Source organism: Thunnus maccoyii, chromosome 23 (assembly GCF_910596095.1).
Source record: "Thunnus maccoyii chromosome 23, fThuMac1.1, whole genome shotgun sequence".
Lineage (NCBI taxonomy): Eukaryota > Metazoa > Chordata > Actinopteri > Scombriformes > Scombridae > Thunnus > Thunnus maccoyii.
In genome coordinates this window covers 6,369,508-6,486,167 of record NC_056555.1, presented here as the reverse complement: position 1 = coordinate 6,486,167, position 116,660 = coordinate 6,369,508, and the positions used below count along the sequence as shown (strand labels likewise).

Sequence of the window (116,660 nt, the reverse complement as noted above, 5' to 3'; positions counted from 1 at the left end):
ACATCACACAAGGCATCCTATAGGTTAATTACATCATTCAGTAATCAAGCCATCATCTGTGTCACCTGTATTGTGGCCAATGGCACCACCTTGTGGTTAAATCAAAACAAATTAATCTAGCCAAAAGAACAAACAAAAAATCAAATTCCAGTATCATTTCCAACAACTTTTATCAGAGCTAAATAATAACAGTTAAACCTAGCTTGTAAAGAAACACCTCAGATTTAGCTCTTCCTTCAGTCCATGTGGCGATAGTGTGTTTTAATTTATGTATCCACAATGCTTCACATTTCAAATGCAATAGATCCAGGTTGCCACCTCGCTTATTGCAATTCACTTTCTCACTGCCTTGAAAGCGTAGACTAGTAATTGTGTGGCTGTGTTCTAAAAAAAATATTTTGCTGCAGGCGAAGTTGGATCCTGTCTCCTAATAGTGCTTTTGTGTTCTGAAATCCAAATTTTCAATTGTTGTTTTTACTTCCCCACATGCATCAAGCCACATGGCCATTTCAGCATGTAAACAACCCCACAAGTAATGCGTCCGTTTATGTTTATGGTCTGTCTGTCCTTAGTGCAGGTTGCGTTATTGCAATGAGCACATGAGTAACAAAGAGAATTCAGGTTATCATGGACTTTAGGGCGACTTCTCAAATCTAAAGAGACAAATGATTAGATAAAAGGTTTTATAAAAAACAGGGCTGGAGGAATTCATCTGAAAAAATATCAATTGTAACTAGTAGTGTCAGAAAAAATTAATTTACTTTGTTTAAAAAAAAAAAAGTATTTTGTACTTTTTGTACTTTTTGTACAACTGACCGTCAGGAATGATCAAACTATTGATTTTCTTTTTTTTAACCGTTGTCCCTAGAAAGAAAGAAAGAAAGAAAGAAAGAAAGAAAGAAAGAAAGAGTGGGTTGTATATGATTATTTCTGATACCATGTTGGTTTTGGGTTCTGTGACCACAAGCACGCTCTGCCATGCAAAGGAAAAATAGTAAAATCAGGCATTTGGAAGACTGAATGCAATGGAAATCACCTGTGCCATAAAGATATATAAACAACATACATACCTCTTTGCATATAAGGGTGGAAAATCAACACTAAACACCTGCTCATTAGTTTTAGTATCTGCCCTTTATATAGTTGCATGTTGGGGGCTGAAGGGACTCTCAGTTGAAAGTAAGCACCAAAGACTACAAGAGAGATTGGAGGAGACAGAAGACATTCAAAGAGGTATGGGGGACTTTTACATTTATCTTTCCACACATTATCACTACAAATACCTTGAATAAAGGATCATTAAAGTGAGTGTATGACAGATTGTGCACATGAAGTAAATAATTTTAAAAATCATAAAGAATAAGAGGGGGAAAAAAATCCTTGACGAGAAAACAAACACAAAAGACATAAGAACACATTTGAGAAAAGATGAACAGCTGCATTTAAAGAGAGGGCTGCTACATACTTAATAGTTTATAGACTTTTATAGTGTTAAAATGTCTTGAATTGTGACTTAAATTGGAATTTGAGTTTCAAAATATCTTTATGTCAAATAAAAACTTTACAGTCAATTCAGAACGTGAAGATGTTTGTGAACCAGCTGTTTCAGCATAAATCATAACTGAAATTATTCTTATCTTGCAATGAGTTCAGCTGCTGTAGAATTTTAAAGGCCAATACATTTTTTTTATGTACATAAATACTAGAATAATCTTTTCTCAATTTGCACAAAGCCACTACCAAAAATATATATATATCAAAGAGCCCAATTCAAAACAGAGAGAAACAGAAACAATCATTTAAAAGGATGTACTCTTTTCAATATTCATTTTCAACTGTAACTATTGTTCATTTGTAACAATAGTTACAGTTACAGGGGTCACAACTCACAAGTAATGTATATGTATATGACACAGAACTTTCACGTGTCTGACACATGAAGTCAAATGCTGATGATCACTCTTGACTTGGCAGGATTCGTTCAGGAGTGACACGGGATCAGAGATTACCAGCATGCCTCGTTATGACATTTACAACCATGTGATCCAGTTTAAACCCAATTTAACGAACTGTCCTGAACAGGGGTGGGGTGACATCTGGCGATCCACTGATTTTTTCATCTTGATCACAGGATTGGTGGCTAACACTGCCCTGCTTTGGCTATTTCTGAAGGAAAGGAAATCACTGTCAGCCTCAAAGGTAGGTTTAGTGCTCCCAACCCACCTTAAGGTATTATTAGGTAATTAAGGTAGTATTTTGCAGGTTTGTTTCAGCTGGGCTATCTGACCATGAGATAGGGATAGATGCATATTAATAGTTTGAAGAAACATTTGATCTTGTCAGGTTCTCATCATAAATTAAGAAATTATAAGAGTGACTGACTCAAACTTCAAATTTCAAATATAGAATGTTTCTACAACAAATCCATAAAATCATTGAAGTTCAAATGTAATATTTACTGATGATTTCAGGGTATTTATTAAACTCTGTGGTGCATACTTTTGGATGTGTAATGTACATAGTCAATCCTAAAGGACACTCAGAGCATTTTGTGGGGCCTGAGTGTCCAAACTTGAAATGAACACTTCAGCACCTCCTTGGCCTAGTTTCCATCACAACTCTTGAAACTCTTGAAAGACTAAATTTTCTTCTTAAACCTTATCTTACTTAACTTAAAATTATGTCTAAATCTTTGTCTTCCAGGTCCTAGGTGTGAATCTTGCTGTGATGGATCTAATCTACCTATCTATAATGCCTGTCAGCATAATTTATGATGTGACTAAACAGGTCAACAAAAATAATTCAGGTGAGCACGAATGGAGATTGGTCACAAAGCTAATCATTCCAATGGCAGAATAGACACTTGTTAGGGTATGCTTGAAAAAAATTAGTTTGTACGACATGTTGTCCAACCATGTCTTTTTTGTGGACCTGACAGGGACGGACCAAGTGTTTATAGCCCAGTGTTGCCAGATGTACGATAATTATCGTATTTGTACGATAATTTTGCCTTCTGTACGATGTACAATCAAGAATGCCAAAAGTCCTATAATTTGCAATAATTTGATCATTTTGTGACACTTAGTATTAGTAGTTGTGATCAGTCTAGACTATCTCATTTTAATTAATTTCCTGACACAATCAGGATAGTAAAATATGGATCACTACATCTGTGTTGACACATCTCTTCTCAGGTGACGTCTTTCCAGCCAATCAGACTACCCCCTGCCACGCATCATATAACTATGTCAGCATGGGTTTTTTTTTAAACAATGTGGTTAGATTTTAGGTGGTGTCAAAAAGTCGTTCATCTCAATAAATACATGTTTTCTTTTTCTCTTGGTTATGACTCATGTACAATAATTTTCCTCAAAATACGATAATTTTAAGCCTCTGGTATGATACTTTAACATTTCCCATCTGGCAACGCTGTTACAGCCATTTTTTCCAGTTTTCATGTGAATAACCAAGTGCAACACAATAAATGCCTTCTAGGACAGACAGTCTGAGAATGTGAGCTGTTATCCCAGTTTTTAAATGATACCATGTCTTTGCTTTATGACACTTTGACGCTCTATGAGGCTTTTCACTCCACCTTTGAGTGTGGCTGTTTGGAGCAACCATAAACATATTTGATTTCCAATGATTTTGCTACATCATGCAAACTATTCCATTTTTTAAATTTTTTTTAGCAAAATCTGATCTTTAAAGGACTTGGTCAGACCAACCAATCACAGTGAAATTTTGGAGCGTAATTATTTCAGTGTTGCCACAATTTTGGATCTGTGCAGAGTTTTCACATAAAGTTTAACTATAGTTAACTCTGTCTTGAGAAGATGTTCCTTTGACTTACTGCAAAACATCATGTCAATACAGCCTTTGACTAAATGGAGAGCCAGAAAGTCCAAAAGTGAAGAAGATATCATATTAGCTGTGTTTCACCATCCATTTTAATTGCCCTGCACCACAAAAGAGGCATGGCTTGGAGTCAGTTGGGAGACAGGAGAGTGTGGTAAAATCTGTCTCTTGAATAAACTTTTGTTGGGTTAGCTGCCAGTTAGCAAGCCAGCTGGCTTATTAGAAAGCCTTCAAATTCCATTGCAAAAGCCAAGTGCTAACCTTGTAACCAACCATTCACCAGATCGCTCAGCCACTGACTTGCAAAGTCCCAACACTGCACATTCAGTGCAGCAAGCAAGAGAAATCTTCAGTATATTCAACCTGATCGGGTGTCCCCTTCTGCTGACCTGTATGTGTATTGAGTGCTACATGGCAGTGATTAGACCCGTGCTGTACAGGAGAATGGGGAAGTGGGAGTACAGAATGGCTGTTTCTGCTGTGGTGTGGGTGGTCACCTTATTCTTCTGTTTGGCTACAGGTAAGTGTTGGCTGAAAGTTCAATATGGAAACTTGGTAGAAATCTTCCAGCAACAGCAGATGGTCCAATCACAAGGCCTATTGCTGAATTTGCTGGGCACATATGATGAATTTGAATTTACTGGCCAGGCAACAAAAATACTCATAAGAAAGTTAAGTCTAGAATATGAGTCATGGCACAGCTACACCACAAAATGGCCCACTCTTTTTGAGGACAAAAAGGATGCTTTAATTCTTAAAGGATTTGGCTGGCAGTATTTTTCTTACTGTCAACAAATCACAGTAACAGCCTTATCCTTTAAACCCCAAATTTCAAAGAAAAACCAATCAACAGAATGCCACACGATCAATAAATACAAGCAAACAGTGACAAAATATGAGGAAAGTATTAAAACATTTTAAACAACATTTTAAACAACCTCAACAAAAACTTTATTTCATTAAATTACTATAAAAACTTACCATGTTCCTCCTTCTGGGAAATAAGTCTCTACCAATAAAAGAGACGTTTACAGTATCATTGAATATTTGGCCTTTAGAAATGTCTGGCCACCAGCTGTTTAATGTTTCCTTAACAGTAGTTTTCATTTTGAGAATATAATCAGTTCATAAAACCGACTTCAGAAAGCAACTTCGTTCCCAAAAAGTGGAAAGTGATGTTTTGAAATTACCATTTCTATTTTCTTGTTTTTACAGGTTTAGTGGGCAGCTCAATTCACATGGTGTTACCTGTTTCCATCATCATCTCCTGCCTCTTCCTCCTAATGCTCACTTGCCTTGGGGGTGTGCTCTGGTCACTGCTGCAGCAAAGCCCTGCCCACACCACATTTGGTAACCAAGCCCGCTCTGAGTCACCCCTAAAGAGAAGGGCAGTGAAAAATGTCTTGTTTGTTGTGGTGCCTGCTGTGATGTCCTACCTCCCAGTCCTGATGATGGTTCCCCTGGTCTTCTATATAAAGTATTGTAATGTCATGATTGATCGGGTCCTGTGTGAAATTTTTGAATTATCTCTGTTATTCCCCAACTTAGGTGTGTTCATAGGTCCTCTATTCTACCTGTCTAAGGCAAGACAAATGTGCTGCCTTAGAGGGACAGGAAAGACAAGTAATGCATAGACACATAGTCATAGTCATTAGAATTATGATATTAGCACCAATATCAGTCAATGTGTGACATAATGTTTTCTCATTTTGTAAGCTATAATATTGTAACCAATCATCTTTTCATTTTCACTGTGTAGAAACTCAGTCTATCTGCCTTCCAAGTGAAAAATGGGTAAGAAGTTAGCCTTATTTGGAAGATACTAAAGGATTAATGTTAATAAAATGATGTTAAGATATGAAAGGTAAATCGATTGTTGAAGGCTATCTTATCTTCAGATACATGTGTAGCTGGAAAGCAAGCGTTGTGTCTTGTGCTGTAAACTTACATCTAGGACTACATATGTAAAGCTTTGTAAAACATTTTCATGTGCTTTTATAATAACTAATATATTAGGTATGGAGCATTCTAAATCTGATAAAAGTAGTACAGTGTCATCAGCATAAAGTCAAATTGTACTCTCAAAATCACATATCTTGATACCTACTACATTTTGATTGTTCCTTTTGACTGTTCCTTCCTTAACAGTCCAAATATTAGATAGATTTAAATACTATATTTGCCATAATGAATCCACCACTTATGATGTCAGAGGCAACAGCATGGAGAACAGCCTGCAACATGATGTTATGGTTGCAAAATCTGTCTTTTTTTACATAAATGTTATGATCTGGGTTTTTTTGCTTTTTATTTTATGGAATTGCGTACTTGTTTTTTGTTGGGTTTTTTTTGTTCTTTTGTTGTGTACATGTTGTTAACAGTTTTTACAGAAAAGATATATAAATAAGATATGTATTTATTCCAGGATGTAACCCACATATGGACAGACAGCCATGTGCCTTAAAAATAATTACACTAACTAACTGCTTACTTTGAACCTTTCATATATTACACTAAGACTAAATTGAATTTATCTTCAAAATCTCCATTAAACAGAGAAGTAATGACTGTGCAAAACTTCATGGTATTGAGCCTCTTTTTAACAATCCTCATCCCCTCTGCCTTTCTTTATATCCATTAGCATTGATTTAATGAGGAAAGACTTCATGAAAAGGTGACTGTACAGCTTCTCACAAATCCATCCATTTTGAAAATATGAGATTTAGGTAAATAGTTGACATTACTTTAATAAGCAGGTATGATAATATGCATTATGGTAATTGCTCTAACATCTCACTAACATCTACTTTGACCAATAACATGACAAAATTGAAATAAATGACAGTCCTTTACAGAGGATATTCGGGTCAAGTGATGTTCAAATGCTCTGCATCAAACCTATAAACTGAATGACAAATTCAGATGCCAAAGACGAAAGGGAATTCAGACAATTACTGAAAAAACTGTTTTACTTTAAAAGACTTCAACTTCCATTCCTCATTACAGCAGATACATCAACAACAATTTGCACATACAAATATCAGATACTTTTGATAGCAGGGCATGTTCAATATTCTTTAGTGTCCATTTCAAATGGCACTGATCGCAACAGCAAATATTGTCCAGTACCAACTGTTTTTGCTTTTAAAGCCACAAAGAGCGCATAATGGTTGATTTACAATTGAACAATGTTAGAAACAACATGTGTTCAAGGCTACACAATCACATTATGCTTTCAAGATTAGAGGAACCAGTGATATAACCAGAGTTTACATGTGCTGTATGAAGGCCAGTCACTGATTTTAAAAGTAAAATCCACCCACACATACTCATACACTGTTAATATCAATCCACAGTACATTCCAAGGGACATTTTGTAATAAAATGTAATTTACTTTTTTGGTGAACTTTCTTTCCATCTGCCTACCAATGCCAGATAACTGTCATTATCCTGCTGATCTTGAAGTAGGATCTACGTGAAAATAAATAGCTTGAAAGTGTGATTATTCCACTGTGGGTATGATTGTGCTACATTCTTTGCTCAAACTTCAACCTGTCTTGTGGCTGCATTGCATTCTGGTCTTTTTCCAGCTACTGTTTATATGGAAGTTGGTCTGCCCCACCTCTTTTAATTTTGCTCTTTTTTTGCAATTTGGGAATGACGCCAAAACCTGATGATAGCTTAAGATGTTTTAAATCGTCTAATCATTTGTTGAATACTGTTGAATATGTATTGGAGTTGCTGGGATTACCTCACTTTGGCCAGTTTGGCCTGTTCCCTATATAAATGCATTGTTTATTCCCAATAGCTGTTTTTTAAACAATGATGAGATGCTTCAGGGTGGAGTTTTCTTTTACAAGAGGCTGTTGTGGTAATGGAACATTCAGAAACACAACCTGCAACATTATTGTCTCCCTAGCAACACACATACAATGGCTAATTTCTGTGCAGTGGTAGGCTGTTCAAATACTGTTATGTGACAACAGGAGGGGTAAGGGGAGGGAGATATAAGACATGACGCAACAGTAATAAAATCTTTCCTCCTAAAAACATGTTGGCTTGTCCCTTGTTTACATTGGAAAACATTCACCATAACATCTATGGTAGACCTTCCATATTTTCCCAGGAGCTCAGTGTGGATTACCTTCACAGAACTGTCTGGAGTACAATAAGTATGTGATATATGAACACAGTATAGGCATACTAGGGCTCAGTCCTTTAGTGCACATTCAATATGAAAGCAGACACTTTACAAGCTTGTGGAGAAATGGTCACTTCCCGTGTATTTTGGACTTTCATTTAACAGATGTGGTTTGGCTGTTATCCGATTTCTCTGTTGAAGGGGAAGATTTCAAATTTAAGATGTCTGCATATGGCCATCACAACTATTGTAGAAGGCATAGTCAAATATGCAAATGACACAAGTACATAACGAAAACTTTGAATCTTAAGTAAAAAGTTACTTTTCAACTTGGGGATAACCTGTGTCGAAGGATTTAAGTTTTGAAATTGAATGGGTTGTGCAGTTTTATAACCAGAAACCAGAGACACCAATGAGATCAGAAGGGTTGGGTTGATTGTAAAGCCAGATGTCATTTCAACTATCTGTCCTGGGACCAAAACTGTAAATGAGAGTCAATATTCAAGCATTTATTTTATTGAAAATAGTCCCAAGGTAAAGCTTTCTCCATGACACATGTCTCATTGCTGATAGCTGTTGTTAGTTAGTCAGGCATCTGGTGGTGATAAATGTTGCATTCCAATTTAGATGTAAAAACTTGGTTACACTAATTCTCTGATGGCTGCTGACTCCTTTGAAATGTGTAGTGGATAAAGGGCTGTATTAATCCTTTGAACTTCAGACACAACTTGTGTTCAAACTATAATAATTCTTAAATAATCTGTTCTGACTATGCATACACCCAGCACCTATTGATAGACTTAGCGGAGCGTATGTGTTCTGATCATATGATGATTCTGTGCCAGTTAAAGTGTATGAAAGTTGCTTGGCCAGCTCAGTAAAAGTCAATTAAACTTCTACATGATGGCTGCAGTGTGCTGACATTCTTTCTGACGTTTCTGAACATAAAGGCATGATTAGAATAAGCTATAATATTCAAAATTGGAGTGCACCTGGACTGGACCTAATGTGAAGCCTAAGGCATCTCCATATTTGCACATCCATAGAGTCTCGAATTCTCAATGAAGGAGAAAGAACAGACGCTCTTTATAGCCTTGTCAGTAATTACTGGACACAATATCAGACAGAACATTACTCAGCAGAGTATTCTTTTAACATGACTCAAATGTGTGTGGAGGGGACCTTTTAAAAACAGAATTTAAAAAATGGAACAATCAGATACATAAGTTATCACTGGGTACCACAGCTTTTGTAAATGTCAAAGGTTTGAGGAGTTTCTCTAGCAGCACTGCACATGGCAGGAGTCTGACTCACCTCCAGACCTTGGTCACTCATAGACGGCAACAGGGTGGCACAGAGTGAACAGAGAGCTCTTCTGCTGTGGAAAGTCTTGGTTTAAGCCCCTTAAGGATGTGTCACTGAGGAAGACACTGAGCCATTACAGGCTCTAGGGACACTTTAACCTCACTTTCCTTTAGGCGTGGGCCCAGGGGTAATCACAGTCATAACATTTCCTATTAACTTGAACTTCTGTCCTTTAGGCTTCCTCAAGTACAATTTGTTGCAGCCTTTGGTACAAGTCCAGTGGGTTCAATCGTGCGAGGCTGGATCAGTCAGTCAGGGAAACATCGACTGAACGCCCAAGTTCTTGGCAAACAGCAAGAAAACGGCACAAGAACATTTGAGAGGGACTGACGGTCTGTGTGCCCCCTAGAAAGGCCAGTGTAAGTCCTCAAAGTCTCCCGTTTGACCCATGTTCACATCTGTCTCCAGCAAGCTCATGATGACCGCCATGGCTGCCTCATCACTACTGAAGCTGCTCAGGCCTGGCACCACCATGCTGTCCAAGTCCAGCTGGGACGGCTCGCCTGGGTGAGACAGAGCGACACAAAACAAAACTTCAGGACCCCCTTTGGAAACTCTTACAGACCACGAAGTGAATTTATGCCTTGTGTAATTCGCACAGATTTGACCACAAAACAGCTTTTATTTGCCCCAAACAGCCAATGTATTAACTGTACAGATGTTAACTGAAAGCTAGCTAACAATGGACCATGTTTGTGTTCAGTTCAGCTTCTGACTGAACTCCAAACTCATCAGGAACTCAAATTCTTTCTGGTATTTCCCTCCAATCTTGTTCCTTTTTCTTCTCGTCTCTGTATGTTTATGAACAAGATTCATTAAGTCCTCAGATAAGTGAGAATTTTTCACTTAAGTTGAATGATTTTCAACTTGCAAGGATGCGTCTTAGCTAATTTAGGTGAATATTTCTTCACACCTGACACTACAAGAAAGAAAATAACATTAACACTAAGTTCTTTGGTAAAATAGAAAAGACGGCTAACAGAAGTGAAGTTCCCTACTTCTAGATACCCTTAAGGTAGTGGCATGTCTCATGCATGGGGACCCTTGTCCCTTCCCATTGACTTGTAGGCCTGAGGTACCCCAGACATAAGGTCTGCAGTTGGATCCTCTTGGATTTTCGCACTGTTTCCCAGAGTGCCTTTTGCCAAGCCACATGCTTTCAGTTGCTAGTGACATAGTACATTTGTCCCACTTCTCTTAATCTTAACAAATTCTTGTTTCGGAAAACTATAAAACTAAAATGACATCCCGTAACTACATAGATTATCCATTGACAGGATGCAATGCATTATTTTACTGTTTTGCATGCAATTTTGTGAGTTTTTTAATATCATGTTCAGTGATGTACACGTTTGACCGTATGCAATGCAGTAAGAGGGCAAAAGTTTTAAAGAACATTATACAGTAGATCACTGTTCACTTCAGAAACCAAAAACAGGTTTTCTGTTGTACTCAAGGCCTGATACCCCATCAGTTAACTCTTTTCCTTGTACAAGAGCAGATGATTTATAGATAGAAGTGCTTTCAGAACATCTGTGGATATTGGAGAGTTTTGTCTGTGGTGTTTGTAGAACAGTACATCTACTTTTATATTCTGCCCCACAGAAATAAAGGTTTTGGTAGTATTGTGTACATTTTTAGAACATGGACCTGCATTTGTAGAAATGTTGGATTTTACTTCTGTCATCTCTTATATCACCTAATTGGACCACCTAATGATTGAGGCAGCTGTGGGATAGTGGAGTTAACCGTATAGATCTAGACTGCTGAGCTCAGATTTGATAGCATACTGAGGAAGGTTTGAGGCTAAAGGTTTGGGTTGCTTTTATTCCTCTTTGCTAGTATAAAATGTCAAAAGAAATGCTGAAGACCTTGGTTTGGATTTCTTCCTCTTCTTTGAAGAGATTTAGAGAAAAACTGTGATACCATGGATTTATGATCCTACTCACAGTACCTGTACTTTCAGAAGTTGAACTGCTAGCACCCGCTGCTGTCCTTGAGTCAGACTGGGACTGTGATGAGCTGCCTGCTGCCTCCTCTCTGCTGGACGGCTGGAACAAGTCATGTAATGTTAAAACACTGCACAGGGCCCCATGTCAAAAGACTCAGGAGAAAAATGTTGAAATAGCCAAAGACAAAATTTTCTATTTTGTTTTCTCTTAGAAGTGTGATACCTCTTACATTTGACTTTCAGGCTTACAGAGACACTGTAACATGTGACATGTGAGCATGCAGTGGTGGAAACAAAGCTCCAATGTTTTATGTGCTGTAAGTAAAAGTATTAGTAACATGATGGAATAATTCCATCATGTGACAACACATATTATTGTTGCCTCCTAATTATGTGCCTACATTATCAGAACTCTTCATGTCTCCAATAATTTGTTTGAATATATATTTGATAATAGGTATGAGAGAGCTGTAATTTGCATAAAAAATACCACACATCGCCACAATTAGCATAAAAGCTAAAATACATTAAAATTAGCATAAAATTATATATGTCATTATGCCACAATAGTATAAATTTTCAGTTGCCATGCATTTGCATTAAACCTGCCTTTGTCGCAACGTTTACTAAGCCAAATTATGACTGAAGCTTTATAGTAATTGCTAACAAAATGAGTGTTGTGTGCCTCCATGTGAATGAGCTGTAAACATAAAGAGGTCACTCACACTCCTGCTGGTTTGTGGAGAAACCAGTGGACACTTCTCCTGAGCCGGCCCAAACGGACTGGAAGCACCGCTTGATGGAGAAGAATTCATCCTACAGGTAGGAACACATAATAATATATAATATATGTAATTATAATTAAATAACTATAAATCCAGATTTTATGTTTATTTTATCTATTATTAAAGGCTGGATATACCTTATTTATATCCTGTGCTTATATTTGATATACCCTAACACTTTAGCAAAAACTCATCCCATCCAATCTTATACAAATACAGAGGGAAAATAAACATTTCTATTTAGTTTTATCATTTTATACATATATACACATTATGCACCTGTAGGAGTCGATGAGCTCGTTTGCGATTTGGGTCCCTATGCTGCCTGCATAGATCATTGTGCCCACACCACTTGAGAGACCGGGAATTATGGGTATTTGCTTTGTGTCCTCTGTGGAAAAAGAAAGGAAGTAGTTAAATCAGCCTTTGTAAAAATAAAAAATAAAAATAAAAAAATCAAACAACAGACAAATGTCTTTATAAATACACAGTATGTATTTCTTACCCTGAAGTGCCTTTGAGCTGCCTGCCTCCTCATCATCCTTTGTGTGACCAGGCCCCCTGTTGGTAAAAAGGAGTATTTCAGCAGCTATATTCATACTATATATAAACTGTATTTTAAAGACGTGTTAAGATGGCATCATGAAGCACAACATGGGGATGTTACATGAGAACGTTTTGTCAAATCAGTGTAAAGTAGATTGTGTCAGGATTTGTTGTAAGGAACTCACACTCACACCTCTGATAATGACACTGTATCTGATGTGCTGTTTAACCACTTCTTTATAAATTAATCAATACTTACGAGATAACCCTGTTTAAGGACACGATAAACTCAACTTCTTTGGTCCATGGATTTGTGAAACTAAACCACTGACTTTGGAGTAAAACATAGGAGCCATATTTTGCTTTGAACTTGTAGCACTGTGTCTCGATCTTCTCCTTGCTTCGAAGAACTGCCAAGACATTGGACACAAGTGTCATGACAAAGCACAATGAAACATTTAAACCCCCCCCAAAAAAATCCTACAGTTGGTAGCCAGTTGGTTAGTACTAGGGGTTGCCATTTATTAGAAAAGGTCAATTTCTTGAACTTCACAAAAAACACAAGTAGGATTGCTACATTTTTCTAAACGTGGATATTTTGTTTTGGGCTACAATTATAAATAGATATTGTATTAAATCTGCCAGCTGTGGTGGCTTTGCTCCATCACCTTGCCTGTGTTTCTCTGCGAGGTGCTGCAGGTCATCCTGGTGGAAGTACTCATAACACGACGTGCCGATAACTTCTTGAGGCAAATAACCGATGATTGTCGTGGCTCTGGGAGAGAGAGGTTAATAAGGGGGTTTGGTTATTCTGGCATTCTCCCTCTGTCTCTCTCTCACTGTCTCTCAGGATTGTGCCCATCAAAAACAGTGACCGATGAAAATAGGATGAAAGTCAGCCTTGAACATCTGCATCATCATCACACACATGGGAAATGCGATAAAATGATTCACTATACTTGAGGTGTGAAATTACTCCCCAACAAATGAGAAGATATTTTCATGTGATGCCATCAAGATGCACAGCTCCTTCTGAGAAACAACGGCAAAGACAGAAAGGATTATCTCCACTGACAGTGAACGGACAAAACGTGCTGTATGCCTCCTCACCACAACACCTTCTTTGCTCTGACCTTCTTTGCTCAGTGGAACCCTGTGTTCATAACAAATCCACGATTCACGACGGGAAAGGTAAATGGTGCGGCTGGAGGAAGATAAAATCAGGGAAACTCACTGTTGGTCTACAAAAGTGAACTTGCCGTCGATCGCACAGCGGGTGACGAACTCGGTGGGCTTTACGTTGATGTCTTTGGAAGGCGGGTGGGACACGTGGGGTTGGAAGCGGCATACGGTCACCAGGCAGGTCAGGTTAGAGGTTTCCTTATCCACGTCACCCTCTGACTCCAGCTGACTGCTCAGCCAACTCCGCATGTATCCAGTGCAGTGGAGGGTGCAGTATCTGTAAGTGTCTGTGGGCAGAAAAGCAAGCAATAGATGATGCAAAATCAAGTTAAACACAGTTCAAATCTGACCTCTTCAAGTAAATATATCCGGACCACCATGGAATTAAGTTATGTTGACTTGTGTCATGCTTCAATTTTATTCATAACATCTTGTTTGTATTAGTATCCAGCTAAACAGGAACTAGGAAGCCACCATTTATTTAAATTAGATGGTTTCCTGTAGACATTTAGGGTCCAGTATAGTGTCTATTTGATCCAAAGGATAAGACTGGCATTATACATACAGTATATCATATATTTTTGTTACTGTCATGAAATCCTGTCATGTCTAGTCTAGTCTCTAAATACTTTGTCTTCCCTGCGCTGCCTGTGGCAATCAGCCCTGGCGCCCACTTGTCCCTACTGACGACATAAATCTTTAAAAACAGCTCACAGGTATATAGTATATTTTCATTTTTTTAAAAGGCTCAGTAATTTCCTATAACAGGTGGGCACTGCAGTGTTTAGCAAATATTACTCAAACAGGAGGAAATACTGCATTTGTTGGGGACTATTTTCAGCTGTGGAGGATAATACATGTCTGGTGCTCTAGTGAGTTTGTAAAGCTCATATAATCAATATTTTAATAGTAATAATGTATCAAATGACTCAACTGGCATCTGTTTTCAGCTCTGATAAACCCACTGTACACTACTTGTCCAACATCAAACAGCAGACACACAAAGTTTGCAACTAGTTGGTGAACAGGGAGCATTTAACAGATTAACAGACAGATGTTTCCCTCAGAGCTAAAAAATGGAGTGAATATTAGACTTACATTCACCAGCTAATCAGAAACACAAACCCGTATCTGCTGGATGTGTAAATACAGTGTTCATACATTGATAATGTATGTAATGTTAGTGTTGTATTTACAGCTTGTGGCGCTGAATCAATGAATGCAGCTTTAAGCCACCAGAACAATGTATGTGGTCAATAAAGGCTACACTGCCCATGATCATCATAATGAAGGAACATGTCACCCAGTTATCAGGTTTAGCATACACAAAGAATACAGTACTTGTTAGTAGGATCGATTTATGCTTGGTTCTGTTTTTTCATAGGATCACATTTTCCTTTAACCTATTAAATGAAGGGTCATTTAACCAGATTTAACTAGACTGCTATAATGGTACCTGAAAAGTAATAAATCGATGACTTCATGTATTTTGATTTCCTTAGTCATTAAAATTATATTATTCTTATATAACAGATGAGAGAAAATGTAATGACAGCTAAACACAATATGATCTATGATTTTCACTACTTCCCTTGCTTATATTCCACAGTGCAGTTGCTGAGCTTTGCCACTGAGTGGCACCACATCTCCTGGTTCTGTCACCGCAATCAGCTTTACAGTAAGTGGGGTTTTGACCACCTTCTTACTTTGTGGTTATACAATGCGTAACGCTGACCTACTTCCTGTGCAGGACCACTTGTTTTAAATTGCTGCATCTGTTTGAATTCCTTCCACCAATAAATCAAACAGGAAAACTGACCCACATTGTGCAAAGTTAGGAAATGTGTATTTTGACAATGGACAATACTGATGTATATATGTCATCACATTTTGGTCATTACTAAAAACATTGTTTTGTTTCCTCTCAACATTTAAGTAACTATCAATGTGTAAATTCATTCAATTGGTTTATAGGTGCTCAAAATAAAACAGATGTCTTTCTTGATCTTTACCATGGACATTAGGTCATGCCTTGGCTTAGGAATGAAAGATAAGGCTCAACTACTTACACTCAACACCAGCAAACCTTTGCGAACAGGTGGAGAAAGGATCCAGATCAGATAATTTCTTTATTTCCTCCTTGGCAGCCTGAGCAGACCATAAATGTTCCATTTTATTTTTTCTTTATTTTTTTAGTTTGTTTTCCACTGACTGCCTGAACACTGACCTCATTGCCTAGAAACACATTTAAATATCTTATTAATGTTTTGGTACACACACAACCCCCCCCCTTCTCATCTGTTTGAGCCCTGCAGGTCCGGGACCGAACATGACTGTACACACAACACTAAATAGTTCCACCTTTTCAAGAAAAAATCAATCAGGCAGTTCCTCTAAACTGAATAACCTCAGTGCTCTCAAGAACGAGGTATACAGATGATCCAAAAGAGCTTTTATCTAGGGGAGCTGGGGAGCAGAGAGGTTCAGTGTGTTTCTGTGTTTATTTCTACTCTGTCTATAAACATGCTGTAGATTCTGACAATGAATCTGAATTTCTGTTGAACTGTTGTCTTTCAATAATAAAGAAGAATCTGACAACTGCAATAGAGTCTATTTCAAAAACCAACAGAATTTAGTCTAAACTTTCTGCCACTTGCTGCGTTGCCCTCAGCAGCACATCCCATTCATCTGGTGTTCCAAGTGGAGCAAATCTGAGAATCATTTGGACATACTTACTTGATCCAGAGCTGGAAAATAGGACACAGCATGGAGCAATAGACCCAGATTGGAGAACTAGTGGTCATGGAAGGGGATTCACAGTCTCTGTCTTTACATATTTATCTGAAATAGAGCTTTCCTCTATAATTGAATGGATATACAAGAATATTGAAGCATAAAGAGCACTGAAGTCAGATTGGATTAGCTGAATAACACTAGCTGTTTCATTCATGCTTTACAATCACTGGCTCAATCACCAGCTGTGCGGCTATCAACTAACTTGTCACGTCCAATCATATTCATGCAGGTCATAGAGTTTCAAAGTGGGAGGAGTGTAAGTGTTTAATTAAGTTCTGTAAGTGTTTTTCCCCATTCTGTACTCACACTGAATTTTTTTCTTTATAAGATATCCTAACACAGATATTACTCCGCTGATACTGCCGCAGCTGCCTATAAATGCTCAAGTCCTTGACAAAAATATCTCTAACTGAGCTGAGTTGGATGTTGACTAAAACCAAAATTTCTCAAATGATGCTATAGTCATGACATCAATACATGGGTAGGTAAAGCTGGCCAGAGAGGGTGCTCTGTAAACCTCGTAGCCTGGATTACAATCTGATCCACCTTTCTTTTTGGAAGTACTGGGCAGCGAGCGTTTGTCCTCGTGCTTCCCCGCCACCCGACTGTGCTTCATGCGGCAGAAGAAGGATCGTCGGGCTCCAGTAGACAAGTGGGATGCCCTGACAGGGGTATCTGCCTGGACCTGAACCCCAGCTGCACACAGACAGACAACATTCATGGGAATTACATACTGTATAGCACTTGTTGTCAGTTTGCTAGAATTTTATTTCAGCTGGCTCCCATGTTGATCAGTTGCCTTTAACTCTTCCACATATGGTTACAGTGTCAACTTCAGTTAAATGTCAACGCTGACATGGCAACGGACTTACTTGCAGCATCGATGAGGCGTTGGCGGGGGTATAACTCAGAAGACGACAGCTGTTCCTTCAACTTGTTGATGTCTTTGGGATGAATGAAATCGAATAAGCTTTGCCCTGTCAGGTCCACCTGTGAACACAAATGACACACATCCATTTAGACACACTTTTCCTATCTCTGTTTTACTTTTCTGTCCTTGTCAACGTTGCACTATTACATCTGCACTGCAAAACTGCTTAATTTAAAAATATTTATCAGCTCTGCATAATGGAAAAGTATCTGGACTGTAAATGAGGGCTTTGAATAGAACCAATAAGAGAATTGTTACAGCATGAATCCAGTCATGGTTTAGCGGTAAGCCCCTAAATAACACATGCTGCCCTGCAGATGTAGAGTCAAATTTCTCTGGAAGCTTTTCACTTGTGTGTCTTCTAATCTCCATCCCTCTCCACTGTACTTGCCTAAAGTCCGTCTCAAAGCTGGAAAATGTGGTTAAGAATGTAGAGCAGGTGTGGTTGTCATTCTAGCTGCCAAGCACTACAAACAGACTTGAAAATGTATAAAACCTAAGGGATCGCAAGCCCTGCAGATTTTGAAAGAATTTGACCTGGATTTTTAAGTTTTATGTACAGTATTATCAGACCTTCATCAGAGTTAAAGTAAAATGTTTTATGTGTTTCTGTTTCTCACAAAATCTGCAGACTGACGCAAATTTGTGTTGTAAAGATTTGGTTCCTCAACCACAAAAGGATCATGTGGCCACAGCACAAAGATGTAGTGGAGGTTTACATATGGCACCCTGACACTGACAAAACGAAGTAAAAGTTTATCAGATGAGTCAAAAATATGACTAAATACATCAATAAATAATATTGTTAGATAAATAATTAAAATTGAGTGTAAAAAGAAATGTAGTTTTATACTTTTCCTTTAATCTCCAATCAGCTTGTAAAACAAGCAAAAAGCTTTACTTTTTTTGTTTACCATTAATCATAAAAAAATATAAAATAAATAAAACTTACACCTGCAATTATCTGATTTTCATGATTGATCATGATTTTTTGGCAAAGTGAGGACATCAGTTGATATGGCAAACTTGTTAGCAAACAGTTGCTTATCTTCACATCTAGCAGATATGGAACAAGGTTAGTATTCATTTGGAGTCCGTTTTATATCCACCTAATGTATGGAAATTATATATATATATATATATATATATATATATATATATATATCGATATTATATCGATATGAGACTAGATATCGTCTTAGATTTTAGATATAATAATATCCTGATATGGCATAAGTGTTGTCTTTTCCTGGTTTTAAAGGCTGCATTACAGTAAAGTGATGTCATTTTCTCAACTTACCAGACTGTTGCAGCTGTTCTATTATTTGTCTTTACCCACTTAGTCATTATATCTACATAACTGATTATTATTTATCAAAAATCTTGTTGTGTAAATATTTTTTGGAAGCAGTAGTCATCCCTACAACATTGTCCCAATATCGATATCAAGGTATTTGGTTAAAAATATTATGATTTTTGATTTTGTCCATACCGTCCAGCCCTAACAGGAATGTAATATTCACTCTCTTTTTAACTCTCTTTTGAGTTATACTTTTCAGTACATTTTGTCAGTTTCGGGGCTTCATACTTCATAGATTCAATACCATTAATATTACTAACATTACTTGATTTTGATAACTTAATGTTCAAAAGAGAGAAATAAATGCTCAGCCAGCTAAACCAACAGGATGCACTGCAACTCTGCTTTTTCACATTCATTATTGATGATGACAGCAAAATGAGTGTGTGTTGTAGGACTTTAACACACCCGGCTAAAGTTGAGGATCTTGGAGACGGACTCGGAGATGAACAGGATTTTGGCCCGGTCACAAGTCACAACTAACAGGAAACCGTCCGCAGCCTGGTAGGTAGATAAATAAATACATAAATAGACAGATATATAGATGGATAAATAGATGTATCATCAAATGGGACCAGTTGTGGTCATACATACCCTGAGCAGAAGGTGCCTGAGGTCATCATGAGGCAGGATGGAAGGCTTGTGGGTGGCATCAGTGAAGGCGCTGCTCGTCCCAGCTGAAAAGACAGGAGACACAAACTTAGATGGAGCAGAATAGACACTCCCTGACATTTTTAAATACCAGATGGGTTAATGGTTACCTTTGAGGGCTTTCAGATGTTGCACGGCCTTCCGCAGCACAGTGAGTTTGTCAAGTTTACGAGCCATGGGCTGACAGGCGGGGATCATGGCAGACAGCTCATCAATAAGGTTGTTCATTTTATCCCTCCTCCGCTTCTCAATCTGGCGGTGAGGTTCCCTGTAGGCGCATTTAGCTATCAGACAGTCTGTTCTACTCAACTTGAGAGGAAGAGTTCTTGAACAATATTCTACCCCCTGCATCTATTTTGGGGAGAAAATATTAACCTGAAATTCATAATGCAGTTATTCTAAAACTGTTGATGTCATTATTGTTTGAACTAGCTGGTCACATCAGACACTAGCTTTTTAAGAGATAGATGGCACGGTAATTTGATGTAAAAATAGAATCACCTGAAGCATTTCATTTTGACTTGCTGATCTTCTCCTTCAGATCTGCAAATAAAAAGGAATCAAAATCAAATTTGTCTTTGCTTTTATTTACATGGCATTTTAAAAATAGCCAAGAACTCAGCGTACCTGCTGAGGTCTTCATCCATTTGGAAGTCGAGGCTTTGCCTGCAAAATCAAATGGACATATTTGGAAAATATTGTATGCGATGTAATATAAAATAAGAATAGTGCAGTAAACATATTTTACTCCAGAGAACAAAAAGTAAAAAGAGCTCCTCTTACTGTACATGGGTGTCTGACCGCTCCTCCACATCTCCCTTTCGTTTCCTTGGCAGCTCGACAGCTGGCAGCGAGGAGCCTGCTTGGCTTGGGCCTTCTTGCTCTGCAGCAGGATCTGATACAGGAAAACATCCACAGTCCACCATCCAGTGATGTGAGATTGCAAATAAACACTTCAACCTTGAGATCTCTGTAGCACTAGTTGGTCAGATGCTCTATTAATAATTTACCATGAATGAATGAATGAATAAGACTTGCTCTGCCACTAGGCTTTTTTGTTCATTCAGAGCACTGAATACAAAGAAATGATCCAGAAGAATCAAGCTGATTGGACCTTGAAACAAATGTAGAAAAACAAAGCTTTAGAAAGCTTTATTTTAATTTCAATTGATTGACCTTAAAATTTAAGTGGATGAAGAAACAGAAAAATAACATGCACACAAATAAGCAAGGTCTCACTTGGATTGGATAACAGAAAGCAAACAAGAACAAAGGTGCACCTTCAGGCTATATAAGATATCTTGGGTTAATTACTGGCAACGCCCCACAGCCTCTCCCAAAAAACTGACAAAAATTATATTATCATAATTGAAGCCCTGTAAATGAATCACAGTGGTGGTCATTTAAAAATGATTGAATTATGCATTACTGTGGCATCTGGTAAAAATGGCTGTCTGTTCCTATCTGTTATTACAGTTCAGTAAATGGTTGCATCCTGTTTGTTTTACATATCCATTGATTACATTTCATTCATTCATTCACATTACATTTCTTTTATGAGGGGTGATATTCAGTTTGTTGCAATCTGCAACCTTGGATGAATAAATTGCAACCTCAGTGTTAGGTGCCACTAAATCCTTAACACTGTATCTTTAATGTTGAAATCTAAATACCACTGAATTGATAGCAATAAAAATATATTACTTTGTAAACCATTTATCTGAATGTATGTGGTTTAAATTTCCCTCTTCCAAATTTCCAGAAGGTCATTTTAAGTTCGGGGGGGGGGGGGGGGTTCACAAATTTCCAGTTGCTTATCTGAAACTGTTTTTTTCGATTGATTTGATTGACATAAATAGTAGTTACATGGATGTGACTCCAGTTCCATGTGTACGTGCATAGCCCTCTAGGAAGGCTTCGCTATTGGTTTATCTGTACAAGGCTCTGCCTTGGCACCCTGAGAAAAAATTGCTGATGCTGATTGGCCAATAGTTAGCCATGTCTGTTTTTTCCCAAGATTTAAAGATCGGGGTAACCGTGGCCACCTTCCAAACTGATGGAACAACTGTTTGCCTGAATGACAGATTAATCAAATGTGTAATCGGACGTATCAGAGAGTCTTTGCGTAATTTCAGAAAGTTGGTGTCAAGCCTGTGAGCATTCTTTCAGCTTTTCAGTGCATCGATAATATTGGCCACTTCTGGTTCTGTTATTTCCTGTATTTTAAAAATAGGCTGTGCATGATTAATAGACGTCCGGGGAGAGGCTCCACTCCTCCACTATTGGACCCCCTCTGGACATCCGGTGGCAATCCACATCCTGTGGATGAGGCAATGTTCCTCACCCACGCTGAATGACTGTCCGTAAGCAGCAGGGCAATGAGATCAATGGGGAGAGCTGGAACGGACCCACGCCGCCTGCCCCTCCCGTCACGGACTTTCAGGTGTTGCTTGGGCATCTTGCCATCTCTGATCAATCAAGGTCAGAATAGACACCGCTATCTTGTGCAGAGCTGATCATCTGAGCCCCCCTGTCTGTTGAAGTAGGCCACCACAGCAGTGTTGTCTGACCTCACCATGACATGCTTCCTGCTCAGCTGTGGGGCAAAGTGGGGCAGCACCTTCTGTACCGCTGTGAGCTCCAGCAGGTTGATGTGGCGGGGGGAGCTCGACCACATGCCCCCTATGCTTGCCTGGTCAAGGGTCCTGCCCCAACCAGCCAGGGCGGCGTCCATGAAGACCTGGACGTAATGAGAGATGCACCCCAGTTGCACCTGCTTGCGGAGGTGTCCAGGTGAGTCCAAGAATGCCACATCCCTCTGTGCCAGTGCGGGGACGTAGAGCATGTACTGTTTGTCTTTGATTGGGTGCAGCCAGAGTTGTGCGAACCAACACTGGAGATTTCTCTTGTGCAGTAGCCCCAGGCGCACCACCGGGTGGGCCGCTGACATCATTCCTAGAAGCAATATAACACTTCTCACTGGCACTAAGGCTGTGGGTCTTATGCGTTGGGTCAGTTGCAATATCGCCTCCACACGCTCCTCCAACAGTTGTGCAGTCATGGTGTCCAAAAGTCCAAAAGCAGCCCAAGGCGAAGTCCAGCTGTGTGATGTGATGAATGACCAGCACTGTGTGGGTTTCCACTTCCTGCCTGGATGTGGCAAGAATCAGCCAGTCATCTATGCAGGTCAAGATTCTCACACCCCTCTCTTTGAGTGGCGCCAGCGCCGTCTCCACACACTTGGAGAACATGCACAGGGCCAGAGAGTATCCAAACGGGAGGCAGAAGTACTGATGATACTGAACTCTGACCCCCCACTGCAAATCGCAGGCACTTCCTTAGGTGAGGTAAGATGCAGACATTGAAGTACGCATCGTTGAGGTCTATGGATGTCATCCAGTCACCTGGCTGGATACATACGTTACGAATTGCAGTGAGTAACCCCTCCACAGAGTCCTGTACAGCCGGGCTGAGAGAGGGCTGAAAATCCTCACCCATTCCAAATGACTGTCTGTAAGCAGCAGGGCAATGAGATCAACGGGGGGAGCTGGAATGGACCCACCCGTACTGCCCCTCCTGTCACGAGAGGAAGCACACAGGGGGCCCCAGTAAAAAGGGCCATGAAGTGGCTAAGGCTAACAGTGACATCGCTGTGTCCCTCACTCCGTCCCCCAATGAGCCAGTCATGGAGGGCGGCGGAGAGTCACACCTCCCGAGGCTAAGTGAGGCTCCCAGCTCTTGCTTAGGCTCACTGTGCACACTTAGTGAAGAAAAACCACTCACCTGTGGCCTGTTTTATCTGGTAAAATCGGTCCACTGAGGTGTCCTGGTCACTATCTTTCTTTGGGGCTGCAGCACCTGGCCCTCACCTGGACATCAGAAGCAGACACGGAAGTGCCTCTCAGGGCTAACAGCACTAATACTCTAATCAACCTGTGTGTCAGAGTGTGTGCTGGAAAAAACACTTATGGAGATCATGTAATATTTACACCCTCTATTGGATAAGGCTGCTGGCAGTAGTATAGTCTCCAGCCTTGTTCACAGTGAGGAGATAGGAATGGCCGGGTAAGACCGGGGTTGCTGGTGCTGGCAGGAGCTTGGTCACCTGCCCTCCCCGTGAGATGGCTAAACTGATGGCACTGCTGCGGTGGTGCTCCCCCTCCCAGTCCCTGCGGGCAAGGGGGAGGCTGCTAGGGGCAGAGGTGAGATCCCAGCTGCTCTGATGCCTTACGGGTGATACAGCTGGTCAAGGCCGGGGGCCTCGAGTTCAGTAGAGCAGTTCACTCATGCTGCGCATAAGCAAAGATGGGCGCCATCTTGGGGACCAAGGCACAAGGTCAGGGCAGCTGAAGAGGTAGAGGGGTCTCCATCCTCTGAGCAGCCAACTCAAACAGGCCTACTTGTCAAGCAGCAATGGGTCACTGGCAGGACCAGTCCATCACCGTTGTGCCCAAAGAGGGAAGAGGGGTTGTCATCCTGGTCGCTCTACGACAAGAATCCTCCTCAGTGTCGTCCTTGAACATTCAAACAATTGATTTTTCTAAATTTGTGAACCCCTAAATGATACTTAAAAAAGTTTGTGACATTGCCCAACTTGAAATGACCTGAGAATTTCAAAGAGGGGAATTCAAACTACACAAATTAAAAACAGATGGTTATCAAAGTAAAGTATGATTAAATGCTATGAATTCGGTGGTATTTAAATTTCAAAATTAAGTATTCAGTCATGGTTAAATTTTACAATTAGCTCTTCACTTGCCCATAAGATTCAAATTATTATGGCCTTTCTTTGTTTCCATAAATAAATAATTAAGCTCTACAAAGCAGCAAAGAGAAATATTTGCCAACCATAAAGTAGCCCATACAGTGTGTTTGTGTATCATTGAGGTCACTGTTAGTTTTTTAGGTCATGCCTATAAAATTTTGTTTATTTAGGTTTTTTGTTAATTTTGAAAGATATTTAAGAACAGCTTTCTAACTACGTGAATATCAATTAATATTTGAAATCTTTTGGTTCCTCAAAAGCTCAACTTTTTTTGAGAACACTCAAGATGACTCATAAATGTGTCTGCAGTAGTGGGCGGCAGATATTGTCTTTAAAAGGCTATTTCACTCAGGAATGTTCATCCAACTGCAGAAAAAGGCATTTACTACTTTTAAAGCCGACTCTGACCCATGTACGCCAAAAACATTTCGGGGGATAGGGCTGCCAGAATTCTTCTCTTTTGTCTTCTCGTTTCTCTTTAGTCTCCCGCCAATGCAACACCCCCTCCTTCCTCTCTCTCTCTCTCTCTCTCTCACACACACACACACACACACACACACAAACACACAAACACACACACGCTAGCAGAAAGCATTTGCTCAGCCCTGCTCCGTAGTCATCTGTTTCTAGGCGAACTCTCGGTGCACTGGCTGAAGGTTGCCATCGAACGGCGCCAAACCTCCAGCTATGCTGTGAGTTTGTCGGTTTAGAAGGCACGTGAGAGTAAATGGGTTTGGGCTATCGTGTTACCTAACATTTATATAATGCTGTAACACTGACCTACTTCTCACTCAGGACTCCCATACATCAAATTGTGACATCCATTTGGGGAAAAAAGTGCTGATAAAAGTGAAGAAAGCTTTTCAACGTGACTGTTGACCATGACTGACCCATATTATCCTGCTGTTCAACTGTACTCTTACTTGAGAAGGAAAAGTAATTTATATTAATGGTAATCATTTAATAGTTAACCCATACTTCCTGCTACTTTCACAATACTGGCAGGGACACTTATTTTTCAAGCTTTAAAGTTCATTTTAATGTCGTCCTCAACTTTTGCAGTGATGTATGAACAACACTTTGTTTAGAGGTTCCTGAAAGAAGAACTAGAAGTAAGGGGAGTGTGGCTGAGAGGTCATACTGCCTCTTTCCACCTCACCTCATAAACAAACACAGGAAGCTTTTCAAACCTGCATATCTTAAACAGTTCGATCAGAACTGGAGTGGACTTTAATTATACTGACATCATTTCTTTAATCCCTTCAGAGGAGTTTAGTGGGTCATCTCTGACGCAAAAGTGGAATGTGGGAGCGAACGCTTGCCGGCTCTCCCTTCCACCCACCACATCTCTCCACCGCTGATGCTGCACAACATGCCGCCTCGATCGTCACACTGTTTTTCCTGTTTCCTCATATGTTGGGAAATATTCCCTGCAGGCACTAGTGTGAGCACTGCCAGCTGACTGGATAAAACGTGCCATGTAGAAAGTGACAGTGCCTGCTTTGTGCGGTTTTGAGAACACGTATAGACGGTCACATTCTGAGTCACGCCCGAGCCAAAAGCTCCGGTCGTGACAAGACTGCTGACAAGATGCCAAGCCTGCAGGGCAGCAGATGACATACCTTAGTATTAAAATCCAGAAATGCAATGGTGGAGATGTACAGAAGTGTAACTAACTCAGTATAAGCAAGAGAGAGCATGATATGACCTACATGCACTTCTTTAATGCAGCACTTTTTCTAACAAGCGTTTTAGTCCCACTTGAATAACTTCAAGGTATTTGGTGGTGGAAAATGGAGTATAGATGACCTGTTTCAATTACACACATGATATCACAATGCCACATCCTTAATACAATACAAACCACTACGAAGCCAATACAATAAAAAAGCCCAAAATTGGTCCTGCAATACAATACTGGTCCTACAATTAGTGTATGTGCTAGTCCAAAAATGAATGAATGACTTCAATCGTGAGGTTATTCACACTGTATTATTGCAAACTACCCTGTAGCATTTTGGTAGGTGCTTCATTTATTTTAACTTATGTATCATATTTCATTACATTGTAAATTCCCATAGCATGGAAATTTAGCAGCTTATATTTAGCAGCTTATATTCCAAAGCTGTTAGTCATAAATTTACACAACTGTCTGAATGAACTGTATATGAAATTTATTTATGGCAGTTATAGTTTTTAACCTGCCAGTTTGCTAGCGTGGCTAACTACTGACTATAGCTTCTACATACAAATACATATTGTAATAATATTATTGTAATATAATTATTATCATTTATGCTCAACACTCCATAAAGTATATGGAATTTCACATCATATTAACACTTTTTGCATTACTTAGGAAATAATTATCAAAATTAATCATACTAATGTCGATAAGTCAGTAATATTCACCAGAGCACATTTAAAATTAGCTACTTTCTCAAATTGAATTGACCAAATTGTTAACAGTTCACTTTAAACACTAGATGCAGAACGAGAGACTATCTGTGTAGGATGCGACTCATTCGATCAATACTTTGGCTAAGAGAGACAGCATATGCATTTCCAGACAAAGGAATCACGACAATCATATACAGTCTTGGTTACAAGTGTAAAAACATCCTCATCCCCAAGGCAACAATTTTTTATCATTTTTCACCACTCTCCCAAACAGCCAGCCTGAATACTATGTGTGTAAATGGTTGTACAGTATTCACATTCTAGCATACAAGAGCACTTCCTTTTGATGATATGAAACACGGATGGCTGTTTCAAGGACACAATTTCGAGATCCATCAACAGAGCCGGGACCACTTCCCTTTGAAGTGATATTAATCCATTAGTGGCCCCGGTTCAGACCTCTAATGTGTGCCTAAACAGTGACTTACCTGCTGTGCACCTCCATTTCTTACTCATTCAAAATGCAATATCACAGAACCTCTCTCTGAACTTTTTCCCTACATTATCGACTTGGCTCAGCACTTACTCTGTTAGCTGAAAATGAAACAGTTCTTGTATCCTTTCCCTTTTCCTTCATTGTAGTTTTCAGTTCATTTGTAATATTGGTAGTGATAGCAGACATATTACAGCAATTTAGCAGACATACTTGTAGCAGTGTAAGCACTAGCAGCATCTACTGACAGTAGTATCATGATTTTTTTCTTGTGATAAAATATAGATTTTGTGTTCTTAAGATAACTGTCGGTTTTTAATTGTTGGTTGGTTGTTTTTATTTTATGATCCTTAAATAATTATGATAATGTCAAAAATGTTGGGATAACTATTTATCACACATGCTCCTAATCCTTATCCCCTAACCCTAATCTTAACCCTAACCCTAACCCTAATCCATTGTGAGTAAGGTACTATAGTAGTGGTAATCGTACTACTGCAAATGGTAGCAGTTGTAGTAGTAATAGTTTTACAATAGTAGTAGTAGTAATATCAGTAGTAATAATAACAACAGTAATAGTAAGTTTAGTAAATCAGCAGTAGTAGCAATAATGGTAATAATAGAAATACTGTAGTGGAAGTATAGCTGTGTATTCATTGTATAGAATGTGTACTTTTTGTGTTTGCAAGTTATGAAAAAACATTAACACTCAATGATATTGTACAATTTTATGACATGATATTTGTGCATACAGGAACAAAGAAAATACTTCACAGAGGCAAAGTTGTTTGGCATCACAGACTGTCTTTGTGTAAGTGGGCGACATGCAGAACACAATTGAGTTAAGTATTTCTAATGTCTTTTCACCTCAGTTCAAGGTCAGTATGCTTTGATCCACCTTAAACATTTATACAGTCGCGTTATGCCAGAGCTCACTGCCTTGACTTGCCCCTAGGAATATAACCACTGTGTTGTGGTTTTGGATGGATACAGAGAAGGCGAGCCTTAAATCCTAAAGTTAGAGTACAGTATGTTCTAGGTTATTTCTGGTTTACTGACCTACAATTCCTGCAATTGCTCAAACTAGTACATGCATGTATTCAGGATGTTTTGCAATTAGAGACTTTTTTAGAGACTTTGTTACAAAGCACATACAGTACAATTATTTTTTATGCAGGGAGCTGCATATACATTACACCGGAGAATACAGGAATACGACTATGGAACATGAAAGTTATAGCAGAGGCTTTACCTCTTTTACCCAGACACATGCAGTTAGCCAGGTGTTTCTGGAACAAGATTACACAGGAATAAAGTCCTTTTGTAAGTATATATTTCTTTTAAAAACTGTATTTATTGTGTGCTATTCAAATATAAATAAATAAAAATGTAGAATTTGTCAAACTGTCAACACCCTTAAAAGTGTGTTTTAGTTGAAATGTTATATTTAAAAGCCAGTTATCCAGTCTAATGGAGGTGATCGTATAAGTGCTAGGTCCCTACTTAAGAAAAAAAAAATTAAATAGGCTAATGGCACTTAAATATTTCCATTCAGTGAGACATTTTTTCAGTGTCAGTGGAAATATTTCATTCTTTTCCATTATCTGGTCACTAAGGTTACAAGAGGTGTAGACTCCACCGGAAAATCTGACTGGGAAAAAACCTTGACTTAAACTTGACTTTAATTTTAACACCAATAATTAGTAACTCCACTGACTAAAAATGCTTCTTTTCATCACATGCATGTGTTAGCTGATTATCAGGCGACCAGTAGAAGTTGTGCATTTACCTACATTACATTTTGGCTCAACTATTGACTGTTTAGAGCATTTTAAACATACAGATGGACAGTGGAAATAAGAGTTATGCTGCAGGAGCAGTTTGAGGAACATTTATTGACATTTTGATTATTTTTTCCACTGTGAAATTATGTTACCTATTTGTAGTAATATAAGACACCGCTAATATAAGACCAATGGCCCTTGACACAGTCAGAGTAGTGAGGTTATATTTATGTCCAACATTAGGAAGCCTAAATATTGTCTACCATAATAGAAAGGCAATCAGCCAGATGCATAATCGAATGCATAATTGTGTTTTTGTGTATTAGAGAGAGAGAGAAAGACAGAAAAGGGAAATCAACTGAATAAACACAAATTTTGTGCTATGCTTTGAAATAAATAAACTGTGGATGCTGTGTGTTAATAGTTAATTAGCATAATTTTTCACACAGACATACTTTCACAAAATATGATGCAATTAAGTTTAAACAACCAATGGCACATGAATTAGTTAGACCACCTATACAATAGGTTACACATTATCACAGCAAACATTTAACTCTCTGAAATGTGGATTATTGCTTTACCTTTGATAGTTATGGACATTTTTCTGATAAGGCTTTGATACCTTTATGGTACTTAAATTTATACTTGTACTTATATGTAGCATTTGTCCGTTACAGTTTCTCCTTTTACTTAATTACTATATAAAAGTATTAATTTTAAAAAATCAAGATTTTTTGTAGCATGTCTCTGTAACTGAATAATTATTTAAATTAGCTACATTATCACATTGGGTGACGTTTTTAAGCTCCTTTGTGTATGATTAAACACTAATGGCACTGTGGCACTAAATAAGTGACTTTCTGGTATTTGTTAGGTTCATTTGTTAGAGTTTTTGTTTCTTTTTTGTCAGATCTAGTGGTAGCTGGCTTCAGAAGTTTTTGCTGGTTGACATTACTGTACTGTTGTTGGGAGCGACTACCTCCCTCTGCTGTACGGCGCAGGCAGCGCTGCTCTACTGATCTACTGACCCAGTTGGGAGGCAGCTGAACGGGAGAGAATACACGGCCAAACCCGTGACAAACTAAGCTCCTGGCCAGTTTGGTGAAGGTCAGACAAATACAAACACTCCGGCAGGTTAGGGAAAACATGTAGTTTAGGGTTAGAGATTTTTCAAAAATTTTAACAAGGTTAGGAAGAAACCGTCGTCATGGTTACGGTCATGTGGTCCCATGAGGTTTATGCCCCCCTCCCTGCGTGACGAGCACGTAGTACGGAAAAAAAATGAATGGACAGCAGAGCCGTTTACCGGTTGTGCCACCCGGCATCAGGTGCAGTAATTAAGAGTGCAGCTGCTACAGCTCAGTAACGCGTTACTTTACACAGTAGTCTGTTACTTTTCCCGCTCGGCTTGTTGTCACAAGTGGTCGCTTGTGTTGTCACCTCCTCTGAACACAATGAAGTTGAATTAACCAAAAAGTTAACAGTGAACGTACCATCTCCCTCTGGGCTCACTGTCTGCTGCAATAAGGAACTGAAGAAGTTCAGAACTACTTTCTGGAAGTGTCACCTCTGCTTTGATTTTATCCGGCCAAAGAAAAGGAAAGAAAATGTTTGGTCTCGCTGGTAATAACAGTATCAAACTGAATTACACACAGTCATATTGTAGGCTACTGTTATCCCCAAGTGACCCGTCCCGGAGCACTTACCTGCTGGCCGGTCCGCCGTCCCGTCTGAGCCCCCGGCCGACATGCCTACAGACTGGAGCCGGTATGCCCGCTGGAGGCTACGGAGCGCCGCGGCGCATGTGGAGCCACCAGCTGTAGTAGTAATGCAGAGGAGAGGAGGAGATGAGGAGAGGAGGGACCTGCGGAGAGCCAGGGTGTTGTATAATTGACTTCATTTTTTTTTTTTTTTTTTTTTTTTTTTACAAAGAAGGCGGGGTGGTGGTGGTGGTGGTGGTGGTGGTGTGTGTGGGGGCGGTGGGGATGGGGGAACGTGAGGGCTGGCTGAGAACGGGAACACCCATGTCCTTTAGGAAACAAGGAAGCGAGGAAAGAGTTCACACTTACTCCTCCTTCATCGCCTTTCTGGTTCATTCATGCCCGAGTTTACTCGACAGAGCAAACGCTGATTTACTAGTCCAGTTGCGGTCCATTCATTTCAGTTCTTCTCGGTCATGAATCGACGTCCTTTAAAATATGAAAACAAATCAAATAAACATATATTACACATTTCTCTGGATTTAACTGGATGATATTTCCAGAATGGTAGACTCTGCTTTAAATGTATTCGGTGCCATTAACGCAGCATTGAAAATAGGCTAGTGTTTCAAAATTAACATCTATTAAAATGTATTTATTCTCTGTATATGTTTATGCGTGTTCTTTTGATGCCATTAAACATGAGCGCATTTTGGCTGCAGTGGAATCTTCTATTTCAAGCACACAGTTTGTTGATCATGGCCTGTGATGTTTTGTCTAAAAGCGTATTGTCTGATGGGAAATTAAATTTTAAACCGTTAAATACATTATATTTTTGATCCATATCAAACAGAGGCGGAAGAGCCTTGACAGCACCAGTGAAATATGGATTCTTCCGGTAATACCCGCATTTTTATGACCTGAAAAAAGTGCCGTGCGCGTCACCGTCCGATCTGACTGTGCTACTCTGCTTTCCTCCGGATAGCGCTGTGAGAGGAAAGACGTCTTACTCTGCCTTTATTTACATGATCAGCACAATCACGCTGAGTGAACCATATTTTAAAACATTTATACGATTAAAATGGGATTTTGTTTGACTAGCTACATTTTATGTTTCCTACTTCACTGTAAGTAAATTCTCTATGTGTATGTGCATGGTTTCAAGTTTCCACATTCGGACCACGATTGGCTTCCAAATTAGTTGTGATGTCACAAAATCATAGCTACTGGTGATCTTCAACTCAGATTAGGTGAGCAAAGAGAAACTTTCCCTCTTCAGCAGATTCATGTGGAAACAGCTTTTCAGGTGTCAAACTCTGCACATACATTATTTTACACAGTGAAGGTCAAGCATCCAAGTGAAGTAACAATAAAAAAACATTTTTTTGAGGGTAGGAGACTGTATTCAGAGTCAGTCCGTCATGATCAGAGTCAGTCCTTTTTACACACAGTTTGTTGTTATAGGAGATCCAATATTGTTTCAACTTCATTTGAGTTTTTTTCCTCTATAGCCTACTTGGTTTTTCTTCAGAGATAATGAAAAGGTGTCTACCGTACCAGATCCAGCTCTAGCAGGGGTGGCCAGTAAGTAGGGAAATATGACAGTGTTTTGTATAAATATATATGAATTTTTTTGACATTGTACAACACTGATATACAACACTGTTAGAAACTAAATGATCAAAAATGTAGCCGAGATCCAAACTGTTCTAGACGTGCCCCTGTTTTGTTAGACTATATATACATTTCTAGGCAGTTCAGTTGAAATCCTCATGAATTTCATCGAAACAACAAATTATGTGAAAAGCAACAAAACAAAACTCTGCTCAATGTAGCTGTTCGTCATTTTAATGATGTCCTCATTTCCCCCGGCGACACAAAAAACTCAAAGTGGTACATCACCTCACGTCGACGATCTTTGGCCCTCACCTACATAGTGTAATTTGAGACCTTTGCACGAGACTTTACGTAAGAGAAAAGGCTGCACGTGCCTGAGAGAAACGTGTTGACCTATATATTATATAACTCGACGGTCACGTGGCGACGGTTGGCTCGTTAACCCATTTAAAGGCTGTCTGCGGAGAAAGTACCGTGTCCCCGTGCACTTTAGCAAGCCGGAAGCGTTGTAAGTGAACAGGAAACACGAAAAATGTCGATAATGTAGTATGTATAACTGTACAGTAATACATTTTTAGGGGGATATTATGGGAATTTCAAATCATTGTAATAGTGATAGACTAATAAAACCACAAGGAATCTACGCCCAGGCAGATGAGTTCATATCAGGAATTTCTACCAACGACCTCACTATAAGAGTATTCGTTATTTTTAAGAGCATATTTTGGCTTTTAACTTTACAGTCATTGTGCTAACTTGTGTGGAGAACATTTTAGTTTAGTTTAGTTCATAAAATTTATTTGTGTCAGGGACCATGTACAAAATACATCAGTCTCAAACAAAGAGAAAAGATGATTTGTACCAGATTTAGAGCAGCTAATTTCCATCTGTGGTCCCTGGCAGATGAACAGAAACAATAAAACACAAATCAAAACCTATCATCTCCACTACAAATGGACCTATTGATATCCACACACACACACACACTCACACATACACACACACAAACACACACGCACGTTGTCCTAGGTCACTTTTGGGGAATTTACATAGACTTACATTCATTTCCTGGAGACTTACCCTAACCCTAACCATAACCACTGACCCAGAAATCAGTTTTTGGACAAGCTGTCCCCAGTTAAGTGGTCTTTAGCCTCCCCCATGGTTTTCAGATTGATTTCATGCAAATAGGCTAGCTTCTGTACTTTACCTTCACAGCCTTTTCACATTTAAAGCAGTATGAGGTAGATTCTCACCAGGCTTGTTTCTGCCTGTTGGTCTGTTCAGAGTTTAGGGTTTGATGAGTTTAAAACATTTATGATATTAAAAAGACAACTAAATCTCACTGACAAAAGTTGACACAGTTTACACCAAAGTTTTTAAACATTTCAAGTGAATTTGAAGTTGTAAATGTGATGCTGTGCTACAGATTTTTATTTGAGGCTTTGGATCTCGCCTGGTCGTCCTGTTTGACCTTTCTGCGTCAGTGAGCTCCACCCCTTGTTGTCCTGTGACGGACACTCTGTGTTTTTCTTACTCACGACAGAAGAATGTCACTATCTCAGCGAGGCTGAGCCTGCAGTTATATAGCCAGCAAATAGTTCAGATGTTCTGATTTAAAACTCAGGACATCTAATTAAAAGTCTTAAAACACTAGTCAGGTGGTCCTGTGAACAATGAAATGGGTTTTCCTGCTGTTCATACCAGTTTTAACGAGCTCCTGTCCTAATTCCTTTGTTACCGTCCCACCACTGCAGCCCAGAAAGGAAACACTGTCTGGAAAAACACCAAGAGGGAATATCATATTAAAAACACTTTAAGTTTGGAAGATACCCGCTTGATTTGTCTGATTCAGACTGCTGAAGCTTCATGTTAGCTTCAGATAAACTCTGGAATATATTTTTCAGAACGCAAACTATGGATTTTGTCTCCCATCACTTCCACTGATAGCTCGTTAGGAAGAATTTCCTAATGACCAGTATGAAGCGGAGGTATGATTACAGCAAGCAGAACCTGTTTCACTGTTCATATGAAAACCTGACTATAAATATTACATAGAGACAGACTTGAAATATAGTAGATCTGATGTAGCAGATGTAGTAGTAACTTTTAATCTGAGTCAGGCAACTTTTTTGTAGAAAGAACTGATATATTTTCCTTATACACCCATGGTCTTTTAATTTAGGTCATTTTGACACCACCTCTTAACTATAGCGATAACTATAGCGATACCAAAGGTTAGCCTATATAACAATTGTACATTAGGTAACTATTATTAAAAGTAAAGTAAATAAAAACTTCAAGTGAATGATACTGTGTTTATTCTACATTAAATTGATTCTGGGTGTCAATAGAAAAATCTATAGGAAGTAAACCTCTGTCTGTGCCATCTTTATCCTCTGTGTAAACTGTCAAATAACACATAAAGATAATTGTATTATTCATTAACCAGTGGATTAAATGTAATCTCTTTGTCAATCCACTATACAAAATGACAAACATAACCCCAGAGGTACTGTATACTTTTCATCATATCTCATAGGTGTTTTATTCTATCATTCCAGTTTTTCATGACTTTGTCAGTCAGTTTGTTCCTAATGACTTCATATCATTGTTTTCTGTTTCTGTTTTTAATTAGTGCTTTTTAAAAATACCAACGTATTAGTGTCCTGGAGGACCCCAGTCAAAAGCACCCAATTCCACCAATAGATGGAACTATTTATTGAGTTCATGTTTGCCAGGGGTCCTAATTTAAAGTATAACACACTATCAGGGAGTCTGGGGACACTATGTCAGTCATTTTGAAGGCTTTGTGTAAAGATTGTACTTGGGATAAAAGTATGTGTTCTTGTTTTACACGATATGCAAATAAACTGTAACTTTCTTAAAATAATAATGATCAGTTTTTTCAGATGACATTAATGTTTTGAGATGAGATAAGTTAACATTTTGCTATGATTGTTGTTTTTTTACAGTAGTTTCCTCTTGAGGCCTCAGTCAGTAGTCCTTGTCTGTTAAATGTGTAGGTAGATGAGGGTTAAATCATTCTGCAGGTTTGGGTAATATCGGGGTCATGACAGTGGAGCGCGTGCACCGTCACCTCTGCACCAGGTGCGTTTAAAGCACGTGAGTAACCTGCAAAGCCTTGTTGTCTGCACTCTGTGGTAACCTCGTTTCTTAACGTAAACCACAAACCCGCTTCCCTTAATTGGGAAAATGGATTAAGAAAAACCCGGTTAACACAACTAGACTTTTGCTGAATGGAAAAAAAAACTTGATTTGTTGTGCTTTTATAACCGTGTATGTAACGGAGATTTTGCACGTGAAAGCGTGACATCGGATGACAGCTTTGCACCTGGATGAGAGAAAATGTTCTTACTCGTAGTTTATCTGCAATGATTATAATCTATAATCTGAATAAAATTGAAATGAACTCTTATGTTGCTATTCACATATGTGTCATTGTGTCCTGCCTTCATATGCTCCTTCCTGAAATAAAAAAACATTCATAGGCAATTGAAATATGATATGGTCCAAAATATGGTTTAGGGGGAAATATAATTAATGACCGACTGTGTGCGTGTTTACAATAACATCTCAACTTGTTCTCTCCCGGCACTGCCTCTAAAAGCATTTTAACAACTAATTAGATCAACCAGCATCTTCAGAAACACGAGTTTGTTTGTTTTATAATTAGATGCTAAATTTGCAATTTAATGTAAAACAGTGAGCCTTGCAGTCTGCACACTTTATCTCTGCAGTTTTTGCACCCGCACCGTTTACTGTATGCTTATGCTGCGGGTCACGACATGTATATAACAGATAACAGAGATTTTTTTTTTTTTTATGCTTTAGGCTACAGACATAATTTTCCACTAAGCAGCACAGGTTTGACCTCGTCACCCTCTCCTGTTGCCTCCAAAGGTGAGTCTGTCCTCACTGTGTGCATGTTGCTGTTGTTTTTCTATATAGAGCTGCCAGTGAGGTGAAAATGTGTTTCTTTCTTTACAACCATGACAGACATAAAAACGTGTCCTGCAGATTAAGAGTGAAGAATGTGTTTGCAGATAACAAGCATGATACATCTCAAGCATTTAAACAGCATATACATTAACACCTGTTGAATCTTGTTTCTCCTGCATCATGACGACAAATCTCTCTCTGTATGTGTACATCAGTATCATGTTTGACACAAACCATCTAGAAACAGAACATTTTTGCACTTCATACATTTTCCTGCGCTACATTTTAGGGAATAAGAAAAACAACATTTGGCCATCATGCTTTTTAAAGTTCATTATAAATATGTTTGTTAACCAGCCAGAAGCATTTAATCCTTTGATAGAAATGATCAACCAAACGGGGAGATAGAAGGTTTTCACATGACAACAGCTGTATAGTTATTGGTGCCCATTCATAATAAACACACTGAGCAGCTGAAAATGCACTGATGTATCAAGAGCTCCCTCTACTGGCCTCAGTGAACCACAACAGCAAACTAGGCTGCTGTGAAAATGAAAAACAGACTTCCTAATGAGTCTGAGAAATATGTGGAATCATTTTATAACTTTTGCAAAATATTTAACACCTGTTTGTTTGTTTTGTTTTGTTTTGTTTTTACATGTAGATTGTATTAACAAAAAGTATTATTATCAATGTGGTCTGTTTCACTTTACTGCCACATACTCCTTAGCTTAACTCTCTACTGTATATCATTGCCCTGAGACCTTCACACCAATTTATTTGTACATTTTATAATTTTCACACATTCTCATTTCTGATGACATATTTCAGATTTATCAAAGGAGGAGCTGAAGTGGACACATTGTTGCATTTTGGGATGGAAAACAGCCACATGGTCAGAAAAAGAAAAGGTAGGATAAATCTGACTATTTAACAACTTAATGGTTTAAAGGCATATTTTATTCCTAAACTGGTGTGTTTCCATTTGTTGCCTCAAGGAAGCACTGCAGTTAGGTTACTTGTTAGGACAATACCAAGTTCAGCCATGCAGATGTAAAATATTGACTGGTCAGTTTGTTTGTTTCGATGCTCACCGGCAATAATGGACACAGGCGCATTTGATGGTCTTAAGGGACAGTATGGCACCAATATGGCATATTGCTGGCCTAAGGCAAAAAGAAAGAATCAATTTTTTACTGACATATAATCAAAAGTTCCCATTCTTCCAGAAATAATAGCACAATTCATGCAGTAGAAATAAATAAATGCCACAGTCACAACATGTGTTTGATCCAATAAAGAAACCATGGGACTTTAAGTGTTTAATTTTATTATTTTAAGCATTTTACCAACATAAAAACTCATCAATGTGAATGAATATATTAATGAGCATTTCCTTCAGACAGGTTCCTTCAGTTGTCTACAACAATATGTACACATCATCACACTTAATACCTCACAACATAGTCCTGGCCTGTGGAGGGTGGTTTAAAACATTTTACAAGGTTGTGTTGAGACTGAATTCTTGCTTTAATGAGAGGAGGGAGGAGGGGGGGAACGACATTATTATCCAAGTCAGAGGTTTCTGAGGCAGAGAAGCAAATTGTTTGTTTATAAGGATTCATATATTTTGCTCTAAGTTAGGGAGTTATCTTTTCATGACATTATATGACATCGATCCAACTGACACCACACAAGGCGAGTCAGTAAGCTGGTTTGGTCCTTCGGAGATGAATTGTCTTGCGTAGCGCATGATGGAGGTGGCATGTTTTATTAATATTCTCTTCTAGATCCTGAACTCTTTCTTCTCAACCTCATGGAGAAATGAAGTCACAATAATTTAGCTCCCTTTAGATAAAGTGACATAGTAATGGATTTCAAGTCATCTGGTGTACATGTAGAATTGTATAGATCCAAAATATAGTATTTATCCTTCGTTTACTTTTTTAAAAACATTTACTTTCATCTCCTCAGTGTCTACTTTTGAAGAAATAAAAATAATAGTCAGAACTTTTCTATTACAACACACAACATGAGTTTGACATTGAACAAAGGTGGCACGTCACATCACAACAAAAAGCACTGAGTGTCTACTTCATCAAAATGTAGATATTTTTGTCACTTGCACTTACATTCACCCTCTCTCTCTCTCCCTCTCTCTCTCTCTCTCTCTCTCTCTCTCCCTCTCTCTCTCTGTCACACACACACACACACACACACACATGCACTCGTGCACACACACAGCTTTTCCCATCTGGGTTGCATGAATAACTGTTTGGCTGTGATATAAGAAGCAGTTTGGCTTTCCAGGTTGTGTCAGTGTGTTCCAGTGATTAGACACAACAAGGATCTGCAGCGGTAGCCATCAACAAAATCCCCCATCATGCATCTGTCTTGCCGCTGTCGACCAGCGGCTTCCAACAGCCCAGTCTTAGCTTTTATGTTATTTGTATTTGGGTTACAACATACAATATATACGTATTTTACTATGAGGAAAAATACTAGCCAATCAGGGCTGCCCATCTGATGTGATGCAGATTGATTGACTGTATGTTTCCAGACATTTTGTTTTTAGTAATTAAAAGGGGCACTCCACCTCTGAAAACAGTTGTATCATGTTTTCTGTGGTCTGAAAAAATGACCCTGATGATGTCATCTAAGACTAAACTGATGATGTCATCAGGGTTATCTCAGCTTCATCATATAAAGCACAGAGACTTCAGATTCCTAACAGAAAGCCTGAATAACAGACTGGGTTCATGGACTTTTAAAGACATGGATATTTACTAGACAGAAGGCTGTTATCACATTGCATTATGGGAAGTGTAGGATTCACTATTTGGAGACTTTAATCATACTAGGGACTGAAAGTTAAGATATCTGGGCCTCTGTTGCATTATTTAATCATTTTAGTCTCCCAGCTTTACAGAGATGCAATCACTGGAGTACCCCTTTGAATTCTGGGAAACCAAAAGACATGAAAATCTTCCAATTTAAATACACAGAAGATTAGCACAAATTCTCATTTATGAATTCCTTCAAGAAAAACATGAAAAATAATAAATAATGCAGAAATATACACATCAGTCAACCCTAATTTGTACATTGCTCGTGTTGCTTGCAAACAACTTTTCTTGTCTGTCTTGATGGGGTGTTCACGGCCAACAGATTTTCAGCAGGACTGCCTGGATCAATTAAGGTTAAACAGATAAAAGACTGGTATAGGTGTATTACAACTAATCTATCAACCTGCTAGACCACCTAATTCCTTTCAATTCCTCAAAAATAGCACCAGAACAGTTAAATATTAGAGTCCTGCAATGGCCACAGCTGAACTTAGTCATCCTCAGTCTGTTTCCTTTTCCCATATGTACATTTATAGCATTTCTTGCATTTTGATACTTAACAGACGCGCTAACTGAAAAACATTTGTCTCTGCACACTCATTTTCTGACAAGTGTAGAAACAGAAATAGTAAACTATTCCATACCCACGTTTAGCTCTCTCTGAAAGGTGTTTGTAAAATATTATATGACAGGTAGTTTCAGGTTAAGTGCAGTGAGCAACAGCTACATCTGAATGTGTGTTCAGATCACGACGTGTGATGATCAGAGTTCTTTGGTAACTATTTTCAGCGCTGTGTCTAGTCACAACTCTGAGCAGACAGGATGGTTAAATGGTTTGTTTTGTTGAGAAAGACAAGCCTTGAGTTTGATTTTTAAGGTTTTTAGAACATGAAGAACTTTCGATGAAAACTTGATTCAAAATAAACAGAAATTTACAAACCTCAAAGACAAAAAACATACATGTGTCTAAGATATCCACCATGTTGATCTATTCTTACTTCATTTCTCATATTATTGAATCTTTACTTGACAAAGTTACTTTGCTCATTGCGTTTGCTTTGATGCAATATGTTTTTATGAGTCCCTTCCTTATTACCCAACCTGTAATAAACCTGTCTTTTGTCTTTGATCACTGTTTCCTCATCAGGGTTTTGTATTTGCTGTACTGTTGATTGCTCACAAATTGACCTGTAAAGCTTAACTAGTGAGGTCAGAATAACTTTATATCCTTTTTTCTCTCAGCTTTTTCCTGCTGCTGCTTTTCTCCCTCAAACAGCTCTATTGTGTCCACCTTAATGGTAATTAATAGCCTTCTGATTAATTACTAATAACATTGATAAAATATCAGGTTAAATATTTATCAGCTATTTAAAAAGGCACTTTGCATGTTTTGTCCATCTAAGAAGGAAGTGATTGGCCCTTGGACTGATTAGACTTAAAATCAGGGGAAATATCAATTACTGGGGCATTGATCTGAACAAAACAACAGGGCTGTAAAGGGAAGTGACACACTCGGGCAGTTTGTTTGGCAATGTGAATGGGCGGCACTCCAAGGTACCGGATGTCAAGCACAGGGTAGACTTGCATTCACATGTTTCCTGGCAACACGTTGTTCCTCTGTAAACAGCGCTGAGGCAACTATTCAGGAAGTGTTGCCCCACAGAGCCGCCACAGAGTCGCACTGTGTATTACCACCATGAGGGTTAAAGGAAGATTCCAGCATGATTTGAATTTTTGCTCATTTGCTTATTTTTGATCACTTCAATGCTAATTCTTACTGTTTTTCACATTTTCTAATTATTTTTTTAGTTGAGTCGGTTCAAAACAGCACAGAAAACAACTAGACACTTTGAATTCAATGAAGAGGCAAAAATTATACTATTATCATGAGAAATCCTTACACTTAAAACATCCTCTAACTTTTTATATAAACACACTTCTTACAGAACCTAACAAGACTAAGAGTGTATAGCCTTGCTAGCAGGTCTATGAGGTGGTATTTGAGCTAAATGTTAGCATCAGCATGCTAACATGCTCACAATGACAATGCTAATATGATGATGTGTGGCAGGTATAATGTTTACCATCTTAGTTCAGAGAGTTAGCATGCTGACATTGGCTAATCAATACATTAGCCAAGTACAGCAGAGGCTGAAGGGAATGTCATTAATTTGGTCAAATTGGAATTTTGATGTAAGGATGAGGCTAGATGAAGTTAGGATACTTTGTCTGGGCACCATGGATATCTGTACCACATTTCATAGCAAGGTATTTCAGTCTGGAACCAAAGTGATAGACCGACTAACTGTTACTGCCATCCCTAGAGCCCTGCAGCTAGCATTCATCTACTCTATAACCCTACAACATTTACACACAATGCTGTCACCCTGCACATTACAAACATTTCTAACATTGTCTCAGACAATCTTTAGGCTTATTAAACTTCCATTGGATCCACTGGCACTTTGCTAACAACAACTTGCACCAGCAGCATCTCCAGAAGCTGTCTCTTCTCACATAAATAGCTGAAGGCTCCGTCTACTGTTGAACACAACCCAGTCAAACCAACAGATAAACCCAAACAAAATGCTTCTGCCAGCTGTAGACTAAAAATAAATTGAAACTAAAGATACATTTTTCACGCAAAGCTTTAAATTACTGAGTAATGCTTAAGCATAAAGTGAGCAAAACTGGAAATCGTGCTGGAACTTTCCTTTAAATCCATGAACAGAGTGCGGCAACAAGAACGAGAACAAGTGAGAGGTTCCTGTTCATACTTACTAATAATCCAGAGTTTGACTACAGTGTATAGAGCGTGTCTTCAGTATCAGAGCTAATTTAGCCACCAGTGTTGAAACTATCGATGTGAATATGTCAAAGCAGTGATTTGTATTCAAGCCTCATTCCCACTGTAAATCCTCTCCAGAAGCAATATGCCGCTGTACATGCAGATATGCTGATTTAGTGTCCTAGTTTGTGAGCTGGCCTGAGAGCTATGGCTAAAGACGGCACATGTACAGTATACGATATAAACAACCGAGGTAATGCGGTAACGCTCCTTAATATCCGAGCTCTTGGCGTTCTTGCGGCGGCTGAGCAGACCTAAATAACTTGTGATGAGGGTTAAATTTAGACTGAGAGGCTGATGGCGCAGCCTTCAGCACCAGCAGGGCTCCATGGCCCGACCCTGTGTCCGTAAACGTCTATTTTTCTCTCCACAACACCGTCTCCCAGTTTGAACGTGTCAGGCCTTCCCTGCCTTCATGTATGTGGGGATGGTGCCTCGCTGAGTCAGGCCCTCGAAGCGTTTGTACGTGTAGTTGAGGAACACCCAGTCCTTTGATTTAAAGTCTGGCTCCGTCGCATTGGCTGTTCACAAACACAAAAACAAACAAAAAGGGGTATTATTACTCTAATTGCCACTTGAGGGCGTCCATGCAGTGTAAATTAGAGGAGAGTTATAAGCACGGAATACAACAGCAGAGTTGTTGTTGTTGCTCAGAAGTTACATAAATGACCTTTTTCTTGAGAATCTATTTTGAATCAGTAAATATATTTAATGATCTAACATGACCCAAGGCTAGTGTTCCTAATAAGAATTTCCTGCAGTGCTGCTGGCAGAGTACTTCATAAGACGAACCTGGCTGAAGGATGTCTGATTCAGGGAAGTCGTCAAAGTTTGAGGTGTCGTCGATACTCTTGATTTCAATGGAGATGGCTGCTGGCCGCTCCCTGTGGAAGCAAAACAGAAGGAATCATGGACGAGTGCAGAAATAATAAGCTGAAGAGTGGTATTTTCCTGAAATTGCATTATGCATAAGCTGTGTCATATACCCTAAACTTCATGTACCTGATGTGTTCCCAGTCCACCGACTCAAAGAACTGATGACTTTTGATCTCCTCCACACTTACTGCTCCAATCCTGTTTTCAGCATCAGTGCAATACCTGAAATACACACATACACACACATAGCAGACTGGTATTATGATTATTATCCAATAAAACTTTATATACACATTATTCTAACAGAGGAAAATATTCAAATATTCATTGGAAACACAAACATGTTGGGCATGTCCTATTCATGTGAGTGAGAGTTCATCTGAACTCATCTTTACATACCGTAATATCAAGTCTTTGGCCCTCTCTGAGATGGGGACTTCAGGTGGAAAGACGAGGGTTTCCTTCCAATTCATCACTTTCCTGTACGTCTCCTGCGGCGTCTCCGAGCAAAAGGGTGGATAACCTGAACAGAGCCAAAAGACGTTTTTTAAAACCCCACATATTCTACAATATTACCTGCAGAAGTAACATTGTAAAAAAACAACATTGATAATTATCTTCAGTAATTTGATGATCTTGTGCAATATGTCATTTTTAAATATTTGTCAATGTATTACTGTGTATTACTCTTATTTTTAGTCTCCACATTAATTTCATTAATTCATCGTGTACATCCTCACCTAACTCTATGTTTGTCTCACAAACAAATGCATGCTTACCGATGAGCATTTCATACATGATGACACCCAGAGACCACCAGTCACACAGCTTGTTGTATCCCGTCTGCATGAAGACTTCAGGGGCGATGTAGTCTGGCGTTCCCACAGTGGAATAAGCCTGAAAGTCATACAGAAAGTTTAGGAAGGAATTCAATTTAATCTGAGTACACAGATTAATACACTGTGAGGGAAAATATATTTTGGGGAATGATGAGACTAATGATATGGCCCCATGACTAATGTAATTTAGTGTAATTTGTTATTTATACCCATTAAATCAAACATTAATATATGTAAGAAAAATGAAATATTATAACATATGTCCTCTCCTGTATACTGCACATAATACTGACCATCAGCCACTTACAGCTGTGTATAAATTAAACACTGTGCAAGTCCTACTTGATTGTAAATGCACAATTTATATGTGAAGACAAAGCAGTATAAGAGGTTAACATGTGTGTTTTCAGTCCATAAATCTATGCTTTCAATAAATGCTGCATTACATTACTCAGACATTGATGGGTTTTTTTAAATAATTAGAGTTCCCCGCTTTTATTCTGAATGTCTGATGCATGTTCCCAAAACTTTACTTTGAATTTCCATGCCATTTCTCTACCATATAAATGACCACCAGGGGGCTTTGCAGCATCCAACATTGTGCACTTCTCTTCCCTTCTTACTCTTGTTTCACCGATTCCAAAAAAATCAGACAATGTAACAATTTAAGATACATTTTTAATGTGGTTAATTAAGTTGCTGAAAATTTGGATTTTTGTAGAATGAGAAGTGCGTAGTACATTTGGAGACTTGGGGTCGGGTTATGCTAGAACAGTACTGGTTTAGACATCAGACAAGCAGTTCTGATGAAGTATACTGACGCCTTTAACATCGGCCAATTTCACTGATGTTGGACTAATTTTCATTTCATCCAGCACCTGCTATTAATGTATATGAATCTGTTAATTCTTAGGCTCACAGCTCACAACAGACACAATGGCTGTCCTTGAGCAAGACACTAAAGTTTCCTCCACCTGCTCAGTCACAATAAGCTGCTCTGGAACAGAGTCTCAGTAAAATGCCAAACTCGTACCAGCTGCCTCCGGTTCTTCTTCCAGGTTTCTGCTTTCCTCTTGGAGTTCATGTTTTGAAAAGCTGCAAAATGCAGAGAAGAAAAGGAGAGGAAAAACAAGTCATTACTTGAATATTTACAGCAAAAATGCATCTGGATCTGGCTACAATAATGCTGAACTTTTCTTATGATTATTAGTTTTTAACTAACAGAAGTCGCTGGGTGGGTTGTGTGTCAGGTTTCTGTAAAATTCTGTGCGATGAGCCTTCTTCAGTCCTGTACACAAGCCAAAATCTGACAGCTTCACGTGTCCCTGTGAGCAAAGAAACATTTGATAAGTCATCTGTCACACATTACTTTTGTGTTTATGAGAAAAATCTTATACATGAATAACATCAGATTTCAGTTTAACAGCACAAACGTGTGTGTGTGTGTGTGTGGGGGGGGGGGGGGGATCTCACCCTGGAGTCCAGCAGCAGGTTATCTGGTTTGATGTCTCTGTGGATGAAGCCCAGCTGGTGGATGGAGTCGATGGCCAGCACGGTCTCTGCGATGTAGAACTGAGTGGCCTCCTCAGACAGAGTGTCCTTCTTCATCAGCAGGGTCATCATGTCACCTGACAACGAGATCAGACACCAGAACTTTTAAAAATGGCCATCCACAACATTTTTGCACCAATACATGTTTCTTACACTGATTTATAACACAGAATAGTAAATTCATCCTGTCAACATTTTGATAAATCGTTTTTTTTTCTAATCATTCAATATCTGCTAGCTCTTTCCTGTTGCTCTTGTTTCTGTAAACTGATTGATTTCACTAAGATAGAGACAGAATCTCAAACTTCAGGAAGTGAAAATCCACAGCTCACATGTTCACAAGACATGATGTCTTTGGGAACACCCTTAAAATAATGATTAAGATTTGTTAAGATCAGGACTTTTCCTCATTTCTGTGATTGTTCTGCTCTTCAACAGCGACCCCATACAATCATTTTTGTGTGACTTGCAAGTCAGACAACTGAATTTAACTGCGGTCTCTAATGAGAGACCTTTTATCAACCTTTAATTATCATTTCGCACCTCCGGGCAGGAACTCCATGATGAGGTAGAGGTTCCTCTTGTCCTGGAAGCTGTAGAACATCTTCACCACCCAGGCACCGTCTGCCTCCACTAAAATATCCCTCTCTGCTCGGATATGAGCAACCTGCAAAGAGAAGGTGGACACTTACAGCATACAACACAACTAATTATTGTATTATTATTGTATTTATTTATCGGGACAGTGTACAGTTTTTAACATGAATGATGCACTGCACCGGAGTTAGCTCAAAGCTAATTTACATCTGCAGTCACCCACAATCAAAACATACAACAGCACAACAACAAACAGTACAAAGCAAAAAACACACAGAATACATTATACAATATACAAAATACAAAGCTACACACAATAGCACATCACATACACCAACAAAGTCAACTAGAAATTAATGATGTAAACTTGTCAAATTAAAAGCAAGACTACCTGCACTAATGAGAAGACCATAGATGGAGTTTAGACTCAGTGGTCACACAGCTGATTGGTCTTTAGTAGATAATCTAAAATTCTCAAAGTTCAGTAAATTGTATTTCTCCAGTACCCTACAGTGATGGAAATGCACTGTCAAGAGTTTTCAGAGTTTGTTTGTATAAGGAGGTTTTATGGCTGTTTCTCCAGCCTGCTCCCAACATGTGATGCAATAAGACATATGGGAAAGAATTACAGCAGTGTAATCATAATGCTGTAGCAGCTTTAACAACCCTGTAGTGCTGACACTACATACTTTACCTGTTCCTTCTCCAGCATATCTGCTTTTCTCAAAATCTTCATGGCGTAAATGTGCCCTGTGTCTTTTTTCTGCACCAAACGAACCTGAAGGAGACGACCTCACAGTTAAAAATCACAGGAAATATTTGTTCACCTGAATTTGCTTGAAGACAGGAAATGAAACTAACACTGTGGTAACACTGTGATAAACGCACACGAGCACTGCGGAAACCACATACACTCCTGAAAAGAGTTTTCCCGCTCTTTTCTTTTCATGTACCTCTCCAAAAGCACCTCGTCCAATGACTTTAAGGGACTCAAAGTCATCCAAGCCCAGCCGCGTCCTCTTCAGTCGCAAAAACTCGGTCTCCTTACGAGCGTGCTGCGAGCGACGCATTACTTTCTGCAAAACACAGAGAGAGACACTGATTCAGCTGAAGAAGAGGAAGAAAAAGTTGAAAGCAAAAAGTTTCTCTTGAACAATGAGAGCTTCCTTTACCTCCTCGTCTGGTAAACCCTCATCTTCCATGGCCTTCTCCAGCTTCTTCTGCCTAGAAATTTTAAAAAAAGCACAAACTGCTTTTAAAAATATAAAAATCACATTAAAGGCTGCAAAAATATGGCAAAAAACCCTCCTTGTACTCCTAGTTACTTTACAATATGAGAGATTTGTGAGTGGAAAGATACAAGGAGGGATTAGACGACCTATAACCTTTCAGATTGTGAAAAGTAACCCCCTCACAGTGGACTAGAGATCAGCTCTCAGGTAATATGAGAACATGAGAGGTAGATTATGAGATGGCCTTTGTTGTGCTCACACCTGTGATGAAACACTGCAGCATTGTTAACTTTTCCAGTGGCGGATGGAGTGACACCTGATGCTTTAAACAACAGCTACATTTGCATGCAGGATAACCACAGTGGTCTTGTATTAAAAGGAAGGATCCCATTACCTCATCTCCCGCTCCTCGTGCTGGGTGAGCAGAGTGCTGTAAAAGTTTTCCAGTGTCAGCTTGGCCACGGTCACCCTCTCTCGGGTGTGGTTGCTCATGGGAAGGGCAGCTGCAGTCCCTCCCGTCATGGCCATACTATCCTGGTAGACAGCACACAGAAAAGAAAAAAAAAAAACATCAGGTTGTGTTCATCGGTACAGTTACTGCTTCCACTTGAGTGGCAAAGTTTGGACAGATACTGTCCTTACACCAACTGTGTCTATGTCAAAGGACAGTTTAGAGCCAAGTATTAGTGTAGTTCAGAAAGGTCTGCCAAGTTTCCTCCAATTTTCCAGGGAGCCACAAACCTGAGCTTCTCTTAGTTTGAAAGGTGCACCGTCACTTCCCTCAACGGCTGAGTGACTAGAGGAGCTTAAGTTTAACTTTAGAGAAATGTAATTGATAAAGCACCTTGAACTGCATCAGGATGTGACTAGTGTAAATTAAAGCTGTATACTCCCTCTATTGTCTCTTCCAATTGCTCTTCTGTTACAACCAAAAACTACTATCTAATGAGGCACTGTGGTGCAGCGGTTAGAAGGTTCTGGATCTCAACCTGCCGGCCAGCCAGCTGGTGCCTTCTGTGTGGAGTTTGCTGGTAAAGACAAATTGCCAAAGGTCTACTAGTTGGAAGATTAGGGAAGAAGGATCATTTAGATTTACCAAAACCTCAAACCTGAAGAAACCTAAAGCAGTGAGGAGGACATAAATGTGTGGGAGGGTTCCCCTCTGTGCAGGCACCCCAACACACCAGTAGGAGTCATTGGTGAAGCAACAATGACCCCTCACTGCCTCCCCCTACATACACACTGTCAATATTTAAAACATCTACAGTGTTTATTGACACAGACATCAACAATTTAGCAGTGCAACTCATTAACAAATTAAATGCCACAATCAAATATAACAAACTGCTCTTATTAAAGGAGTACAGCTTTTTAAAAAAAATGTCAAAACTATTAATCATGGCATGTTTTCTTTTTAGAGAAACACTCAGGGAGATTTTAATGTACGAACGGTAGCGGTTCTCAAGATACTGTAGATTTACGAATTCCAAAGAAAGCAGGAGCCACCGACACTGGTTGAACTCCCTGAACCTCTTGCATAAACACTGAGATGAAGGCATGCCAGGCTGAGATGTTTGCAGCTTATTGATGACATGTTGCAGCACGTTTTCCGTGTAATGAAGCAGTCATTTTGTGCAAAATTACCAAGTGGAATTCAATGATATGAAACATTGCCTTTTAATTTAAAAGGAGGATAGAGGTCAATGATCTGGAGCTATTTAATCTCTTCTCACTAAATGCAGCATCACTGAAACTGACATCAAATCTTTGACCACAGACTCACAGGAGGTGCCCAAGTCGTACCCATGGTACAAAAACATTCTAGTAAGTCTTTTCCAGGGTCACATGGATGGCTCATGGTCTGCAGGGTTTCATTCCAGGAACTTATCGGTGACATCTCCACAGATCTTAATCAGTGTACATTCCTGTGCATTTTCACACAGTCTCTGATAATATCGAATCGCCAAAGAATTTAGGACAGAAATGTACTGGTCAGCTGAGGAGAGATCGGATGTTGATTTTACTGGTGATAGTAAAACAAAGGCAAGAACAATGCATCGGATCGGAGCAGCACACAAGTCCGGCTATACGTCTGTGCTCACTTCTACGAAACAAACAAATTGGGAAGGAGTTTCTCCACAAGGCAACATATTGACATCTTGGATTTGATGTGAGTGGAAAGAAAACCACAGAAAGCAGAGAGAACACACACACACACACACACACACACACACACACACACACACACACACACACACACACACACACACACACACACACACACACACACACACACACACACACACATACTGAGGTGCAGCCTACAAGTTGTATTGTGTTGTTGGAATTAAAAACCAAAACTGAATGATGCTGTGAAAAAGTTCAAGGAGGAAGACGGAGGATGTGTACATCATCAAATCACGTCAGCAGTACGCCATTAGAAAACCATGAATGGGCTTGATTAGCTCACACGGAGATAAAACAGCCCTGCAGCCCAGAGATAGGACCCATGTTTCGTCTGGTTACCGGTCCTTTTCCCGTCTCAGCCCCAACAATCCCAGAACAACACAACACTTCCTGACTTCTGAGAAAAAAATCACTGACTCACTTCTGCAAACTGCGTGGTTTTTGTTAGATTTCTGACGGCTAGAGACTTTCACAAACAAAGGTGTAGAGTTACTGAGTTCTGTACACTTTTACCTGAACACATGAAGGTCAACTTGAAGGGGAAACAGCACTGATGATCACCAGTAAAATGATGAATCTTAATCACCATGCATCCGTGGCCATCACATACAGCAAACACATATCACTTATCCGATGTAGGCCCTATGTGACGTTACATTTTTGAGGTGTTCTTCAGCTACGGTGCCGAGTCACATGCTGTATGTACAACAACACCATAACAGAGAAGCATCATTCATCATTGGACCAGAGTTCTTTTGGTCAGAAAACAGCTAATTTAGGTTGCTCAGTCAGAGACTCTTGGTGTGAGAATGCTGTGAAGTGCAGCGCTGTGCTGGAGTAGCTGTAGGAGGACAGGAGAGTTTTTTCTGCCACTGAAACGTCTTTGTCTGTTGCCACTGACTAAGATCGTCTACATTCCTTTTATTTTGATTGACTACATAATATAAACACAGACTCTCAAGCAGGGTTTCAAATATCAAGACATTCTTTTTGACATTATTTTGTCATGCTCAACATTTTCTGTATTGAGCTGATAGAAATTTTGCACAGCAGACATGCTGTGCCATAGTAGGGAAACCACAGGTCCTACTAACGACATTAACGACGGCTCTGCTTTATTCAAGTGTGACAGTGAGACATGACAGTGCAACAGTGAGCCAGCACGCACGACACCAGGACCCTGAAACTGAAGCAGCTAAACAGATGTCATTCATTTTATTATTTACACCTGTGAAATGTCAAAACACCCACTAGTGTACACTCTGTGGGCCTGAATGGGTTTTGCACTTGTTTTCCCACCAAGGTGGAAAATGAAGCATCATTCGAACTGTTAAAAAGTGTTGCATCACAGCGCAGCCAGCCAGGCCTTTAGCTCAGACTGAAGGGATCCAGTCTGGTTTGAAGTTAAGCAGATCCACCCCATAGCTGAACAAACAACCTACACCACTCAAGCTCTTATAAGGAAGACATTATTAAAGCAGGCTAAATATTTACAGACTAAAGCATACAGCCGAAAATAGGGACCAGCAGCTTAATCTGGCAATCAACTACAATCTACAAATTGCACCAATAAATAATAGGGTTACAATTAACTATGTTTTATTTCAATTTAAAATTATCTTAGTGGTTATATGTCTGTATACTTCTTGTGAACTTTGTACCCTCATCTGGTCTTTGTCCACCCCGATATGAACGAAGTGAAAGGAATTTTGTTACTGGTGCTCAGAGTGTTAAAAAATGATATTTCAACAAGTCAACATCATTATGTACCTCAACAAAACAAGGTCCCAGTTATTCAGCATAATCATCAGTCCTCATAGATTATTTCTTTTTAACCATAGATCTTAAGTATTTCCAACAACAACTGCTGACAGCGAGGTCTGTAGATAATCCATGGGCGGACACTACACAGCCAAAGACCAACAACAAAATAACAACAAAGCAATAATCCTCCATTATCTGACAGGGAAAGATAATAAATATCAGAGTAAAGCACTATGTGTGTGTGTGTGTGTTTGTGTGTGTGTGTGTGTGTGTGTGTGTGTGTGTAGGGAAATATGTTATCTGTTATGTTCATTTAAAATAAAATAAAATCCCAACAGAAGATTTAGAGTATAATGTTTTCCCCTGATGGTGGGTTTCTCAGTTTTGGTGTAAAATTCTTCAGTTAATACGTGTATATGGAAATATATACACACACACAGACAGACACACAAACACACACACACACACTCCACCCTTAAGGACTGTAAGTGACTGGACAGGAAACCCTTTCCGTCCTGAGTGAAAGGGCTCAGTCATGACGCCAAAGAGAGGAATGGGGCACACATGCTCGCTCACTCCCTCGCGCACACACACACACACACACATACACGATCATAGGCTTATAAGAAAAACAACATATATCAGCTAGGGCTGCAACTATTCATTCAGCTAATTTCTTTATTAATGAATCTGTTGATTATTTTCTCTCTTAATCGATTAGTTGTTTGGTCTATAAAATGTCAGAAAATGGTGAAAAATGTCAATAAATGGAAAAAAAAGACAAACTCCAAGTCTCACATGAAATTTTAAGAGATTGTTTAAAGCTCTGTTAAGACAGCTAAGGCACCATATGATGCTGAACTAATTAATAAAAATGCCCACAGATCTAAAATTCTGTTCAACACAATTAACTCCATCTGAAATCCTGCTGCTGCTGTCGCTACCCCTGCTTCCACTACTGAAACCTGAGAAGTTTCTGAATTTCTTCACCGACAAAATTGACAACACAAGATCTCACATCTCACCAACAGTGATCCCTCAGAGCCACATTATCCAGTTAGTCGCCTCCAGCAGTTTCAACCGGTGTCGTCCTGCCAGCAGTCTGAGGTGGTCTTACAAATGAATCCCACCTATTGTCCTTTAGACATTGTACTGCCACGCCTTTTCAAGGAAGTTTTTGTCACAAACTGCCCTATTATTTTGGCAATAATTAATAGCTGTTTAACAAATGGACTACTCCCTTCAAGTTTTAAACATGCAATTGTGCAACCCCTACTAAAGAAACCTAGCCTAGACCACAATGACCATAACAACTACAGGCCCATCTCCAAGCTACCATTTATTTCTAAGATTCTGGAAAAAGTTGTCTTCTCCCATGTCTCCTACTTGAACACATTCAACAACTTTGACAAATTCCAGTATATTTTTAAAGCTCTGCATAGTACAGAATCCACTCTGCTGAAGGTACATAACGGTATCCTTCTCTCTGTCGATTCCTGGTTCTTGTGTCATTTTAGTCCTGCTCGATCTCAGCACAGCATTTGATACAATCGACCATGACTTTCTTTTAAAATGCCTGGAGGGCGAGGTCGGTCTTCAGGGCCCAGTGTTACAAAGGTTCACCTCCTGCCCGAATGAAAAAAACCTTTTCAGTCAGAATAGGAAACTGTTCTTCATCCCCTGCTCCCATTAAATGTAGCATCCCCCAAGGTTCAATTTTAGGGCCTCTTTGATTCTCATTATACACGCTTCCCCTGGGCTTTAAGTTATACAATATTCTTTATCACTGTTATGCAGATGACACACAGTTTTACCTACCAGTTACACCTGACAGCACCTGGTCACTGAAGAATCTCCTTAACTCTCTAAACAACATCAAAATGCTGGATGGAGAAGAACTTCCTTCAACTAAATGAAAACAAAACTGGAGTAGTTATATTTGGCCCTCTTAGCTCTGTCACTTGCCACAATGCATTTGGTCCCCTGTCTGCCAATTTGCACAATGTAGTTAAAAATCTTGGTGTCTTCTTGGCCATTTCATTGCATTTTAACAAACAAGTCAGTTGTGTTGTGAAGAGCAACTTTTATCAGCTTAGAACCATAGCCAAATTAAAGCTGTTTTTATCTCATGAAGACCTGGAAACAGTTATCCATGCTTTTATCACCTCTCAGCTTGACTTCTGTAATTCCATGTATATATGTATATGGGATTGACCCATTTCACCCTTTCTCAACTCCAAATGGTTAAAAATGCAGCTGCTAGACTTTTAACTGGAACAAAGAAAAGACAACACATCACTCCTGTTCTGGCTCACCTGCATTGGTTACCAATGAAATGCAGAATTGTCTTTAAAGCCCTAAGTTGATTAGCTTGACAATATATTACTGATCTGCTAATTCCATATTCTGCCCCCAGGTCACTTAAGTCATCCTCACAACAACTCCTCTTAGTCACCACTCACACCTCAAACCACAGGTGACCGGGCTTTTACTCCCAGGCTCTGGAATAGTCTCCCATCCCACATTAAGTCCTGTTGCAACACCGACAATTTCAAATCAAATTTAGACCCACCTCTTTTCTCTTGCTTTTAGTTCAGTCTGAGGTTGCCCCATTGGTTTAACATACTCTTACTGCATTTTAATCTGTTGTTGGATTTATCCAGTTTCTCTTAACTTTGTATTTTGTTACTTTGATTTTATCATTTTAGTTGTTTTAAGTGTTTTTCATTTTAGTCTTGCCTTCTATGTATTACATTGTGTATTATTGCCTTAATCATGTATACCTGTATTGAGGCAGGTGTTAATCCATCTGCCTCGACTAGAGAGCACTTTGGGTTGACTCCTGTTTTTAAATGTGCTATATAAATAAAAGTGACTTGACTTGACTGCCACAACCCAAGGTGATGTCCTCAAATGTCTTGTTTTGTCCAACCAACAACCCAAAGATTGGTTAATCATCATAGAAAACTAAAGAAACTTCTTTAAAAATAACGTAAATGATTAATCAAATATCTTAATGGTTGGCAATTAATCCAGTAATCATTGCAGCTGTAATATAGGCTATAACCTCTTTGTGTATTCCAAACTAAACAATCACTTTCATTTTGAAAAAGCCCCATAACATTCCAGTAACAGGAACTTAATAATAATACTGGGTATTTTCTATTCAGTAATAATCCAAACATACACTATGCAGTATTATTTCCTGTATTTGTTACATATTGTTACTCATAGCTGTACAGTGTTTTTCTTACTGGAACCTAAGGATATTCTTCAAAATGGAAAAAAAAAACTACAAAAAAGAAACATTCATTTAAAATCTATTTTAAATATATTTGCCACAGCAAGTAATTGCAATTCAAAATGTAAGAGGACAAAATTAAAGTAAAATATGTAACTCTTTAACTCTTAATGTATTTTTATATTTAATGTGTAACTTCTGTCAGGCTGTGAATCCAGTGTGCTGTATTTCACTTTCACCTTCACCTGAGAGGTAAACGTGGAGCCGCATTAAGCGTGTCATTTACACACGTTTATGTTTATGGTGTTTTACAGGAAACTAGCACTTTTCGTGCCACTCTGTCAAAACCTGTAACTACTCTCTGTCACAGCAGACATGACAGCCGTTACCAGCTACATTTCACTGTTGAGATACTTACAGATTTTAAATAATATGAGGTCATTTTAAACAAATACTGGGTTTGCAGCTGTGTGTTGGCTAATGCTAGCGCTCTGTCTGGCAGGTTTCGTGACAGCAATATATACAAATACGACAGTATGAACAGCATTTTGTACGGAATATTTTCCACCTACCTCCGTGTCCTGCTCCAGAGTCACTTATTGGCTTGCCGCCAGCCCACGACCCAGGTGAAACAAATATACGGTGTTTTTACGTGTCTTTCTGCCTGATATTCAGGCAGTGGAGGCTAGAAGCTCCAGTTATTAGCTACCCTTTAGAGGAACCTCTGAAGTAAACATCACCAATATCAACGCCAAATCATAACAAAAGTCCTCTGACGCTGGCAACAAGCTAACCTGAAATTATTTAAACATATTTAACTGTTTACATTGGTACCTCTTGACCTCGAAATGTAGTGTTTCGCCCGTTTTTATCGCTATAAAGTATCAAATAAGCAGCGCTGCTTCCTGGGAACCGTCGGGCTCATCAGACCGCCCCAGCCACGAAACGACGTAGCGTTTGAATGGCGTTAGCACGAACCAATCACCGATGAAAAAACTGACCTGGTGGTTTCTACCGACCAATAATATGCGCAATATACGGTTGAATGACAAACGTATCAGCCAATAAGAAGATCTTAAACGCCCCTAAAGGGTTTTGTTCCAGGACAAGCGTTTGCAGCAATGAAAGAATAAACTGTAGCTACTGTAGTTGTGAGCTTTGTTACATAATTTTATAAATTATGCTTAAAGCACACCCTTGCTAATTATTCATATATTCTTATGATACTCCTTAGAATTATATTACACAAACATTACCATGAAAATAGTTTCATCCTACAAAAATAGCAAATGCCATATGAACTACAAGAAAGGTCAATAAAAGGTCACTTTGAGATCAAAATACAGATTGCAGGTTTTTAATTGACAGAAAGGACTAAGAGACATTTCCAGGGGCGGGGAGTATATGAAGAATTCATATTAAAATATACAAACGTGAAAGCAAAACTGCAACCTCAAATTGTATACTTCCTTGACATTTTATAGGGCTTTCACCTAGTGACAATATAGCTGATAAAAGCAGTATAAAATTTGATAAGATAACAATGAAATTACAGTTGAAGCAGACCGCAAGCATCTTCAAGCAATATTCAAGGAGATGTTTCTGCTAAAGCAAGATCTGAGATTTTTGGTGTAAACGTTCAAGATGACTGCAGCTTGTTTGGCTAGAACTAGATCAAATGTGTTCATTCTTTAAACTAGGCATCACAGACCATTTTCACACTTTCACACCATTAAAATCTAGAAATTCCACAGGAAATTGACTTATTTCCTCCTATCATCCCAGCAAGGGTGCTTAGGAATGTCTTTGCCCTTTCTGAATCCTTCATTTCCTTGTAGACTTGTGTTAATATGATAAAGGTGTTCCTCTACAAACACCAAACAGGTGTATGTGGCAAGAGATGACTCCTGAAAAGTAAAAATAAGAAAAACTCTAACAGCAGCAACAAGGTTTTGCATGCCAAAAACACAGCAAAAAGCAGCTCAGGCTGGTAGGTGAAGTTTCTCTTTCATAAATCTCCTTATTTGGAGACTTTACTGTTAGAGCCATGATGTCAACGTGCACAGAGGTGGGTGTACCCTGCTAACACCTCTGGGTGTGGTGTCCAGCAGACAAGGCTGTTTTTATATTTCTCACATCAATGGGGCCCACTGAGCTGTGACACAGCACCTATATTTAGATTTGGGCTATAAACTCTCTGGCCTGCAGCCTACGCTTTGCAAAGTTCAGTCTGAAACGGGCTCAGACCGCTGCACAAAATCACTGAGACTCACTGTCACTGAAATCAAGGCTGTACACAACATGACTGCTGTGTGGAGATTTTCAATTCTTAACTAGAGGCTATTACCAGATTTTTTATATAATCACAGGTCTATAAATCATCTTGTGATTGCCTGGGTCCTCTCAGGCTGCTCGAGCTTTACAAAACATATACACACAAAAAGGTCTTTCTCATGTTTAGAGAAAAAAGTTTATGAGCTTTTGATGTCATTAAAATACATCAATCTGGGTAGTTTATGTAATTTAAGTGTCTGTTTTTTGTTATTTTAAAGAAGCACAAAAATGTGTCTTAAATGTGTTGGTCATTCTTGCGACTTTTCTGATTTTTCACACTCAAGCTTAAATTGTTCATGGTTCCTGAAATATGTATATGGTGAAGTCATCAGTGGTTCTCTTTCCTGTTACACAGCTTGAAATTTTTTCCCCGTGCTATTCTTGTCTTGCTTATGAAATCCTCTGAAACATAATGAAATATGCTAAAACCAGCGCTTAGTTCCTAAAAATGGCAGCACTACCATTACAGACCACCACACATCTGCTCTACATACATTATATTTAAGGTGTTTTATTGATGCTCCTGTGTTGAATGATAGACGACAGCAGAATAAACTTGATTTGCTTGAACAAATGAAACCCCTTCAGTGTTTATTCAAACTTTATTTAAAAAAAAAAAAAACAGAAAAAGAATCATCAGACATGGAGTTACACTGAGCCCAGCGATTGAACTTTTTAAAGCAGTCTCCAGAGTGTTGTGAGGTTTGGGAGTGAAGATTCACCAAAACGAGTATTTGAATCATTTCAGTCATAAATATTTACAAAAGCAGACCGAGTTACAATGACTTAATATACAACATATACATAAAACATACAAAACCTGACAAGGGTGACTGTTCACACATTCAGACCAGTCCTTATGCCAGTTAAGACATATTTTTCTTAACTCTTTGTATTGAGAGAAATGTCCATAAACAAAACAGGGTGTATGTTAAGACATCTTCTTCTACTCTTCTCCAACAATCTTTTTAGGCTAAGACGTCTGTGTCTCTGTAACTGAGTACAAAGAGCACAACAACATATCACCTTCATTGTTTTTCTGTACATATCCATACCTGTGAGGGAATCCTGCTAGTCTCATCCACATGAATCTGATCAACATCTAGTCTTTTCCACTTGGACATTTTTTCTGAGTGTAGATGTGTGTGTTTTGCCTTGAGACCACTGGCTGGTGTGTGAAGATAAAACAGTAAATAAGCAACCAAATGATGTCTTACAGCTTGTTTGACACAGACACATTCAGCATGTGTTGTGAGGCTCGCAGCTGGTGTCTGAGAGTAGAAATCAAGGGTCAAAAAAAAAAAAATGAAATTAATGAAAAATTGTCCAAAAATTGCATTATGTACTGTGTTGTTGCAGGTCAGGATTCGGCTGGTGAAGGCTGGCTTGGTGCTCCGTTGCGGGTGCGGAGCTGAGACTGGGCTATGTCAGCCAGGGCGCTCTGGATCTTCTCCAGCAGCATATCCCCGCGGTAAACCACCTCCTCCAGGCGCCCTGCAGCGTCATGGTTCTCCTCTTCCAGCTGCCGTAGACTGGCCGCCTGGTGAGAGGTCACAGAGGGTCATTTAGAAGACAAGGGGTTTTTTTTAGTGCATCAAACAACTGATTTAAGAGGGTTTTTTTCTCTTTATTCCCATAGAATTATATGCAAATAAAGTTGTGGCGCAAACAAGCCTTTCAAACAAGCAATTCACAAGCAAACAATACAAACTGATTCACCAAGGCTGCACACTTCATCCTAAAGCCTCGTTATTACAGACAGGAGATTCTGTGACTGACACTCTCCCTAAAATACCTGATGCACTCTTTATTATAACTGCATCCCTCAGCGCTGACGCCAAACATTATGAATAGCAAAACTCTAGGTAAATATTTTAAGCCACAAAAATGGAGAAACTAGAGAGGAAAAAAAAATACCTGGTTTAAAGGATGGTTCACCTAAACGACAAAAACAACAAGAAAAAATCATTTTCTCACTCACCCCAAGTGAGAAAATGTTTCACAAGTTTCAGAAGTAATATCTCACAAACCTCAGCACATGAAACCAGAGCTGCATGACCAAATACCACAAGAAGTAAAAGAGGAAATGTCTGCTGCTGTATGTTCACGGCTGCAGATTGTCGTGCTCTGTTTTACTGATCAATAGTTGTTATATATCAGGCTGTCAACAGATCTAGTGTGCCACTTGGTGAAAGCTGCCGACTAGCTGTAATTCAGGACGGGTGGAAATGACTCTTTTTGTTTATGATTTTTTTTTCAGAGAGAACAAGAAAGGGAAATGATTCACAGGTGTCCTCATAGTCACAGCTGTCTGTCATAAGAGTGTCTTCTAAAATTGTACCCATGTTCTTCCCTGTCTGCACACATATGCAGCTTCTTTTTTTGTTGACAGGAAGTTTGTCTGTAGTGTCTATGAGCCAGAGCAATGTGGAGATTTGGCTCTGCAATCGGGGTAGTCGGGTAAATTTTTTAATCACCTCACCTATAAATACTTATGTTGCAAAAAAACAAGATCTACATGGGGTTTAAATACACACAACTCTTTATTAGTGTGGACATAAATAGTGAATTTACAGCACCTCTGTTAGTAAGGGTGAGAAGCTCTTCTTTGCTAAAGACATCCTTCAAGTTTCAAGGTGGTTGAACAATATATAGAATTTGTGACTTGCACTAACCATGTACATGCTGTAATATTACCAGGCACTAGAACTGTTTATGCAGGTTGTAATATGGTCCTTGTTTTTTGTTTTCGTTCAGTTTCTAGATAAGATTTTAGCCTTTTGTGGTTTTATTATTTTATTTCCTTCCTCTTTGAGTTTATTTTGTGATTCATGTCGTGACTTGGCTGCTGTAGCGCTGCAAATTCCCACTGGGATGAATAAAATACTCTTGTGTGTTGGACAGAACTTCAGACATCTTGTGATTCTTTAGTACAATAGTTATTTGAGGATATTTGAGGGCTGTTTCCTCACATGCACTTCCAAAGAAAGCTGAAATAGTGTTGATCTGTACTCCTTCTCTGGTTCAAGTTAACCAAATAGTGGAATGAACCTCTGAGAAGTTGTTTTTGTCTCCACTGACAGAGGCAGAGCCGGTGAAAGGAAAACATTTTTAAAAATTAAGGAAAGTTTTTGAGTTCAGTCATAAGAGTGCGATGTGGAAAACTATGGTCATTCACAGGACTGTATGTCGCACGCAGCTCTCTAGGGAGACTTCCCATTCTTAACTTCTGCATGACGTAAGCTAGAACTTTCTTAACTTGAGAGGAAACATGATCATCAGTGACATCCTTATTATTGTTATGTTCACATGTTTTGGAATTTTACAGATTTAGTGACAACAAACAGAGCTAAAGAAAGAAGTCGTCCTATTAGCTGATATCCTGACAGTCATCTCAAATATACATCGGCCACTCACTCGCTCATATCACAGTCTATTTACAGCCTTTAGGTGTCCAACATCTAGCCAGGAGAGCGGTCTGAAAACAGATTAGAATCATTCGTTCTATACTCATGAGACAGCACAGGGGCTGGCAGTGTAGAAAGCAGGTCACCTGGCTCCCTCTGCTGACTGAAAGCTAGTAATACAATCAAAGCTTCCGTGTGTCTGTGTTGAGCATTTTTCAGACAAGGAATCATTGCGTGCTTCATCTATCTGATCAAAATAATGGCTTTGACAATGACATGACACACTTTGAGTTGTGTAGGAAATGCTGATACACCCTATCTGGTCAGATTGCCGTCATGACTTTGGCAGACAATGGATTGAAATGCATGTCTCAAATGTGTGTGTGTGTGTGTGTGTGTGTGTGTGTGTGTGTGTGTGTGTGTGTGTGTGTGTGTGCGTGCGTGCTGACCTGCAGAGCTGCTGTAGACTCCTCACTCGGCAAAGAATCGATTAGTACGTCCACATCTTTGGCTGTTCTGGCAATGAGGGCTGCAAATAGCTGAGCATATTCTAGATAGAGATAAAAAAAAAGTAAGAGTTAAACTTGAGGAAAGAATATTTTCTTGAAAAATTAGATTTTTATAGATACTTCCAGATACGTAATCATTTTGAACATAACATTAAAGATTTAAGAGACTTTAATGATCCCATACTGAGGACATTTATTGGTGCCTAACAAAAAGATTCAAATAAGGGTGATATCTCTAGATTTTATGAAGGCCTGATGACAAAAAATCCCACTCTAAAGAAAAATGGGGAAGTTGAATCAATTTTTTTCAATTATTAATTTCTGGGGCATTTTTCTGCCTTCATTAGATAGCTGATAATAGACAGAAGACAGGAAATGAGAAAGAGAGAGATGGGGAATAAAATGCTACAAAATGCTCCACCAGACACAAAGCAGGGATGTTGCAGTTTGTGTTTAGCACCTTAAACCTGAGGTCACCCCAGAATTGAATCCCAATAATAAACTAATCATGTTTTTCTATCCTGTAACTCATTAGCAAACAGATAAGATTGACAATATTAAGGGAAAAGTAGGGTAATAATAACAGTGAGGGTAGGTGGGGAAATGTTATATAAGAAAAGGTACATATCTGTATAGATTCACATTATTTTCATGTGTGAGCTGTAACTTCATCAGTGGTAAACAAACATTCTTTTTAGACTGGCACACATTTTAAGTGAATTGTTACAAAAAAGTTTATTAAACTGTGTTGTGACAACAACAATGGTGTTTTGACATAAAACTCACTGTTATTGGTCACATCTTGAGATACAGTACCCTGTAGATAAGCTCAGTACACTGGTACATTACTAATGTTGACTATTAATTAGAGAAAATATACAGTATATTGCATAAAAACAGATAATAGGGCATATTAGAGTAGAAGAGACAAATAAAATAGACTTGACTACATGACACAGTAAACTGCTATTAATAAAACTGAACAAACTACTGTGGTGGGTGTGAATAAACCAAACATGTTCATGTACTTTAATGACTCTGACAGAATGACTTGACAAGAGTAAATAGAAGATAGTGAATGAAGGAGTGGCTTTTGAATAAGAACAAATAAACTACCTTCGGTTGGGTTTGCGGGCTGATCTTTGTTGATAGCCGTCTGGATGTTACTGAAGGAGGCAGGAGGAGCACACTGCTGCAGGACCCCGATGGCGTTACAAAACTGATCTGCAAGCTGGATACAACAAAACAATATATAGTTAATTTACACTTTCATATGAGCAGGGAGGTAGTTAGGAGGACGCGCCAGTCAGTCACCGCTTGCTATATTGTCACAGTCAACTCTGAAACTGTGATGTTTCCGACGTTTTAACACTGAAACACCGCAGAAAATGTTTCATTAATTAACCTGAAACTGAACGTGTTTCACGATACAGGCCGTTAACGCGATAGTGAAGCAGCAGTTACTGTAATAATAGGGCGACTACCTCGCCATAGAAACCACCTTAAAACAATACAAGAGGTAAAATTCAAACTTTTTACACTCTTAGCTATCAAATTTTCGTCTACAAACTCCAAATGTTACCGAATTGACAGCGTCTTGAAGCTGTGTTAGCCTGTCCGCCATGTCTTCTGTAATTTGACAAAATCCCACTCATTCTCGCGTGAATGTTCTAGACAGCCTAAAATATCGCGGTATTTGAGAAGCTTTGGCTGTCATATTAGCGTTTAGGTTAGCTGTAGCTTGTTAATGAACTTTAGACTGACTTTACATCAAAGGGGAAAGTCTTCACATCTACGCCTCCATGTCTACAGGCATCTCCTTGTGTTTTTAAAAAGGAATAGAGCTACATCAGAGCCGCTGCTTGTTGCTCATTGATGGGGACTTAGCCTGTAGCTAATGTTAGCTACTAAACATCAACAGGAAGTAACGGACTAGATATTTTTCATTTTTCTAATGTCTTGCACTTTGAGCTCTCCAGGTACAGTCTTTTTTCTTTATTTCACTTTATAACGGTAACTTGAGCCGTTAAATAAACACATGAGGCTTAAATGGATTTGCATGACAGCTTTAGTGTAATTAGTTAATCAGCTAACCGGTTAGCATACACTCCTATGTTAATCATTGTTACTCCTAGTTAATTAACTGAATCAGATACAGTGAAGGTGTTGTTGGCTATAACTTTACTACAACTACACACACATGTGGTGTGCCGGTAACTAAATATATCTATCATACAACAAGGTAATGTTGAATTAGCTGACACAGCAGCTGTCATCCAAGGAGTGACGAGGAGGAGGATGAGGGGAGGGTTAGTCAGTTTCTGGTTGCTTTATTTTTGTCCTGAGTATTTTATTTACTTTAGTGACTCTAAGTGGACACCATCTAGAGATGAACATGTAAGGAGCTTCAGTTGAGTCCAAACTTTTGACTGGTACTGTGTGTCAGTAGATAGATTTTTTTTTATTGCCTTGTATGACAAACACACAAGGCAATAAAAACTCCTCAGAGTAAATAAAGAGTAAAGACCTAATAGCCAGCAGTAATAAATAATCATGAAGGCCACAGGCAGGCACAAAGGACCTTCTCAGTAGTCTGTTGAGCATCGAGGCATGAGCAGCCATGCAGTGGAAGAACTGTTCAATTCACTAAAAAGATTATTGAAGGGGCATTCTTCATAGTAACACTCTTTACCTGTCAGAAAGTGGTGAAACTTCTTGCTTGATGAGGCATAATGTGTGTTATTTAGCCCAATTTATTGCCTATAGATAAAAGCTTGATTAAAAGGCAAAGTACAGATGGCAATATGCATCTGAGTAACACAGTGTTTGACCATATCACGCATATTGTTTCATTAACAAGATATTTTACATTTACACAACAGATAAAGTGCATTTGTTTACAAACTGGAGATGTGAGCTTGAAAGATTACCAGACATTGGTAACCAAAGGCGCTATTTAGTAAAATCTAACATTTAATTGATCACTCATAAGGCATCAGATAAACTGATTTATTGCCAACCTATAATATATAACCATCTGTAAATGGAAACATCATTGTGTTATAAAAAGGGTTGGGTGATATGGACAAAATCAAATATCATGATGTTTTTGACCAAATACCTCGATGTCGTGATTGCGACAATATTGTAGGGATGATTATTGGTGCTTCCACAAAATATTTAAACAATAAGACTTTTGATAAATAATCATTAGTCATGTGGATATAATGACTAAGTGGGTAAAGACAAATAATAGACCAGCTAGAACAGTCGGATAAGTTCAGAAAATGACATCACTTTACTGTAATGCAGCTTTTAAAACCAGCAAAAGACAACACTTATACCATATCATGATGTTACAATATCCAAAATCTAAGACGATATCTAGTCTCGTATCACAGTAGTAGTTCCTAATGATTACCTGTATTTTCTCAGGCATGAACTGTACCTTGGAGAAGGTCCTGGCAGACGCCAAATCATTAGTGGAAAGGCTTCGGAACCATGACAACGCTGCAGAGATTTTAATTGAACAGACAACATCCCTCAACAAGCGAGTGGATGCCATGAAGCAGGTAGGGTGTTACATGGTGTTGGTGGTGATTTATATAAATATAAATGCTGGTTTCATGTCGAGGAATCCTGCATTGAGACCAAATTGATGAAGGAGAGACACCTGTTTGAAAGGAGCTAGTGGATAGAGTGAAATCCAGTATGAAGCAGTGACATAGTTTTTTGTTTTTTTAAAAAAAGATGATTTACATTTGAGAAGCAGCAGGATTTTGGTTCAATCTGACATTGTAGATTGAACCCTTTCAGTTGTTCATTGGAAGGTCTGGTTGTCTCTTTTTGGCAGTACCAGGAGGAGATTGACTCATTGAACCAGGTTGCACGACATCGGCCTCGTTCCAGTCTAGTCCTGGGAATCCAACAGGAAAACCGTCAGATCAGAGAGCTCCAGCAGGAAAACAAAGGTAGGCGGTTAATCCGTGATTGTGTCTCCTATTGTTGAATGATTGTGCTGCTCTGTGGTCCGTTTTTGAAAGACACATGTCAAAGAAAATAGGGATTTCTTTAATCCATCAAGCAGTTTTTTTTTTTTTGAGCTGACACATAGTGGTCTCTACCACCACAATTTTGTGTGTTTTACTCTTCACAGCGAGGCAACATTAAGCTGACAGATGTCCTTGTAATAGTTTTATGCACTGAGCCTGTGTTCACTGTTTCTGCAGAGCTACGGACGTCGTTGGAGGAACACCAGTCTGCGTTAGAGCTCATCATGACCAAATACAGGGAGCAGGTGTTCAGGCTTCTCATGGCCAGCAAGAGGGACGACCCCGCCATCGTAACCCAGCTGAAGGAGCAGCACACCACGGTCAGTGAGGCCTTCCAGATATCTTATTGGACCTTGATCTTCCAACGTTTTACATTGATTTTGGACTGAATTCAAATTGCAAGCATCACTGGCTTTATAAATAAATTTGCTTTCACTTTCTTTTTTGTAGGAAATGCAAGCACACATAGACAAGATCAATGAGATGGCTTCTGTGATGAGGAAGGCAATAGAGGTGGACGAAGGGCGTGTATGTGAAGATGAAGAGAGGATTAAACAACTAGAGGTAAACACAAAAATCCTACCGTCTTACACATTTACTTCCAACAATCCCAAATACACGAGACCCTAGTTGTGTAAGTAAAATGCTGGTGGGGGGGTACGGACTCTTGTCTGTGCACGGAAGTGACGGATCAGCCTGTTAAAACAGTAGGATCGTGTCTTTTGTGATGATATCATCAGGGTCATCTCAGTTTAAATTTATAACAGAAAGCCTCTGTTACAAACTGGAGGTCTGAGCTTTAAAGATTATCAGGCATTGAGAGTGTAACCAATGATGCTATTTAGTTGCATCATGGCCCAGTGTGTTGTAATGTAGCTTTCTCCTCTGATATCATTATTATTATTATTATGACCTATGTTTGGAGATGTTAGAGGTTTGTTTTAACCTATAATGTCTAAACACAATAAAAACAGGACAATATTTAGAGCTGAAACATTTAGTCAATCAATTAGTTGACTGTCAAAAAAATAATTGGCAACAATTTTGATAATCTAGTGATCATTTAGTGGTTATTTTCCAAAATATATAAACATCAACAGCTTCTGAAAGGTGAATACTTGCTAAATTCCTTGTTTTCTATGATAATAAACTGAAGATCTTTGAATTTTCAACTGTCAGTCAGACCAAATAAGGAATCTGAATACGTCAACTTTGATTTTGTGAAATTACGCTGGTCACTTTTCACTACTTTCTGATATTTGGTCGATGAAAACAATTGATCAATTATTTATCAACACTGAAAATATTCATTAGTCACAGCCATATCAATAAAATGCTGATTTGAAATGATATTTCCAAACGTATAGCTGTATATTTCTGTGTGTGTGTTCTAGCTGGAGAACAGTGGACTCAGAGAGCTGCTGGGAATCAGTCGTGAAGCGTTCCTGGTTCTGAAGAGAGAAGAAGCATCAGAGAGCACGTCACTGTCGCCGCTGCTCACCAGCACCGACGTCAGCTTACGAAAGAGTTAGAGCCCAGACTGACTGCCCTCCCCACCCCCTCCCCTCAACTACTGCCACTACTGTGTACAGTGTGTACAGTCTGTTGCCACACACCACCTCACCTCTCACCCCACAGACTCTTCTAACCATCTGCCCCCTTCTCCTGGTGCATTTTCAGCATGATGGTCCAGAGCTGCATCCCTGTCTGGTGATTCAGACACAAGCAGTGTGCACACACATTTTTCTCTCTTTTTTTTTTTTTTGTTGGTACTTCTGTTATGTTTGCTAATTTTTGCCAGCATGCATGAGCCTGTGGTGCCTGCAAGGTTTTAAAGTGTGAATGAGTAAAAGAAGGGCTTGAGTTAAAATAAATCTGTAAACATGAAATAGTCTCTGTTGGGTTCATATTGATTTTATTTCACGCTCTGTTTCACGGCACAGATTTCCTTGTTTCGGGTTGGGTTTGGGTTGAACATATGTCTACGCAGCCTCTCACCTTCACTAGTTAGTATGTTATTGTAACATAATCATCAGCAGCTGAAAAACAGGAATGGAAACCACAACCAGTCACACAGGATCTGTTGTAACAGCCAACGACAACCAGCCAGAATAGTGAAAAGAGCAGCGTGAGAATGCATTATGTCCGGTGTACATTTCTGTGTCTGTAACAAATCAAGAACTGCAGCTTTTACTGCTTTAGAATATTTTTGTGCACATAAAACAGCATGTTATTATGAATGTCTTTTATGTTGTGATTGGTTATGGTCTGAGATCATATGTCAGCATAGATCTCCCACTCTGCCGCTATTTCCAAGGTCCACAAACAACGTTTTAGGGGCGTTTGGAGAGTTTGAATAATGGAATGCCATCGATGGAGAATGGTAAGATTTTAAATAGTAATACTTAAAGTTTATTAAGACCAAATTCCACACAAATATCTTATTGTGATTAGAGATTCTTGTTCTTGAGAAAGCAGCTTAACTCTAGATGTGCTTATTCCATCGTGCCATAGTCACAAGTGCGTGGCTAAGGTTGAAGCACATTATTGCAGACTTGAAGGTGAGCCAATAACTTCTGGAATTTATTATTGTATTATAGTTTGATAGTCTAATTATTAACAAATTACAAAATACAACAAACACAGCAGTTTGCCCACTGGCTGTAAATGGACATAAAACCAGACAAACTAAAAAGACACTGTTAGAAATGTTGCTCATTGGTATTTACTTCTTGCAGTGAAGTGATTTTTCTTCAATAATATTAAAGGACAGGTTCACAATTTTTCAAGTTTGTCTTAAAACAACAGTCAGGTGCCCACTGGCTATTAAAATATCCGCTTCAAATGTGCTTTCAGTGTAGGTGAACAAGGCCAAAATGCACTTTAAGGTTTATCTGAAGCTTACATGAGGCTTCAGCAGTCTGAATTAGTCATATCAAGTTGATATCTGCCACATTTACAGTCTTTTTAGCATCAAATTTTTTGCATTAAATACATTTTTCACAGAAGGAAGAATGTGGATTTTCTCACTTACATTGTAAGTACATTATGAAGGGATCTTCTAATGGTCAGTATGAACAGGAGGAGTGATTATGGCAAGAAAAATGTTCAATTGAGTCTCTGACTTGAAAAATTGTGAACCCGTCCCTGAACTGTAGAGTGGGCGGGAACTATCGCGGGATATTACGTGATTATCGCGGAAGCTTCGTTAAGTAGTTAGAGCGGTAGAGGGAGAAATCTGCTTTAGTAAACCTCTCGGTTTGAGTCAAGCATGTCGCTTTTGCGGTTGCAGGGACCACTACTACCCAAACACCGGAGAATGCGAGGCTAAAAATGACTTCACTGACCGACAGTTTGAAGCGTTTTGTTGTCCAGTAAAGAGGAAAATGTCTCGCTGGGTTTGGTGCCCGTTGCTGCTGCTGCTGCTGCTGCTGGAATTGGGTGAAGTTCAAGCTCAAGTGGAAAGTGAGTTACAAGTGATTTGACGTGCTTTCACTTCCGAGCCATACTAACACTATTAACTGTCTCAGCCTTTAAAACAGGTGAATATGCTTAGAAGGTCGCCTCGTAAGGTACTGGATACTGTATGTAAGTCAGTGTTGAGTAGCTATAGCTGGCTTAAGATATTTCATTCTCTCACAGAGTTAAAAATGTTTATTTAGCCCAGTTTATATATCTTAAACCCCCATACTTCAAGTGCAGTGAATTCAATTACAATGCATGTTAGACGAGTGGTTGTCAAAGTGGGGTCCGGGACCCTCAGGAGTCCTTGAGGGGGTTGCAGGGAGTCCTCAGCAAAAAGGGGAATCACTTATTTTCACTCTAATCCGATCCATAAGTAACACAGTGACAGAATTTATGAATATTTTGGTCTCAATGGTTTCATGCACTTGCTGTAATAAAACATCTAAAAGCAGAAATCTTATCAGATGGGGAACTCTGGGAAAAAATCTCATCAAATGGGGATCTGTGGTGTAATTTGTGTCAGTTTAAGGCTCCTTGACGTGAAAAAGTATGAGAACCACTGTATTAAACTGATATTTTATGGGGGTTAACACAGAAACGTATTCACAATATTCCTATATCATAATTTTGAGTTAATATTTAGTCAATGTCCTGCTAATATGTATTACAGTATTACAACATTACATGAGCTATTGTGTACATTTCTATGTGAAGGGGTAATAAAAAGTGATTTAGCTGGTAAAAGCTGTATAGAAAAGTTCAGCTAACAGCGTCCACATTAAAACCAAAACAAGATGGTGGTTGTTGTAAGAAATAGTGACAGTGAAAGCAAGTGGAGTTTGTTCTGATTGGTAAACAAACGTTGGTAGACAGACATCGAGCTGATATGACATAACAAGCAGACTGATGCTCCGCCGTCTATCTGCTGTAGTTTGACAACATGTGGAAATTCAGATTGCAGCATCAAGGCTCAAGTAACCACTGTTTTTGTTTGTTTGTTTGTTTGTTTGTCAGTGTTAAATTATTTTGAATTTGAGTGTTCAGCGTCTCTACTCATAATGTTCTTTTTGTCTTAGTGGAAAATCCTCTGAAATAGCATTTAAATTATCATGGAAGACCAAACTTTCCACTGAAGCAAATGAATTTAGTGTCACTTAAAGGCATCCAAAACAGTGCTCAACTAATTATAAACAATAATAAATCAATAACAATAAGAAAAAAATCTCTGAACAGTTAAATGAATAAGTAGATTGTGCTTAGGTATAGGACACTGACTGGCTGACATATTTAAGATGAGTTCCGTATATTTTTTACAATAAAATAAACTGAATTATGGTTTCTACATCACACAAGCCTCCTGTGGTTCACATTTCCTCCACTGATTCACGTGTCTGAAAAATGAAGGCAGCAGGTCAGTCCTGAGCTGGAGTTTGACCTGTAAACAGTCAGTATGGATCAGGCAGCACGTGTAACCAACAACAAATCTACAGCGCATTAGCTCTCATTCTTCACATTCTCTCTCTTTATAAGAGAGACACAGATATGACTCACTTATCAACAAACATACAGCAAAACCATACATACATGCAGAATAGCAGATATTTGTAAGATTTGTCTGTTTGGACACAATGTAAAACACAAAAACTAAAGGTTGCTAGGTTACAAGCAATGGTAAATGAACAGATAGGTTTGTCATGTCGCTCTTGTTGCTGATAAAGATGAACTTTAAAATCTATCAGGAAACTCTTGGTCAAACTTTAGAGGCTCTTAAGTCAATCAGCGATCAGTAAAAGAGATAAACAGTGACGAAGGTTCGATCAGACGGCGATAAGTCGAGTTAAAGAATAGCTGGCGGGTTGATAGCGTGAGGATTAAATGCTTGTTGAATGACAGTGTGGGAAAGTATCCAGATTTCTCTTAAAGTTTCAGTCTTAGTGAAACATTTTCTCCCATGAAATGAATGAAGTTATTTTTAAAACTACTTTGCGTAGATCTTTCTTTGTTTATTCGTCAGATCCCGTCGAGAGATTATTACCATCAGTTGAAGCGGTCACGGACGGTGTCACGGACGGTATCGCGAAGCAAATCAAGAGTCAGTGTTTTCTCTGCACAATCCAGCTCAGACGCTGTAGACAGTCGACGCTTAATACATCCGAGGTTAATGAATTATTACCGTCTCATCAAAATAGAAAAGATCATAAGGAAGAAGAAAAACAGCCTTGACGTAAGCAGATGATCAGAGACGGATACGATTGGTTGGATACTGACAAGTCCAAAGGTCGTGCAGATTGAAGTTGAAGATAGAACTGACAAATATATTACAAACAAGAAACATCTCGAATGAACAGTTGCTAATGGTGGCGGTATGTTTCAGTATGTCAGCACCAAACACAGAGAGCACTTCTTCATTCAACTTTTTTTTTTTTTGTTCTACTGACCTGGTTTTTGGTCGCCTCTTTGGCTTAATACCAACTGGCAAAGCCGCTATCTGTGATGTCAGAGTATTTACAGAATACTGTATGTCGCCTTGTGTCCGGCAACAATCAACCGTTGTTCATCCCCAAAGTAACTGAGATGAACCGAGACGGGAAAACAAACTTAATTCCTTTTTAATTTAATATCGTGTACGTCCACAGGCTGAGTAACGGTGTGACAGTGGTCATGCAAAATCATGTGAGAGAGAGAGAGAGAGAGAGACATCAAGAGGAAAACTGAAAGATTAGGAGGAAGGTAGTACAGTAAAGTCATAACAGGCGGTGAGCAGTGAGGTCTTTGTTCTCCTCTGATTAAATTCATCATTCATTCAAAAATCACTTTTACATTTGACTTTACTTGTCTGCTCTGCTTTCACTGTTTAATCTTTCCATGTGCTTTTCTCATGCAAGATAATCTTCAGTCAGATGTTTTGATGTTTGCTGGTGTATCGGGTGGATATGGGTTTTTAATTATTACATTATCAGATATCAGTCATCAGTCTCTGATGTGGTGGAGGCTTCGTGCAGAGCAAAGATGCAGAAAACCGGACTTCAAAGTGAATTATCTTTGTCTCTTTTATCCATTTGTATGTTTTTGTGACATTTTCTGAGACGATTTCGAGCAGTAGTGCATATTTGATCATGTAAAGTTTTATTTTATATGTTTGCATTGCTACATATAAGTCAATATTAACCAACTACTTGACTATCCAGATGATTTTCTAGGATTGAATAGTTGCTACTTCACCTTATAGTGTCCCATCATGGTCTAAACACTCACACATGCTTGTCCATTAATGGGAAATGGTAACATGAATACAGTGTATGCACAGCAGCAATTAAATTATATTAAAGATATTGATTGTTGGCTTAAAAATGTATGGATTTACGGGAATAAATCTGACTTTTCCCTCTCTGTGGCAGACCGGGTGATCTTCCTGCCGGGAACCTTCCAGAACGTGAGCGTCTCCCAGAACGAGACGGTGCAGGTGGTGGTTTCCAGGATCCCCTCAGACGTCGCTTTTGTCACTCTGCAGTTCCACACGCAGCACCGCAACGCTACGCTCTCCTACACCACGGTAAGAAGGTGTTGGTCTGCCTCACAGTTTGAGACGGAGTTTCATGGCGGTAAAGTGGCAGCAACAGCCAGTACGGACGTGGTGGTGGTATGTGTGTCAATGCTGATGTTGGTGGGTTATGAATATTCCACCTACGCTTTTTCAGCTTTGACTAGCACAGCAGCGCCTGTGAAAAACAACTGGCGGACACATTTCACCTTGTTATCTGGGGAGCAACTGAACAAGACGCACAGACAGAATTAACAGAAGATTTAATAGTTAAAGTATTTTTTTTTCTAGCAAAAATACCAAACATTCCTTATTTTAAGCCTCTCAAATGTGAGGATTTGATTCTTTTCTTTGTTTTATGTGACTGTAAACAGAATATTCAGACTATTGCTGAAACAAAACTAGTGATGTAAAGATGGAAATTATGATTTTTTTTACTCTTCTCTGACATTTTATAGACCAAACAACCAATAGAGAAAATAATTGTCAGATTAATCAATAATGGAAATAATTATTAGCTGCAGCCCTCACTAATATCATGAGAAAAGTACCATAAAATCACTGAGTAGCTACAACAGAATGTGTTAATGTTTGATATGATGAATGAAAAAGTTGTATGAAGTCATAAAATGTGATACAGATAACAGAAACATCATAAGCTACTTGAGGAATATTTTATAAAATATTAGATTGACATTAAAAACAAAATATAAGAATAGAAGATTAAGCTCACTGTAAAATATAAACCAGATATATTAAGTCCCAACATGCGTTATTATAGGATTTGAAATGGAAAAGTAAGTTGTTGTATCAGTACTTATTGATACTGCTTTTATTTGATGTATTCCTGCTGAATAATGCATCTGATTAAATGAGATGCTTAATGAAATGAGATACTACGGCACAGTAAGGATCTGTAGATAAGGATTAATTTATCTGAAAGTGAGATGACATCCGTGATGTCATTTGCCGAGTTGGCTACTAGCTTCCATCAACACACACCGCCGTGAAAATCAAGTCTGAGATGTCATACAGCTAAGATGAAGGGTCCAGCGCAGTAGAGGGAAAACCCACACAGACAGAATTTACATACTTTTTTTTTTGGCTCACATAAATCTACATCAAGCTAATTAACGCGGGGAAATTAAACACACGAGGCTCGTTTGACTACTTCCATCACGCGCGCTGTTGTGATCTTTACGCTACGTAAAATGCACTGATGTTACACTAAAAATGTAGTGAAGGCAGTTAAATCTATAATATAAGATGAAAGCTCATTGATGCTCAATGTTTAAGATGTATTATTTTTAGCTAAATCAGCAAATCAAATGTCTAATCATTTACTTCAGTTTTTACCACCGTCCTTAATGGAGTGATTCTATTAGCGGCGTGTTCGTGTGAAGCAGTAAAAGTGCAAACTAAACTGTGAAATGGTAGGTATGCTTCATAGCTGCGAACAGGCAGTCAGATCTACCTCCGGTTAATGAATGAGGCTTTGTAAGCAAGGCCGTCTGACCCGCTGTGAGAAGCGGCAGTCAGCTGATGTACAGTCCAGCGGTCATGAGCGGCAGACAGGGCAGCCCTGAGGGGAAAAACCTTCTGGCGTCAGTCCCACAAGTCTCATGGGGGGAGAAAGAAGCTCGGTTAGGGTCCAGGCTGCACCCGACGGACTAATTTTAGTCGAGCTTTTTTACATGGAAAAAATAAAACAAATTCAGTTTCCTTCAGTGACAGAAAATATGCTTCCCTGGAAAAAAGACAAGTCCGTGTGACGCAAATGAATGTCAAAGCTTGACATGGAGGAGATAAGCACCAAAACTAGCAAATTTAAAAAGGAAATTCACAGAGAAAAAAAGGAAGTGTGTTCACAAAATGAAAGAGGCAGAGGTTAATAAAGAGCCAACACACACACTTCAGTATATATTGTTATCTTTCTGTCGCTAATTTCCTGTTTGTATTTTTATTACTCTCACTTTCACTCACACCGCAAGATCCTTTTTTTATGTTGTTATTTCTTGTATCAGCCGTAGTGATTATTTCTTCTTCTGGTTATTTCACCACTAGTACAAAACTCATCACTGTCTGTATTTATAAAGCATGTGAAAATTATTCATGAACGTACAGTACACTAGTTTGACTCATTGTTGTGTGTGTTTCTATATATGTACATATATGTAAAGCTGCAGATCCTTTACACAGTTGTGGTTGTAATGATGTAACTGCTATATGTGATGTCGCACTGCCTGTGTGGCGCATTAGATAAATTCAAACCGGATCGAATGCTGTATCACCGTCTAAACAAGACTAGATTCATACAAAGGAGTTATTGTATAAGCAGCGGGACTGAGAGTCATACTATGTGGGCACAGAGCTCAGATGCTGCCAGGCTCGTCACACAACAGTAATTCAGCATTTTCTCGCTGAAAATATGCAGGAGACGACGTTCACCCTTTACTGTTTGTGTCACCATGTCGTGTTTGTTCTCTAAATTCTAAATGTGATATCTTCTCATTTCAGTAAAGTATTTCACCCTCCCATCTCCCAAATCTTTCCATCATCTGGTGGAAAAAAAGCATCATGTGATGATGTTACGCAAAGCAAGACGACCCATCAATCAGTGTGTGTAGGTCAGATCGGGTGTTCATGTTAATAAGATATTTGCATGGTTGTGATACTCCTGACAGATGCACTATGGTGGAGCTAAAACAACAACAACCTCTCGGCTAAATCCGCCTCTATAACATCAACACGTGCTGCACTGAGGTAAAAACTTGTGGCACTTTTTACATGTTGTCAACTGAGACCCGCGTCTTGATCATCTCTGTCACTCAGTAAAACACATCCTGTTGTTGTCAGCCAACGAGTTCATGTGAAGCAGGACTTCACCAGTTCAGCTGTCAACAACACACACTTGGTTGAATTAGTGCTTGACTTAGAGGAGGAAGGAGTAGATGTCATTTTAAGGATTTTTAACCAGTTAACTGAACTTTTCTTGTGGAAAAACCACGTGAGACACAAATGATTATTTAAAGTGAGTATTTTTAGACTTTGGATACACAGACAAAACTTGTCAGTAGGATCAATTCATTGTTAGTTTTGGGATTTGTGGGCAATAAGACAGACACAGAAGATCAGCAGACTTCTCCTTTGAAGTCGATCTATCTGAACTTATTTGAACCTGTCTGAGCTGCTCTGCCAATGAAAAGAATACATTTCAATTTCATCGCATGAGTCGGTCAGTAACTAATAGAATTTGCTTGAAAAGAAATTCCAGGCATGTGGGGGGGGCTGACTCCAGGACACCCTCCAAACACACACACAAACATTTCTGTCGACCTTTTGGTCACCAGAGCAGGGTCGCGTTAACCTCATCACAAGTTCAGCCGTTTAAAAAATGTCACTGTCATAGTAGATGTAAACCGCAGTGAATCCTAATCGTCAGTGAGGGCCGTGGAAGTTAATAACACGGTCATCTGTGAGACAAAGAAACAACTGTTGTGATGTTTTCAGAGGAGGAAATATTCTTGTCAGTCAGTGCTGTGAAAGGATTCTCATCCACAATCGCTTTTACTCCTAAACGTACCGGATTGCAAGAGATTTTTAAAAGATTATTTGAGGTGTTTTTGGTCACATTGTATATTTGTTTTGTGCGCATCTGCTTATAAAATGTTTTTCCTGCTCGCTTCAGATACCCGGCACGGGTCGCTCTCTGACGGCGGTGGACTCGGGCCTCCTGTCGACTCTCCAGCCGAGCCAGACCTCCCTCTCCTTGTTCCTGTTCTCTCCTGATGACGAGACCGTCGCAGGCACCGGTGTCATCCTCCCATACTCCAGCACGGGTAAACTCTCCTTTTGCACACTCATGTTCCTGCTCTGACCTGATTTGTTTCACTCAACTCAGATTTTGCACAAGAACAAGGAAGCTACACATTACTGTTTCATGCAACAACAACAAAAAAAAAATCAAAGAATGGGCAACAAGCTGAAATGTCTCAATATATTTTGTGACTTGAGGAAGCTCATGTGAGCCACGAGTGAACACTGATCCTGATTTTGCGTGGTCGCTCGTACGCCTACCCTTTTGTGTTGAAACACTCTTGCAACAAGTCATCCTGACACGGCAGGATGCCACCAAGCCACAAGTGGTTTTTTTTTGTCTTCTGTCAGCCCCACACGCCTGATATAAAGTCTAATAAAATGCATCTTCATCTTCTCTGTCTTAGACCCGGTGCCCGGAGCTTGTAACATAGAGTTTAACCTGGACATCGACCCGAACGTTTATCTCCACTACAACCTTTATGACACCACCATCCGCTTCGCACCAGCAAACTTAGGATATGAAAGGTAACGCCTCACAGACGGGTATCGTCTGCTCTACTTCCTGTTCAGCCTGCTCAGCTCTTGGCAGCAATAATTCTGTTCACAAGTCACATCTGCCAGGACCCGTCGTCCATCCGCCTCACTGTTTATTTACTTTGATATGATCTCATGCTCTCTCTCTCTCTATCTCTTTCTCACAGCTCCTCCTCCTTCTCTTCCTCCGCTTTAACTGATAGTATTCACTTCATTTTCTCAAGAATGTCTTATTGTGTCACAAAGCCATCCTGGATATAGATAGTGGACTCATTCACTTGTTAAATCACTCCCTGTGGTCTCATTACTTGACCCTTGTATAAGCACAGGCTACACTGATTTAAATTCCAGAGAAGTGTTGTTTATTTGAGTGGTTACCGCTTTTAAGGAAGAGCAGCTTTCAGCATGTTTACTGGTAGGTTTCAGTTCTGTATCCCAGTCGCTGTTGTGGTTTAGCTTACAAGAAATATACAGAGATATTGTTCCTTCGTAGCCACGTGGAGACAGAAGAGCCCACTGCCCCATGAATGCCGCTTATTCTCCACCGGCTGAATTACTGGTTGTCAGACACTGTCGCGCTTTTTTTTGTGTGCACTTTTTGGGAATCCTAAACAGCAATGCGTATAATGCAGCATTAATGTTGTTTTCAGCTCTTTACCAACGTCGGTCCGGACAAATACTAGAGGCTTTGTCAACCGTCTCCAGCTGCCGTTAGTAACGCTTCAGTCGACGTGTTTAAAACTCGACTGGTTCGACGTGTCTGACTGCTGTCGTTTATTATCAGTTGAGTCCACTCGATGACCACACCTACCAGACTGAGCTGCTGTTGTACGTGCTGCCTCGTTACACGGTGGTTTTGTCACTTTTCATGAACACAAAACACACTAAAAGACCTGTTAAGTATTAGTGTGCTTCACTACTGCAGTCCCTGAATGCAGTGTAGAAAGGAAATGAAAGAACTACTTTCAGCTGGAAAAATGAAAACAGACTGTAGAAGACGGTGTCGCAGGAAACAACATATAAAGCATTAAGTCCTGCTCTCTTTATTTTACACATCATTGCATTCTGAATGATGTTGGCACTTATCTTGCATAATTTAATTTAGAGCAAAACAGTAAAGTAGATATATTGGTTGACTAAATTTTAGGAACCAGGCAGTTTGTGGCTGTTTACCACAAACATCTCTGGAATAAAGAAATAAACACCAGAACGGAGGAATCTTAACATCTCGTTCAATCTTCATGGTAAACACGCAACTTTTAAAGGGTCAGGTGGTTCTAAGCCTCCATAACATCCAACTTCAGTCCTTGAACTTACACCTTGTCGAGTATTATCCATTATGTATTCTAACTGCTTAAAACCGTGCACATTAGTGCAGTGTAAAGGCACATGTGACAAACAAGAAGGTGATCCTAACAGCAAAACGTCATGATAGAGTGTCAGGCCCAGTGATTCAGCAGACAGGAGGTCAGTGGATGCAGGTCTACTGAATGCATCTCATTTATATAAGACTGTTTCCACAGGTTTCTCTAGTTGTCAGTGTTTAAACCACAATTGTAGTTCACACTCTGATAAACCACAGACTTACTAAGTAGGACATTACATAAATACCATATCAAGTTTCAGTTTTAGTTGTTTCCTCATGCTCACCCACTCACTCTCTCTTTGGTGTACCAGTGAAATGACATTCAGACATGAATATGATTAAGTTTCCCTGTTTAGAGATGGATCATTGGATCTTTTTTTTTTTTTTTTTAACTTAAAGTTGGAAAAACTGTGCTCTCTTGTCAGGGGTGAATCTCCTCCAGCCTGCGACACCTCCACTGAAAGCAACACACGCTGGCGGCTGCAGTACGACGTCTACCAGTACTTCCTGCCTGAGAACGACCTATCAGAGCGCAGCCTGTTCAGTGGCATTCAGGCCATGGCGGAAATCCAGGGCCTGATGGAGAACGGCAAACGGGTGGGCAGCATAAAAATGAATGAACATAGGATAGGATTGATAAAACTGTATCTGTTGGTGGTGGCGGTGGAGTGAAGGAGAAAGTGCTGATTGATGTTTAGCTGCAAGATATTAATAAAGTTAAACATTGAAACATCTTGGTCTCTCTCCCTGCAGGTCATGACGCTGTCATCAGCAGATATGACCATGGCGGTGTTCAACTCCATCCCCGGCCAGGGCGTCATCTTCTCAGTCATCGTCAGAGACCCGCTGTTAAACACCTCGGCCTCCTACATCCCCGTCCACACATACGCCTGCAGCTTTACCTCCACTCTGGACGGCTGTCAAACACTTGGTGAGCTCCATCATCTTACTGCTTTATTATATCTTTTCTTGTTGTAAAGAATGTGTTTCATGTTGTTTCTGTGTGTGTCTTATTACCTCAAAAATCGCAGGGAGCTTATTAAAGGTGCACTATGAGAGAAGGTTTGACCTTCTTTGTTTTGAATGTAGTTAATTATTTATAGTGATCTTTTCTTAATTTTCAGGAAAGACTTCAACAAAGGTTTTTTTCACCATTGCTGGGCTGGCAGGCCTGTTTGTCTGCTTCTTTGGGCACCGATTCTTCAAATGCGGTGAGTAGTTTGACGTCTTTGTGTGGTTGAAGACATCTGGTGATCTGGAATAACATCAGACATAAGACATGTTTGTGAATTTAAAGTAACAGAAGACAAGTAAACATCACCATTGACAGTACGGGCGTCCTAGAAACTTCAAGCTCTGTTGTGGTGAACACTATTATTTAACGTAATGCCATTTGGTTTCCATTTGTAATTACTGTATATTGTATAGAAGATGTCAAATAAATTTCACAAAGCTCTCCTGCTCTGGCGGCGTCCTGCCTCTCATGTGGTCTCCCTCACATGTGATGCACAAATGTATTTGTTCCAAACTGAACCCATGACTGTGATCTGGCTCTGCAGTTTGTGATCAGTCTGTCGGTGTGGCAGAGTCAGAAGATACGATACAGTATGTCTGCCTCTCAAGAAAAGTCTTTATGCTGGAGCATGTGGTTCTCATCCAGTTCCAGCTGCCGAATTTACAGGAGCATTAGTGATGTTTGTGCACAGTGATCGGGCCAGGATATGTGTGTGTGTGCGTGCTGCTTCTGTAGCTGAGTTGTATTGTAATCCTGTGTGTTTCTTTTCATTCTTTTTCTTCTCTTCTGTCACTCTCTGCAGAGTTGTTCTGCATGGGATTTAGCTTTGCAGCATTTTTCTTCTTTGTGCTGATTACAAGGACCACAGATCTGAACTATGACAGTAAGTTGTTTTCCACTTTCACATGACTACAACCACTAGATTTCTAACTTTTGTGCCCCTAAAAGTATCAAAAAAGACACTACAATCCATCTCACGTGTGTTTGTGTGTGTGTGTGTGAGTGGATGGACTGACAATAAATATCTGTATGTGTGTGTCTTGTCTGCAGTCCGCCTGGCTGTGTCGGCGTTGATCGGCGTGGTGGGCGGGGTCCTCCTGGTGATGAGCTGGTGGCGTTTCGGATCGGTCATGGCCTGCGTCGTGGTGGTCGGCCTGATGCTCGGCTTCCTCATCGCCTCCACTGTCCTGTTCACTCCTCTCGGTATGAAAACACACTTTTAGGAAACAAGGCGAAGAGGAAAAAGTCTCCCTCGTGGTAAAATGCTGGTATATATAATATGTAAATGTTTGTGTGTGTGTTGTGGTTCTTCTTCAGGTGACCTGGAAGTGTTCAGGCGTTCAGACGTGGTTTTCTGGGTGACGTTCTGCTCCATCATGATCATCGTACCGCTCTTTTTCGTGCGTTGGCCCAGAGAGGTAACAGATTTAACACTTGCACCCACATGTTAAAGATTTGAAAGTTGATTACTTTGGCGACATCTAGTGGTCGTATCAAGAACGACGCTGTGACACACACACGATAACTTTTGACCAATTTGGACAAAACAAGGCAAACAGACAAAATTAAAGAAAGAAAGAAAGCACATCGAACCCAGAGAAAAGCACAAGAAAGCAAAATAAAGTAGAAACACTCTTCTTAAGTATAAACAACATGACATAACTGACAAAAACACACACACACAAAAAAATCATTTTATCCAGAAGTATTTCCCTGCATCATGCCAATATTCCAGCTTTTAGTCGTGTTTTTAAAGAAATAATAAATAAATGTGTTTTTCATTTAATCAGAGTAACAGTGATGTTTCCTGTGTTTCTGTCATATCAGGGAAACATCACCACATGCGGTGTTGTTGGTGCTTACGCTGTGATTCTGGCTATTAACGCCTACGTTTACACCAGCTTGTCCTACATCTCCCTCAACATCCTCAAACGCTTCCTCAACAACAACTTCAGCGCAGCGTTCACCGACGTGCCGTTCCAAACCTTTGGTGAGTTAACGACTGTTCTGTTGTAAAATGCAGAACTGAAAGCAAACAGACCAAAATATCAGTTGAAGTATTAAATTCTCCTGAAAATGTCTTCATGTGTTCCTCTTCTCGCCCAGACTACGTCATGATCACAGTGTGGGTGGTGCTCGGCGTCTGCGGCATCGTCCTGCAGCTCTACCGCGAGCGAACGCGGCCGTTCTTCCCGCCCAGCCCGTACCTCATGTGGCTGCAGGAACGGGAGCGCCGCAAGACCAACGTCCTAGACCCGAGCCACCACTTCCCCTCGCTGCCCAACCGCCTCCTGGCCAGAGCGCGGCAGCTCACCATGCGGGCGGAGTCGGCAGGAGAACACACACCTCTCCTCCTGTAAACCCTTGACGCCCTCGCCGTCTCCCTCTAAAGGTTCTTCAGTCTGAACCAGAGCGGGAAGGATCACTGTGATGCATTTTTGACCTGTGTAGCCTCAGACTGCCACGTATCGAGGAAACCAGAGTGATTTGTGGTGATCAGGAGGAATGTTGCTCCTCGTGTCTGGTGCAGGAACTCAGAATAAAAGCATCAGAAACGACAGCAAGGAGGATTATATCACTGACACTCTTCAGGTGGATTTCAATTTTTTTAAAGGTTTTGTACAGAGACTGGAACCATTTATTTCCTCCTGACAACTAATGCCACTTGTATTAAACACTTCAATTATATTTAACAATCAATGAAACAGGTCAAGAAGAACTAAAAACGTCTGAAATAGTGACATCAGATTGTCTTCAATTGTTTTATAATAACTAAAATGTAGCTGTGAATGCTTCATGATGTTTTTCTCTTCTGCACATTTCTCTGTTTGCACTAAGTCACAAACAGACAGGCCAGATGTTTAACAGATGAAATACAGTGTATCTTAAACTGGGTTTAAAATTTACAAGACAAATGATTTTATGTTTAAGTCCAAATGTGCCATTTATCCTTTTTTTACGTTCAAGGTTCAGCCATCAGTGATATCGGGGTCATGAGGTCAGTAAACTGAAGATGCAGTTCACAAACCAAAAAGCAAAAACTGACAAAGTCAATGAACACAACATCGCACAATTTTAACAATTTATCCTTCACACAAAATAAGAACAAACAGTGTTTCTGCATCTTTCTGTTTGTTCTTTAAAAACTGATGTTTTAACCTCCTGCTTACTTGTGTGTTCATAAAGTGACTAAACCACTTAGTTCAGTCATTCTCACACTGGATTTTAATATATTGAATTCTTCTGGCTGTCATGGTGCTGATTGATTGTTAACCTTTGTCGCCCATGTGCCATGACTTCTCTCAGGGTTTTAGACTACGATGCACCGAGACGACTGATGAAACCTTCGACTTGGTCTTTAAGCCTGTAAATGTCTGTCAGTATTTTATTAAGCTACTCAGCTGAACTTTCTGGTCTCATGACTGTTTTGTTTTTTTCTAATTTTTTTTTATCCAAAACAATATTCAGACACATGTTTGACATATGAGATCAACTGTAATTTGTAATTTAACATGTTTTGTTATTTAATAAAAGCCTACAGGTGAAAGCTTCCTGCTGTTCTTTCCTCAGGTTTGCTGTATTTACAATAGTAAAAAAGAGGTTTACTCAAAGATGCTCCACAGCAAAATAATGTTGATAAAAAGCAAACATTTCAATTGATGTTAACATTCAATGAATGAAGTTGTATCACTTTAAAACCAAAGAGCAAAAACATCAAACTACAGCTTGTGATGGCTGCTGGGCTCACATGTATATACAGCAGGTGCCTCAGCAGTCAGTCTCACACATTACTGATGATCTGACTGCATACTTCATTTAATTTCAAAGTGTAATATGTAAGATTTGGGCAGGATTTTAGTTTAAAACATAGAGTCATGTGTGGTTTTCACATTTTGTACTTCCTTTGAGCTGGGTCGTGACAAGCTATAGAAGTGGAAAGTATGTGTTTTTTTTCCCCTGAGAAATTAAGTCTTACACCTGTAACCTGTGATGCACATGGTCACTGCAGTTTGCTGTGAAGTTCAGTGTCCAGTTATGTCTTGTATGACTGTAAACTAATTGGCTCTGGTCCTCAGTAAACTAATTAGTTACACAGTTAACAGCTGAATCCAGTTAAACTGACATTCCTCCTCTGGATCTCTGCTGTGCTGCATGAACCAAACATAAATATAAAGTATGGAAAAGTGTTTATTTGCAGACGCAAAGTCAGAATATACAATGACTATATCAACAGAGGAAGAAAAAACTGTAATTCGGGGGGGGAAATAAAACTTTTAGCAACAGTTGTATCCATTTGAAAAAAAGGTGTTATTTGTTAGAAGAAAGTTAAGAGAATTAGGGAAGTGTAGATAACATTTTAAACTTTAAATAGCAACACATCTCTATTTATGTTATATCTCTATTTATAATCCAATACACTGTAAATCACAACTGAACCCTGATGCAGTGTTTCATTAGAGCCACTAGAGGGCAGCACAGCACAGCAGATGACTTTTGGACAACTTTTAAAAAAATGGTCATGATGTTCACTTCTACATACTCCAGGTCAGCCTGTAATAATAATAATAATAATAATAATAATAATAATAATAATAATAATAATAATTGCATTCATATAGCACCTTTAAAAACAGTTTACAAAGTGCTTTGATGGACAAAGCAAAAGCAGGATACTCAGAAGGCCAAATAAAAGCAAGACAAAATGAATGTGAAGATAAGATAAAGTTAAAACAAGAAGACAAAAGAAGCAAAAACACAGCAGAGAGAAGACAGATGGATGACGAGAGATAAACACAATCAAATAAACTGTAGTTTATTTTCATTTTACACGGGTGTTTTTGTTTACTTTGGCTAATTAGACTTCTGCTCAGGTTGCTGGAATTTATGTAAAGTCACCAGACTCAAATGCACTAATAAGTGTGATAAAGGTGTAATTTATCTCAGTCCAACAGGTGTAACTAAGCCGACATGAGAGTGAGGGAGACGTTAATACCATGCATGTATCAGGTCAATACGCCTTTTTCACAGCAGACATTTTGCTGTCATCGTAGGGAAGCTCAAGTGTTACTAATAAGTTAATGTTAAACCTTTAATTATTAATTTTGTGTCTTTTTTGTCACTCAGCAGCAGAAACAAGCTGTAAACAAAACATTGATTTATAAAGTCATTTTATTATAATGAAAATAAATCCAATATGACTTCTTTTAGCTTTGTCTTGGTCTCTATCATCTCCTGAAAGACATATTTGACTCTTTAGCTGTTAAATGCTTCACCAGCTAGCCGGTAGCTGTTTGGTTTCAGGCAGGTAGCATACAGAAGGTTTAACAGAGCCCTATTATAGCCGTTTTAAAATGTGTTTCTCAAGGCCTTAAAATATATTGTTTCCTTCATTCACCGTTTTGTCCTCCTGCTGCAGCCAATTAAACAGTAGCAACAGCATTTCATCTGTAGTTATTAATAATATTAATCACCTGTGTTGCTTTAACTGTTTTGTTTTTTACAGTCAGAATATTATAAGCACTTCAGAAGCTTTAGAGAGAAAAACAACAACAACGTGCAAACAGGAAAACATATTAAATAAGACACAGGAAACATAATAAAGCTCATTTTTAAAACAATTGTCCATTTATTAATCAAAATGACAAAAAAGGTAGCTGGAACGAGAGACACAATCAACAGGATCAACATTCAAATTGTGACAAACACAGAGGTTTCTGTAAAGTGCCAAACAAGAAAAAAGCCTCACTGATAATATATATAATATAATATATACACACTGTATATACACACACACACACACACACATACACAAACACCACATAGAAAACTAGAATTTTAATACACAAAAAAAAATTAGAAACCATATAAAAACAAGTAGATTCTGCTCTATAATGATTTCGGCCGCTGGAGGACCTTTGAGTGTTTTCTGGTAAAAGATAAGAGGCGTTTGATCAGTAGTTCATCTACGACTCAGGCTTTTCACCGTCAAACCAAAGTCATGAGTTCTCGTACACACTGTGCAATTTTCATCAATAAAAACCATTCACCCCCCCCCCCCTCAAAAAAAAATATCAACTAATACATTCTAATGCCGCTCAGACAGATTTCTGATGAAGGCACACGACTGAAAGAATCCTTCCTGTTGGCGTTTTGTACGGCGCCATCGAGAAAAACCCTCCGACTAGATATCATTTATACAAATTCAGACACAAAAAATATCTATCTGACCATCCGCCAGTGGAAACTATGTTCTCACTGGAGACAAAAAAAATAAACCAGAAACCATGATTTGTGTTCCAGTTGTCTCACTGACCGTCAAAAATGATCCAACTTTGGTAACCTGTTGGAGAAAACAGGGCACACAAGCTGCTTTCCCACGTCAACAACAAAAAAAACTCATCTTTTTCCTGCAAATGTTCACCTAAGTGCGTTTTTACTAAATCATGGCTGTTAAAAGCTAAAAAAAAAAAGCTTTGAGGTTAGTGTTTCGACATGATTTCTACAAAAATTCTATCCTTTGTTCTGACTAATTATTTTACACTGTAACGGCTGTACATGTAACCAAGGTGAAAATGTAAACATTGTGCAAGTTTTAGTGTTAATAAGGTAGGTACGTGGAGCTGACCTCTCAAAAAAAAAAAAAGACCATTAATTCATCACAAAGACGAAAACATACAAAACATGACATCTTTGACCCTTTTGGATTTAAAAATAAAAGACTATTAAATAATATACAAAATTCAACAAACAAAAATACATTTTCAGACACAAAAAGGTCAAAATGAGAAGCATTCTGATGAGGATTAGTGACAATATTTATATATCTGAAGAGTCTGAGCTCCAACAAGTGCTGGTTTGTGATAAGAAGCTGTGTGCTACCAGCCTGCTGGATTTTGGCCTCGGCCTCCGTTACGTCCTCTGCCTTCTTCTGCTGTTCATTTCGAAGTAGGGGTCCTCACTTTTGCTCTTGCATTGTGGGATCTTCTTACTGACGCTGATCTCGGTCTTAACAGCTTTGACGTTGGGGCTGGTTTTCTGCGGGGCCAGGGCTTGCGCTGCAGTTGCTTCAGGTTTTAGAGTGGACTTCCCGTTGATGGGGTTAGTTGTGGCTGCTTGCTTCCGCCCCGCCCTCTGTGCTGTGGCTGGTGTTTTCTGATTGGCTTTGCTGGCGGCAGGAGGGCCTGTGTTGCCCCCTGGGACCCGCCCGGGGACAGTGGTACCTCGTGGAGGGGCGGGAGCTGCCTTGGTCGGGGCGGGCCCCTTAGCTTTGGCTGTGGCTTCTTTGCTCTTGGGCAGGGAGCAGGCGGGTTTTGGCAGTGCTGGGGAGGCTGTCCGTGAGCTGGGGTTGGGTGTCCGGGCTTGTGGAGTTGGCGTCGCTGCTCTTGGAGTTGGCATGGCTGCGGGCCGTGTTGCCGTACGCACCCGCCTAGCCGCCTCTAGACGGAGGCGTGAGGCTGGGGAACCGGGACGGCGCTGTGCAAGGCGAGAGCGCTGGCTGGCGCCCGTTGGGGGTCGGGAATCTTTAGAGGTGGGTGCCCGTACTGGTGCAGTGACGGGGCGAGGCACGGAGGCAGCGGTGGGGGAGCTGCAGGGGCTGGAGGGTTTGGGACATTTGGAAGACGGCTCGGGGCAGACGGGGCTCCTGGGCTGAGGGGCGGCCCCGCGGGGTGACAGTCTGAGCTTCGGCTTGGGGGCAGGGCTCGGATCTGCAGGAGCAGGTGATGGAGCTGCTGATGGGGTCACAGCTCGGCGTTGGACATGCACACCCTGACTCCCCGGGCTGGGAGACTGTCTTGAGGAGCTTCCCACAGGCGTAGCAGGCAGAGAGGAGGAGCCTTTGGTGGTGATGGACAGGGGCAGCTGGGTGGGCTTCCTGGGGGAGGACGATGTCATCTGGAGGTTCTTCTTGGGCGCTGCGGCGGCCCCCTTCCTGGGCAACGTGGGCGTGCAGGCTGGAGAGGCGGCGTAGGACCGACACGACTGGCTGGCAGCTGCCACAGGCAACGGCTTACAGGCTGAGCCGGAGGAAGAGGAAGATGATGAAGTGGAGGAGGAAGAAGAGGCAGAGGAGGAGATGAGGTTGTTGACAGCGGCGAGGGGGTCCATGTCGGGAGGAGGAGGTGGAGCTCCAGCGCCATGGTGACCTCCCAGGCCGGGGGGGCCTTTCTGAAAAGCCAGGATCTTCTGCTCCAGAGTGGTGAACTGCAGCACTCGCAGCGGGTCGTATTTCATCAGGAAGCCACGCAGCGTGTCCCAGCCGCCACCCACACGCACCATCACATGTTTACCATGAAGCATCTGACAGATTAAAAAAAAAAAAAAAAACATTTGGTAAGTCAATTTCCTCCTCTGGTCATTAAAGTTTAGTGTAACATTTCTTTAAATGAAACAAATCTTTCTGGACATCTGGACAAATTCCTCGAAGTCCCTTAAAATAGCTGCTGCAGAGCTATAATCGTCTGTCCTGAGTCCTGGCACCATGGACAGCAGTGTAATTATGATGTAATCGTCTAAAACAATCCGCTGCTATTGGGTAACGAGCTTATATGTGGCCAATCACAGCATCCGGTGATGCAGTGAGGACTGCTGCACATCTTTTCCAGGTCACACACTGGAAGCAGCCTGTGTTGCCAGAATGTGTACTATGTACTTTAATAGGATATGAACACAGGATTTAGTTGCATGCAGGGTTGAACTAATACCAATTTAAACAGATGTAATGAAGTACTTAAAGTTTTAACATTAGACATATTGGCTGTTGCAGTTTAGTTACACAGTATGCAAATAACTTGTACTTCTACTTGGTCTGAGAAAAGTTCTCTTTTTGTTTTCACCAGTCAACAAAGAGTCGAGACTTATTTCTACAATACACTAATACTGACCTTTCACTCATTCTGCTACTTCTGAACGGGACAATTTAATCTGGATCACTTGTGTGAAGTGATCCAACACTTCAGTCTACTACCACTGCAGAGAGTGTGTTCAGAGCTCTCACCCGAATAAAGATGGTCTTGTCTCCCAGTCTGTAGCGGCCCTCAGACAGGTACTCAATGGAGACTCTGTTAGAACAGTTGCAGGGCGGGTCGTCCATGCCGTGCTCCTAGACGCGGGAAAGGGACAATAGAGGAGCATAAGGACTCTTTGAAAGCAGTAATATGATCGTGTTAGCATATCTAGACTAACATTTTATATTTAGAAGATAATTTAGTGTCACCCTCAGGTGGCTGCATATGTGAGCAATAATGTAATTACACCCGCTGAATCAGTCACATGGTTTGTTGTTTAAATGTACAATATGAGATACAACTGACAAGGTGAAGATGACACGTGAGAGTGAAATAACTCATATTGACAGCATTTGCTGCAAGCTGCTTATTTGCTGCTACTTGAACGTATAAGGGCCGACACATGTGGGAATAAATATACTAGTTGCTAGATGCTTTTATCTAAAAGGCCTTCCACTTCAGTGAGTGCAGTTATTTTTAGCATATCTGAGTCCTTTTGGAAGAAAACCCCCAACTGACAGTGTTAGTGCTTTGTTTTACCCACTAAGCTAGACCTGGTTATAAACCCACCCAACACTGACACTGTCCATCACAGATGATTCACGAAGTGTTGAGCTGATGGAGGAAAAGATGGAGTATTCACACTGGTGCATGAACAGAAAGTTTGTCTCTGTGTGCTCTTTTGGCTGTATGATGCCACATATCTGTAGCCTAAGGGTCACGTGTGACAGCGAGTCACAGGACGCCATGGGAGCGTCACGTGGTCGGCTGTGATGCGTCATGTACCCTGTGGGGCGCCAGTGAAGCGGCAAGAGCCGCTGCCTGCCGCCATCTTGGCTCGGCTTCAACTGGGTCGCACATGTTCAACGCTAACGTGATCAGCTGCTTTACTTCTTTGAAGTGGGGGCATGATGGGGAGGAACACGAGACCGCGTATGAATTTATCGCCTGTCCGTGTGTGGCCAGCAGTGAACACCATCATCTGGACTGAGGCTACACGACAGCTCACCAGTATGAGTGACAAGTGTTTGAGGGCAGTAATTTGACCGGCAAAAGAAGAGGAGAGCCATTCTTGTGCCACGCTTCTTGCCTCCAGGTGGAAAGTTTCATGTTCTACCTGTTTAAAACCCGTGTGGCGCTTGTTTCCTGTTCATACGTTCAAGCTGTCAGTCAGAACTCACCCCCGGCTGGTAGAGGCCGCCGTGCTGGCAGCACACGCTGAAGGTTTTGACGGCCGGAGGCGGCTCCTCCGTCATCAGCAGAGTCTCCTCCAGCTCGATCTCCTTCTCCAGCTTCACCAGCACAGGAGGATCCACACCGTACCTGACAAACATGCATTGTTAACAGGTGCATCATCAATGTTGAACTGTTGCCTAGTTGTTGAAAGCAGAAGCTGCTTCTTGGGAGACTTACTTGGAGACGATGCGGCCGATCTCCAGCAGACAGAGACAAACCTGCCGAGGCTCCTTGTGCAGCACTGAGGAACAAAACACAACAGCAGTCGCAAATTAACAGCCTGACTTTTACGTAAAATAATGTGAAGAAGCAGCTGCCATTTCTGCTCTCTGAGTCTTTAGACAGTGTATAGAGGGCAGAACAGGATGGCAAGGATGATCTATGACTAAATCCATGTTTGAAAATGTGACATTATGAGCACATAATGTAAAGTTAATTATTCCCTGAGGGGATGTTGGGTGAGTCAAGCAGAAGAGAACAAAGGTTTGGACTGAAGAGCAAAACTTTAAAAGGCACTGGAGGTCATTAACAAAACAAAAAAGATATGAAAGAATAAGAGAATCTCTGTCATTGTTGAAACAGCAGGTGTGCTGCACTCCTTTGGTCAGCTTTCTTTCTTAATCACCCCAATCCGTTTCTTTGGAGAGCCATTACTTGTAATGAAGTGATCCCCCATACAGAGTACTCAGGGTGATTGCTCTCCACGACAGATCCTATTAAACCATTAAGAAGTAAGGCTTAAACAACAGATTCAGCTCTTCAGCTCTGCAAAGTTATTATGCGCTTATGGCCGAGGTCCAGTCTGTTTTACACTCTCAACATCCTCCATATCAGCTCAAAGTGTCAGATTCCTGAGTCATCAATGATACAGGCGGGGCTGAAGTTATCTGCATCGTTCCTTGTTCTCACCCCATCACTACACTTTAGAGTTTAGTTTAATTATATGCATAGATTAGATGTCTAAGTGTGTGTGTTGTCCAGGTAAAAATGTAAAAAAAAGTCCTTCAGTATCAGTTTGATCTTGCACAGGACAGCACACACTTCTCCTATTTTTTCTTGGTCTAAACCTCCTTTTAGCCTGATTTCTGGCCATGCTCTGTAAAGAAATGACAGCTCAAGAAAGGAAAAAAGGAGGATATTTTTCCCAATATGTATAAGTTCCAGAGATTCAATATGGTGACAGTAGCCAAGTACTTGCAGGAGAACTCATCATGATACCATTTAAAAAAAAATTCTACTTCAAAATCATGACCTGACTAGTGTAAGACTACTACTGCAGTTACTTGGGACGTTTCTTGCACTTAGATTCCCTGGAATAAAACATTTACCACATGACGAAGATGACATTCTTTTTCAAAACATCCTGCTCGGTTCTGCTTGCTTGGATAAGTAGAATTTTACCTTCCTTCGACTCTGCAGGAGCTACTATCACAATCAGTTGGAATTTTTTTTCGGGTTATTTGAGAGGTAGGATTGTGACAAACTATCAAACTTTGTCAGAGTATCACCAGTGACAATTTAATGAGTTACTATGTGTTCCTGCAGTAACAGCACAGATTCATGACTATATAACCAGGAGAGGGTTGTCAGGACAAATCGACCAAAAACAAACTGTTCTTGTTTCCAAAAACCCAAAGTTCAGATGTTCAGAATCCAATGCAAAAAAGAAAAAGTCCCTTTAAAAAAAGACCTTACAAATAACAGTTTACAGAGGAAGAGTGGTTTTGTGCATCTAGAAGAATGAAAATCAAAGAAAGAAATGATGTGTTTACTTTAGAATAGTTTTGGTAATATCTGCTGCAGCTCTTACCGAGGCCCTCTGACTCAAATAGGTAGGTCTCCTCCACACCGATGTGTCGACACCAGGCCAGGAAGTTGGCGGTGTTGTCGCGGGCAAAGAAGGAACCTGGAGAGGCGTCCCGCTTACATGCAACCTTCCTTGTGGGGAACAGCTGTCAGGAAAAATAAAGTCTTTATGAATCATCATCATGAACCTGAGTGTGGACATGTAGTCAAGTAAGAAGATTTAAAAACATTTACTCTAGAACGCAATTAGAACAGGATAAGTTGTTTTTGTGCTTTTAAAGTGTATAACTCGCTAATGTAATGCATGGGAAATAATTTACCTCCCCATGAAGGAAACCTCTCTGTTAGCTCTAGCATCTAGTGTTTTAGTCAGAGCCCTGGATTTTAAAAAGTGGTGGACAGTTTGCACAGAAATGCGTGAGGAAGAAGTTTTAAGGTAAGATATTAAAGTGTGTTTTTAGTAGTGTAATGAATAGTGCAAACGGTTACTATCAAGGCTTTAGTCAGTTTGATGTGAGAGTGTCAGTGTGTGATTTGATGAAAGCTAAGTGGGGTGCAGAATGATGGCTTTGGATGAAAAATGCATCATGTAAAAAATAAAAAAAAATTTTTTAAAAATCACAGACATGTGTGCAGAGTTTCTTAATCAGCCTGTGTGGCTGATCAATAATACTTATCAAATCCTGTATTGACACAGTTCATCATTAGTAAAGTTCTGCCTGTCTACACAGCAGGCATCTGGAAATATCCATGTATAATTTATCATGACATTGTGGCATCTTATTTTATAAAAGTGAATTTTAAAAAATACCAGATTGTATCAAAATATTAAATGGACAGACATGCAACAGAATTAAAAACTGCAAAAAGTGGCAAAAGTCCACCTCCTCCAGCTCTTACGCTTTAACAGAAAACTGAACTGTAACATTTTGTAACAAAGGACACCACATATATAGGAGAGGAATACTTCATACCCAGCATATTAATTTAGTGAGAGATTTGTCCATACTGTGACCTGCAGAGCTCTCACCCAACATCCCCGTGTGTGAGCATGAAAGCTGCCCTTTGGACGAGCGTCCGAGCTATTTTCATCTCTGCTGTCTGACTCACCTTGCAGAGCGCTGAGGGGCAGCTCTGGGCGATCTTAGTCTGCAGCACGCCAATAAGCTGGCAGAGCTTCACACCGTTGTTCAGCTCCTCCATGAAAAACTCTGCTCTGACCTCCTCTCCTGCATGAGAATGAAAGTAAGAAGGGAGTTTTAAATGTACACGCTGGAACCAAGCACAATGCTAATTATTCTACTTTTTTCATCTGCAAGAGCCCTTCATAGAGATGAAACTTGTCTACCTTAATTCAACTTTTTGTGGGTCAAATATATGTGCAGAACAACAATTAACATAAAATTGTTTCATTCTATGAGCAGGGTTTTCTTCTTTCTATAGTTTCTTTTGTTGTGGGACTTTACAAAAGTCTGCACGTTGTAAAACTTGCTTTTTAAACAGATGAGTCCCCAACAGACCCCTCGACGACTTGTGGCACTCCCACGACCCGTAATTGTAAATCACTGCCCTGGGAAACTTAACAAAAGGCCATTGAATCTAACAGAGTTCACATTGGGAACTAAATCCACAATGCCCATAACACTAAGTGACAAAGATTGCTCCACAAAAGTTTATTTTCCACACGACGACAGAAGAGCCCAGAGGCTTGAAACTTTATCCACTGCACGCCACCTGTTCTGCAGCACCAGGCCCCTCAGGATTGACGATCAGAACGGTCAAACGGTTTTAAAAAGTCTAAAAATGTAGGATACAGGTCATCTCGGTCACGGTACCAATAACTCATGTTGAGAGTGAGGTACCTGCCCACATTCCTTGTGAGAAAACTGTCTGAGCGCTTCTAAAAACAGCGGTTTCGCCAGTCAACAATAGAGTCAGTTTCAATTTCCTCACTGCTCTATTGTATGCTAAGGGACAATAGATGTCAGTATAATAGCAGAGACGACGAAATGAGGGATTTTGTTCCACTGCTGTTTCTGTGGCTTGCTAAGGCCGGGTTGGAAATGGCAACATTCAAATCCAATTACATGGGAGACCCGTGTCAATTGTGCTTTGGTATTTTCCTAGCCTCGAGGGGGAAACTGTTAGCGTGCAACTGCTGTGTGTTGATTTGAATGTGCACAGGTCTGAACACATTTACTCTGCAGTACATCCAGTCCTACTGTCTCGTTCTAGTGCTTTACAACCACGCAATAGTAAACATATTACACCTCAAAAGAGAGAAACACTGATTATTGTCAAAGAAACACTGATTATTAGAGGGGGCAAAAAGAGTAAATGAGGCGTGCAACATTTACCCAGCATGCCGGTGAGCCAGATGGCCAGATCCTCCTGCATAGGCACCAGGGTGGCTTCGTGTCGCACTGCCAGCCACTGGTCGTACTGGAAGACATCTGCGAGGCCGGGGCCGTGCCGCTGTGCCAACGGGCTGCGAGGGCTCCTGGGGCTCAGCAAGGGGGCGTCGAACTTCTCGCCAAACCATACCTGGAGAAGAGAAAAGTGGGGGATGGGGGGGATGAGAGAAGGGAAGAGAGGGAGGAAGATTAGCTGGAAGTCGACTGACAGATTTTGATCTATCTTGAGAGAAACAATGTAATAGAGCTAAACCTTTCTGGACATACATATTCATAAACATCCATTTACTGAATCATAATTTAAGAGGCATTCTGGGCAAAACAGCAGCAAGCAGCAAGATCTCAGAAGATGATCCAATTAATACAGTTTACATCATTTCCTTGTATGACTCAACGGATTAGAAGCAAACAGAAAGTCTGGCAGAATATTCTAACAGATTAGTGCGGCTGCCCCCTTATTGACACATCTACCTAATCTGATCCGAGTGCTACGTCATCATTCATCAGTCATGGTCTCACACATTCAACTTTAACGTTCATAAGACTGACACCTTCCTTTACGTCTAACTACAGACACTGGACAGTAAAATCACTAGTCCTTTTTAAAGCAGCATTATTTGATTATGGGATGTCTTCATTTGGAGTGTTAAAAAAAAGGTTTTCAGCTTAAACATTTAAACTTTTGTCAAAAATCTTTTTAGCCACGTTGATAGACAATGTTTGTCAGATATCTCAAAAACTATTGGACAGATTGCCATGATATTTCATTCATGGCCTCTGCAGGATGAACCCTAAAGACTTTGGCGATCCTCTAACTTTTCCCTTAGCACCACTAAGGGTGTTTTCACACCTGCACTTTTTAGTCCAGTTAAATCGAACTGTGATTGGTTTTCCACTTTGGCGCAATTTGTTTGGGCAGTTGTGAACATAGCAATCATACTCAAGTGCAGACCAAAACAACTGAGCGAATTTAACAGTTGCTAACAACTAGCTGGAGAATAAATCGAGGTCGGCCCTGGACTAGCACATCGTAGTACGTCGTATTTGGCCAGTGGACGTCCTTCTTCTCCCTGTATTTACAGTCTTGCTCCCTCCCCAGACACATCTGACTAATGAGTAACGTGAATGTTCTCACGTTGTTTGTGGTGCTGCATTTTGGCTCACTTTGATTTTTCTCTGTGTGAAAAGAAACTGAACCAAAAGGGAGAACGCACCAAATTCACCAACTCACTGTTTCGGACCAGAGCAAATGAACTATAGGTGTGAAAACATCCTTACTATTCAATGAACTGCCATGAAATTAGGTACATATATTCAATATATTCATGGTGCCCAGAGGAAGAATCTTAACGACTTTGGCTATCTCCTGACTTTTCCTGTAGCATCACTAACAGGTCAAGCGTTTTACTCATCCAGTGAAATATCTCAAAATCTACTTGATGAATAGTAACAATAATTTGGAGACATTCGTGGTTCCCAGACAATGACACCTAATGACTTTAGTGGTGCCCTGACTTTTCCTCTACCGCCACCATGAGGTTGAAATTTGAAAGTGAAATGTCTCGATAACTATTAGATGGATTGCCTTGAAATTTGGTACAAATACTCACGAGTCCTCCTCAGGATGACTTGTAATAACTTTAGCAATCCATTAACTTTTCATCATCAGGTCAATGACATTCCAATCAGCCTTAACTGAGCTTTGTGTTTAATGCTCATTAGCAACAACACCGTATTATGGGTTTCTTTTAGTCCTGAATGTAGGTGAGCAGTTATTCCACAGCCTACTGTCTCTAAGAGCCAACATTACACCATTATGATTCGAGCTGTTCTAGTTACCATTCAGCCTTGTACTGTGAGAATATTAGAGGAATTTTTATAACCCATCCATGCAGAGCGGATGGGTCAGGGATGCCGTCACACCACAATCACTTCTATGCTCTAGTGGAGCTCACAGCACGCACAGCACACTCCGACACCGCCACCGTGCTCCAACTTGACCTGGTAACCACTGTGCTTTACTGTGTTTCAAGATCACACAACCTCATCCCCATCTCAAATCACCTGACCCCAACATGCTCACTTATCACTCTTTTATCATGTTTCATTGCCAACTCAAAGACAACCTTTTTCCTTTGCTTCAAACTCAAAGGGGTGAAAAAAGAGACAATCGGACACTGCTGCACTTGAGTGCTTAAATGGGTGTTTAGCTCTGGTTCACAGTGCGGGGCTCAGTGCCTGGAGCGAGACACTGATCGCAGCTCTTGACGCTGATGTCCCTTCATATCCATCCCTGCTGTCACACTCGTTCCTACCATTACTCTCATACTTCAGCTCTCTGCTGTCTCTGCTTTTACACAGACTATCCATAAAGTTTTTTATATAAAAGAGACACAGAAAAGTATCTGTGTAGTCTGTTTACTTAGATAGCTAGATGTACTTTCAACACAAAAGGATATAATTCATATTTACAAAATAGTAACAACTCTTTAATTGTTTACAGGCACAGAGAGGGGTAATCTAGAAATCAGCAGCAGATGTGCACTATGACAACTTGTCCAGACATTACATAACTCACTTCTAGATGACCCCCCCCTCCTCCCCCCGTCCAGTTTGTTGACATCTGTTTAAGATACAGCCTTTAATCTTTGCGTCCATCACATGTCATCGAGCAATACTGGGACATTGCATCCAAGGCGTTATTGTGCTTGAAACAAGGCTGAGTCTTGTTGAGGCCTTTAATCCATCATGTTCGTTCTGCCCACAAACAGGAAACCTTGTGGGCAGTGGAACAGAGAGGTCGTTATACAGTAATGTACATCTGCTGATGCTCAGAGCTGCCAGAACAACACTGGTTAGGATACTTTGTGTAAGTCAATTTAAATAGTGTGATGTAACTTCAAAGCAGCATTGTCGGACTGTGTGGCCAAACTTTCTTAACTTACTGGACATTAGGGGAAATTCAAATGGGAACACAGGGAGCAACATGGAATTTCAATCTCATAATGCTAATTTATGGAGGCGTGTGTCAATTAGTCTCATTTAAGTAGAACCATTTAAAATTTGGCATTTAACTCTTAAACCAAAACCTGTCAGTCTACTGAGGGAACTTCTTATTCCAAACAAAGTGAAACATTGATTTCCTTCAGTAAATGGAAACTTGTCTTAACTGCACACTGATTAAACTCTGCTTTGAGGAAACACTGTTCACTGTTTACAATATTTTGTTATATAATTTAACCAAAAAGAATTTTTTCTGTTAATATTTTTGATAGCTCATCTTGTACTTGGGGGCGTGTACATACATTTATCCAATCAAATGTGATTTGTGGGGGACTATCTAACCCCACCCATCATATAAAACCACACTTGACCAGTAGCTTGTGGGTCGTAGTAGCTAGCAGAACGATACTGTAGTAGTGGTGATATATTTAGATATCAGTTGGCAAAAACGGAACTTTTCCAAAGAACGTGGTTATGCTCTAATTTCTGAGTGAAACGGAATATGTGGGCAGGATATAATTACAAGAGGGACTGAAGTCAAATCCATCAGATTTGATTGGCTCACAAAAAAAGTGGTTTACATTACATTACAACATTACATTACATTTAAACTGTAAAAGAAGTGACTTTAAAGGGCTACTGCAGTGATTGAGTATTGTACTTCCAGAAAATTTGGGGACTCACAAGGGATAAATTAAAAAAAAAAAAAAAGAATGGTCAAAAGATATCTAGACTTTTAATCCCTAGTAAGGGTCAAGCTCCAAAAATGCTGGCTCCTTCAATTCCCATAATGCAACTCTACAGAATCTAGATCGCCTCTGCCAGAACCACAGAAGACGTTATACAACTGTTCAAGTAAACAGATTCATGTGTGAAATCAGTGAAGCCTTTTAATGTTGAACTTTGAATCACTGGCTAATCTGATACATTCACTGTGTAATTTGATTGTCAGGTGGATCCAACAGCCCTTGAGGCCTTCAGTTAGTTGAGTGTTAGGATTAGGGACATGTAAACAATGTTTGGAATAGATGTCAAAAAGGACGTCATTGCTGTTTTTTGTTTCTTTTGTCTCACACTCAACCCTGCTAGGGTGACCTTTGAACCTAGAAGTGGAGGACGGGAAAAAATATGTGAGATTGATTCACACAAACACACACATGGGAGAAAGTGGCAAAAACACCTGATGTTCTAAACTGAAAAGGTTACCTCACTTCAAAAGAGATGAACCGACCAACCCACACTCACACACACACATTACATAACAGTTCAGAAGGGCAGGCTGCTGCCTGCAGTGCTCTGCAGGTTCACAACAACATATGTGTTTCCTGACATCCAGCTAATTAGAAAATAAGGCAGCGCAGTGTAACGTTTAGAAGTTATGTAAAAGATGTTGCGCTGATTAGAAAAGACAACTGAACAGTGGGGATAATCCAACCTTGTACTCTGTCACCTGACTGGATAGAGGTCCCTAGTGAGCATTCAGGTTTTAAAGCAGACTAATGTTGTAAACTAAAATCTGCATCGCTCTCAGGGCATTCTCAGTTAATCTTTTTTTCTTACACCACCTCTGTCCTCATTAGGCGCAGGAATGTGAGTTGGTAATCCCGCAAAGAAATGCAATCTACTGTTGAGATTTGAATCAGTTTGTGCCTGTACGTCATATTTACGCTCTATGAGTTCAGCTGATGCTCTTAACCAGACCCACTTATACTGAAGGCCTCCCAACTTCCTGGAAAAACAGTCAAGTGGGATGGTATCCTAATGATTGATGAAGCCATAGATTCCAAATGTCATCATGGATTGAATATGTTTTTTTTAAAATATTTAAGTATGAAACAGAATTTAAAAAAATAAAATAAAATTAGCATGTTTTAGGTAGATAGATTTGAAACAAGAACACATCAGAAAATGTACAGTAGGGTAGAGGGTTTTAAAATGTTATACTTCAGGGTTTTTGTATTATCAGGATCTTTTATCTTGACTATAATGTTCACTAGTATTTTTCTTGCTTATTATGTAAGCTTTTCTCATGACCATCATCTGTTCATTGTATTACAAAACCTTTTCTTCATGCCGTATGTCAATAATTTATGTATGTGTGATGAAAGAGCCTGTAGAAAAAAGAAAAATGGACTGTTTTTACACTATAGCTTTGTCAAATGTTAAGCTTCTCTCTTCCTTTAAAACAAGTGAAATATTGTTTCCTTTGCAATTACTTAGCCATCCCAGTTTTTAAAAACTTCGAATGACGTGGTTGTTGACCTTTAACCTTTTAGGATCATAGAAAAAATGCTCTTTTCATATATTAAAACAGCTACTTAAGCATTTCGAGCATTCTTTTTGGTAGAAAAAGCGCATACAAAAGCTGCACTACTTGTGTGAGTGACAGGACTCACCAACACTGAACTACACATGTCACAAATTGTTAGTTTAGTTTAAGCTGCACTTTTCAATAGGTTTAGATAAACAATGGGTCAAATTACTATGTGTAATGAGAAAGGGCTGACTATTAGTGATGTACCCGCTGAGAATTATCACGGAACTGTGCAGTTCCCCTCAGATCTACAGAGCATTTTAACGTCTTTCAGCTTATTGTTTTGGTTTTATGGATGCAACTTTATAGTTTTGGTTGAGTCCACCTGGTCTCATCAGACTCATTTCCAGCAGCTAGTTCCAGTGAGAAAGCTCTGATAAACCCACCGTAATCTACCTACACAGCAACAAACTGCAGCTAGACAAAGTTAGCGACCAGCTGGAGAACATAGTGGAGCATTTAGCAACTAAAGGGCCAGATATTTAGCTAGGTAGTCAGTAAATACACAAACAAAGAGAATGCCTTCACTTTCTATTTGAACTTAAGGTAAAAGATTATAAATTCAAGTCACATTAGGTTTTCTTGAAAATACTAACAAGGCACGTGGCCATTACAAAACATTTGAGATTTGTTCAGCCATCTAAGGCACGAGACTTAAACATGCGGATATTATGTTTTTCATTGGTAGTATACTATCCTATACTGTTGCATTAATAGATGTGCACATATGCAACTTATACTTCCATGAGTGAATACATTTTCAGCATGGATGAGCAGAGCAGTCAGAGGGAGACCAGTTATCCAATGTGACTGCTCTACATGGGCAGTGAAGCCCTGAGCTGAGCTCTGGAAGTAACTGCAGTGTTACAGTCTCTGCAGAATCACTACAGTCTGATATGGATCAATATTCACAGAGTGTCTTTGATAACACGCAATACCAAAATCATCATCCACTTTGGACTACTGTGAACCACTGTTTTCTACAAACTAAGACGCTTTTTATACAGATGCAGTTTCCCTTTCAAGTATCAAAATTGAGATTTATGTAATAGATTTGCTGTTACAGTTTTTTTAGTTTGTTTTCTGCATCCCCTTACCCTTTTACACTGTCAACTTTCAGTTAATTTTTCAGAATGTGGCTGAAAAAAGCATCTTTGTGATGAGTGATTGTGACTGATACCAGTGTTCTGACACCTCTTGTTCACAGTTATGTTTTTGCCTAAATCAACACCGTGGTTTTATCAGCTTTTTGGTGTTGAAAGGTTTGTCATAACTAATGGAATGCACTTATGTAAAAACAAATTTAAGCTTAAAAAAAGCAAAAAGTTTCCCTGAAATTGTCAGTTGAAGGCTTATTTCTTCATAATTACTCAATCATAGTTTACACAAAGAAACAATCATTTTGGGGAAACAAAAGGCAGCCTACGGCAACACTGAACTACATACACCAACATAAAGATCGCCTGGAACAAACCTTCCAATAAACAGGATCTTGGGGTAAATTTGGTGCGTCAGAAGCTACAGCATCCAACCACAGTTAATCAACAACTCGGGGAGGCTTTTCATTGCCTCGTCAACATGTCGAGATTAGTCTGAGAGGGTTCTTGCCACGTTATCCACATAGCGCTGGGATACATATTTTGCATATCCATGGTCCAAGACGGGTGGGAAGGGCCAGGACTTTCCAAGCCAGATGACAGAGAAAAGGCTTTCTTAAAGAGTGAGTAAGTATATAGCACTTTTCGAGAGCAGAGACGTCACAATGTGCTTCACAGAGGAAATGAAGCATAACCATACATACAGACAAAACGCAATAAAAAAAAACAGAAATAAACAGAAAATAGAAAAATTACACAAAAGCTAGTCTAAACAAATGGCATTTTTAAAAGAGGTGCTGCCATGTGACAAATCTGTAACACGATACGGTTGTTTTGGATTTTCGGATGGTTGGCACTCCGTTGCTGGGAGGGGAAGGAAAAGTGTTGCACAGTCCACCCACTCCCCCTAAAAAATGTGCGGAGAAACTCCTCAGGGTCCAAGCAGTGGAACGTCAGACATGCATAACAACAACGAGACGGCATGCTGTAACACAGGTGGGCTTGCCGCAGTTGTTGGAGTAGGAGACAGATGTCTGCAGTTCTTTATTAATTGGAACGACTCTGGCTGGGAACTTCTACCCCATTTTGGCCCACAGATAGTGATGACTCACTGCTTGGACACCAACGATGGTGCTGACTGGCCTTAAGAGGCCTCTGTAACAAGGACTCAGCCCAACTACAATGCAGAGATTTTAAACTTGGTACGCATATGTAGCTGCACATGCTAAGTAGTGCCTAAGGTCCAAAATGTCCACAGGATTGGTCAAAATGGTGATGAACCTACCTGGATGCCAGCCTGGACAGCCATGACTGCGAACACAGATTATTCACTTCTTCATTCTGTGGAAAGATAAGACAGAGATATGGGTGAAAAAAAAGATTATATCAAAATGTCAGTTGTGCTTCTATCACGTTGCAGTTCAGAGAGAGTGTGAACAAGGACTTCAAAGTTTCATCTGTCTTCCTGAAAAGTGCTTATCATGATGCACATGGTATCTGATTATGCAGCGAGCAACAAATATGGTTATTTTCTTTCTTTCCCCAGAGGTATTTGAGAAAAGTAATAGCACTCTCATGGCTATGCATTAAATGGAGCCAGGACATGACAAGTTTAGTTTAGCATAATAAATGAATGAAGTTTATTATAAAGATTATTATTGTAAACACTGGAAGAAAGGAAACAGAAGAGTTATGAGCTAGAAATATTTCAACAGCCTGAAGCAGTGACTTCCCGAAGTCTTGTTGTCACCAGACAACCAGTGGAGACACAGCACAGGAGTGCTGAATGATTCATGTATGGAGTAAATAAACAACATGCATGTTGACCAGTGAGCTTTAGAGGTTGTCTAAAGATTTAATAAACAGAGCCAGGCTAGCACATTCCCCATTTTACATCTTTATCCTAAGTTAAGCTAAACTAAGCTAAGCTAATTGCCCCCGGCTCTAGCTCCATACTTAAACAGACAAACGACAGCGGCATCAATCTTCTCACCTAAACTCTTGACAAGAAAGCCAATTAGTGCATTTCCTAAAATGTCAAACTATTTCTTTAAAAGTAAACTGCATCAACATCCACTGGAGTAAGGCAAAGGCAAGGAACAAAATCTATATAGTACATTTAAGTACAAGTAAACTCAATGTGCTTTATATCATAATTCACCCACCAACCCAGGGGTGGGCGACATGATCTAAAGTCTATATCACAGTTAACTATCACGTTTACCTCAATAATGATGAAGGCAACAATAATTATTTTTCCCATACATTAGTAGATAATGTCTTTCTCATGTTGGCTTTTTTATAATATCATTCATTGATAACAGTATAAATATATATCTGAAGTGGAGACATTTATTGGTTCCTTCTCAGTTTCAGTATATTTAATTCAGACACTTTGTTGTTATTAATTAGCTGCAAGAGTAAATTTTTATCAGTAAGACATTCATGATATCAGCAATTCAATAAATTTGGTTAATCGTCCAGCCCTACACCAGATCTTCTGACTAATGGGAAGAGATGTAAGAAGAACTGTGAGCTTTACTAGTTCCATACAGCAACTTTTAAGCTTCATTCAGGACATACCCTGATTATCTCATCAAGTTCATTCACTCTTTTAAACTAATTTCAGACATGTTGTTATTCTAACTATTCTCCCTCACTGCCATAGTGATTTAGTTGAAGCGTAGAAAAATCAGTCTTTACAGTATTTTTCACTGTGTAATGAGTGTATAATCAAGTTTACAAGATATGAATTCTGCATTTTTGCAGGTATTCTGGTGAGTCAGCTGCTGATGTTGAATACCATGTAGCTGTGATGCCACAAGCCCTGATATATAGTAGTAACGAGGGGACATTATAGCGACGGTTAAACAGAATAAACACAGGATGTTGCGAACGGCCCTCTGGGTAAAAGTCAGCCAGGACGTTGTTTTTACTGGAGACACAGTGAGTTTTAGTAGATCAGACTTTCTCACGAGGAAGTGACGGGGTTAGTCTCAGTGCTCCTCTCTGCCCTTTCCCACACAGGATGTGAAGGATTACCCCAATGCTGAACTGTCCCCGAGGGTGTGTGTTTGTGTGTGTGTGTTTGACAAAGAGAGGCAGTGGGTGGGGGGAGAAAGCAATCACCAGCACGTAGATCCTAATAACACTGATAATTTGGTCAACACAGCTGAGGCAATAGTCCCCCATCACCATCCCCCCCCATCCTCTTCAAACTGACATACATACACACAAATATCATCTCATATGATCCTAAAATTCAACACTAAAATGGGTTTGTGAAACTTCTACACTGCAGTATTTATATGTGATAGTGTTTTCCACTGATGTCATCATGCGCAGTGATGAAATTAATAGACAAACAGAAAAACTTCTGTGTTCTCATGCAGAAAAGCCTCCATAACCACAGACACTAAAATCACATCCTCAATTATTCATCAAAAGGCCTGCCCGAGAGTGCTGCGTCCAGTCATCCGACACCAAAACTGCAGCTCCGAGGGGAGAGGATGCAAGTCAGCAGCCAAGGACGGGATGGGACGGGAAGGATGACAACACGAGACGACTTACCTCGGAACAAAAACTGTACGGTACTGAGCGAGGAAACTGCGCCACACAACTCCGCTCAGCATCAGAAGCACATCCTAGGCACCGCTACCAACACTGAGCCACGAAACCCTGCGCTGCTCTCAGCGCTATCCGGCCGGAGCGGCTTCTGCCTCTGTGGTTTCCGCGAGTGAGCGGTGAGGGAGAGGCAGCGAGAGGATGACAGGGAGGGAGGGAGGGAGGGAGGAGGAGGAGGTGCAAAAGGAGAGCCCTGACTAATGAAGTGGCTACGCTTCGCTAAGCCCTGACTGCCCCCCTGCTCCCCCCCCCTAACAATCCTGTCACGGCGGGACCCTCTCACAAAGCCTCCATTGTTTTGTTAGCCTGCCACCCTCCTCACCACACACACACACACACACACACACACACACACACACACACACACACACACCTCCTTCTCATCTCCAAGCCAGCAGCCAAACCAGGAACTCCCCAGCCAGGCTGCAACGGGATGGAATGAAATTGGACAGAGGAGGTGAGGTGGGGGGTTACCTCTACTTCCTTTTCATTCCCCCCCCTCTCCCTCCCCCAGGCCCACCAGAGCACTCCTCCAACCTCCCAAACCAGCACTCAGCAGAAAGTTTAAGGTGGGAGGCAGGAAAACAATAATTGCAGAGCCTCTGGCTTTGGTGTATTTTGATGGTTTGCCGTTGAGCTGTAGGCATCAAGAAAAAAGGTGACACTTGCCGTCTTTGTGGAAAAGTGTTGGAACAAAAGCGCCTTGGAGAGAGAGCAGACTCCAAGAGAGCACATGATGTTGCACAGACGTTTGTTTTCCACAGCTGTTGCAACCGGCTCTGTTTTGAGTTGTTTGACTCAGACGTACCGTATTAACAAGGCAATTAAGACTTCCGGGGTTTGCAGTGGATCCACCCTGTCATTCTCTCATTCTGAACATACTGAATTAGATACAGTATTGCATCAAATGTCCTGAGGCACTAAATCATGCACAAGAGTGAACACTGAAACCAAAAAAAAAGGAGTGAACACCTTAAATTAGCCTGAAGTCTTCACTGTACCATTTACTTTTGGTAAGAAACAACTATGGAAACTCTTCTATTTGTGGCACACACTACAATGAACAGTGGATCAAATGACCGAAATTTGGAAACGAAACCACAACGTGCTCCGAGTGATTGCCTGAAATAACTGAAAATAACTTGATTTGTAAAAAGAATGATGGAAATATCACTGACTGATTAAGAAAGGTCATTGACCAACACTGAAAAGCTTGTCCAAGCCTGAGAGGATCTCAGAAGGGGTAGTGAAGTCTTTTAAAGCATTGTTTGGAAAATGTCCTCATGGCTATGAAGCGGAATAACCAGAAACAGTGACGGAACGACGACATTTCGGATTTCAGAAGAGGGGAACAATCCAGAATGGCTCTGCTTCTTTTCAGCATGGGGGCGTTTGTGAAGGGTCACACTCAACAACAGAGGACAAAGGGTAAATCTTTGGCTTTCGACTCCAGTTGTGTGCATCTGGGGCCCTGGCGGAGCCTGAGAGCACGACTACCTACAGGGACCAAAGGCACCCACGCACTGTCAAATGTCAAGCACAGAGGAGGGCGAGAGAATCGATGCCAAAAAGGGGAGGCGAAGACAAAACACATTTTATAGTGGTGGTGAACTTGGGAGTGGTCCAGTGGAAAGGGCAGTGCGCTGAGCACTACCACGCACATTCCCCCACGGTCGCTGGGAGAGAGAAAAAAAAAAAGTCCGACAATGCCGGCTCTCTTCTCGCATCCCTCCGTTACATCCCGTTTCCTCTGTCACTTTCCTCCGTCTGTCAGCAAACAAGATTTCACATCCAGAGGTTCTAGCGGTTTTTGAGATTATGTTCTTAGATGTCAAGTATGCAGTTGAGCCTCTTTGTGGATCAACTTACATTGTCGTTTGTTTGGCTCATGAATGCAAAAGAGCTGCGTTTCACATGAACAATGTTATATTGGACACTTCTGCAAAAACCCTGTTCACAGAATTGACTGGGATTTTACCATTTTCTAAGGACCCCATTTCTCCATAAAGATTTTAAAAACATTAGGTTTTGTTTTGGAGAATATGAGCATATATATATATTTCTATATTTCTAAAAGCAGGGATTAACTGAGTAAATGAGGCACAGAAACCTGGTACACAAAAGACCCTATTCAGGTTTGGGTTGACTAACCTGTATTTCTTGTTATGAGTGGAATGAAAGCTTTGTTTCAGGTCTTGTCCCCCTCAGGAAAACTACTATTTGAGTCCGGATTGAATGGAATCGACCACTTTAAGAAGTCAGATGACCTTTCCAGATGTTACATTTGTAAAAGCAATGCACCTTTAGTTACAGACAACACAGATTCCAGGTAATGGGGTAAAATTCTGATTCTATACTGTTGTAACTGCATTTGAACTTTTTTCCCCCCCAACACATCTTCAACTGAACATTTACAAATCGTCTGATGTAAAGGGATGTATTGATTTAAACTGACACAACTAGTTCACCTACCTTTCCTTATTAAAGGGTCTATTTTCTCCTTAGGGTGCCTGACACTTGTCTAATTCCTGCCTGGAAAAGGTGCTGAATAAATTAGTGGAATTGCCTTTGTCCGGAAACAAATGACCAGTATAATAGACTTGGAGTCTATTAAAAGGAAAGGGGATCTAGTTCGAGCTTCCCTATAGCTTGAACTAAACATAGATACTGTGTGTGTATATGTGTGTGTTTTGCTGAGGGAGGGGGTGAGACATCTGTCCGCATGTTCCCCACGCAGGTCGCCTCTTTCTAGTCGTAGCCAGTAATCAGTTAAGAGGATCAGCGCTATTCCAGACAGCAGAGTGCATCTACCTCTACGACGCTCCGTCATCATAACACACACACACACGCAGCACGTGGCGCACGCATGCGGCCCGCGGCACTCCGGTAATGCATGCGAGCACCCGTGCATAAGTGCAAAAAAGAGATGAGAACGCATTATGTAATGAGTTAAAAATACCGTTCAGGCAGTGATGTCCTTTTTGATTTTTTTTCCACCACGTGGCATTGTATTTGTGTCAGGGGAATAAAAACAGTAAATATGGGTTAATATTATTTTATCATTTAATTAGAGCATGTGTTAAAAGATGATATGTGTTCTGTACACACTTCTTTGTATACCTCACTAGTTGGCTCTGGACGCCCAGAGAGATTTTAGATGGAAAAACATTCCTACTTTGCAGATTTCTCATGATGTCTTCATCTAATTTCTGCTTTTTTCCCCCCTCAAATCAAAACAACTTAAAACTGTATTTGGCTGAACTCTTCACCATTATGCAAGTGACGGAGCCTCAGAGTGTTTCGAAGTGATGTTGGATCTTTGAACATTGTCTGAAACCCCCTCCCCTCACATCTTCCCCACATTGGAACAATTTTTGTAACTTTCTGAAACCGACAATCCGATGATCACACCTGCATCCCACAGTGAAAGGCCAGGTGTGCAGAGGTGAAAAAGTAGGTGGAACTTAAACTTCTCTCTGAAGCTCTATTTTGTCCATTCTTCACACAACTGAACAACACTTACAACCAAGTACAACACCATGAATAAGAAACAAAGTGTGTGTGTATTGCTGGGCCTGCAGTTGTGGCCATTTCTAACAGGTATAAACAGTTTTGCCTTTAGACATGGTCCAACAGCAGGTTGTATGAACCATGGCGTTTCTAGCACACCTCGGCCTTTAGACACTGTTTTATATCTTTTACATCTAAATATCTCAAGTAGGATTCTGTTTGATAAAGTCTTATTAAAAAGAGGTTTTTGATGAGAGAAAGACCTATTTTTAGGAATTTAATTTGATTACTTGAACAAACAGAAATGCATGAGTAATATCTTTGTGTGTGTCCCCGGTACTCATGGTGTGAAGTGGCTTCAGGCCAGTACACGGAGCCAGTGAACATCCAGATCCTTTCCCCTTCCCTGCAGTCCAAAAGGGTTCTCCTGGATCCAACTTCCCCCCGGAGAATACCAACTCCTCCTCTATTAAACTCCTTCCTGCTGAGCCTTTGTGTCTGGACTTAATTACCCTGTCGGAGGAGCGTTTCATTTAGAGCCCGGCCTCCCCCCTTTCATTACAGATGGGGCCCGGCTGCACTGTGTCGAGTGGGAAATTCATTCAGTGGAGGAGAATGAAAAAAGTAAATATACGTCAACGGTCTGTTGAAGAAGTGAGCCCCACATCTTTAATGGAACTTTACTTTCAAAAGCAATTCAGTTCCTCCTGGGCCTGTACACGCTTGCTTACCATGGTTTTCCAATGGTAAAAGACTATCCCCCCTTTCAAGAAGGATTTAAACATTTCTTGGCCTCCTTCCTCTTGCCCTTGTTGGAACGGTCTTCCTTTAGAGGTGAGACACTGTAAGTAAAGCCCATCTTAAAGGCTTGAATGAGTGGGAGCCACCTGCCAATCCCATTTTGATTTGTTGATGGTAATCCACAGCTCACTACACGCCACCGGGTCAGCTTCGGGATTTCAAAGCCCCTTGGTGCTGACTAAGAATCAGGCTTCCTGCTCTGCTTTCCATAATCTTGACCAGCAAAGGAGCCGACGCAACTGACTCTAGGTCGGTTAAAAAGGGACAATCAGTTGGCAGCACAACACCTCTTGCACGTAAGCTGACACAATCGCCAACATGATCCTTGGAGTCAAACCCCTCCGTAAACAGAAGATACAATCAGCTGTGAATTTACGCAAAGCATATTGGGTCAACCGTCTTGTTTTTCAGAGGACACCTTTGTGCAACTGTAACTCTGCTGTAAGCGTTACAGTCTCATGAAGTACTTATAATGATAATATGTTCAATCCAGTAATTAAAGTAAACAAAGTCTCTCAGCAGAAGGGACTAAACTATTCAAGTATAAAGGACTTTAAACTTCAGGGTTTCCTGCAGAGTCTACAAGTTACAGGAAGCCAAAAGAACAATAAATCTTAGCAGACTTGATGAAAGGATTTTGCCACATTTCAAAGCTTGAAACAGCAGCTAACTATATAAGCAATAGTTGTATATTTTGGCAGAGAAAATATACAGTGACTCAAGTGTTCAAAAGGAGAGATGATAGCCTGTCGTTCTCTATGGTTTCTTTCCACACCTCTAACTTTAGTTAGACTTTAGGGAAATATATGAATGAATGGGTTGGGTGATGTGTAGTCAGGTGACAGATCACATGATCTGCTTTGTTTGAAACATGCAGAGGCCTCAGCTCAAAGACAAGACTTTATTATATCCCAGTAACCTACATTTGGAAACATGTCTTCCTCAGACTACTGACTTTGACAAAAATACTAAACTGAGCAACAGCCAAACCCCAACAAGCCAGGTCTCCAATGGAGTTCCATGATGTCACCAGTTTAACCATTTTCCATTTCCAGTGTTGTCTTCCTCCTATTTAAACTCTCCTCCTACACGATGTCTGCAATCAGTGAAGCTGAGTCAATCAGCAGTGGCCAACACAGGCACGGCATCCTTTAAGCTGCAGCAGGCCTGGCAGGATGCCCACTCTGAGCCGTTTCTGCTGACCTCATACACACCCACACACACACACACACACACCCACACACACACACACACACACACACACACACACACACACACACACACACACACACACACACACACACACACACACACACACACACACACACACGAGGCCAGCTAACTGCAATTACATCATTGCTTCAGTCGCCCAGCGAGCTGGCAGTTTGAAATACCTGAGATCACTGCAGACTTGACCGTTGATGTTTCCTCAGCTGTTAAAGTTTGTAACTGATGGTCGTCTCATAATGAACAGAAGTGCATCACCAGCAGTTAATGGGAACTGGGATATAAAACTGTTGACAGAAAGGCGAACCAGGAAAGAACGAAGGCTTGCAGAAACTGATTTCAAAAACGTGACATCTGTCCAGCTGCCAAAACCGACAGGGCGTTGTAATGGACGTCTACTACCATAAACTTGCCAGTGTAAATACAGTTTATGAATTATGGCTGGGCTCCTCCTTTATTGTCAACATACTAATCATTTGAATTCCATTTCCTTTACTGGTAACTGATATTTTAAATCATACTGAATATGTAATGCTGCATCACAAAGTTCTGCCAATAATTAACTTTTTTCCCCCTCACAAATTGAAATGTACAACCTCCAAACTCACAGCCCCAGTATTTCCATGTAACAAGCCTTATCAGGGTCAGTTGAGATAAGCCTCTGTAGCCCAAACAGCCACGTCCCCCCTTTCCCAACTCTTCACAGAAGGTCAGGCCAAGGAGACGTGAAAGGTTGAGGGGTCATCGTGTTCAGCCTGATTAGCCACGTTTGTTTGTCACATAATAATCCTGGTTAGTGTGTGTGTGTGTGTGTGGTGGGAAGAAGGGTAGGATTTAAAAACTGGAGCACCTTTCATCTTAATCAGCCTCACCAGAGTTAAGACCATGCTGGGAGAAACCTGTGCTCCCTCCTTGTTAGGTCCTACGTGAGCAGAAAGAAACTCAGTGATTAAAGGATGTTTTTAAGTGACAAATATGGAAACAAATGAGAACAGAGAAGTGCTCAAATAAAACAAAGTCCTCAAACTGGCTGTGCTGACAGGAAATGACAATATCTATGACCACAAACTGACTTGTGATCTTAATCTACACAAATAGACATTTTTCACCACCCTCCACATGAGGCTGTATTATAGTATTGAAAGAATACAGATAGTTGAGTTATCTCACATCTTGGATGACGGTCTTAAGGTTTGTTTGGGAAAAATCATAATTTCTGATCATTTCAAAAAAGAAGCTGCAGTTTAGGATGCAAGACTTGATACTTAAAGAGACTCCAGCTACAACACTGACAGGTCAACAATGACTTGAAGACTTTATGCAATTTAGGAGGAGCTGAATCCTCAGACAACAGTTGACCTTCATTCAAATGAGCTATGACATGAACTGGTCTGCAGAAACTAATCGACCACATGACTGTGACATAAGTTGAGTTCAACTCAGTTCAACTGGTTCAGCGAGTGCTTCTTTGCAGCATGACCAGAGACAACCAACAAATAAATCAGGTTTACTGAGATGAGTTCTAAAACTTTTAAAAGATATTACTTTTTTTTTTTTTTTTTTTAAATGACTGGTGGCTCAAACATAAAGGACATGTTGATATTTTTAACATTTTAAAAAAGGAACAGTAGTGGTTGACAAAAATGCCAACTTTTTTTTTTCCGTCAGTCTATTCTGTATTTAAAGCTTATTTGTTTTCCTAAACATAAGAAACATTTTGGAAATGAACTCATACAAATGTCACTAATCCAAACCATCATGTATGAATAATGCATGATGTCAGCTCTTCTGTGCAGCTTTTTAGATTTACAGGAACCAAACATATCCACCATCAGAAACATCCCTAACATACACACACACACTTATCCCTAACTCCCCCCCCCCCCAACTCCCTTCCAATAAACTGTACCCTAAATAAATGAGGGGTAATCTGAGATTTCATTATCATCTCTATTGTGTCCACACACGCAGCATCGCAGCCCATATGTGCCCTTCTTTGTCTCATCTGTGGTTCGTTTTGTGTGTGTGTGTGTGTGTGTGTGTGTGTGTGTGTGTGTGTGTGTGTGTGTGTGTGTGCGCGCACACGCCTCTGTCTTAACTTCTTTCGGGGGCCTGGACAGGCCCAAAATGCCAGGCCTGATGCCAAAGATCAGGCAGATGGTGATAATGAAGATAGGCAGAATTGGGGTTCCTACTTCTGTGTGCTCATTCATTGAAAGCTGGGCAGTGACAGCTTAGTCTAAAACACACTGTCGTACTGTATTGTCAGTGATGTGGTGACAGATCGTTGCGCAGTTCAAACCACGACGGCATTACAGTGACACTTTCAGCTTTCACTTTTTTGGTCTGAGCCATTGTAGAAAACCTTGTTGCATTTTTATTTGTTTATCGGTTTGCTCGCCGGCCAACTTACAATGAATCCAGGCTTGTAAACAAAAGTCACATTGGACTCATAAGAAGTTCATTTAATAGATACACTTTTAGTACGTGGTCATCCTGCCCAGTTGAAGATTTTGGTGCAGTTCAAACGGCACTGTCCTTACCTAACATAAAGAGCTACATACATAGCTGTATACTGCTCTTGTAATACAATCTTCTAAATTATCTAAAGCTGCACTTATATTGTATATTATTCTGTATATTGTAGCTCTAAATGGCTGCAAGAAGCAATAGTTTGAGAAGTTTGATGCAGTAAATGTATATTTTTGGCCACTTGGCGGTGGTGCAACAAGCTGTACGCACAATATTGACATATTAATGTTGATACAGCACACATTTTTGCAAACAGTTGCCTATTTACACATCCAGCAGACACAGAGCAACATAAGGAATGATTTGGAGTCAAACAATGAGCTGAAAGATGCTAAAACAAGCCATAGAGCTGAGGAGAACTGCAGAGTTTAGTGATAATTCTCTGTGTTTGTCACTTTGAGCAACACCTTTCACATTAGACATCAGTATTTTTTTTTCCATTGCTAACTTAGAAAAAAATCAATTAGCGCAGCTTTAAATAGTCATATTTAGCAATCCGTTAGTTCTGAGACGCACCAGAGGAAAGCAAATAGAAAAGAAACAATAAATCTAACACTGGCGAGTCCAATTTTCTCTAGAGCAGTGTTCACTTAGTGCCTTTTCAGAAAACACACTGAGTTAATTTGCAAGTCTAAACTCGTGACTCTTCTGTGGTTGGAGAAACTCCAGACTGACAACAGGATTTCTTTTGGGCAAATAAGAATAGTAACAGTGGGAAAAGAACTGTTCACTGTTGCAGCTTCATTTTGTGATTCAGGCTAATGTGATTTATATGGAGGTAGATTTTGACAAGATCTTGGTTAATGCAGCTTCAAACAACTTAACATTTCAACATGGTAGAAGAAGCACACTAATCTGATCACTGAGTTAAGTCTCAATGATACCAGTTAATTTGTGAACAGCTGAGCAGGTTAAGCCAGCAGGGTCACACTACCCATCAGCTGATTGGTGTTTGGATCAATAGTGAGGTTGGCGATCGTTGGATGTGAAGTTGATAAGATATACAAGTGTGGAACAATAAAATTTTATAGCGGAGCAATATTTATTTTTCACAAACAACATGTGAGGATGAATAATAATGACACGCCTGTTCTCATTCATCTACTTCCTTTTTCTGGAGAAAATCCAATCCAATGACTAGACATCATAGTGGAAACACAAATTAAAATTAAACAGCCATTCACAAAGTCAAGAGAAGAGATCTTGCTGTCGTAAGGACACAAATAAACATCACCATAAATTCATCACCAGTATCTGAAGTGCAGTGTGTGTGTATGAATGGTCTTTCCCTGCTGTCACACCCTTTGCAGGAAGCACCTGCTGAGCCTTTACTTCATCCTTTTTCCTCCAACAGGAAACCAGGATTGTCAAATGTTCAAGACTTCATATTTCATACAACTAACTTTATTGTCCTGGCACACCAGCAGGATAAAGCATGTTAATCAGTGTGTGTGTGTGTGCTTTGATCCAAAAACAGCATCATGAGTGTCTGCTATTCTCCCACAGGAAAGCACATTTAACCAACAACGAACTCTCCACAAACACAACACTCACTTAATCCCATCATCCACCGCACCTTACATTATTTATCATCCAACACATCAGCAGCCACTGGCTCCCAGATTAAATATTATGCACCAGTAAACACTGATCCTCTTACCTATGCATTCCCACCTGCAAATCAGGGATAAATGTGTACATGCTGCACACTGTTGTTTCATGCTCAACACAAGCACGCACAGACCTGTCAGAGTCAATTACCTGCCATTACGTAAAAGTAAAGTCAAATGCAGAGCTGCAAATTGGTTTAAAATTACACCCTCTTCATTTAAACTTGATTATGGCTCTTGTGAAAAGGAAAATGAAGCGTTTAACCAACAATAACCACAGCGTTTAGGTGAAAGTGAATGTCACTTGGGCTACCATAGACTTTAAGCTAACAGTCATCTCTGTCGCAAACATTTTAGGCAAAAAACCTAACATTTAACTTCCATTATAATTCATATAGTATTCTTTTGTAGCTCCAAGCAGCTTACAAACAAGTAATTATATTGTACGAGAGTTACACTTTCATAAAAACACACTGGACTTCAGTTCATATTAAAATAGCGGCTTTTTTTTTTTACATTTTGCTCGGAACCACGTTAACAGCTTCCACGAGGCTCCATCATGGATTTTGGGGAGAAACCGGAGAAAACTTTCGGATAACTTTCCCCGGTAATTCCGCAATGAGATAAAGTAAGGCTTTTTAAACTTACCAGCAACAGTGAAGGGACTGAAGTCTTCCTGAAGAAACGCCGGGGCCGTTTGTATCGATATAAAGCGTTTTTTTTCCTTGTGGAAATCTTGAGTTGGTACTCCAGTCATCGGGAGTTACTCTTGTTCTCCAATGTTGTGTGTTTGTGGGCAGCGCTGTTCGAATCAGCCAATCAGAGCGCTCCGTACGCTGGGGGCGGGGTCACACGCTCACCTGAGTGTCATTTTACTGAATGATGAAAACCCATTCATAGCAATGAAACAGAAGTGGCTGGAACTATAAAAGCGTCCCACGTCTTTAGATAACATTGTTAAAGTGGTTGGTTATTGGGATAAGCTAAGTATAGTGATTCTTTTAAAAAAAAATTTCCTTCTATTTTCACTTTCTTTGTTTGCAGTCTTACTTTTCAGCTCTTCATTTAACAGTTGTAGAGATGCTACTAGGAATCCAACCACTTTCTACATGCTTTTTTAGTTGCACTTGTGTACTTTACCTGTGTTCTTATCATATTTTTAATCTATTATATGTTTATAATTCCATAATAGTGCACTTGTACAATACATTTTAACCATCATGTTTTGTTTGGGGTCTGGAGGACTCCTTATTATTGTTTTATCAGTTTTATGGCCTTTTATGAGAATTCTCTAAAACCCATAAACTGAAATGATGTTTTGGAAGCCTGCTTCTGAATATGACACATTACTTCCGTCTGAGGGCTCTGAGACTCCGGCTGTAAAAAGTGGATTTGATGCTCTATATCTGATTTGTGTTGTTTGTTCATAAAAGGTCCAACAGGGAGTTTGGACCTCTCTGAGATCTATAACTGACCCCAAATATATAGATAAGTAATGTCACTGTGTAGGACATCAAACTGTACATTGGCATTGTCTGTGAGTGACTTTTTGGCAAATAAAATGACTGTATATTTGTTCATGCAAAGTCCATATAACATAAAACATGACACATTTCCCTATCTGGTCTGATAGCAATGCTTTATGGTCATATTTGTATTTTGTCACTTTCATCAAATGAAGAAGTACAGTTTGTGGCAAAGGGACAGGTTACCACTTCAATACTTTAATACTACATATTAGGTTTTTATAAGCTTGGAAGAAAAGAAACAAATATATTTGATGGATAAAATAGAAAAAATTGTGCAATTATTGTTAGTAATTTTATACATACAGTCGTGAGGTTTGTTGGACCACAAACACTGAGTAAACAAAGCCACAAAATGTCACAAAAACAAAAAGGGTTTAATATAGATCTCAACCTCTGTGCAGGATTGTTGTTGATAGTGATGCATGTACAAAACAGAGTCAATGGTTTCAACTACTATGGACGAACTGCGAAGAAAGACTGGCAGAAAAAGTTGAGAATGAGACAAAATGTGGACAGAACAAGACAACAAGAAAAATAAATGCTAATCAGATTGTGAACTGAAAAGAAAGTGCAGGACAAAGGTGAGAAAGGTGTGGAACATTGGTTATGTTTTCAGGTCTAATTGGTAGATACTATGACATCTGGTTCACATTGTGCAATGCAAAAAATACTTCATGTAAACAGTATTACCTCAGCTGTCATTAGGGGCCCCTTGTTTCATTGCACCCCTGAAAATAGTGAATGAACAGTAATGATGTTGACTACCATTGTGTCTCCATACAAACATCATTGAGCCATATATAAAGTGACACTGGCCTACTTTGTGGCAAACAATGAGGCGGACAAGCCCCCCTTCATCCAGGTGTCTCTTCAGGGGCTATTCAGGCCTGTCTCGTCTCATGAGTGGGAAGGAGGACTGGTTTGTGTTGTGTTTCAGCCGCACCCTTGCCATTGTGGACTGAAACCATGGCAGCCTACAGTTGAACCTTTTTTTGTTATAAATACTTCAGGAAACAGCCAGTCTTCCAGCTGTCGGGCCAGCCGACCCTTTTACGCTCCCTGACACTGGATATTGTTCTGTCGTCGAAATGTACAACAACACACACAACTACAGTAGATGACTAGTTTTTAGAAACTTGTTTTTCGTGTTGACTGTAGTGAGTTTAATTGTCCTTTTACTGCAGGATGCCTCTCCCTTTAATGGATTCATGTGTTGTTTTGAAGATTAAACATTTGCCTTGTGTGCCAGAGTTCAGTCAAGGGCACGTTTCACTCCGAAAACACAGTGTTCAACCTACCACAGTCTTCCTGACCTGATAACCTGCTAATCAGTAACATCATGTTAAGTAAATAGCACGTTTTAAACAAACTCAGCTCAACTGATCCTTAATCAAAAACCAAAGATAAATGTAGTTAAGATAAAACATGACAATGTATAACAAAAATTTGAGAATTCCCTCAGTGAATTCTGAATCAATCCTACACTATTGAGACAAATCCAGTCAACGTTCAAATAAAATTAAACTCACTCTCATGTTGAGTCTCATGTTTGTTCTGTGGAGAGATTAGGTGCTAAAACCTGGATGCAATGCACACTCGGTCCAAATGATGTCAGTCCATGCACATGGTTTTTATTGATCAACTGTGTGTTTCTCACACAGGTTTAGACTTCAGAAGACATTTAGCATTATTTGGGCATTTGTTTATTTAGTTTTTCTGGGTATTCTTTGTTTGAGTTCTCCCAAAATCTGATATTGGTTGGCACAGCAGGAAAACCACAAGTGTTATTGTTTCGACACTGCACTTCCAAAGAAATCAACCCAGCTATCGATCAGTGCGGGTGGTGCTGTGACGTCCTTGAACCATTTCTTAATGGGGCATTCTTTTCTGTAGCCAATGCTGATTGTGAAATATCCAGTTCTTCTGTTTTATACAAACAAATGTGGAAACACATATAATGCAATACTTCCTTTAAAGCAGGTGAAAAAGCCACATAACACTGGGGATGTGTTTCATATAATTCCTTTGTTTGAGGGGTATTTAACTATTTTATGGTCAGTCTTTTCATGGCAGATGATTCATTGGATGAAAAGCTCACAAGCAATTAAAGGCATTAATGTTGGCTTGTTCCGGGGCCCCGCATCTATAGGACAAGCTGCCTCACTGGTGTGGCTTCCTGAGACATGAATGGAGTGAAGTCATCGTTGGTGTTATTAGATACACCTGTGTGTTTCCTGTCGTAACAAGTCAAACTTCTGCGGAAAACCTGTTGTATTTCAGGCACACAATGAACATTACGACACAACTTAGAGTAAAAAAGATGCCAAAAGAGTCCATAATCCCATCAGCTTAACAACATATCTCTCTGGGGTCAAATATATCCTCAAAAAAAAGTTCTGAAAAGTAAATAACAAACAATACAAACAGAAAAAGCCTTTTTCACAGAGGGGTTGACACAGCTGCAGCTGATAACAAGTTATTAATGTCATTAGATACAGCTGTGTTCACCCTGCTGAGACTCGTCTGTCCCACATTCATATCATATATACTAATTCTGTGCTTTGCAAAGCACATGCAGTACACATATACTTATAAAATTAAAGTGAAATAAACTTAAAGGTTAAACAATGTCCATGT

General features: G+C 40.0%; 6 protein-coding genes and 1 long non-coding RNA gene across 12 annotated transcripts; 3 read left to right on the top strand and 4 right to left on the bottom strand.

Annotated features, from left to right (window-relative positions):
- Positions 1-6,809: 6,809 nt before the first annotated feature.
- On the bottom strand, positions 6,810-32,693 carry LOC121890388 (aryl hydrocarbon receptor nuclear translocator-like protein 2). 4 transcript variants are annotated; one of them, XM_042402583.1, is made up of 19 exons: positions 32,615-32,693; positions 31,082-31,201; positions 30,719-30,876; positions 20,351-20,462; positions 20,195-20,233; positions 20,069-20,110; positions 19,678-19,835; positions 19,511-19,593; positions 19,325-19,417; positions 17,498-17,615; positions 17,172-17,321; positions 13,882-14,116; positions 13,316-13,422; positions 12,907-13,057; positions 12,607-12,662; positions 12,381-12,492; positions 12,042-12,132; positions 11,320-11,416; positions 6,810-9,868 (listed from the first exon to the last, which is right to left on the bottom strand). In XM_042402583.1, exons 2-19 carry the CDS (start codon positions 31,090-31,092, stop codon positions 9,711-9,713), a joined length of 1,971 nt encoding a protein of 656 aa, XP_042258517.1. In that variant the 5' UTR covers positions 31,093-31,201; positions 32,615-32,693; the 3' UTR covers positions 6,810-9,710. The 4 variants fall into 4 exon arrangements, with proteins under 4 accessions (XP_042258517.1, XP_042258516.1, XP_042258518.1 ...); XM_042402582.1 differs by lacking the exon at positions 32,615-32,693 and adding an exon at positions 31,633-31,771; XM_042402584.1 differs by lacking the exon at positions 32,615-32,693 and having other exon boundaries at positions 13,321-13,422; positions 13,907-14,116; positions 31,082-31,418.
- Positions 32,694-32,746: 53 nt separating this feature from the next.
- Positions 32,747-37,208, top strand: LOC121890390. 3 transcript variants are annotated; one of them, XR_006093771.1, is made up of 4 exons: positions 32,747-32,837; positions 35,305-35,440; positions 36,185-36,253; positions 37,124-37,208. It is a non-coding gene; the product is annotated as an uncharacterized LOC121890390 (long non-coding RNA). The 3 variants fall into 3 exon arrangements; XR_006093770.1 differs by having other exon boundaries at positions 35,305-35,455; XR_006093769.1 differs by lacking the exon at positions 35,305-35,440 and having other exon boundaries at positions 32,752-32,837.
- A 4,684-nt stretch (positions 37,209-41,892) lies between these two features.
- On the bottom strand, positions 41,893-55,212 carry LOC121890389 (serine/threonine-protein kinase 38-like). Its single transcript, XM_042402586.1, has 14 exons — positions 54,846-55,212; positions 47,476-47,615; positions 47,022-47,073; positions 46,803-46,925; positions 46,544-46,627; positions 45,796-45,919; positions 45,175-45,329; positions 44,924-45,026; positions 44,735-44,796; positions 43,642-43,759; positions 43,262-43,385; positions 42,989-43,084; positions 42,779-42,870; positions 41,893-42,507 (listed from the first exon to the last, which is right to left on the bottom strand). Exons 2-14 carry the CDS (start codon positions 47,607-47,609, stop codon positions 42,383-42,385), a joined length of 1,392 nt encoding a protein of 463 aa, XP_042258520.1. The 5' UTR covers positions 47,610-47,615; positions 54,846-55,212; the 3' UTR covers positions 41,893-42,382.
- Positions 55,213-57,190: 1,978 nt separating this feature from the next.
- Positions 57,191-62,232, bottom strand: med21 (mediator complex subunit 21). Its single transcript, XM_042403803.1, has 4 exons — positions 62,106-62,232; positions 61,640-61,754; positions 60,464-60,564; positions 57,191-58,147 (listed from the first exon to the last, which is right to left on the bottom strand). Exons 1-4 carry the CDS (start codon positions 62,145-62,147, stop codon positions 57,968-57,970), a joined length of 438 nt encoding a protein of 145 aa, XP_042259737.1. The 5' UTR covers positions 62,148-62,232; the 3' UTR covers positions 57,191-57,967.
- Position 62,233: 1 nt separating this feature from the next.
- On the top strand, positions 62,234-66,469 carry fgfr1op2 (FGFR1 oncogene partner 2). The gene is made up of 6 exons (XM_042403802.1): positions 62,234-62,502; positions 63,959-64,095; positions 64,377-64,494; positions 64,753-64,895; positions 65,026-65,139; positions 65,970-66,469. Exons 1-6 carry the CDS (start codon positions 62,478-62,480, stop codon positions 66,105-66,107), a joined length of 675 nt encoding a protein of 224 aa, XP_042259736.1. The 5' UTR covers positions 62,234-62,477; the 3' UTR covers positions 66,108-66,469.
- Positions 66,470-67,767: 1,298 nt separating this feature from the next.
- tm7sf3 (transmembrane 7 superfamily member 3) lies at positions 67,768-81,105 on the top strand. The gene is made up of 12 exons (XM_042403849.1): positions 67,768-68,040; positions 71,439-71,593; positions 75,270-75,420; positions 75,805-75,925; positions 77,726-77,897; positions 78,054-78,231; positions 78,425-78,511; positions 79,118-79,198; positions 79,366-79,518; positions 79,633-79,733; positions 80,143-80,305; positions 80,422-81,105. The coding sequence occupies exons 1-12, from the start codon at positions 67,962-67,964 to the stop codon at positions 80,673-80,675; spliced, it is 1,695 nt and encodes a 564-aa protein (XP_042259783.1). The 5' UTR covers positions 67,768-67,961; the 3' UTR covers positions 80,676-81,105.
- Positions 81,106-85,023: 3,918 nt separating this feature from the next.
- On the bottom strand, positions 85,024-113,266 carry gas2l3 (growth arrest-specific 2 like 3). The gene is made up of 9 exons (XM_042403903.1): positions 113,143-113,266; positions 100,476-100,531; positions 92,720-92,906; positions 91,473-91,591; positions 90,367-90,508; positions 88,734-88,797; positions 88,502-88,643; positions 87,311-87,415; positions 85,024-86,613 (listed from the first exon to the last, which is right to left on the bottom strand). Exons 2-9 carry the CDS (start codon positions 100,497-100,499, stop codon positions 85,225-85,227), a joined length of 2,172 nt encoding a protein of 723 aa, XP_042259837.1. The 5' UTR covers positions 100,500-100,531; positions 113,143-113,266; the 3' UTR covers positions 85,024-85,224.
- Between the last annotated feature and the right edge of the window lie 3,394 nt (positions 113,267-116,660).

Excerpts from the sequence above, each read along its gene's own strand:
- tm7sf3 (XM_042403849.1), top strand. The coding sequence starts at position 67,962 with ATGTCTCGCTGGGTTTGGTGCCCGTTGCTGCTGCTGCTGCTGCTGCTG. Across the intron at positions 68,041-71,438 it reads AGTTCAAGCTCAAGTGGAAA|ACCGGGTGATCTTCCTGCCG; the intron begins GTGAGTTACAAG and ends TCTCTGTGGCAG. Across the intron at positions 79,519-79,632 it reads TGTCCTGTTCACTCCTCTCG|GTGACCTGGAAGTGTTCAGG; the intron begins GTATGAAAACAC and ends GTTCTTCTTCAG.
- med21 (XM_042403803.1), bottom strand. The coding sequence starts at position 62,147 with ATGGCGGACAGGCTAACACAGCTTCAAGACGCTGTCAATTCG. Across the intron at positions 60,565-61,639 it reads GCCCGCAAACCCAACCGAAG|AATATGCTCAGCTATTTGCA; the intron begins GTAGTTTATTTG and ends ATCTCTATCTAG. Across the intron at positions 58,148-60,463 it reads AGTCTACAGCAGCTCTGCAG|GCGGCCAGTCTACGGCAGCT; the intron begins GTCAGCACGCAC and ends ACCTCTCACCAG.
- LOC121890388 (XM_042402583.1), bottom strand. Across the intron at positions 19,836-20,068 it reads GTCAAAATGAAATGCTTCAG|GGAACCTCACCGCCAGATTG; the intron begins GTGATTCTATTT and ends ATGCGCCTACAG. Across the intron at positions 19,594-19,677 it reads ACATCTGAAAGCCCTCAAAG|CTGGGACGAGCAGCGCCTTC; the intron begins GTAACCATTAAC and ends CTGTCTTTTCAG.
- gas2l3 (XM_042403903.1), bottom strand. The coding sequence starts at position 100,499 with ATGGCTGTCCAGGCTGGCATCCAG. Across the intron at positions 91,592-92,719 it reads CTGGCTCACCGGCATGCTGG|GAGAGGAGGTCAGAGCAGAG; the intron begins GTAAATGTTGCA and ends ATTCTCATGCAG. Across the intron at positions 88,798-90,366 it reads ATTTGAGTCAGAGGGCCTCG|TGCTGCACAAGGAGCCTCGG; the intron begins GTAAGAGCTGCA and ends TTTGTTCCTCAG.
- fgfr1op2 (XM_042403802.1), top strand. The coding sequence starts at position 62,478 with ATGTCTTGCACTTTGAGCTCTCCAG. Across the intron at positions 62,503-63,958 it reads TTGCACTTTGAGCTCTCCAG|GCATGAACTGTACCTTGGAG; the intron begins GTACAGTCTTTT and ends GTATTTTCTCAG. Across the intron at positions 64,896-65,025 it reads TGAAGGAGCAGCACACCACG|GAAATGCAAGCACACATAGA; the intron begins GTCAGTGAGGCC and ends TCTTTTTTGTAG.
- LOC121890389 (XM_042402586.1), bottom strand. The coding sequence starts at position 47,609 with ATGGCCATGACGGGAGGGACTGCAGCTGCCCTTCCCATGAGCAACCAC. Across the intron at positions 45,920-46,543 it reads ATATGCTGGAGAAGGAACAG|GTTGCTCATATCCGAGCAGA; the intron begins GTAAAGTATGTA and ends TTCTCTTTGCAG. Across the intron at positions 45,027-45,174 it reads ACCTGCTGCTGGACTCCAGG|GGACACGTGAAGCTGTCAGA; the intron begins GTGAGATCCCCC and ends CTTTGCTCACAG.